At 46.1% G+C, this 126813-nt stretch overlaps 2 protein-coding genes and 1 long non-coding RNA gene across 10 annotated transcripts in view; 2 read left to right on the top strand and 1 right to left on the bottom strand.

Moving 5' to 3' along the window:
- Positions 1 to 5154: 5154 nt before the first annotated feature.
- Positions 5155 to 94348, bottom strand: MERTK (MER proto-oncogene, tyrosine kinase). Of its 2 annotated transcripts, XM_019662884.1 has the most exons (19): positions 94161 to 94348; positions 74448 to 74823; positions 65275 to 65375; positions 63427 to 63600; positions 49414 to 49500; positions 46623 to 46738; positions 41048 to 41231; positions 35509 to 35660; positions 27434 to 27587; positions 24840 to 24993; positions 22318 to 22403; positions 20801 to 20896; positions 19581 to 19661; positions 17176 to 17268; positions 16031 to 16149; positions 13053 to 13162; positions 11451 to 11610; positions 10705 to 10841; positions 5155 to 6220 (listed from the first exon to the last, which is right to left on the bottom strand). In XM_019662884.1, exons 1-19 carry the CDS (start codon positions 94231 to 94233, stop codon positions 5695 to 5697), a joined length of 2979 nt encoding a protein of 992 aa, XP_019518429.1. In that variant the 5' UTR covers positions 94234 to 94348; the 3' UTR covers positions 5155 to 5694. The 2 variants fall into 2 exon arrangements, with proteins under 2 accessions (XP_019518429.1, XP_019518430.1); XM_019662885.1 differs by lacking the exons at positions 65275 to 65375; positions 94161 to 94348 and having other exon boundaries at positions 74448 to 74515.
- LOC109393538 (uncharacterized) lies at positions 52129 to 53776 on the top strand. The gene is made up of 4 exons (XR_002126283.1): positions 52129 to 52332; positions 52923 to 53134; positions 53370 to 53415; positions 53740 to 53776. It is a non-coding gene; the product is annotated as an uncharacterized LOC109393538 (long non-coding RNA).
- Positions 94349 to 107511: 13163 nt separating the features above from the next.
- The window catches only part of ANAPC1 (anaphase promoting complex subunit 1), an 83905-nt gene continuing 64603 nt past the window's right edge, over positions 107512 to 126813 (top strand). For 2 of the 7 annotated variants that reach the window (XM_019662887.1, XM_019662886.1), the window contains exons 1-11: positions 107515 to 108383; positions 110310 to 110546; positions 111611 to 111772; positions 117495 to 117546; positions 117754 to 117854; positions 118391 to 118473; positions 119594 to 119667; positions 122200 to 122345; positions 122535 to 122755; positions 123503 to 123712; positions 126318 to 126413. In XM_019662887.1, the coding sequence (XP_019518432.1) occupies positions 110334 to 110546; positions 111611 to 111772; positions 117495 to 117546; positions 117754 to 117854; positions 118391 to 118473; positions 119594 to 119667; positions 122200 to 122345; positions 122535 to 122755; positions 123503 to 123712; positions 126318 to 126413 (1358 nt within the window). In that variant the 5' untranslated portion in view covers positions 107515 to 108383; positions 110310 to 110333. Of the gene's footprint in view, positions 108384 to 110309; positions 110547 to 111610; positions 111773 to 117494; positions 117547 to 117753; positions 117855 to 118390; positions 118474 to 119593; positions 119668 to 122199; positions 122346 to 122534; positions 122756 to 123502; positions 123713 to 126317; positions 126414 to 126813 lie in introns of those variants that run through there. The other 5 variants (XM_019662892.1, XM_019662888.1, XM_019662890.1 and 2 more) reach the window with 5 other exon arrangements.

Here is a 126813-nt window from a genome sequence, read left to right as displayed (position 1 = left end):
GCCGCTTCACTGGCCCATGTTGGTATTATCATTGCGCTCTTCCTGGGTGAGACAGTAGCTCACCGGCCATTGGATGGCCGCTCACGGCAGCTCATGGCAGCTCTCGGCAAGCCCGATTGCAGCCTACGCTGTCGCCAGCGACTCAGGGCAGCCCAGCTCCAGGTCGAGCTGTTGTTCACCATCTTAGCTGTAGAGGGTGCAGTGTCACTGGCCCTAATGTGGGATCCGAACTGGGGCCCTGATGCTCAGAGCTGACGTCCCAAGTCAACTCTTAACCAACGTGCCACTCGCCCGGCCCTCCACTATAAATCTTAAAGCTACCACTAAAAGGACAGAAACAGAGCCAACACTTGGTATCTGTCTCTCTGACTCTAACTCTTCCAGGTGGTTTCTCATTGTGGTTTAATTTGCATTTCCCTAATAGCTAATGATGTTGAGTGCTATGATGTCTTTTCATTCTTTTAACAGTATCTTTCACAGAGCAAAATTATAACATTTATCCTTTTATGGATGGTATCATTTATAAATAAAGACAGTTTATGACTTATTTTCTAGTCTGGGCACCTTTTTCCACTCCCAATAATTTTACATCCTGTCGGGCAGGGCCTTGGAGGCTGCTTCCAGGGAGAGTACCTGGTCTCCAGGTGGGAAGTTCGTTAGGGTATCAACAGCATCTGAGGCCTGGCTGATGGCTTCACCTTGGTATTAATGGACTTCAACAAACAGGTAAGTCAGGGCGTTCTGGGGACATTCTTTCAAAGAGAGCATTCATTAGAGGCCATCTGGTCCCTCCTCTGGATTCTGACCCGGGTCAGCAAGCCCTTGACTGCTGTGTAAACCCACATGTCCAGAATAGACTTTCTCTTCGAGGAATGTCAACAACTGAATGAGTGGATGGTGTGTCCTCATGTGGCTGTTGTTCAAACTAGAATTTCTAATTGTGCCATCTCAATAAACCCAGTAATCAATTTAAAATTACTGCATCCATTAAAAAAAAATTACTGCATCCGTAAGAGGTGGGAAGGGTTATTATATAGAACTCTCAGGTTTGTCTTTCAAATATCTGCGCACGGAATAGCATTTCAACAAAAGATATCATAGATGAATATATCCTAAAGCAGTGGTCTTTGGGTTACAGTTTTTAGAAATAATCATTGCATTTAAATACAAATAAGTAATTTAGGCATACTTTTTAAGTAGAATGGCAGTTTTACTTCTGTTCTTAGAGCTTTAAAATAAAATCCACATATAGAAATATTGTGCAGTACTGAAATGTTCATTAAAGAAAACAAACCTTCCCATTTTCCATTTGTCATCCAAGGTTAACTAAACTTTGGAGAAGTTAAGTTGCTGCTGTAGGTGGTTTATTTTGGGTCACTTATTTTCCCATCGACTCAGCAGAAGTTCCAACTTGCAGAAGTCACAAAAGTCTTGACTTGCTTGAGTCAGGACTAGTCTGGCCAGAATCAATCTGACTTATAAGAGATTGTGGTTTGGCCCGTTTCCTGAGCGGGGAACCTCTGCTTGGTCTTGGGGGGCATGGAGGCACAGGGAGAATCTCGACTTCCCCGGGGGGCACTCTGACTCTCCTCAGGTCCCCAAATCCTGTTGATAAAGCCCCACTGCTTGCCATTCACCCACATCTGCGGAGGGATGGGCCCCGAGGCTCAGTCACTGAACTCAGGAGCAGACCGGTAGGAGGGGCATCTCTAGGCATCGATGTATCAGGAGTTGTCCACCTCTGAGCCCAAGAGCCCTCTGAGGTGACTGATGGCAGCCAGTCTCTTACCCTCTGCAGTTCGCCCTGCTGCCTGCATCACTGGCAATGATGAAATCCTCCTCTCCCTTCCCTTTTTCCTTCCCTTCCCTTTTATTCCCTTCCCTTCCCTTTTCGTTAATTTGTATTATTTTGGAAAGAGTGGATAACATAATCAGGGAAAATATTTCTAATAGGACAAATAAATAGTTTGTACTCCATCAGGAATAAAACTGGCAGCAGCCACCAATTGGGAAAGCCTCTAACAAGTACAAAGTTCTCTCAAACAGCTTGCGTCCCTGGCTTCTGTCACAGCCACCCGGGGTCTGCAGGAGGTGGCTGTTGTGACTGTGCATGGATACGCTGGCTCCAGGACAGCCAAGCGACCTGCCCAAGGCTGCCCAAGAAGAGCGTGCAGACTGGTCCCCTCCTGGCCCTTGCCGCTGGCTGCGTGGCCCGCTCCTCACTTCTCCTTTCTCCTTAGTAAGAAAGCTCAGGAAAAGGAAAAATGAAAAAAGAAAGGGAGGAAGGAATAAGGCAAGGAAGAAAGGATGGAAGGAAGGCAGGAAGGGAGGGAGAAAGAAAACCCTGGTGAGGGAGAGGCAGTTTCCAACTGTAGATCACGGGTACTTCTTTATTATTTCTCTCCCCTGTTGACTGACCTCCCCAGCCCTGTCCCAGCCCGGCTGAAGGCAGTGACCTGACTGGTTTGTTCCTATTTTCTCTCCTCCATGTCTTGCCCAGTAGAACCACTTATGAAAGTAATTTGAGTTAATACAAAAGAGAAACCCAAAAGGCTGTTTTCGGTCCCTGCTTAGAAGACAGTACTAGAGTATGCCAAACCCGGGAGCCTCTGAAAGCTGGTTCTTTCAGACGTTCAGACATTCAGGTGTGGCCAATGGAACACGCAGGTAGGTGGCCACAAAGTTCTCAGTGAGGAGATTTCAACCATCCTTATCCTTGTCCTGTCGGGAGAAGCAAGCAGGTGGGAAGGAGCTGCTCCCAGCCCTGTAACCCGGCCTTGGGGCATGGCTGTGGAATGACTAGGTGCATTTCTCTGCCGTATTTGCTGATGTCCCAAGAAAAGCCAGAAGCCACTGTGGCTCACTTGTCTTCTCCTGGGCAGCCTTGGTCCTGGCCTCTCACCCTCCTCAGGCCACAGGGCACATACTGAGCAGAAGGGACAGGATTGGGGGGGAGGGGAGGCCTGTGGGCATCCCATGGCTGTTAATTATGTATTTGTTTACATCAGATAATTAAAATTATAAGCACAAAACACGGAGGACAGCAAATGCTCACTTCACATCCTCCAGAGGCTCTTGGAATATTAAAAACTGAGCTCTACAGACATTGAAAAAACAATAAAAACAAGTAAGAGAATTATTTTGTAACCCACTGATTTCAGTTCAGTGTGGGAGCAGGCGGAACCCACCCTGGACAGGGCGGCTGTCCATTGCAGGGCCACTCACAGCCACCCACACCCACTCAGACAGGGACAACGGAGAGGTGCCCCTCATGTGCATGTCTTTGGGATGCGGGAGGAACCAGCACCCCAGAGAAAACCCATGCAGACCTGGGGAGACCATGCACACTCCACACAGGCAGTGGCCCTGCTGGGAGACAATTTTTTTTTCTCATCAATATTATAATGAAACGATGGTGAACTAAATGATGTTATTCGAGGACCTGCTGTACTAAATTATATAGTTAACACTGAATTTATATGAAACTTCCAAACAGATTTTTCCATTTGCTCACTTACCTTACAGACGTGGACACACTGTTTTAAGCTGGGGTTCTGTGCTTGAACTGCCACTCAGTTCCTGACCAAGACTTTAATGATGACCTAATCACACTCTTGAAGTTCATCACCAGCAAGAAACTTTGTTTGCACAGGAGATGATATAAAATATTTTGTGTGATTTTAAAAAACATTTTCCACAGTAGAAAGGATCTTTGTTTTTGTTCTTTCGCAGATAAATGTGATGCTGGCACTTTTCATAAAGATGCAGTCTTTTCAAACCCTCAGAACTTTCCCATATGGAGCATTTCACAACAACAGGGGAGCCGCTCACCCTGGAGATCTGGGCATCGGGGCTGGCAGCCAGGGCCAGGACCCAGGGCCATACCCATGAGCCCAGTGCAGATGCTGCAGTGGCTCACAGTGGGGAGTAACAGGCCTGAGGATGACTCTGGCCCTGGCCCTGCATGCCTGCTCAGTGGGCTGAGCGATCAACACTTTAACTGAGCCCTTGCTAGCAAAGTAAGGCAGACTCTTCCTGCCTCAGTCTGCCTGTCTGTGAAGTGGGGATAATAGCAGCACCTACCTGGTAGGGCTGTTATGAGGACTAAATGTGAGCGTGCCTGGCACATAGGAAATGCCATCTCTGTGCCTCGTAAATAAAATGAAGAGGTCAAGAGGCTCCGGAGCAGGCCCCAAATCACATGCTTAGAACCAGGCAGAAGCAGGCACCTCAGTTCTGAATTCTCTGTCAACCCTCTCTGGACATGGGCTGTCGCAGGTCATTGAGCCTCCCAGTCTCAGTTCCCGACCCACATAGGATGATGACACTGGTACCCATGGTCATAACGCATGGGCTCAATAGGACAGTTCACATAAAGTGCTTGAGATGTAGCAGGTGCTCCGTAATGGCCATTGTCACAGCACAGCCTATGCCTGCTCCCTGCCCACTGTCCTGCCTGCCTCCCACACAGGAAGTCATTCACCAGCTGGGTGCTCTCGGGCACTCTTCTACTGTTCATTTTAACTCCTTCTGCTCATAGCGTGTTTTTCAACCCTTTCATATTTTTGTCCTCCCCTTTGGCCTCCCCAGAGTAGTTTTCCTTTATCTTTAAGAAACGTCTGGGGCCGGCCGAGTGGCTCGTTGGTTAGGAGATGGCTTGGGACGCCAGCTCTGAGCAGCAGGGCCTTGGTCTGGATCCCACGTGAGGGCCAGTGACCTGCGCCCTCTACATACAGCTAAGATGGTGAACAACATTTCGACCTGGAGCTGGGCTGCCGTGGGTCGCCGGCAACGGCGTAGGCTGCAGTGGGGCTGGTCGGCAGCTGGCGTGAGCTTTCTTGAGCTGCCATGAGCCACCGTGAGTGGCCGTCCAATGGCCAGCAAGTGACTGCCTCACCTGGGAAGAGCGCAATGATAATACCAACATGAGCCAGTGAAGCGACGTCCTCTACAACTAGACTGAAGAATAAAAGGACAGCAACTTGTCTGTTCCCCTTCCCCGATTCCCCAATAAAATCTTTAAAAAACAAACAAAAAACTCTGAGAATGGTGAAGCAAGTGTCCGGAGGGTGAGGCACTGAAGTGATCCCTCTTCAGGGCACGAGGCTGCCGGTGGCCCCATCTTTCGACGTCTCAAGCAAGCACAACACATCCTTCCTCATTCAAATTTTATTAGCAAGTCATATGGAAGAAATAGTTATAAAACGTTAAATATCAAATGAGTCACTCATCAATAATTGATTCATGTAAGAGTATCTTTTTTTTCAGAAGACTAGAAGAAGCAAAATCAAAGATGGCATTTCAATTCATAGATATTTTTAGATTTCATAGTCAGGAAAAAGAAAAGAACCTGAAAAAAACAGCTTCGACTGTGTGCATATGTTAATAGCAAGGGGCAGCTGCAGACAGCAGGATGATAGAGCCCAGTGTTTAGGATCTGCAAGGTAAGTGACAAGGAATAAGGCCTTTCATTAAAATATAATATTTACGTCTCTTCCCATCATATACACACAAAGATTTTTTTCTCCTTAAATAAATATATACTCTGTATTTTTAATGACGACGGACTGGACAACACTCTTCTGGGGCTTTCGGGCATTTACTTGATAAGGAACACAGAACGCAGAACGTTGGAGCGGGCGTGGACCTTGGGGCACGCCCCAAGCCTGGCTTGTGGGCATCTGTTTGCTCTCATCACACCAAGACTTCTGAGTCGTCTGAGTTGTCCGCAAACAAAAGTTCGTCTGGCGGTGGGCCCCTCAAGGGCAGCGTGCTGGACTGGGACCAGGAGACCCCAGTGCTCACTTGTCTGTCCTCCGGTAGGAGCCCGCTCTCCCCCTCTGTCTCCGTTACTGGGGCGGCAGGCTCCAGGTCTTCCCAGTCCCCACTGCCCCTGTCCAGGATGTACCTTCCCTCGTGCGCTCTGTCCTTGTGCTGTGAACTTGCATGAACTTGGGCTGTGACCACGCTGACAGCAGCGCTGGGCGTGCAGGACGCACACCTGGGGTTGGGGTCCACGTCTGTGTCTGGCTGTGCAGGTGGGGGGCCGTCTGCTGGGCCCTCACAGCCCCCGGGAAGCTGTGTGTTCATGTAAATGACATCGGCCTTGTCCTGCACTTGAGGCAAACTTTCCAAGAGCTTCTCTAGCTGCAGCCTCAGCACGGAAAAGGGAGGCCGGTCCAAGGGGTCCGCCCTCCAACAGGACTGCATTATTTCACACCTGCGAGGACAGAAGACGGGTGAGCCCCCAGTGCAGCACGCCCCTTGTTTTCACATCTTTGTGGACTTTATCACATTTTAACCCACACTAATTCTACCCTTTGGAAATTACAGAGGTTTTCTTGGTGGCTTAATATTTGTTTGAGTTTTAGAAACGCTCCATGGGTATGTAACAAGTGCTCCTCTGGCTCCAGGAATACAGGACACGAGGCAATTACACCTAACTTTGCAAAGGACGAGAATTTCAGGTCCTTTCCTGTATTCCAGAGGTTGGCAACCTATAGCCCACCATCTGTTTTGTAAATAAAGTTTTACTGGAACACAGCTGCATTTGTTTACTATGGCTGCTTCTGCTGCAATGGCAAACTTGTGCAGTTGCTAGAGACCATATTGCCTCAAAACCAAAAATACTTGCTATTTGGCCCTTTATAGAAAAAGTGTGCTGCCCCCTGTTCTAAGCCATCAAACTGGGTTTGTCACCAGGAGAGCAGAATCAGAAGGGCCCAGGGGAGTGGGGGAGGAGTGTTTTGTGTGTGTCACTACATCTCATCTTCTCAGCAGCCCCGTCACCGCTATTTTGTAATAAACATGGGAGTGAGCAGTGGGGGGCAGCATGGGAACCCGCCTGCCACTAGACAAGTCCTGTGCTCAGGGGTTCCTCCGCACGACCTTCTCTGCTGTGCTCTGTAGGGAGGACTCCGTTCCGGGGGGACGTCCTCATTCCCTGGGTCTGACATAATTAAGAATTACAGTTGGAGGGACAGTGACATGAGCACAGTCAAACATGGAGATGACTGACGCAGATGACTGAGTGGTGCCATCATTTCATGTGGATTCTTTCCTGTTTTGAGATGCTGATATTTATATTGCTGAATAAGGAAACAACCCAAGTGTGAATCACCTGACACACAAAGTAGATTACTGACCTGTATGAACAAAAACATGCAATTCCTGTGTCCACATGCAATCGCATCACACAGAACATTCACACACATTTACAGACCTCATTCATGCACAACAATTGATAGCTTCGCATGTGTTCACTTTTCAGCCTCTGTCAACACGTGCACGAGCTTCTGGAAAGCGGGGCCTGCAGATGTGTTGCCTGTGAGCACAGGACGCCAAGCTGATGAGCAGCAGGCACATCCTCACCTGGGTGTCTGCTTAGTTCTGTCCTCTCCCTGTTTCTGAGACGGTTACTGAGACTTACAAACAGGTTTTGTTTTCATTTTTGAGGATTTTATGGTACAGGTGGATTTGCATGACTTCCTTTCCCCCAGAGCCTTGCCTGTGTGCAGTCTGAGATGAGCTTTGAGGAACCCTGTCCTTAGAGACATGCTCTCCTTTTCTCCACACCATCAAGGCGCTGCAGTATTTAATTTACTTTCCTTTATTCTACCTCTCAGGAGAGAAAGCGTTTAAATATTCTATGCTCCTCTTCATGTAACATGGCGGTAATATCACTTTGAAAGTTATTTTACTTTTAATACTTCACGAAATATGTAAAAATACGAATATTACTTGTAAAGACATGGCGAACCGCTCCCAGAAAGGGTGACTTCATGGTAGCAGACCAAGGAGCGGGGCAAAAGGGCCGTCCCTTGGCAGCAGGGGGACACTGCAAGGGTCAGCGATTTCAATTTCAGGGGCGGAAAGAAACAAGTTTGGTAGCTGCCTTTGCAAACAGTCATTTTTGTTTTTCTGTTGAGATTTTATAAAAGATGTAATCATATAGGTTGCCAGGGCTGGGGGAGGGTGGGAAGGATGTTGTTTCATGCGGACAACATTCATGTTGTTTCATTTGGGAATATGGGTGGTGGGGTGGCTACACAACAACGTGGAAGGACCCACGCTACTGAGCTGTGCACTTACAAATGGTTATGGTAGGAAATGTCATGTTCTGTGTATTTTACCACAATTTAGATAAAAGAGTTGAAAAAGGTGCAATCAGACGAATTTACATATTTATCCATATTTGTTGAGCACCTGTTTTCTTCCTGCATCTGAGGATGGCTGAATACTTCATGTCTGCTCAAAGAAATGGCACCTGAGAGGCGGGCATCATGTCAGCAGCACGTTGTCTACAGTGCTAAGCAGGTTTGGGTGTGCTCTGCCACTCAGCCCACAGTGACCCCATTGCTGTCCTTTCTGGGGCCTGAGCTGCCACAGGCACAAGTGGATGGACTGGTCAGAAAGTGGAGAGGGGTTTCTGAGGGGGGAAGGAGGTATGAGCTCAGGTTCTTTCTTACACCATCAGGCCACTGTGCAACCATTTCCTCATGTGTAATGGGGGCAGGGGAGCAGATAACCCCAGGTCCCGCCAACCTGGGCTTGTCTGGTTTTATGGCACTGATGGCATTTAGGGTGAGATTGGAGTGGAGAGGGACTCTGAAGGATACCTGCAAACCGAGGGGACCCAATGGGATAGAGAAAAGACAGGGTGGCTCCCGAGTGTCACTGGAGGAAGATGGGAATGGGGGTGCCAATGCAAGAAACACGGTGGTCAGCTCATGGGAGTGTCTGAGGGCTGTGGCCGGTAGGCCATAAGCTTGGTTGAGGAAGTGTCCCACGGGGGAACAGAGTGGCCTCTGGGCAAGGGGAGCAGGCCTGCCACCTGGTCACTCCAAGGTGAGTGATGACGTGAGAAGAGGTGGCCTCAGAGGGCAGGATGGGAGGGCAGGGCACAAAGCACACTCCCTTACGTTGTTACATTTAGAGTTGACTTTAAAAAGATGAAGGGGCAACGAACACAGGAGTGAACGCATCGCAGAGAATGCAGGCAAGAAGCTCAGTGTGGCTCATTCATTTTAAAAAGAAGATGCCCCAGGTATGGAAACACGAGCCTCTTTGGAGGCTGCTGTTATTCACCAGCATCTGGACAGGACAGGGGACGTGGGAAGGCCTGGTTCAAACCCATGGTGGCCCTGTACCACCTGGGAATGGGGACCACAGGGCAGCCTGACCCCGACCTCCCAGCCACATGGCGTGTGCTGACTCTGTGACATTTTCCCCTCAAAAGCCTCACAGGAAGCTGATCAGCATTCCTCACAGGGCTGTCAGACCCCAGACGATGACCACAAGCACCATCGCCCTGTCACACACACAGATGGAAGTGGCAACAAAACTCTTCATTCAACACTGTTGGGCTGAAATGCCCTCCTCCTTTTCAGAAGCAAACACTGCATTCACATGGCCCTTTAAAAAAAATGCCATGAAACCTCAGATCTAATTGAATTAGGAGTTGAGCATGTTTTTCAAGGAGTTACATTTCTCGTCTGTGCTCTGAGTGTTATAATTCACAACTGCAGTGACAGCTGCTGCCACCACACCGGCTGAGGCTCTGGTCATTAAAGGTTCCTTCTGTTTGGTGTGCATGGGGCCCAGGAGGCCTGCATGCCACCTCAGTTGGCCCTCCCCAGTGAGGGAGCAGGGCCAGAGTGGGGGTGTCCATGTGTGTGGGGTTCCTGCCCATGCCCATCTGCCCGAGCACCCACGCAGGCCTATAGTCCTGCCATCCTGCTGGATGTGAAGAACGTGTCCCCTCTCCAAGCCCATGAGTCCCACTGAGTGGGGAGGAGACTGGCACTGGGAGGTCCATGTCACCAGCTAGGGGCAGCGGTGCAGAAATTATCTCAGAAAGGTCAGCAAGGCACTTGGGCAGGTGGTTCTGTGTCACGCATTGGCAGCATCGTGTGACACTTGCTCTCTGCCTGCTGCAGGCCGGGTGCGCCACACACTGTCTTTAACCATCCCGGTACCTTTCTGGAGTATGCGACTACACTTTTCCTGCAGCTGATCACAGGCACAGAGAGGTCTGCTGTGGTGGCCCTACACGTGGCTAGCTGGAGGCAGAGCCTGGCCTGAGTGGCTCGTAGGCCCAGGCCTGTCCCCAGACCGCCCGCCCTGGAGAGGAGAGGCCTGGTGAGATGTGGTCTTGCACACTCGGAGCTGGGGCCCCCATGCCAGCTGAGCACCTGTCTCCCAGGGAGTGTCTTAAAACACGCACCTCTGGGCCCACTTTGTCCTAGCACCATCACAGTTTCCAGGCACAGGGCCAAGGAACTGTGCTGTTAGAATACAGCCCATGTGATTCTGATGACAGCCTGACCTCAGAGTCATGGGCTCAGATTTCAAAACTTCCTGATTGAGGACATTATTGCAATTGGTTTCTGTGAAATTATGTCCAGAAAGAGAAGGATGATGTAGCACAAGAGGGCACATGGCCATTCGGGTACCTCATGTGTGATAAGGTCACCTGCTTATCTAGGACACATTTCCTAGAGCTGCCTGCAGACCTGGAGAACGCAGGGGCCCATTGCTCCCTGCATGCACCATCTCCCTGCCAGCCAATGCTCTGGCCTGAGTGTCTGTATACATCCGCCTGGCTAAGAGTGTCCCCTCTCCCTGTGGCTGTGTGTCCCCAGGTCTCTGAAGAGCCACTGCTGGCCCGGGCAGGTGCCCGGTGGCATGGAGGAGATCACTCACAGTTCGTCTAGGCAGTCCTCTGGTGGCTTCAGCCTGTGGCCGTGGAGAAGGTGGTTGTATATCTCATGGTTCTGGACTCCGGGGTAGGGCGTCATGCCCCGAGTTGCTATTTCCCACATGGTCACGCCGAAAGCCCACTGAGAACAAAGCAATGATAAGTCCAGACGTGAGCCTTTTCAGGGGACTGAATAGACTTTTCATCAGCAAAGGTCATTTCCTTAACGCCCCCATGACCGTGCACAGAGCTGACAATTATGTCTGAGACACGCTGCTCTCCCATCACGGCAGTGACGTGGGGTCAGAGCGTCATGGTCCCCATTCTACTCCCGCTGTTCTGGGCAATATGACAAAGGCAGATAGAGCCTCCTGTCACACCCATGCTTGGTTCCACTGCTGCCATCAGTGTCTGCTTAAGGGCACAGCTACACAGCCTCTTTCATGCTGTGGTCATTCAATGAACTCACTAAATTCAGTGTGAACGTGAAATTCCTCAGTTGTGGGTAAGAAGTCACCATATTGTGGCAAAGAACAAATGGACTAAGTTAAGGGCCTGTGCGAAGCCTAAGATTTGGGTGTCAGGAGACCCCATCAGAATCTAGGAGTCCAGTCGATTTAGAGTGTCTGGTGTTAAGTAGATGTGAGAATTCCCCCAACCCTCAGATTATCCGAGTGGCAATAACTGCCACATTGCTTCCTTCAGCATGGGTCCCCTCTGCCTCACGGGGTCCCAAGTGGAAACTACGTACCACGTCACTTTTACTAGTGTAGACACGGTCCGCGAGGCTCTCGATGGCAATCCATTTCACGGGCATCTTCGCAATACGGCCCTGGCGGTAGTAATCACCGCTGTAAATCTTCTTGGAGAGACCGAAGTCTGCGACACACACGGTCATGTCATCTCGCAACCTATGGAAAGTGAGCGTGTATCCTCAGGGACTCTGGAGGCACAGCCCTAAGTTGCAGGTCTGTTCACACGCTGCTAAGGACATCTATGCTAAGTGACTGCCTGGGAGGGTCCTGCTTGGGAACCAACAGCAGGGGCGAGGGTGAGCAGGACAGTTACAGCCTTGCACCCTCCTCTGGTCTGGGAGGGGTCTGGACTAGCAAGGCCACCTGTGCACAAGGATGGAGACACATGGAGGGAACAGAGGTGACGCCCAGAGGAGGAGGAGCCCAGCTCAAACCCAGGGTCGCTGGTGCCAACACACTGAGCCCCAGCAACCTCCCTGCCTGACATTCTGCATTGGTTCTGGGGGCCAAGGGAGCCTCCTGACAGCTTGGGGGACATAGGCCAGTACATGCCGGTACAGGAGACCCTGGGCTTCCTGTGAAGACAGCCAGATAGAACTTGAGGAATGAATCGTTCAACTAAAGGGCTACAATTGTATTTATAGCTCAAGCTGTTAAAACAGACCCTAGACAAGAAGGAGACAGAAGAGGACAAATGGGTGGTCTGCAGGTAGGTGACAACCTGTCCCTGTTTGCCTGACACTGGACAACCTGTCCCTGTTTGCCCGACACTGACATTTAAAACTTGACATCCCACAGCCTGCAAAACCCCTCAGTTCCAGGCAGATCGACAGCTGGTCACTGTATCTAATGGGAAAAAATTGAAGGAAGTATTAAGGGGGAAAAAGATTTTCATGATTCTTCCTTCGTGGTAGACAAATTATTTAAATAAAAAACAAGACCCTCTTGGCCCTCAAAACTGAGGTGAAAGAGGTGGGGGGCAAGGGGTGGGGCTGGTCAGGAGGACTGAGGGGCAGGCATCACTCTGTCGCATCTCCAACCAAGAAAAACAGACGAGCAACGCATTTAAGGAACACTGCCTCTTCTGCGACAGTAAACTTAAAATCTAGACATGGCCGTTGTTTTTGAAGATATACAGCAGATGATGGCTGCTGGAACAGGGTGAGGAGATGGGCAGGACTTAAGCTCAAAGTTTTCTGAACATCCTTGTGCCTCTGCTGGCAAGGAAAGTGTCCACAGAACTTAGGGACAGACGTTTAGGATTTTCATGACTGTGTTCGTGACTAAAAGACTTATGTACAACTCTGGGCCCACTGCAAGCTACTGGTGATGGGCAAGGAGCACAAATGTCATATGTCACCTTCTGGGATGTGAGAGTGTGAAAATACAAACGTGGTCGCCAGGGTCGGAGGGAGAACGAACAAGCAAAAAGCCAGTCACACATCAGAGCCATAGGGATCCCACCTCCAAACCCCAGCTCGCCTCCTCTTGTGATAGCGACAGGCCAGTGCCCTATGTCCCCCCGGCTCCCCCGCCCCCCGCCCCACAAATGCCAACAGGAGGAGGTGTGGCCCCCGAGGGCGTGCCAGGACCCTTACATGCAATTTCGAGCAGCTAAGTCACGATGAAGGAAATTCCTGTTGCTCAGATACTCCATCCCCTGGGCTATGTCCAGCATGAACTTCACCAGCGTCTGCACAGGGATGTGCTAAGGGGAAAGAGAGAGCAAGAAGAAATTATATTTTTAAAAGGAAAACCTGTAAGTTATTTCCATCTGTACACGGAAACGGTGTTTTTACTTCTTGAATGTGTGGTCACGAAACAATGAAACAAACCTTTCCTTTCTGTGTCACTAATACCATAAGTAAGGTTTTTAAAAAGGAATTAAAAAAAAAGAAAGACGACGACACTAAAATTTTTTGGCAAATACCACATTCTCTTCTCCCTGTCTTTAAAAGCATTGACGGTGACTAACATTCATTTCCCAAGTTCTGAGGTCACATACCATCCTCCGTGTCCTGAGTGGCTGTGGGACCTAGCAACCACACCATGCTTAGAGGGGACACGAGGGAGGTTTGGCTTCTCTGTGTGTGTGTGGGGGGGTCTAATATTTTGAGGCAAAAAGCCCACTTAGAAGGAGGAGTTTCCAACTGTGCAACCACAGCTGCGGTCACTTTACCCTGAAACGCTTTGAAAGGTACTGTTTCTTCTTCTAGAGAGAAATGAGGATGGTCTCTGCCCCTTATCGCAGGAATTTTCACTATTTCCCGAGGACCCTCCTGTAAGTTTCAGCAGTCTGGTATTTTCTCCGTGTTGTGAAGTTGTACTCGGCTGCCGGGTTAGGAACCTGCCAGGTGGGAAGAATCCCGCGGATGGTGACAGGGGAAGCCGTCCCCGCAGTAACTACATGTTTGAGTCCAGTTAGAGCCTACACAGGAGGGCTAAGTTCCTGGCAACCACCAACAGGTCTGTCCCCACACCCTGTCCCCAAGACACTGGACTTGTCATGGCATATGCTCCATGGCACATGAGTTTTCTGTCCCCCCCTCCCCCCCGCAAAAGAACGGTTTATTCAGGAAAAGAAAAAGAAAAACCAAAACCACTACCACAGTGCAGGAATGCACATCTCCAACCCGGGGCTCCAACCAGCTGCCCACGTGAAGAAAAATCTGAGTTTTCTCAAATGGTGCTCATGAAGACACTGCATTTTTAATGGTTTATATTCCCAGCCAGGGCCCATGTCAATCACGAACTGCATATATGACAACACGCTTAGATTCTCCTTCACCCTTCCATATGGAGTTATTAGAAAATGGAAACAGACCAGGCAGGACAGGCTTATATTCTGTATTTCTGGGGCATCTGATTTTCTGGGTGCTAATTTTCAGGAAAGGATTGGGTGCTAAGAAATATAAAACCTGCTGATGTTCCTGAAGGGAGAAGGAATATGAGTTGCTATTAATTTGTGTTACTTTCTCCCAGAATGATGATGCTATTCTTGCAGACTGTGACCAAAAGTCATTTAAAAGGTAATTGTGTGGTGGAACTAACCCATGGGTTCAATAAAGCTGCAGGATGCTAGATACAAAAATCAGCTGTATTTCTATGTACGAGTGATGAACAATCTGACAATGAAATTAAGAAAACAATATTAACACCACTATACTGTTGCCTGTGTCTGTGAGTTCGTTCGTTTGTTGCTTTCTGTTTTATATCCCACATAGGAGTGAAATCCTGTGGTTCTTGTCCTTTTCTGACTTATTTTGCTTAGCATGATACTCTCAAGATGGGGGGGGGGATACAAGAAGGTAAAGGGGGTCAAATATAAGTGATGGAAGAAGACCAGACTAAGGGTGGTGAACACACAATGCGATAGACAGATGATGTGTTACAGAACTGCACACCTGAAACCTATATATTGTTAACCAATGTCACCCAATAAAATTAAAAAAAAAATTTTAGCTATAAAAGAATCAAATATAAAATACTTAGGAATAAGTTTAACAAAACAAGTGAGAAACTTATACTCTAACAAATATAACATGAAAGAAACTAAAGTAGACCCAAATAAACAGAAAGACATCCTGTGCTCGTGGATCAGAGTGGGGACAGAATGGCAGGGAGGCCCTGCCGGGGACATTTCGTAACTGAGACCTAGTCCTCGGTCACTCCTGCAGACACAATATACTCAAGGAACTGACTGAGCAAACAGCAAAGGAAAGGTCTGAAAACCTTGATTTTCCAGATTCTCTATTCATTTTGTGACTGCCAGCTTTATCTGTGCTGCAAAGTATCAAAATATGAAAATGCATTCCTTTTTCCTATTTATAAAACCTGGGAGTTGCTTTCCATCATTGGAAAAAATGTACTTGTATTTTTGTGAGTAGAAACTGTGCATTGGCCAGTAAAATGCTGTGTGCTTGTCTCTCTTGTTATTTTGTTCCAAAGAGCGTAAGATGGCAGCACTACTTCCAGCTGACACAGACAAGCCGATTCTAAAATTCATATGGCAACAGAAGGAGAAAACCTAAAATGATTCCAGAAAGTAGGATAAACCTGGAAGAATCACACTACCCGATTTTAAGACTTAACAGCTCCAGCAGCCAATATGCTATCTGATTCCGAGGATGGAGGGGCTCGTGATAAAGAGAAAGATGAATGGAGTAAATTCACGTTCAGAAATTACTGCAAAACAGCTCAGGGCACCTTCCGTTTGGGAACTGAGATGTTCCTGCACCCAGGGATTTCAGAGCAAACAAGCTAAAAAGAGGCAATGTCTAAAGAAAGAGGCCACTCTGATAGCATGAGGGGGCCCCTGGCTCTACTGCGACGAGCTTGGGCCCTGAGACTGCTCCCAGTGGGCTCCCTTCCTCAATGAAACAGGAACAATAAGACAGAGGAGCAGGCCCGCCATGAAGACGGACACCACACTTCAACCCCCAGGGCATACAGTGAGCCCTGGACAAAGGCCAATGTCCTCGCCTTCCCTCCTCTATTTTCAAGGTCAGACCTATTGTCCAGGCCCTGTAATGTAAGCCCCAATAGGTGTCCAGAGGCAATGCAATGAGGTACTTACCTTTGGTCCTGTGTCTAGTCGGGAGTAGAGTAGGTAGGTATGCAGGTCCCCGTATTTCATGAAGGGTAAAATCACCATGGGCTTTGGCAAGCCCTGAGAGCCCATCTCTATACAAACACCTGAAATGAAGAACCAAGTCTGTCACAAAGAGCCCTTCTCAGCACTGACCAGGAAAGCACGGTAGGGGCACTGGCCAAATTGAAACCACGTGCTCCCAAGTGGACACTTGAAAGGACACATGCTCATAGCTCACATACTGTCTTCTAGAACACAGACACAGTAGGTCCACTGCTTGGTGTGTTCTCTTTCCGATTCACGCCCGTCTTTGCAGGAGAGCTCTCAAAAATTAACCTACAATAAGCACAGCCCTCTGGAGGCCGGCGGAGCTTTTGAGATACTGACTCTAAGTGAGGGGCAGTGACCACACTAGAAATCAAGGGCAAACTCGTTTCATGTGAGAGTTAATACTTAATCAAATGAGGGCATCCACCAAAACCAAATGCTTAAAACTATGAAAAGAAGTTTGGGGGCCATTAGGTAAAATCCATATAACTAAATTTTAACAGTTACATACAGAAAAAACCCATTTATCGTGGAATTCTAGGACACCAGGCTTGCAAAGCCCTTGTACATTTTGGTGCCATGACAAAGCACAATTGTTCTCAGTCTGCTGAAGCCAGTAATTGCAAATGAGTCACAGTCATCTCTTTGACATAATATTGTATCCAAACATGTTTTCACATCCCCCTGAAGTGCCAAAGACACTTTGAAAGTTAAGAGAATTTAGCATTTGTCAAGTCACAAGACAGCTAAAAAAAAAAAAAGTCAGCAGGATGGTCAGTTATTTGTAGGCTGCTCTTCCCTCTTGGAACAGTGTCACTTACACAGCAACCTCTGGGACCTGATCCCCCTTCTTGTTTTTTAGCCAATGGAGCTAAAAGCCACATTCTGGCATTAAACAGCATCCCATTTTTACCACCAGCCTCAGAAAATGTAACCATAAGGAGAAGCCTCTGGGGTGAAGACCCCATGTCATAAAGTACTTTGGGGTCACACCCAGTGTGCACTTCTCTGCCTGGAGGTTTCCCAGTGGACAAAGTGAACGAGCTCTCCTCTGGTCTCCAGTCCCACATTTCTCGAGGTACCTAGGAGTCGGATGACATTCGGGTGGCTGAAGTCTTTCATGCATGCAGCCTCACTGAGGAACTCCTCGATCTCTCGCTGGGAAAAGCTGTCCACTGAAAGGAGAGATGGAAAACATCAGGTGCGAGTGACATACTCGATGAAGGGAGGGACACCAGCAATTTTGTTCTCTAAGAGTAAAGTCAGGTACAGACAAAGCCATGGTGACAGTACACAGATGAGTTTACAGAGGTTACAGAGGCATTACAGAGGTTTTAGGGTAGCGGGACTTCTGTAGGACACTGTGACGGCAGACACATGGCATCATGCATTTGTCAAAACCCACAGGATGGACCACAGAGGGTGACTCCTAATGTAACCCATGGCCTTCAGTCAATAATGCATTAATATGGATGCTTCAGCTGCACAAAATGCAACATACCAATGCAAGGTGCCAGCGACAGGGAGGCTGTGTGACGGGAGGGCGTATGGGAACACTGTCCTTTCCACCCAACCTTTCTGTAAACAAAAAACTGCTCTAAAAATTAAAGTACATTGGTTAAAAAAAATCTCTAAAATCAAATGGAATTGGTCTGTTGCAATCAGCTTTGCCTTTAAAAAGAAAGAAGACGCATCTCTGTCTGTCGGCATGCCTTCAAGTCTGGTTGCTCAACCCTGCCTGTGAGCTAGACAGACATTCATACCAAGATGTTGGGTTTAAACCAACTTAAGAGAAACATTTAAAATCCTATACTGTGCTAAGTGACATCAGACAGTCAAAAGGATACACACTGTGTGACGCCACTTATACGAGGTCCTTAGAAGGGGCAAGCTCACAGGGACAAAAGTTTGGGGGGGTGAGGCTCTTTTAACAGTTTCTGTTTTGCAGGAAGAGAATGCTCTGGGGAGTGCGGGATATGGGGGGAAGAGTGGTTGCACACAGTGTGAAAGCACTTCATGTCCCTGAACTTAAAAATGGTTAGGGTGGTGTATTTTATGTTATGTGTATTTACCACAATTAAAACCATGCCACCCTCCCCCTGCAAAACACACACACACACACACACACACACACACACACACACACACACAGAGCCAGAAGTGCCTTAGGGAATCTGCTCTCACAGGGTACAAGGACTGAGTGATATCACACGAGAGCCTCTTGCACAGTATCTGCACGTTCTATGGGTTTAGGATATATTGATCTTCCTATTAAAGCAAATTTAAAAAAATGTAAGACATGATTCTATAGACCCGAAACCATCTGGCAGACCCAAAACGCTCTCTAGCAGGCGAGTGGGTGGAGAATGGGTGGGGTCTGCTGGCAAACCCTCCCAGGGGGTACCAGTAAGCAGGGAAGCACCAGGGGCCTGTGCTGGAGGCATCTCTAGGTCTTCTTCGGCAATTAGCATGGGTCCAATCCCCACGCAGGCTACTCTAAGTTGAATAGTTAGTTCCTCTGACCAGGTCTGCTGGACCTCCTGCTCAGTAAATGGTGATGATGGAAGGAGCCTTCCCACAGACACACTGCGAGGTTCCAAGGAAAGAATGTGAGTCCGTGTGGGGCTCAAGCCCAGCAAGCGTTCTGATGTGCGTGCTGAAACGGGGACAGCAGCAGCTGTCCTGGGCACACATGAGCAGCCTGAAAAGACTGCCTGTCATCACACCCACGCAAAGCAGGAAGCACCAGCCCACGGACTGGCTGGTTATTACAGCTCCTTTTTATAAATAAACTAAAACTTCAGCCTCTGGTTCTGGTTAGAGTCTCAATACATGCTTTTAATCCAACGTATGCTTCAACAACCAGTAAACAGTGGACTTCAGCTTTAGAAAGAAACCAATTTTACTTTACTCCCCAATTGAAAGTCATATTTAATTTACCCAGGGGTTAATGAGGAAGCGATATTAACACACTAAGCACCAATCCTGTCCACCCAGCACACTGGCAAGATGGCTGCAGGTGACATGCTACTCAAGCGTGCTCTATTTTATGGGTGCCCAGCCCACCTGAAGAATCAGACTGAGACAGTTGTGGGGTCTCATGCTGCCACCGGGTCAGCCCTGCCTGGAAATTCTTTGGCTTTACTAGGTGATGGAGAGAGGGAGAGGGGAGAGGAGAGAGGAGAAGGGAGAGGAGGAGAGAGGGGAGGGGGGAGAGAGGGAAAAGGGGAGAGGGAGGGAGGGAGGGAGAAAGAGCCAGGGAGACAGAATGACACAGGTCACTGCCTTGAGTGGAAAGACTATACAGCGCAGGTAAAAAGAGCTCGTTAAGTAACTGTCCCTCTGTGACCAGGCAGCGCTCTGGGTGGCCTTGGGACCTATCGGTGCCCGACATCATGACATCGGAACTCCATCCTGACCTAGAGAGCACCAGACACTGAAGCAGCCACCTGCACCTGGAAGAATGGGTGTACTGGGTAGCACTCACACTTCATGGTCTTCACGGCCACTTTCTGAGCAGTCCCGTCTTGCTGACTCAGATTTCCTTCCATGACAGACCCAAACTCTCCTGTGAAGTAAGACATTGATGGGGGCCTTGTGAAAAGTCCCTCCTGCCCGTGGCAACACCCAGTGTCAGAGCTGCTGTTTTCACGTGTGTGGCCCAAGAGTGACCCACACACGCAGCCGGGCAGAACTGCCAGGCCACCCACACTTGCAAACCAGGCCCACGCCAGGCACCGGCCTTCTGCCTCTGTCCCCAGCTTGGGTGACTCAGGCTTAGCTCAGTTCATCACTTTATTATAGGACAATATGGAAAATGTTTTTGAAATTCATAAAGTAGGAGCTCTGAATGTCATTATCATTCATCCTGAGATCAGCCTGACAGATTAAATACATATTTTCATCCTTGTTCCTAGGTAAGTAGGAAGGTGCCAGGAACAGTGAACTTGAGAACTAGAGGAATAAATTTAAACGATATAGGAAACTGGCCAATGAATTGCATGGTTTTCACTGAAGGGAATTCCTATTTCCAAGGCCAACAGTGTGCTAGGCACTGTAAAGCCCCCTTTTATGTGCCAAGTCTGCGTTTCAAAAGTTGCTATTTACTTTTTCATTTTAATTGGTAAAATAGGCCTATGTGTATTTATCACTTAAAGTCACAAAGACGGTCTTTAATAAATACATATTTTAAAAAATTACTGGAGGGCCAGCCAAGTGGCACATTGGTTAAGAGCTGGCTTGGGACGCCAGAGGGCCCCGGTTCGGATCCCACATATGAGGGCCAGTGACACTGCCCTCTACAGTTAAGATGCTGAACAACAGCTCGACCTGGAGCTGGGCTGCCGGTGAGTCGCTGGCGACGGCGTAGGCTGCAGCCCCTGCTGCAGTGGGTTGCCGTGGGCTACCGTGTGTAGCCAGCAGCCAGCATGAGCGGCCAGCAGCCGCTATGAGTGGCTGTCCAGAAGCTGGCGACTGATCTGCCTTGCCCGGGAAGAGCGCAATGATGGTGCCAACTTGGGCCAGTGAAGCAAAGTCCTCCACAACTAGACTGAAGAACAAAAGGACGACAACTTCTCTGTTCCCCTTCCCCCAATTCCCCAATAAAAATCTTTAAAAAAAAAAAAAAATAAATAAAAATTAAAAAAAAAATTACTGGAAAAGGCTTACTTTCATACCCCCCATTTTTAAAAGAATTAAACTGCTTACCTTCGCCCAGAATTTTTCCAAGGCTTAGAAGGTGCCTGTCAATCACGACATCTTCCAGCTTATTCTGCAGATCCTCACTGACGCCCAAGCTGCGTACTACAAAGGGAGTGATGGGAAATGTGAGGTGTCAGGGTGCTTCCTTTCATCGAAATATAATTAAAATTATGTATAAAGTCCCTTGAAAAATAGTTATACATTTTTTCATTTTATACCCATAGCTCTCTCCCCTCCCCCAAGTGCCAGTAATAAAACATCACACTTAATTCTGTGATTAAAGTGAGTAAAATGAAAGCTTCAGGGCAAGATTTATTCTGAACATCAGAGCGTGCAGTGTGGTAGCCGGCAACCGGGGTCCTGTCGGGAAGGTTTGCCCTTGACCAGAAGGAGTGAGGAAGAGAAGTCAGCAGGCATTTTCTAGTGGCATATTTACTATTCTAACCCTGAGGACAGGGGACAAAGTAGCCATCGGGCACCACCCTCCCCTATCCTCCTTGCCAGGGAAGGGGGTGCAGAAACCCCATGAAGCACTGAGAGCACAAGGCATATGGAGCCAAGTGATAATGACATGGGAGGTGCTAAACTGAGTGCCTGGTTGGGGCTGGAGAACAAGGTCTTCTATAATCAGGTTAGATATGCAGCACTGACTGTAAGTGCTATCGACGAGAACAACTGACCAGGAAAGGGAGACCAATCAAGGACCACTCAGTATGTGCCAGATAGGGAGTGAGTAAGGCTTTGAAAGAAAAGAATGTGGATAACCAGGAAGGACACATTAGCTCTTAGTGAAAACATTTCACCCTGATGGCCCTCCAATAAAGGAAAGAAACTGGTGTAAATTAAGAGATTTTTAAAAATGCATGAACAAATATCTGAAAGTCAAAACTTCTAGGTTAGAAAAGCAAGGAAATTAACATTCAACATCACCCAAGTCTTTATTTCATAGTATCATCCTTGCATTTGGCTTTTTGTTGTTGTTTTCAGTTTTTTGGCAAATATCTAGAGCTTGCATTTGATAATATTTACACACACTTTCGACTTTGTTTCTGAAATTGTTCAACAGCATAGCGATCTATTCCCTCTGTTCAACTAGAACCGTTCACACTCTGATTCAGCAAAACTCAAACCGTCACTGTTACAAAGTTCTCTGAGTGGGTTGCCAGGAAACAATAGGGAATGAGCTCTGAGATTGTCAGTTGTTCTGCTGTTTCCTTTAAACCCCTGATCCCTACCAGCATCTTCTCCATCATCTCGGACTTCCTCTCCCCCGGTGTGTCACGGCACCAGGAGTCCTTCACCCCACTGCTTTGCCTCAGGTTCCCAGTAAATCGGCTAGTGGGGAAGCACAGGGTGGTGCTTGACTATCTGCCTGCTGCTAGCTGAAGACACCTTCCTTGCACATTAAAGAAATCCGTTCTTTGACTTTTGGCTTTTGTGAAAAACCTGTCAATTCATTTGTTCTTTCTTTGCTCAAGACTATTTGAACATTTGCTTACAAAGGGAAAGGAAAGTCAACTTACAGGTGAGTTCGATGGCTCGCCGACAGAAGGACTTCTTTGCTGTGTAGTTGACGACTAGTTCCAATTCCTCCCCTGTGAAGGCATTTCTGGGAGAGAACAGACACCTCACTCTATGACAACAGCTGCAAGATACATGCTGACCACACTGTCCTGGCTGTCCTGCTCATTTACTCTTCGAGGCACGTTTTCAAATCAGCTTGCCAAGTGGTATCAACAACTCGCAGCAGCTTACATGGTGATTGTGCTGAATTTTTGGTTAACTTTGGGCAAATGATCTCACCACAAAACTGAGCCTTCCCATCCATGAACATGGTACACATTTCCCTGTTTATTTAATTTCTCTTCCACAAAGCTCCTGCGCATCTATTGGGTTTATTCTCAGGAACGTGATGGTTTTCATGCTGCTGTGGATGGGATCTCATTCTAGCACTTTGCTTTTCATGGATTTTAAAACCAGAATCGAAATATTTTCATAACATATAATGTTCTAAAAATTATTACATTTCCTCCTAAAGGAAAGCCAGAAACGAGGGTGCCAAGGGGAAGCTTTGGAAGAAGCAAAAAGGTACTGAATTTCCAAAGACTGGAAAGGACGGCGTTACTACACGCAGTTTCTTGGTTAAGCCTCAGAAGGCAAAGCAACACGCTTCTTCTGCACCCGCCCCTCCAGGTGCTCTCCGCTGCTCATCTTGGGGCCCTCACCTGGCCCTGGGACTCACAAACGCCCCGGAAGCTTTGGTCATCATCTTCTTGGCTCTGTCTTTACTAAGCCTACGTTGGAAGTGATCTCAAGCAAATATGTCTATGCATCCTGCTATATCAATTATTGTTTCCAAAACAATAACCGTGGACTCCCACTTGATGACACACATTTCATGCTGCCACTTGTTCTTGTGGTGGACACCAGCCCCTTAGACTCAGCCTCTCTCAATTACTGAGTCGGAAAGTTTCCATTCAAAATCACAGCAATTAGAACTGGTAATGGCCTTGGAGACCATTTAGAGAGAGATAATACAAAAGAAGGCTGGAAAAGTTATAAGACTTGTTTCCGTGACAGAATGAATGCCGGACCCAGGTGTCACATCCTCTAGTCTGGGGCTTTCCGTCTGTGGGCCAGGCTGCCTGTAGCAAAGGACCTTTGTATGTGTTGCTCTTTATTCAGCTTTTAGCTCAGATGTCAGCTCTGCAGGGAGACCCTTCCTGCCTTTCTTAATGCAATCAAATCTGTTATACACTCTTCAAGTCCTTTTAGATGGAATTGACCACCGTTGCCATTTTTTGTTCACTTGTGTGATTAGCCTGTCTCCCCATTAACTATGAGAGCTGTGAAGGCAGGGGTGGTGGCTGCTTTGTTAATTCACCATGTACCTCGGGTGCCCAGAGTGCCCAACACCTAGGCCTTCGACACACATGGGTGAGCTACTCCTACGTCTTCTGCAGAGGCTCTCCGCGATGAGCCCCCAACCTATGCCTTGACTCTGGGAAGTGGGGGGTGTGGGGTGGTGTTTTAATCAACTATATGTCCAGGGTTTGGATGGCATTTTTGTCCACATCTTTAAAATAGTCATTCTTAGAATTCACATACTGAGACACACTAATGACAAGGACAGAGTTGTAAGTGTTGTGGGTACACAGCCACCACAACTGGGATGGACACGTAGAGGGTGGTCTAGCCTCCCCACAGAAGCTCCCCCACCCTGCCCATGGGGAGATTTGGAGGGAGTGCCGCGTGCTCACATGTTGAGCTGAGAGAGGCTGTACCAGCCACCTCCAAAACACAGACACCTCCTCTCCGCCATTCTGTCCTACACTAAGCTGTCAACAGCTCGCCTCTTCTACAACATACTCCCTCCAACCCATGAGTGACAAACTGGATTTCACGGAAATCCAAACTCACTGCAGAGGAACAGGAGGACACTGAATTCCAGAGACAACATTTATCCATATAGCCTTATTTTCATGGGCCACTTTAACATTTTTCCTGCTATTCAACTACTGTTTGGCTATAAAAGTCAGATGCATAGAAAATAAGAAAAAGAGCTTCTATTAAATTTGAATGTGAGCATATAAAGTTTTTTCTATTAGAGAAATAACTGACCCTCATAGAAAATCTGTAAAATATAGCAAAAAAAGAAAATACAGAACCACTCACAATTATACCATCCATAATTGCTAATGCTTTGGTGAATTTCCTTCTAGTATTTTTATCTGTTTTATTATTATTATTATTATTATTATTATTATTATCATTTTAATAACTAGGATCATTTTAAAGGTTTCTAATAAAAATCCTCATTTAACAGCAACTGACTTTGAGTGGCAAAGGCCTGGCAGGTCCTGGGTGTGAACGAGCCCCTCTGGTCTGGCTGCCTCTGCAGCAAGTGAGGAAGCTGCCAGCTCCAGGGCGAGTGTAAGATGGGGTACCCAGCTAGAACACGGAGGCACTGGTTGGTGGAACAGGCACTGCCACTTGGCATGCCAACCTCATCAATGCTACTGGGCATCTCACCTGGGACACTTACCCAAACTGTGTCTCCTGGAGTCTCTTTTTGATGGCCAGAGAAACATAGATCACCAGCCCGATCAGAACAGATCCACAGATGCAGCCAAGGACAATAAGCACAGGGTCTGTGCTGCCAGGTGCCGGGGTCGACGAGGGGGCAAAATCTACCCAAGCTGGTGGGAGACCAAGAGAAGCGACTCAGAACCCCTCTCCAGGATCCAAAACACCTAAAAAACTCTTTTGTTTGTCACAGGAAGAGCTGATGGCCAGAGGAGTTAGAATTTAGTCCTGGTACGTGCGGTGATCTACAGATGTATGTGGCCCTCGCGGTAACATTATGAGCTGAGTCTGTGCAGAGGGACTTGGGAACCTGGCTAACTCTGTTCATGTCGGCAACACAGGTATGAGGAAGTGAAAAATTGGGAAAACTAGGGCCGGCCGAGTGGCGCGATGGTTAAGAACTCGCTTAGGATGCCAGAAGGCCCCAGTTCGGATCCCACATATGAGGGCCAGTGACACTGCCCTCCACAGCTAAGATGCTGAACAACAGCTCAACCTGGAGCTGGGCTGCCATGAGTCGCCGGCGATGGCATAGGCTGCAGCCCCTGTGGCAGTGGGTTGCCATGGGCTACCGTGTGTAGCCAGCAGCCAGCGTGAGCGGCCAGCAGCCGCAGTGAGCGGCCGTCCAGAAGCCGGCGACTGATCTGCCTCACCCAGGAAGAGCGCAATGATGGTGCCAACTTGGGCCAGTGAAGCAACATCCTCCACAACTAGACTGAAGAACAAAAGGACAGCAACTTGTCTGTTCCTCTTCCCCCAATTCCCCAACACTGTTCCCAACCCCCCAATTCCCCAATAAAAATCTTTAAAAAAAAAAAATTGGGAAAACTAGTACTTTTCTGGTACACTGTAGTTACAACCCTAGAAACGTTGAGAATGAACATATATTTCTTTGTAAACACTTATCAAGAGTAGTGTGACCAGGGCCTGCCTCCTTCTAGTCCTGTAACTTCTGATGTGGACAGAATCTACTTTCCAGGTCTGTGAATTGTCATACTGCATTTTAAATTTAGGTTGGCTCCCAGCAACATATCCTTTGTACTTTTGACCTTGTAAAGTATCTCTGGGAGTTCCTTTGTGGGAAGACTTCGCCAGCGTACCTCCCTTTGGGTCACACTGCCTTTTTGGGTGTGACCGCTCAGTCCCTGAGGGTAGGCCCACCTTCTCTGAGTCCCCAGCTACTTCCCCCAACTCCCCCCACACGCAACACGAAGCCCACCTCCAATGCTCCCTTTTCCTATCCTAGCTGCACTTTCCTCTTTGTTCACCATCTCCCTCTTTCAATTGTCCCTTTTTGTAAAATGTGGGTTAATCACTTGGTGACGAGGAGGCAACAGGGTATGTGCCTTAGATGTGAGTGAAGCAAATAACAGAAGTGCAGTGACTAGCCACCCGTGGGCTGAGAGAAGTGCCTCACTGGTTGCGATCACAACGCCCCTTTTAGGTGTATAGATTTGTCGGCTGAAGAGCTGGCAATGAAGTGTGTGCTCTGTGCCATTCCTCACGTGAAGGTAACTCAAACTTGAATCATCTTGTTCAGGAATGGAGTTCTCTGACTCAATGTGGTGACATGTACGCAAACTGGATCGTGCAAAGCAAGGGCTGCCAGGATAGCAAAGCTCTTTATAACTCTGGAGACCTTAGTGTGTATGAAAGTTAAAGCTCTGTCACCTGAAAGTCTCAACTTTAATCTGTGCCTTTACAATCAGAGTCTCACTGTCTTTGAATTTCTACCAGGCAGACAAGCCTTGTGTGTCCACCCCCAGTTACTCATGGTCCCCAGATACAGAGCCTCAGGAACCATAATATGGCTCTGATTTGGCACTAACAGGAGCACGTGTTTGACGGTCACGGGAAGAGCCAGGCAGGGATGCTGCAGTCTGCTCACAAGCCCCGCCTGCCACAGGACTTGTACGAGTAAATACCCAGGTCACACTGACACACATGCCTGTGCATGGAGCTGGTGACAGTGTTAACATCAAACAACCAGGGGGGTAGAGTAGAGCAAAGGCAGCCCTCCAGGTCTCTGGAAGCGAGCACACGCTTGGACCACTTGGGGCACCACGGAGGCTCCATGCCAAAGGGCACTCGAACAACCTGCAGAAGCCAGCACGCAGGGCTGGGCACTGGTTCAGAGAGCCCAGGGCACAGGAAACACTGTGTCCTACACTGGTCAACACAAAGCATGCTGGCCAAGGATCGCACGGGCAGTGGCACAGCAAGCAGCACTGATGACAAACAGCACAGTGGGCACTGGACACCAGCAAGTGGCAAACAAGACCGTCGTAGAGAGAGGCGCGAGCCACCTGCCTCTCCAGCATTCAGCCGCTGTACATCAGCCAAGTCCAACTTGCTACCCAGAGGGCCACTCCTCCTGTCACTCAGTGCACTTGCAGTGACGCCGGTGGGAGGACTCGCACGTTGGCAGGGCGTGTCCACTCATGGACCCTCTCTACCACTGCCACCATGCCTTTGGCCTCTATTCCTCAGCCTTAACCCAGCCATCCAGCCTGGGTGGACGTGCTCTGTCACCCACAGAGTGCCCGCTCTCACCACGTGCAGGGACGAAGACTTTCACCGGGGCACTGAAAAGCCCCACTCCTCCTTTGGTGACAGCCGCAACCCTAACTGTGCAATTGGCATTGTGTACATGGACGGGGATCTGAGCGTGGCTTCTGTTCTGGCCGACATCTTCAGACAGCTCTTTCTGGGGATGGAGAAGAAAAGAAAGGACATGAGATACCAAGGTACCACAGTTCCTCCTGGGGGAAGTCGCCCCTCCCACACCCCAGGGGCAGCGGCCTGCTTCCACAACATCTCTGCCTCGAACCAACACCGTGGGCTCCTGCTCCTTGCATTTATAAGCATTTTGACTAAAATCTCCATTTAGAAGGGCACCGACACTAGTTTTTTCCTTCCAGTGTGACAAATGTACAATTAGCCCAGTTTTTAAAAATTTGGTTTGATTTCTGTTTTAAAGCCACTGCCATGTAACATGAGCCATGAAAACACAGGAAAGGGATGGCCGAGTGGCGCGTTGGTTAACAGCTGGCTTGGGATGCCAGCTCTGAGCAGCAGGGTCCCAGTTCGGATCCCACATGGGGGCCAATGACCCTGCCCTCTACAGTTAAGATGGTGAACAACAGCTCGACCTAGAGCTGGGCTGCCACGAGTTGCCGGTGACGGCATAGGCTGCAGCCCCTGCTGCAGTGCCAAGAGCCGCTGTGAGCGGCTGTCCAGAGGCAGGCGACCGATCTGCCTGTCCCGGGAAGAGCACAATGATAATACCAACATGGGCCAGTGAAGCAACGTCCTCCACAACTAGACTGAAGAACAAAACGACAGCAAGTTGTTTGTTCCCCTTCCCCCGATTCCCCAGTATTGTTCCCCTCCCCCAGTTTCCCAATAAAATCTTAAAAAAAAAACAAAACACAGGATAAAACTGACTTTTGAAAACATAACCAGGACTAAGTGTTTATACAACACTTTGCCCTTGGATTCCAACCTGGCCTATATTGATGTTCTCTGGTGGCGGATGCTATTGTGTGTCTAGGGCTGGCTTTTCAAATGGGGACTGTTTGGGTGGCAGCTCTAGAAACAAGTCTTTATCTCTGAATTGTGGAGTGCTGTTTCACAGAGAGAAAGAGAGAACTATCACGTCATGTGGGGCACAGATGTCACAGGTCACCCATGAACAGCAGAGGCCTGGTTTGGGGAGTAACTTCGTCCCCTAGTCACTCAGTCTCATGCCAGTCACTTCTAACGATGGTGCAGGGTGGAACAAGCTCAGCCCTTGAGCAGATGGCAGTTCTACCACTTGTGAACAAGGGGTCACCTGGGCCAGCCACCCAGGGACTAATGCTAAATCTACAGACAATGACCATGAGGACTCAGAAATGCCCTCAGACAAGGGATGAAAAGTGAAAATATGGCCTTAAAATGGTTTTTGTTTTTCGACCCCGCTGGACTCCATTGTTGCAAAGAGGTTTAACAGGGTTTTGTCTTGCTGTTAATTAAGTAAACAAATTAATAATTAACTTTTTCTTTTTTTTGGTATATTCAGGCAATATGTGTTTTAGAAATGGAGGATTTTATTTTTGGCAACCCCAGTTTTTTTCATTGAAATATATTTGGCATGCAGCACTGTATAAATTTAAGGTGTACAGCATGTTGATTTGACACATTTATGCATTACAAAATGATTGTCACTGTAGCCCCAGTTAACCCTCTCTCACACCACACAGTTACCTTTTCCTTTTAGAGGTTGGGATAATAATGATCTACTCTTGGTGAGTGTGACGATTACAACACAATACTGTGGTCTGTATTCACTGTACCATAGGACTTATTTACTACTCATTGCAGGTTTGGCGCAAACCTGGTTTTGATTGCAGGCTAGTTGGTCATTCTCTAATTTGGGGGTACAGAAAATCATCAAGCAGAGTATCTCCCTGATCCAAACCCCAGTCCTGCTGCCGTGAGCCAGGCAGATGGCCGAGGGACAACATAGCTGCCTCAGTTTACCACCTGACAGCTCTTCATGCACAACCAGGAGCATGGGCCTGCTTCTGCTCCCTCCTTTTTGTTGACAAAGACTCAAATACAAGACATCATTTATGAGAGAATGATCTCCAAATCAGAGGAAACACACGATCATGAAAGAATTTAATCCCCAGAAGAGAAATGCTGGCAAAAGCAGAACTGCCCTTTGGGGAATAAACATAAAGGCCGTTTATGATACCTATTGTCTTAGGGCCTATGACTCACTATAAAGACCCAGATAAGCTACTTCTTAGTTTCTACCTCCTGGTCCTTAAGTGAGTAAAGAGCTAATCCATGTCAAGTGCTTGGAATGGCGCCTGGCCTGGAGCAAATGTCACCCAAGTGCAGCGATGGGCACCATCACAGCTGCCATCCTCATGCGGAGGCGTGGAAATGAGGCTGGGCACCACTCACTGGCCACACTTTGGGAAATCTATAAGGAATTATTCCACTTTAGGGATGGGATTATAATACACATTGAAGTTGTGATTAGAAAGGTAGATGACAAATATTTTAGTGCAGGTTTAACAATTTTCTCTAATAGGAATATTCTTACATGGCAAGCTCCAATGTAGTTTTAAAATGATCGCTGTTTTTAAAAATTGACATAACTTATCCATTCTGTTTTGAGGCCAAGTGTGTAAAGAGAGGCGTGACCATATCTACATACTCAAATATCATTTTGATTTTGAAAGCTGATAGAGGAACCTGTTTAAAGTCAGACATGTGGGAGCACACTGTATGGGTGTTCCCCTCAGCGCTGGGGGCCGACTGCAGATGGGGGGCTGTGTCCCTGGCATGAAAGGGTTGGTCAAGGGCACACGCTGTGGACCGACCACGTATTTCCTGTTTATGACCCTTTGTTTTTCACCAGCACAGGCCCATCATATCCTCAAGGACTTTGAATCTAAGCGCACTTCTGGGAAATGAAATGGCATTGACTACAAGTCCACTCACGTGTACATTGTGGACCTGGCCTGTCAGGGAATGCACAAGCACATTTTCTATACACAATGTCTTCTTTCTCAAGTGTGGTACTAGATAGTCAGGGCAACCACAGTGGTGTCTGTGACCTTACCATCCCCAGCTCTAGAGGAATTCACCACCCATTCTTTAGTAGCTGGATTTAAGAAGATGGCCCTTCTTACTGCCTCAAAGAACTGTGACATTCAATGAGGAAAGGACGTCCAGATAGAAGTTTCTGTCATGCTCCAAGTTCACAGGCATCAACACAAAACTCTCATGTCTTACTCTCCAATATGTCCTGTTCTGATTTCTTTCTGCTAAGATGCCACATGGTGGAGTTTGAACAAGAGACAAATGGTGGAGTTTGAATGTGAAGAAAGCCAAGGGCATCTGGGTAAGTGCAGGAGGGCTCTGAGAAATACTGGCTTTGAAGTCAGCCAGACCTGGGTTCTGATCTCAGTGCTGCCATTTCCGAACTTTGTGACGCTGGGTAAGTTCTTCAACACCTCTAAGCCCCAGTGTCCTCCAATGGACATTGAGAAGTAGAGTTTCTTCCTCCCCATGTTTTGTAAAGGTTAAGTGAGTTCCTTTATGGGAAACGCTGAGCACGTGGTCTGGTGTACGGCAAACAGTTGACAGGAGACTTCTTATACTGAGTTTAACAGGGAGTTGCATTTGGGTCTTCTTTCCCTACAAACGTAAGTCCTCCTTGCAGAATTGGCCTTGCAATATGTCTCAAGCCCGTCTTGTTCCCCAAACCAAGACGTTTGACCCATTCACTGAGTTTATCACCACTGCAGTTTCCTCCTCTGGGAAAAAAATACTATCCTTGACTGACTCTTGGGCTTCAAAGTGTTTCAGACCTCTGAGTGGCCTGTCTCACAAGAATCCTGCCTGTTCCTTATACCTTAAAATGACACCAGCACAGATGCTCTGCCCTCCTTTGACAGTGAGAGAGAGGGAGGAAGTAGGGAGGGAAGTAGGAGGGGCACAACACCCAGGCATGTAGTGTGTGTGTGGGGGGGTGGGGGGTGGGCAGAGGTCTTGGCCAGGGAGGGACCCCTTGAATGCACTGTGGCTTCCCTCCCAGGGTCTCTGAGGAAGCTGTTCTCCATAACAACTTGCTATGAAACTTCCTTCTGGTCTGGGACCTCCACCTTTTCCAAACATAGTAAACAAGCATTAGAGCCATGGCCCAGAGTGAGGAGCTCCACAAGAATGACCTGTACCAAAGCGAGTCTCTATATAATGTCTGGGCAATTCCTGGGTCAAGATTAAACTTATTTCTTTACTACAGAATATTGTAGAACCTGGAACTTGCAAGTATGCACTTTGGGTCTTTAAGAAAGGGCATCATAATCAATATTTTATAAACTTATTTGCTCACTGAATTCTTTTTCCATCTTATTAGAATGAGAATGGGATGAGAAACACCAGTACACACTCATCACAAGGCTGTCCCAATCACAGGGGGACATTCTTCCCCGGGGTGATATGTCGGCTAGGTCCGTGCATGGAGTCCTCGGTACCATAAACGCCCTTGCTGGAAGTTCATGACCTGCATTCACATGGTGCCAAGATGGGCAAGACATTCTCCAACTTCAAGGAGAACAAACTGTACTTGCTCCTGACCTTTACATTTTGAGCTTCTCTTTGGAAGACAAAGGATATCAAGAAAAAACAGAACAAAAAAAGGGCACTATCTTCATCAAGAGCTAGGAAATGTCAGTACAGTAAATATCAGGAGTTCCTTAGTCTGGAAGTGACACAACAGTTGTGGGATAACAAAGGTATAAATCTTGGAAACTAAGTTTTCAGCACAACCACAATAACCCAGACTTATTAGAATAGTGACTGCAAATCGCTTTAAAAAATAGCCAATTCTGTTGCCTTGCATAACGAAGATGCAGCGTTAGTTTTCTAAAAAACGGAATGAAAGGACAATTTTGAGAGATGAAGTTGTGTTGCCCCTTAGAAATGAAGGATGTTCAGGAAAGAGGTGGAGGGTGCAGAGGTCCTTTCCATGTGGCTTTGGGTTGCAGGCTCCTCCTGGAGCTGGCTGTTCATGTTGTTTCACTGGCTGCCTCTGCACCTCAGCTGGACATTATCCAAGGTAAAGCGAGCCACCGAGTCTTCCATTGTCACAAGACTGTCAAGATGCACAAAGATTAGCACGATTGCAACGCAAATGTCTTCTCACTGGGATGACCCAGCCTCTCCAAGGAGGTAATGACTGGAAAGGTCACAGCCCCAACTGTGGCAGCATTGTTCTCACTGCTGAGGGGACTGAAGGGACCAGTCTGAACAAAGGCTACAAGAATGCACTGCCCAGCTGAGTGTAAGTGGTAGTTAGTGCATTAGGCTCCCCGATGCTGCATCACTCATGGGGCTATCATCAGCCCTGCCCTTCAGCTGGAGGGCCTCTTTAAAGAAGGACAGAGGGTGACCTGCTGCTCACATGTCTGTTGATCACTATCTTCTGCCAGCCAGACAGAGACAGAATTCCACTAAAGAGAGGCACAATGACTGCGCCTTCACGTACTATCCTGAGAAGTTGGTGCTGTTAAAAGGAGCTTTCCCCTAAGATTCGATCCTCCTGACCCAATCAGAGTGCACCGTGCACAATGCCTTAGGACAAACACTAGGACTCGCAGGGGTCCTTCCAGCGTGGCTGGGAGTCTCCTGCTCAGGGTTTGACGTTTGACTGGCACAAGTAACATGCAGCAGCCAGTTCCTATCAGGCACGAGGTTAGGGACTTTGAAGCCCTATTTTTTTCCCTCTACTCATCACCTGCTGCTTCCAACAGTCTGTTTCCTGATAGGTAAACTGAGGCAAGAAAGGAATAACAATACTCCTGGACTGTCCTATTGGACAACAGCAGTTTTAGTAAAAGCTGGATGATGTGAGGTTGAAAATGGCTGAAACAAAGCTTGGATGTCACCAGTGGGTGCAGCTGTTCCCCCATCCCTCTGAACTGCCAAGAAGCCACGTGACTTTCATGTAATGTCCTGTACGAATGCCACAATGATGGCGAAATCTGACCCATCTTCAGGGTTAGACGGACCAGGAACACGAAACATGAAAGAAGCATGCTCTCTGTGATGGCAGTAAAAACACAGCTCTAATGATGGAACCAGGGCATTTTCCCCATCCCAAAGAAGTCAGTGTCACCTCAACCCTCTTCCTTTCTCAAGTGGGAAGGGGACCTGTCTGGGAGCTGCCCATGCCCCCACACCCAGGCATCACCACTCAGCTGTGTCCCCCACTTCTGTCGTGGGTCAAGTGTTCTCACTGTAGCTAGACTGGCCAGCAATCAAGTCAAGATGTCCCTCTGGCTTAACCGGAGTCATGCCTAAAAACATCATGTCCACTGGAACGGCACTCGCTGGTACTTAGGGAGGCAATCACCAGACACCTCTGCTTTCTGTTAGCTGTTGTGCAATGAAACTAGTATTTACACTAGGCAGTCCTTACAGAACCACACAGGCCCTTGCCATGTTTGACGGTAAGGCAGGGACTATGTGACAATCTGACACATGGACGTATCCCTCAGCACAGGCCAGTATTTAATCAATGCTCACTGACAATTCTGATGGTTAACTTTATGTGCTAACTTGGCTAGGCCATGGTACCCAGACATGTGGTCCAACACTAGTCTAGAAGTTGCTACGAAAGAATTTTTTAGATGAGATTAACATTTAGATCAGGTGTTTAGGGGAGAGTGCAAGGTTGTCTTCAGGGCTGGGTACCCTGTACGACCCCTGGCCCTCCCTTTGCCAGCCAGCGTGTACCTCCCCCAGTCACACCGCTGGGCGGTGGAGGGCCAGCCTGGCCCACTGTCTTCTCTACCTTCTCAGCGAGCGGCAGGAGGAAGAGGCTGGGTGACCTGCCAGTCAGTAGTATGCTCCAATAGGAAGAAGGCAGATTTGAAGGTTACTTTTATCACTACATTCAATTTTCTTCCTTGTAAAAGGTTAACAGTCATATGAGCCATCTTTGTAATGTACAACTCTCAAGTTGTACTCCTGGATCAAGATTCTCCTTGGCTCCCTTGCCGTCTACCAAACTCTCTCTGACACCACAGCCAATTTTAGGCCCTGCACACATGGCCACGCCTCTCCAGTCCAGTTTCACCCCTAAAAGCATTTATGTTCCAGGCCCTTGAGTGGGTCATGGTCCCTTCCCCCACCCCCCAAAGCTGTCACATTATGCCTCCTGTCTTGTTATCCTTTTCCATCTGGACTCCTCCATCTTCACCTGTCAAAATTACTCCAAGGCCAGATCAAGTACCACCTTTGCTGGAGAGGTGGTCTGCATGGGCCCTGGGCATCCTTCACAGTCTTGCTGCGCAGGCCAATGGCAAAGCCTACCCATCCCTGACCCTGAGCCTTTCTGGGGCTGGTTGGGTAGGCAGTTAAGTCCGTCAAGGTGGTGGCTGTGCAGAGCATGGGCTATGTGCTTCTCGCTGCACAGGGTGCCGAGCTCTTAGCTCAAGGACCCTCAGTGTCACGGAGCTTGGGAACAGGGAACCTGCGTCACTGTCTGCTATGCCATGAGCGACAACAGCCTTGCTCTGGATCATTGAGTCTCCCATCTAATTTGAACTCCTGTGGAGCTATGTCAGGTAGCCTGGTGTTTGCTGAGCTCTCTGGCTACCTCTTGACATTCTCTGTGCAGCTGGGTTCTTCCCTGACAATCTTCTTCAGAAATGTGTTCTCTGGTATTTCCAAGAGGCTGTGAATTGCCAGCCTGCTAAGCCCTGTTGCTCCTTGACCTTCTGCTATGATTACCTGGATGGTCACAGGGTCTTCCTACAGGAGCCCAAATTCCTTGAGGGCAAGAATCAGGTGATAACAGAGATGAGCTCCACATACAGGTACTGCATCAATAAACAAGTGAGTGGATGAGTGAATGAGGCTAGTCCCAATGAGGCTAGAGCCCTTGGAATTTTATAAGCATTCAGTCACCTCCAATTTTAATGACATTCTTTGTCTCCCACTGAAAGGTGCCTTGCCCAACTTAATAACACCTGGTCTGCTCACAACAAAACCAACGCTTCTGAAAAAGCACTAAGCCAGCAAATCAGAGGAGATGTGCACTCTGTTTGCACTCGACTTACAGAAGCGTCGGCACTCTGCCACACGTGAGATATCCGGAACCCCACCAGGTCCCCGTCCTGCCGCTCAATTGGAGGCTTGATCCATCTGACATCCACCTTGTTACTAGATTCATTCAGAAACACAGTGACGTTCAAGGGTGCGACTGATGGGGCTAAAAAGGGAGAAGAGAGAAGGATGAAGAATCACAAAGAAAAGCACACAGGTAGAGACCCATTCCCTTCTTGGCTTTCAAATGTTCTACGGGAAGCACTCAGCTGAGACTAAGACGAAAGGCAGATTTTCACCCTCTTTTCAATTAAGAAACCTTGAGATAATATATAAGTTTTAAAAAGACAGCCCTTTCCAAACTAAAAAGACAAAGAAGAGGAAGGCAGGGAAGACGGTAGTGTTGCTTGTGGCCCCCTCCCAGGGAAGCAAAGCAGACACAACTTGAACAGGCTTTTCAACTAGAAACCTGTGGGGCAGAAGGTCAACCAGAGTGACTGGAAGTCAGATCTGTGTCATGTGTGATATACAAAGCAGGGAACTCTGCTAGCTCAGAAGGAAGCCACCACTTTCAAGTCCAGAAGCCGGTGAATGATGGTCTGAACAGAGCTAATCAGTCAATAAATTTTCATATATTATACATGTGAGATATTTAATTATGGAAGATCAGAGGATCAAATGTTAATTACTGGGCTAAGTGTCAAAATGGGAGCATTTAGCACTGGTTTTCATGTTCTAGTTTACAGTAAATCCTACTAAGTCACATACCCACTTCATATCCAAATGTCTGCTATCTCTTACACAGACACAAGGACAATAAAATCTAAAGTACTTTGGTGGTGGGGGGGGGAACCAAAAAATAATTTATAATATTTTTTTTTTTCCCTACAAAGTAATTTGAGAACAGGTTAAGGTCATTATTACTACAGTGTTTTTTGGGAAGAAGGAACTTGACTGTATCTATTAAAACTAAAAAAAATATGCTCTTTGACCAAGTATTTTATTTCCAGGAATTTAATCTAGAAAAATTTTCCTGTAGCTGGTATTATAGTCATTGAAACATAATAGTGACAAAGGAATTAATGTAATGCTCAGTTAGTAATTGTGATATAATAAATTTTGATCCATTTTCCAATAGAATACTTACTACCCAGCTAGTGAAAAAAATTAGGTGGATCATACAAGTATGTATTGAAATGAAAAAATATCTAATGGAGGGCAAGATCAAACTGCTAAAAAGTATGTATCAAGAATATATATATATAGGACCAGCCAAGTGGCGCGATGGTTAAGAACTGGCTTGGAATGCCAGAGGGCCCTGGTTCGGATCCCACATATGAGGGCCAGTGACACTGCCCTCCACAGCTAAGATGCTGAACAACAGCTCAACCTGGAACTGGGCTGCTGTGAGTCGCCAGCGACGCGTAGGCTGCAGCCCCTGTGGCAGTGGGTTGCCATGGGCTACCGTATGTAGCCAGCAGCCAGCGTGAGCGGCCAGCAGCCGCAGTGAGCGGCCGTCCAGAAGCCGGCGACTGATGTGCCTCGCCCGGGAAGAGCGCAATGATGGTGCCAACTTGGGCCAGTGAAGCAACGTCCTCCAAAACTAGACTGAAGAACAAAACGACAGCAACTTGTCTGTTCCCCTTCCCCCAATTCTCCAATAAAAATCTTAAAAAAAAAAAATGTGTATATATTAAAAAAAAAAGAATATATATATACGTGTGTATATATATATATATATACATATATACATATATATATATATGGAATAAAAATAATTGGAATAATATATATCAAACCATTGCCTGTAGTTGTATTTAAGGGAGATTACATTATATATTTCTGATATGTCTGAAAGGAAAACAAGAGGGAACTATAATCCTTTTTGACTCTGCTGATTCCAGGAGCAGTTAGATGAATTTCAGTTTAGGACATGTCATACGGTCTCACGCAGGGCTAAGAATAGTCTGTTCGCAGCAATCAGACTGGAAAATCTAATGATTCAAGGAGCAATGGGCAGAGTACACATAATGGTATTGTCTCAATAGCAGGTAATAATTGACGCTAGACTGAGCAAGCACTGTTCTGGTCCTGGCTCACAAATCTTAAAAGCAAGATTCAAAAGGATCAAATTTTTCCCAATAGTTTAACAGTATCCCAAAACAAAGCTCAATATTTATAGGAAAACAAAAATACCTAGCATCCCACAAGGTTAAGTTCACAATGTTGGGGAGCCAATCAAAGATTACCAGGTATGCCAAGCAACTGAAAAGTACTCTGTATAACAAGAATATAAATGACTCTATCAAAACTGCTCCAGAAATAACACAGATGTTAGAATTAGTAAGGACATTAAAACAGCTATTATAACGGTATTCCATAAGGTCTAAAAGTTTAGTAGAAACATAGAAGATACAAAAAATACAATGTGAGAGATGAAATATACGCTGGATAGAATGGCAGATTAGATACTGCACAAGAAAAGATCAGTGAATTTGAAAACAGAACAATAGAAACATCCAAAATAAAACACAGAAAAGCAGGGGGAAAAATTAAGAGCATCAATGAGTTATGAGGCAACTTCAAGTGATCAAATATATGTGTTAATTGAAGTCCTCAAAGAGGAGAGGTGGGAACAGAAAAAAATATTTGAAGAAATCAGGGTTAAAATTGTTCCAAATTTGATGCAAACCACAAACACACAGATCTAAGAATTCAATGAGCCCCAAGCATAAGGAATGTAAAGAAAACTACTCCAAAGCACATCATAATTTAATTGCTCAAAATCAATAATAAAGGGAAAACCAGAGATAAAATGTATATAGAAACATAACATACAGAGGAACAATTAAATATTACTGCAGATTTCTTATCAGAAATAATTCAAGCAAGAAGACAATGGAGTAATATTTTTGAAGTATTGAAAGGAAAAAAATGTGAATCTAGAATTCTGTATCTAGTAAAAATTTCTTTCAAAAACAAAGGCAAAAGAAATACATCAATGATAAAATAAAGATTTTTCTCAGACATACAGAAGCTCAATTCTTCACCAGAACCATACAATAAGAAATGATTAGTCCTTTATGAAGGAAAATGATACCATGCGAAAATATGGATGTACATCAAAAAATGAATAACATTAGAAATGGTAACTTTATCGGTACGTATACATGTTTTCTAATTATAGAAATCACTCTAAAAGATTATTGATTGATGAAACAAAATAATAACAATGTAGTGTGAGTATATAACATATGTACAAGTAAATGGGGGACAACAATTGCACAAATATTGGAAGGAGAAAATGCACATATACTATTAGAAGGTTCCTACACAATACGTAAAGTGGTATAATATCACTTGAGGTCAATGGTGATAAGTAAACACATATAATATAACCCTGAAACAACCACTAAAAGGATAGAAAACAAGAGTTGTATCAAATAAGCAAAGGAGATAAAATAGAATAAAAAATATTTAATTAACCCAATAGAAGGATGAGAAAGAAGAAAAGGGAAGCAAATTACAGACAGAACAGATAGAAAATATGAGATTTAAACCTAGCCATATGAATAATCACATTACATTTTAATGGATTAAATACCCCAATTTAAAGGCAGAGATTGAAATAGATTAAAAAGCAAGACCAAAGAATATGCTGCATATATGAAACACACAATGTATAGAAAGATATAAAGAAGTAGAAAATAAGGATGAATCAGATATACCATGTGATCAAAAGAAAAATAAATGACTATTATATATTAGAGTAGATTTCACAAAAAATATTACCAAGGATAAAGAAAATAATTTCATAATGATAAAGCAGTCAATTTATTAGGACAGCACAGCAATATTAAACATTTATGCACAAAATAACAGCTTGAAAATATTTAAAGTAAAATCTGCTAGACATGCAAATACAATAAAAATAGGTAAATCCACAAGTATAACTAGACTTCAATGCCTCTTTCTTAATAATTGATAGACGTGGGCAGAAAATCAATAAGAACACAATTTGAAAAACAAGATCAACCAACTTGATGAAGTGACATTTACAGAGCACTCCCCTCTAATAAGAGCAGAATACACGCTCTCTTCATGCGCACACCATTTATCAAGAAAGACCATATTCTAGGCTATAGAACAAGTCTCAATAAATTTAAAAGGATTCAGTGATACAAATTATGTTCTCTGGCCCCAACAAAATGAATTTAAGAATCAATGCACAGGTCTCCAGAAAAACCCCAAATATTTGGAAAGTAAGTTACACACCTAAACTAAGAATGGGTCAAAGAAGAAATCAGAGAGTATCCTGGACTGAGTGAAAGCAAGACTTGGCATATAAAAATTATTCTCAAATGCTTTCCTTCCTTGTTTGAGGAAAGGAGACATTTTACAATCTGGGCACTAGAGCTTCATTTGTGGAAGGATGGAGAGCTAACTGTTTCTGACTGAGATCTGTGCCAAGGTCTGTACTAAGAGGAGAGCGCTGATTGTGTGAGGCTGGCGTGAGGGGCAGGAAAGAGGTTCCAAGTGGTCTAGAAGTCTACGTCGGGAAAGAATAGAGTTGGTGCAAGGCAGATTGAACACTAGTCATTCCACTAGTCATAGAAAAGGGAAAGAACCTCCGAATTCAAAAGCAGCACACAGAAAATCCCTTAAAGTTTAAAGCTGTAAGTTGAGTTTGCTATGAGCAAGACAACATAGAGAAAACAGTCCCTAGTCCATAGGGCTGCTGTGAGGATCTAACAGAAAAGTGCATGTAAAGCACCTAATGTGCATAGTGTTTGGTGAACGTGAGCCCTCTTCAAATTAGTTAGTTCTCTTGTGTTTGGTGCTATGAGTAATAACTTTTATTATATATATATATATATATATATATATATATATATATATACACACACACACACACACACACACACACACACACACACAGGGCACCAAAAAATGTATACACATTTTAAGAAAGGAAAAACCTGTATTAAATTTACGCTGATGGTAACCACTTTGAGCATCTCTTGTAACTGCAGAAGTCAAACGTGACTAGTATTCACCTTTTGTTATCAGTATATATTGAGTATTACAATTTTTTCCTTTCTTAAAATGCATATACATTTTTTTGTCTGTCTGTCTGTCTGTCTCTCTCTCTCTCTAAGCAAGCAAGCAGTGAATTTATTGATTTATTGAAAGAAAGAGGATAGGACAGTATACTCCTGGAGTAGTGGGAGTGCGCAGGCTGGGAGAACAGGCACTGCCTATTATGTTATATTTTAATTAAAAATAATGTACGCTATAAAGAGTGTGGTATTATTCATAATTTCCTATGCGAAAGAAAATATGACCTATCCATAGTTAAGTGTTAAGTTTGTCACTAACCCTTTGAAAGTATAGAAGGAAACACCTTCTTTCCCATTTTCATTGGCCACGTCAATAAAACTTTCCTCCAGAGACGAAGACCACACAAAACAAAACTGAAACTCCAGACCAGGCGGCTGGGAAGGTGTGTTCAGCTATATGCTGTGAAGGGCAGTGCTCTGAACCAGGAGTTACCTCCTTCGGTTGTGCTGGCCAGGACCCAAGGGCTCAGCACAGACCAGCCGACCTCATTCCTGCAGGAGACACCAACGCTGTAATTCTCCAGGGCACGCAGCTGCTCGATTTGATACACAGGTGGCGAAGCAGAGGTGTTAAAGGTGATGATGGAGCCATTACTCAGCGGATCAGCTTCCTGGACCTAAGTAAAGAGTGGACACGTGGACCAGGATGAGTAAGGTGGCGGGAATGTCAGACCCGGGCTCTGAGGCTTTCCGTGCATGTGGCCTTCCTCTTCCGGGGGGAAGTACCTACTTCCTTTCAGGCCACACACCAGTGTCCCCACCAGCATCCCTAAGCGTTACTCACACTGCTGATGGTCCTGAGGAAAATGCCTAAAAGCAGCATGTACACTGTGGCTATAATTTATATTATAATACAATATAAAGTAGCCCTTCCTCCCTTAGAACCCATGCAATTCTCAACTGCATTCAGCTGTGTCACAGAAATCGCAGCAAAGGCAACAGGCGTCATATGCGAGGACCAAGCCTGAAGTATTACTACCCGGACTTTGAAGAAAACCGTGCCCAAATCCTACTTTAGAAGAGGAGATACTGGATTTTTAAAAAAATCTGTGTTTCTTTTCATTATGTAGCCTGAGTACCTCTGCTGTTCCTGGAGGCAAATTTTTGTGTGTCCTTTATTCTCCCCCCACTCAACCCCAGTATGAAGTCACTCCAATAGCATACATAAGGCTGATTTTATGACATTTCTTAGTGGGGAGATTTGTCATTTACACCTCACCCAACAAAATGTTCTCCAAATCTCTTTAAAACGCATCAGCTCTTTCCTCTGAGTGCCTTCTTCATTGTTCCCCCATAAACCCCACCAGTCTCTCCACAGCCCTGTCCAGATGTCCTCTGCATGCACAGTCAAGAGAGGGGGTTCCCAGACAAAACCACGTCTTATGCCACACTTCCACCCTTTTCCTTAAGCTCACCTCCTGTCTGGGAATGGAGATACGTGAGAATGGTTGTTGTTTATTTTCACTACATGTTTTTCAAATTTTCTGTGGAATGGCGTACTTATAAAATCAAAAAAGACAAAATGATATTGAATAAAACAGAAGTAACCAAAAGCAAGTCGGGGAAAAAAATCTTAAACCTTGTATTTATTCCCAGTCATAATGGGCTTGCAATCACAGGGTGTGCATACCCAATGCTGTTATTTCAGGACACACGTGTTGCAATTTAAGCCAAGGGGACACAAATCAACATTTGGAACTCCAAATCCACTAGTGATACCTCGAGGGGTGTTGAGGCCAGATCCTCAAGACTCCACTGGGTGACAAGAAGCCACCAGAGAAGCAATGAGCAATGTGCTTATTTAGGAGGTGGTGGTTGGCAGACAGCACTGTCTGTTTCTTCACTTCAGAGTGTGCACCTCCTTCCTGGTGACCAACCATGGAAACTAAGGTGGAGGCAACCTGTGTCCACCCGCCCATTTCAGGAGTACTTCCAGGCACAGGGCGTCCTTTGAGAGCACATTCCTGGAAGAAAACTGAGTTTTCTTCCAGTGGGTCCTGGGGGAAAAGAGGGCATGAAATGGCAAGTACGTGGGAGAGTTAAAAATAGACGTGGAGTATGCAGCCCAAAAATGGGTGAAGAGAGGAACTCACGTCAGTACCAAAGGAAGTGCGAGGGTGTGTCCTACTACGGTGTGGACCTGAATCTCAGCCAAAACATTCATTTGTTACCAAGTCAGAGTTTGAAACTGCAATGGACTAGGAATCTGCTACAAACTACAACTATCTTTGCTTCCTTCAGAAATGGGAAATATTGTTAATCATCAGAACATGTAAGTGTAACAGCTCAAGCCAGTCCTGACCAAACCTGCCAGGGCCACCAGAGGGGATAAGGGACTGGTTATATTTGAATTTCAGGTTCACAACAAATAATTACAGGTATAGATATGCCACAGAATTACTCATGGAATTTAACTTGTAAAATAACTTTCTTCTTATTTGCTAAATCTGGTTGCCCGACCAGGCATGGAAAAGAGAAAGGGTGAGGGGAGGCTGACCTGGCTGGTTGGCAAAGACAATAACCAAGTCGGCACCACAGGATCCAAGGTGGGTGAGGGAGGCCCTCAAATTGGCGCTCACAGGAAGCTTGTTCACTCAGGCCAAGGCAAAGAGACAGGAAGCTGGTGAATCTTGTGTGTTACTTCTCCCACCTTCAGGGAGACCTGGTGTTCTCAGACCTTCCAACTGCCCTATTCCGCCTCACGTCTATCCTGAGCTGCCCCTCTCTCGAGGTGAGGCAGCTCTTCCCCAAGGTCCCCCTGAGAGCAACCATCCTCATGTGGGAGGAGCCCCATGTCCTCCTGGGCTCTTCTAACAGCTCAGCAACTGGGTAACAGTTTTTAAAAGAGCTGGTCCATGCTTCAGTGGTATCCCCATCTAGGGAGACAAGCCCTGGTAGTTCCCAATAACAGAGCCCTGAGATACTTGAAGAAAACCTGGCAGAATTGAAGGAAGAAATAGACAATTCGAAAGCAATAGTTGATCTCAACTCCCCTCTTTCCATAATTGGTAGAACCACTAGCTAGAAGAGTAACAAGGAAACAAAAGAACTGAACAAAAGTACAAACTAACTTGACCTGACAGACGTAGAATACCCCACCAGCTCTGGCCAAGTGCACACGAAGTAGTCTCTGAGATAGAACTTAATGCTGGGCCATAAACAAGCCTTGATAGATTCAAAAGGGTGGAAATCGTGCCCGTGTATCCTCCAAACACGGAGTAATATTAGTAATACTACTCCAAATGTGAATAATATTACTCTAGGGCTGGCTGATTGGCACGTGGGTTATGAGTTGGCTTGGGACGCCAGCTTTGAGCAGCAGGACCCTGGTTCAGATCCCACATGAGGGCCAATGACAGCTAAGATGGTGAACAACAGTTCAACCTGGAGCTGGGATGCCACAAGTCGCCGGTGATGGCGTAGGCTGCAGTGGGACTGGCTGGCAGTGGGTGTGAGCTTTTGTGAGCTGCTGTGAGCGGCCGTCCAATGGCCAGCAAGTGACTGCCTCACCCAGGAAGAGCGCAATGATAATACCAACATGGGCTAATGAAGCGACGTCCTCTACAACTAGATTGAAGAACAAAAGGACAGCAACTTGTCTGTTCCCCTTCCCCAATTCCCCAATACTGTTCCCCTCCCCCAATTCCCCAATTAAAATAATAATAAATAATAATAATAATAATACTCTAAACGGAATAAAATTAGAAATCAACAAAGAAAGAACATTGGAGAAATTCACAACTATGTGAAAATTAAACAATGCACTACTACATTACCAATAGGACAAAAAAGAAATCACAAGGAAAATGACAAAAAACTTGAGATGAACAGGAAAAACACCAAAAAAACCCCAAAACTTATGGGATGCAGCTAACACAGTGCTTAGAGGGAAATGAATAGTATATTCACACCTATGTTAAAAAAGAAGACATTTAAAACAATCACCTAACTTTCCACCTTAAGAAATAACAACAAAGAAAGAGCAAACTAAGCTAAAGCAAACGGAAGAAAGGAAATAAAGATTAGGGCAGAAATGAGTGAAAAAGAAAACAGAAAAATTCACAAAACCAAAAGCTCCTTCTTCAAAAAGATCAATAAAATTGTGCTTTAGCTAAAGTGACCAAGGAAAGTAAGAGGGGAAACCTAAATTATTAAAATCAGGAATGAAAGAGGGGATATTACTACTAACAACAAAGAAAAAAAGATTATAATGGAATATGAACAACCGTATACCAACACATTAGATAACTTAGAGGAAATGGACAAATTCCTAGAAAGACACAAACTGCCAAAAGTGACTCCAGAAGAAATAGAAAACTGGAATAGACCTTTAACAAATAAAGAGACTTTTGAGTCAGTAATAGAAGAAAACCCCCCACAAAGAAAAGCCCAGGACCGGACAGCATCTGTGGTGATTTCTACCAAATATTTAAAGAATTAACATCAATCTTTCACTCAGTGTTCCAAGAAATAGAAAAGGGAACATTTCCCAACTTGTCCTATGAGGCCAGTGTCACCCTGATAACAAAGCCAGAGAAAACCAACACAAGGAAACTACAGCCCAGTGTCTCTGATGAATACAGGTGCTACATAGAAGTGATGGCTGCACAACTCTGCAAATATACTAGAAATTCCTGAATTGTATGCTTTGAGTGGGTGAATATTACTGTGTGTGAAATACATCTCAAGAAAAAGCTGTTAAAATAAAGGCTATCCCTGGTGAGGGCTTGGTAGACACACAAGAACTCCTGACACTTGACAGTGCTTGGGCGGTTTACAAATAAAGCTGGGCAAGATATAAGCAAGGCTGGGGCAGAGGGGCGAAGGTGAGGTTATGGCGGTGGCGGGGCAAGGGTGAGGTGACTTTGGGGGTGGGGGTGCGAGGGTGAGGCTATGGGGGTGGCGGGGCGAGGGTGAGGCAACTTTGGGGATAATACATGCTTTTGCTCTTCGGAGCAGTAGACAATAGTGGGGCAACAGGAGTGGAGAAACAAATTCTATTTGGAGTTAAAAACATCTGGTGTCAACACATAAAATTCTCTGGAGGTCACAGTCACTTCCTTAAACTGCATGGACATAAGCCGCCCGTGTCAGCTTAACATATTTGTAACTAATAGGAGCAGGCATTATGAAGCTGGGCACCGTGCCTACCCTGCTGTATGATAAAGTGCAGGGCAGAATGCATCCACGTTGCCAGAGGACAAGCCACATGTGTCCCCTGCCTGCTCCCATATGCAGTGTCTCTGCTGACACTCAGAGGGGCAGGTGGGTTGGGCACAGCTCGAGGCACCAGCTGCCAGGGCTTGAGTTCTAAGTTGCCATGCTGAGCTCTGAGGTGGCAGTGCTGCTGTGGGTGTCGGTGACACAGCATCCGCAAAGCCCTTGGGCTGAATGCTTCCCTGCCCCTGCCTACCCCCCCACCCCACACAGGACACAACAGGGTTCCTTCTGCCCCTTCCGTGTTTATGAGGCTAGCACTCAGCAGAGCCCACATGGTGGCATGGAGTCACTCACCTCTATTTCTTACAGCACCATTTTATACCAATTTTAGGAAGTGGCTAAAAATAGGTAAGACTTTGCAAGGTCTGTAAAGCCCAGGTTTCCTGGAGCCATGGGCCAAGGTGCCACATTTGACTGGAAAGGTGGCCCGGCTCAGGCCTGCACATCTGTCCTTCACGGCCACCAGTCCTGGAGGAGCCAGGCTGACGAGTACCTGGCTTCTGGAATGCCTGGTCACAAGCTAGCTCTAACTTAGAAATGTGTTCTTGCGCCTTAACAGTGAATTCTCCCAGGCTCATGGTCCCCTTCTGTTTGGGCCCTAGCTGTGCACAGGAAGGAGACAACGTCCTGGAACAGGGCGCCATAAGATGGACACTGAGCAGGGAGGGGTCAAGGCCTCTGAATGGAGGTGCCAAAGTGCCCTCAGTGTCCAACCTCAGGAGGAAAAGCCAGGGAAAACACAGGGAACCAAAGTCCCACTTTGTTCTGTGCCCTGAAGGTCTGTTTACCTGGATGCTGCAACTGCTGAGCGGGGAATAGCCATCAAAGCCCGGGACCCAGGAGATGAGGATGCCATGTGAGCTCCGGTTGTGAACGCTGACTTCAATTGGTGGGGAGGGAAGTGCTACGTAAAACACAAGGACACACACGCAAACACATTATAAACCACAGGAGGCTACAGTGACCACACAGATGCTTTAACACCAAGCCTTTCTGTTTAAGATTAAGAGAATCAAACACAAGTCACTCTATGCCTGAAGGTGACTGTGTTAGCCTACGACAGGCCTTCCAGTGATGGGGTGGCTCTGCCTGGGCCACAGAAGGGGGACGCAGGCCTGCTCTCCAACCCACAGATGAAGGGAGAGCGTTTAGCTAGAAAAGGAGGTGGAGACATCTATCTCCTTCACAGAACTCACATCCATGGTCCCACTGTGTGCAGGCACCTCGCTGGGCGCTAAATGGGTACGGAGAGCCACTGTTGTGCCCTGGCAGAGTCTCGGCTGAGTGGGGGATCCATGTGAGCAAGATTGAGAACGCCTTGTGCCAAGAAGAGAGGGTGCCACAGAAGCATGTGTGCATGAGTGTGCGCATGCATGTATGTGTGTGCGTGCATGTGTGCATGCACACGTGTACTGCATGAATGTGTGTGTGCGCACCTGTGTATGTGTGTGTATGTGTGCATATGCGTGTGTGTATGTGTAGGGGAAGGAGAAATTTTCAAGGCCAAGGAAGCAGCTCAGAGTCAGCTCAAGCAAAAGCCCACTTCCTCTGCTGAGGGGGCATGAGTGTGTGATGACTTCGCCACATGTGGGATGTGCACAGGTATTTCCACTAGAATCTAAGAAGGACCTGGACTTTGGGGATCTTATTTTCTTGTGCTAAATCTAATTCTTAGTTAATAGCAATAATCACACTTATAACAAAAAATGATGACTAATGATGTATGGCCCACTTTCTGATCTCCACTTCCTTGAGTCACTATTGGAACCCCATCAGAGAGCTCTTCTTACCACCCCCATTTATGGATGAGGAAACTGAGAATCAGAGCAGTTAAAAACTAGCCAAAGGTCACAGAGCTTGTAAGCAGTAGAATGGGGACCTGAACTTAGGTCTGCCTGACCCCAGAGCTCGTGTCCCTTAACAGGACATGGGAGGCTGGTTGAGAGAACTGCAAGCAGACTGGTGTGAGCACCAGCAGGGACTGGGTGTCTGGTCACTGCTTGGCCAGCTGCGTGGCCCAGGGCACAGTTGGATGCTCTCTCTAAACTCAGTTCCCTCTCCTAGTCATGGGGATAGTGATATGGGCTGTGGTGTGGACTAAATGAGCAGACATGCACGAGGCCTGGGGGAGGCGTGGAGGTGGGAAAGGTGATGAGGGGATGGCAGGAGGGCTGGGGCCACACTCAGGAGCTTGTTTTACCAGTTTTACACGCCGCTTGGTGAGTGGGAAAGAATGAGCACTTTGTTTGGCTCTCTTCCCTAAACAGATTAGTTGTAGAACTGCCCTAAAACGTCTTTCCATCAAAATTTGGCCACAGATACTATAGCCAATAACAGACTAGAAGAAGGGAGTCCTGGTTGCTTTGACATAAAGTTTTAAGTGAATGAAAGCCAAAAACCTAAGTTTTGGAAATAGGGTTTATTAAAATATATATATATATATATATATATATATATTGGACATTCTGCATGAAGCATAAAATTAAAGAAGTACTTCACTTTTATGGATTTTTAAATTTTAAGATATTCATACTTGATGAAAATGTCTATCAATTTACGCCCACTCATGAATTCCTGAAATTCCCAACATTTCTTTTGGAAATGGTAATAATGGTGTTGGGAGTGAAGGAAGGAAGTTGTGCGAATAATGTGTGATGTGCTCAGTTTTTCCTCCCAGCGGACTTTTAGAAAACGCGAAATGCCCTCTCATCGCCACCTCTAGTTGACTTGCTGAATCTAAACATCAATCAGCGCCTTTTCAGAGTTTAGCTTCCTTTGTCATTTCAAGTCCCCTGCCCTGTATCACCCCACCTCTAACTTGGTATTATATTCATTCTATTTTCCTGTATAGTTTCCCCCAAGGGCAGGACCAACAGCATTGACTGCTCCTGAATATTTAAATTAAGAACTAATACTGAAACATAAAATGTGCTTGTATTTCTGTGACAGGAGGTAGAGATGATTTGAAAAGGGATAAAGAGACAGTTTTTACGTTTAGGCCTTCCTTTCCTTTCATGGTTCAGCTTAAATGACCCCACAGAAGGAGGAGGAAGGCAGATGACAGGAGTGGAATGGCTCCACTCACTGGGGGACCTTCTGTTAGGTTATGGCCCAGCACAGAGGTAGCAAGAGAGACAGGGAGGTGAGGGCCAAGGGGCAGAAGTGCTGGGCCCGGAAGGACAGTGACCCTGCCCTGTTCCCCATCCCTCGAAGCAGCAGCTGGCAGACTTGCTTCAGCCCAGTCCTGGGAGGATGGAGCCCATTCTTGGGTGGGTCAAGGTAACATTTCAGCCTCCTTTCTCAGACTAAGCCCAGCTAAGCTGGCTAATGTTTATAAACTTACATGCTAGGCACCAGTGTGAGTGCTTCCATGGGTGGGATCTCAGTGAAGCCTCAAGAATAGGTAGGCTCTGTCATTATCCTCATTTTACAGAGGGAAATGCTGAAGCCAGAGGGGTGGGTGACTTGTCCAAAGTCACAGAGGTGGTCCGTGCGGAAGCCCAGGGTCCTGGCGCAGGCCTCACACTGTTCCCCCACCCCCAGCACCCAGCCGTGCATGAGGGGCCATCTGCTGCTCACCTTTGATGTTGACCTGTACGCCCTTGGACACAGTCAGCCCCTTGTCATTATGGGCCTCACAGCTGAAGACCGCTGTCTCCGTCAGACCTGGAGCAGAAGGGGACTGTGAGACGGGCACAGAGACACAGGTCGCTGCTGAGCAGAGCCCTCCGTGAAGGTGCCTGGGCACGCTGCACTTCTTGGCTCATCACTGCAAGTCTTGAAGGCAAAGTTAGTTTTAAATGTGTGCTGGTGTTTGAAAAACACACACACCCCTGGGATTAAACCCTAAGTGCCAGGAGCCAGACAACCAGGCCGAAAAGGCAGCTGCTTTCCACTCAAATCCTTTCTTTCTCCCTGATGGAGAGACGTCAGGTAACAAAGCAGTATCTTTTTTTTTTTTTTTTTAATTTCTGCAAGGAGGTATGGGACTCACTGGTCCCAACATCAGGAAAAGACAGTCTGTTGCGGCTTGGCTGTCCAGGCCACTCTATGTCACATACCATGGACACTTCAGAATTCCAGAACCAGCAGGATAAAAGCCACAGTTTAAAAAGTTTCAGATGATCTGCTGTGGTGCATCCTCTTTTAATTGGCCAATACATAAGGAATTATTATGCAACACAAGGCAGTATTACTACAGATCCCTGGTTCATAAATTTCAAGTAGAAAGGAAGAGAGGTAACCCAGGTCTTGGGTCCTAAGTTCATTTTCCAATGAAAGAACCTGGGCTTCTTGGAGGAATAGCTGATTCTCAGATAAGGACGGGAAACATGTAAGAGGAACCTGGGGCAAAATGTAACACAAAAACAGTCTCTCACTCTCTATGATGGGGGAATGGCACAGAGGCACAGGAGCCAACGGAAAGAGCTCCCAGTGGCCAAAGCTGGAATAATTTGAGCAAGAAAATAAATAAAGTACTACTGGATTCTAACCCAAACTATAAGATAAATATCCTCGAGTCTATACTGATATAAAAAAACGATTAAATGATTAATAAAAGGAGACAACCTCCCATGCATGAGATCCCCCCATAATCAGCATGCACATTCTGCCTTCAGGACGGAGCGTAACTCACCCTCCTTCTTAAGTGCAAGTTGTACACAGTGACTTCATTCCAAAGAGGACAGTGTGGAAAGGAAGAGAAAAAGAAAACTTTAGAGAGGGGAAACCGACAGATGCTGCCTCAGCCTGACGGTGAAGGTCAGCACCAGCAACGCTGTCATGTTAACAGAATGTGCCCTCAATATGATGTGATACAAATGGCACTTCCCCTCTGAGGTCTTCCTTCCAAAAACAGATAACCCAGGTCCACTTGTGAGAAAGGTGAGAAAAACATCAGACAGGTCCAAAGGGTAGGGCATTCTACAAAACATCTGACCAGTCCTGCTCAAAACAGTCAAGGTCATTGAAAACAAGGACGCTTTGAGAAATTGTCATAGCCAAGAGGAGCCTAAGGAGATGTGACAGCTGAATCCTGGATGAAATCCTGGAATAGTAAAAGGACATTGAAATTGGGGAAGACATTGTCCTCTAGATTAATTATACTTACAATCATTATTGGGGCACAAATTATCGAAACAACATATTTAACTCTTAAACATAAAAAGCAGAATTTCGTTGGAAGGGCAACTCCTTGGCAGAACAAAATTTGGGATTTTCAATGCGGTCGTCTGGAAGTCACTTAACCTGGAGCCAATGCAGTACAGGCTCCGAGTGTGGGGTCCAGGGCTTCCCGGGCACCCCACAGACCTTTTCAGGGGCCCTCAAGATGAAAACTTTTTTTGTAACAACAGCAAGCTTTTCTCTGCCCTCTTCATGCCCATTCTCTCAGGAACGTATGATGGAATTTTCCAGAGGCGGTGTGATGTGTGAGGATGGCTTCAGCTCCATTAGCTACTAGAATATGTGCTGTGTATTCTTGGGTTTTAAAGGTTTTCAATTTTCATGTCAACTTCAGTCCACAGCAAGGGATAAAAGTCGGGTTCTCAATAATTTTTAAGACTTCAATTTTAAAGGTATCTTGAGACCTAAACATTTTGGGATGGAGGTCCCATAGTGACTGGAGATGTGTGTGTGTGTGTGTGTGGGGGGGAGCGGTAAGGAGGGGGTTTTTTTTTTTTTTTTTGTAAAGTAAGGGAGTAAAGATAGGGAAGTAGGAGGTGGGACAGAAGATCTGGCAGGGTACCTGAACTTTGGACACTTTGTCTGGCGTGGATTTTAGGAAAGAAGCCATATCCTGGATAAGGATGGAAACACTGACACCTCTGGGCCAGCGCTTGGGGCCCAGGCTTCCTATCACTATTTTGCTGCTGAATTGTGACACTTGGGTTTCACGTTGAAGTATCCCTTTTAACTTTCCAGGTCATAAGCTCCCAAATAAGTTTTGTTTGTGTCACCAGGCTCCATGAACTTGCAAAACTAGACTTATATTTAGAAAAATCAGTGTTGGCTCAATAAGAAGAAACAGGGAGTGGCTATGCAGCTTATTTTTTACATATTTGAGCACATATTGAGGCTAAAACCAGACACTTGAGTTCAATTACTCTCGCCAACACTCTTGGGAAAACTTAAGTTTTTGCAAAGTACAAATCACGTCCTGGCCGAGGTGGGGGAGCTGGCCCATCGTGAACCGGCACGACGGATGGCTTTCGCTGAGGTCTGTTGTCCACGGTCCTTGAGTCCTGCGGGGTTCACTGACACAGAAAGTGAAACTGCTTGTGGCAGGCCATGACTTCAGGTTAAGCGGAAGTCAGTCTTCCTCTCTGTGTTTCTCTTCAGAGGGCACACAAAGTCAGGAAGGCCATCTGTGGCAAGCTTCCCGGCACCAGGTACCCCCCTCTCAGAGCTGCCCAGAAGGAGCCAGACCACCGATGACAGCAGCTCTCCACATGGGCCAAACAGATGCCAGCAGAGAGCCGTGGAAGCTGGTCCAAACCGGTGAGCTCTCTTCCAAACCACATGGACACTTGGGGCCGAGGACACTCTCCTTAGCTTGAGGTACTCAGTTACACCCCTTTGGGCACAAACTGCCTGATCAGAGACGCATGTATCAGCCTGGGTTGAACACAGTGCCTGGTGTGCACAGGACAGACAGCTCCCTAGACGAACAATAACCACCAGACTGGAATAGACCTGCACATTTTATACCCAAACCCTTGTGGCTTTTCAGGGAAAAAATGATCCAGGTCTCCACCCTGCCACCCACATTCCTCCAAGTGCCTCAGGCTCCTGAGCCATGTCTTCTTCTGGCGGCCCCCCCCTTCCTCCATTACATCTCACTCCACCCATGACGGCTCAAGCCCCTCTTGCTTGGTCCTCTGCTGGTTTAAAAAAAGATGGCCTCTGACACAAAGTCTAAGAGATATTTTAAGGAACATTCAGTAACAGGACATTCCCTTGAGGGAGGGACATTCAGAGCTGCTGACGAAGCAACTTCTAAGAGCACACTTAGGCCATTTCTTTGAGTTCTGATTAAGCAATCCCGTCCTCTCATTTTTTTCCCCTGGTGTCTATCTTTCTACCCACAGAGGCAAGACACAGAAGAATATGCTGCACAGAGGAAGGCGCTTAGGCTCACTAACTCGGAATTCATTCATCTGCTGAGTCCTTACCATGTGCCAGACATTTGCCCAGGCACTTGGGGTCTGTCCCTGACCTTACAGAGCTCACATTCTCATAGAGGGACATGGGTGAGAAGTAATAACCTTATAAATAAGTGAGCTACATGCTCTCTCAGAAGGTAATTAGTACTGTGAAAATTCAGAAGATGATCAGAGGGTCAGAGGTGGCTCCTTGGGAAATGTCCTCTGAGGAAAGACTCAGGGTAAGGGAATGGTCAAGTTTATCCTCAGGGTGAGGGAAGGTTCTAGGCAGAGGAAACAGGTGGGACAGGCCTTTGCTTTGTCCTCTAAGTGGGGTGGGAAACTGTGAGCTTTGAGCAGAAGACTGACGTGATATAATTTGTGTTTCATCAGGATTGTGCCAGCTGCCACGTCAAGACTAGACCTGAGCATACATGAGGTATGATCAGAAAATAGAATGAATATTTACATTTAAAAATGTATTACAGTAAAAGACACATTGCCATTAATCCCCCTCAAAATACTCCCCCTCGCTTCACACACACTTATCCCATCATTCTTGCCACTTTCTGAAGCAGTTCTGGAAGTCCTCTTTAATGAGTGTCTTTAGTTACACTGTCGTGGCTGCCTTGATGTCATGAATCGATTCAAAATATTTTCCTTTCATGGTCATTTTGACTTTGGGGAAGAGCCAGAGGTTTCACAGTGCCAGATCCAGTGAATAAAATGGATGAGAACACACCATAATGTTTTTATTTGACAGAAATTGCCATATACCAGAAACAATGTGTGACATGGAGTGTTGTCATGATGGAGGATGAAGTAAGGACACTCACAAAAGAGGACTTCCAGAACTGCTTCAGAAATGGGCAAGAACAATGGGACAAGTGTGTTCAAAGCAAGGGGGAATATTTTGAGGGGGATTACAGTGTATTTTACTGTAATAAATTTTTAAAATTTAAACATTCACTCCATCTTTTGATTACAACTTGTAGGTCCCTAAATCACTCTGAATTTTTTCCTGGTCTGTAAAATGGGTATAAAAATGCCTAACTATATCCCAGCTTGCTGTGAGGTTCAAAGTAAATTTTTATTGAAAGCACTGTGAGAATTACGGCCCCATTTATATAAATCCTAGTTATGTTACCATGGTTATTACAATGAATATGAATAACTATATCCAACTAACTATGACTTCGCTGCTTTCTAAATGTTGATTTAAATATAAAATAAATAACCGTTTTAAAAAGAAAAGCCAGAAAGATCAGCATAAGCCCACCACTCTTCATAAGAAGGTGGCTCAAAATCGACAGTAGTTAGTAACTATTTCACATGAAAATGTACAACAGGTTACATTTGAATCACTCCTGCAGGCTGCTTCTGTGCCCAGGGCTCTACATTCATTATTTCACTGGATCCTCATAAACATTCCATGAAACAGACACTGTTATATATTTTATATAAAGAAGTCGAGTCCATTGTCTAGAGACACATGACAGTAAAGTGGCATTAGTCTCTATGTCAAAGCCAGGCACCTTAACTGCTAGCCTATAATGGATGCATCCCACCACTAGACACCATGCAGCAAACGCTTTCTGCAGTTCTGGGGTTTTTTTTGGTTTTTTTTGGAGGGGGAAGAGGCAGATTGGGTTTTGCCTATGATGAAATGATTCTTAAAAAAAAAACACCCCACTTTGTTTTGAAATAATTTTCGATTCACAAGAAATTACAGAAATAGTAGAGAGTTCCTGTCCACCCTTTACTCAGCTTCCCCTTCTGATAAGATCTTACGGAATCATAGGACGCTGGCCAAAACCAGGAAAGTGGCTTGCAATGACACATTCACACAACACAGACCGTGTTCCGACGTCGCCCGTTTCTGCCTGTTGCATTTGGGGAGGGAGGAGCGCAGAGCTCCATGAGGTTCTGTTACAGGCACAGACTATGTCCAGACATAGCTGTCCCATCACCAGAAAGAAGGTGCTTCCTGTCACCCCTTTTAGGATCATCATCCCCACAACCTAACCTCGGCAAGAGCTATCTGTCCACTCTACATGTGCCATTTTGCGGCTGCTACATAAACGTAATCCTACAGCATGGGGCCTTTGAGATTGGTTTGTTGACTCAGAGTCATGCCCTTTACACAACACACTTCTTTGTTCATGTCTCTTGAAGACACTGAAGGGCATGGCCTTCCTGGTCACACCTGTGCTCACTCAGAGCAGCCTCCACAGTGCGGCCTCGTGAACACTGCCTTATACCTCATTCTCTCGCTAGAGCAGCGGTTCTCAACCTTCCTAATGCCACGACCACCTAATACAGTTCCTCAGGTTGTGGTGACCCCCAACCATAAAATTATTTTTGTTGCTACTCTACAACTGTAATTTTGCTACTGTTATGAATCGTAATGTAAATATCTTTTTGTTTTCTGATGGTCTTAGGCGACCTCTGTGAAAGGGTCGTTCGACCCCCAAAGGGGTCGTGACCCACAGGTTGAGAACCACTGCGCTAGAGGGATCGGACAGGTTTACTGGGGGTGCATTTCAAGACGGAAGGACACCGCCTGCAAACAACCGGCTTTACATCAGCATGCGGCCCCCCAAAGGCCTTACACCTGAACACTGTGGGGCTCAGGTGTCACACCAAAGGTCCTTAAAATTAAAGACGGTTGCAAGTAAGAATTCTGTTTTATGTCATTGTTTCCCGACATTGTAAGACTCAGGTGCGCGGGCACAGCCTGCAGTGGCTTATTGGGTCTGACTGCCGTGCCCACCACAGGCCCTGCATCAGAAGCCTGAGCTCTGGGCCTTCCTCTCTCTGGGTCTGCAAAATGGATGCAAAAAGTCCTGTCTTATTACCATCACAGAACTGGTTAGAGATATAAATGAGAACATGATAAGAGTTTAAATGCAAAAATAATTATGCAAATGCAAGTTACTTTACCATCACTGTGTCTTTGTCCCAGTGAAGGGACCTAAGATGTGGGGTTGTTTATACTGCTTTTGTTTGTTCATTAGTTCACTCATTCACTCACACAGTTCTCATGTACCAGGTGCCATGTTGGGTGATGGGGCTAAACTAATTAATAATTAACACATAATAATCACGCTGATTAATAACTGGGGTGGGGGGGTGGACAAGCAGAGGGTCGGGCACCCTGTGGTGGGGGATGCACGGCTCGGGGAAGAGGCACTCTGGTGCACAGGCAAGGTCAAGGAGGGGACAGCAGGTTTTCAGAGAAGAAATAAATATGGGTACAAAATGTCTCCATAAGCAACCAGGAAAAAATTAAAGCAATGTAAAAGTTCACCGATAAGGGAACAGTTAAATAAATTATGGGCCATCCCCACACTGTGGCAATTGTCACAAACAACAACACAGGCCCACGAGTATCTATGTGGAAAGAGCTACATGGCTTGGCAACCTATGTGTGTACGCACAGACATAGGGATAGTTTAAGGAAGGGCCTGGAAGGAGGTGGACAATGGTGGATAGTGATTCCCTCTGCACAGAGTGGTGACAGTGTGGAGAAAAAAAATGGAGATTTTCACAGTTTGCTTCATTATGTCCATGGATTGAATGTTTTACAATGAATAGTATTTGTGTGCTAAAAAGTTAAAATTAATATGCACAAGTATTATCATGCTAACTTGAAGGAAAGTCACTTACACACACACATGTATTTATAGAAAAAATTAGGAAGAAAACACATCAGTATTTTCATTGTAATTGTAAATGTAATAAGCTGTAAAAACGCTTTTCTGAATTTTCTACACTTTTAACATAATTTGCTTAATAATTATGCAACATAAAGTGTTTTTTAACAACTTCTTATTTTGAATTAATTATAGATTCAAAGAAAAATGTAACGAAATATACAGAAAAGGTCCATGCACCCTTCCCCCTATGTCCTCAGTGTGAACACCTCATGTAACTACAGTCTACTGTCACAGCCAGGAAACCAACACTGCGACCAGACAGAGCTGATTCAGATTTCACCATCATACACGAACTTGTGTGTGTGTGTGTGTGGGGGGGCTCTTTGTAAATTTATTGCATGTGTAGCTTCGTGCAACCATGATATCACATAAAGGTTATTTTAAAAAGCACACTATTATGTCATAAACTCCTCGATTCCTATTTTGCATCTATCTTCTCTACCAAAGAAAAAAAATGTTCAAATTAGAGAAAGTAAAATGAAGACTGTAAAGAACTTGAAATCCAAATAGATGGCAGTTGTAAGGGTGCCCCCGGTCACTAGAAAGCAAGCAGAGCTCCAAGCTGAGACCAATTACACAGAGCCTTGGGTGTTAAAAGAATTCGCAGATCTTATCACAGAAACACACTACTATTTTCTGAGAAGGCATGCAGAAGAGGAAAAGTTCCAGGAAGTAGAGGTGGATAGAGTTTGGAGAGAGAAGAAAATGACACTGATTCTGGAAAGTAGAGTCACTGACAGACGGAAATCACAACAAAACTCAAGAGGGGGCTATCAACTCAGTGCCCGTGAGGATGTGGAAAATTGTCATATCCAGGACGTCAGCTCACCAACAGTCAGTGACATCTGACTTCAAAATGGATTCCAGTCTTTCTCTGACACTTACTAGCCTGATATATCAAGGAACGTCTCAGAAGACAAGATGGAGAAAAAGTGGTGGAAAACATAAAAGTACGCAAACTGACTGTTGGACAGCAGCCATGAGAGTTGACTGAATGAACTGAGGTCAACTCAGGGCTGCCTGAATGAACAGGCCCCTGGCTCTGCCCTTGGTTAGATCACAATCTAGATTTCCATCAACAACATGAAACAGACCAAAACGGCAGCCGGCACAAAGCAGGGAGAAAATCTGATAATCCAAATGAATCAAAGTTCAAAATGGGTTCAGTAGGCTAGAACAATGGATTAAATTTTTATAAGCATAAATGTGACATGGTAGGCTGAGATTTCAAAAATAATTAAATATGCAAGAAGCTGGGGAGCTTTGGCTTTGCAGCAATTTAATGAGAAAAAAGACCTGGGGATTTCAACCAACCTTAAACTCAACTTTAACCAATGTATTAACCTTCATCAAAAAGGTTTGATTACCAGGAATACAGTGTCCAAAACACTGACAGGACATTACAGCTTGCACTGAACCATATTAATGTCTTTGCAAAGTCACATCAATGTTACTAAATTCTTCCAGAAAACAGAGGACGTGGGAGCACTTCCTAACTAGTTTTAGGAGGTCAACACTACCCAGATATCAAAACTGGCAACAAATAACAAATTATAAACCAATTTCCCTCATGAGCATTGTTGTATAATACAGAATCAGGGGTGGCCTAAGGTTAGCTCAATTGGTCAGAGTGCATTGCTCATAACAACAAGGTTGTTGATTTGATCCCCGCATGGGCCACTGAGCTGCTCCCTCCACAACTATATTGAAACAACTGATGGGTCCTGGAAAAACACACTGTTTCCCAATACCCAAAAAAAAAAGATCCTGACTGGCTTTTGTCCCTTATAATTTCCTGAGTGATTGGGGTAGCTTTGTTAAGCTAATGAGGTGACTGTGGTGGGCCCCTAGATAGCTTCAGGATGGGTGCTGGTCACCGGAATGACTCATCACATGATGAGAGAATGGGCTCTCAGCCAAGCCTCCAAACTTCAGGGAGCTTAGGGAGATCTGGAGACTGTGTTCAGTCACATGGCCAATGATTTAATCACCTATGCCCGTGCGACAGAACCCCAACAATATCTCTGGACCCTGAGGCTGAACACACTGATGTGCCAGGAGGGTGACACACCCTCATTCCATGAGGAGAGGACACGGAGGCTCTACACTCGGGACCTTCCCAGACCTTACTCTCTATGCGTCCTCTATAATAAAACTGTAATCCTAAGTATAGCACTTTTCTGAATTCTGTGAGCTGTTCTAGCAAATTATCGACTCAGAGAGGGTCATGAGAGCCTCCACACTTACAGCCCATGAGTAAGAAGTGAGTTGGCCTGGGAACACCCCCTGTACCCCCAAGTCTTGTGGTGGACTTCATCCTTAACCTGTGGGCTCCACTCACTCTGAGTAGTCAGTATCAGAACAGAATTGCAGTCTGTCCACCCGGTGTTACCCCAGATTGAGGTTGAAAAAGGATAAACATAAAAGCAAAAACCATTAATTCAATGTCAAACCCACCACCACACATCGTGACCAAGTAGAGTTTACCCCAGGAATGCAAAACTGGCTTTACGTTTGAAAATCAAATCAGTGTAAGTTACCATATTGAGAGAAAATGGAGAAATCACACAAACTTTTCAGTAGACGCAGAAAACAGATTTGACTAAATTTGATATCCATCATGGTAAAAAATAAAATTTTCAGCCAACCAGGAATATGAAGAAACGTCTTCAACCCAATGATGGGCCATCTACAAAAACCCCCAGGTAACACCACACTTGCTGGTCACTGTCACCACTTCCGTGCAGCATGTAGGACAGGTGTCCTGGCCAGAGAGGTAGGAAATAAGCAAGAGATGAAAGGACTGGACTGGAAAGGTGGAAGGAAAACTGTGTATTTGCGGGTACCATCATTGTCTACAAAGAAAATCCAAGGACAGCAACAACACTAATAAGTGAGTGTAGCAAGGTTGTGGAATGTAAGATCAACACACAGGAATCCATTTACTTTCTACATGTTAATAGTGATCAACTGGGAAGTAAAATCAAGCATGCTACCCACCAGCATCAAAACCAGAAAATATTCAAAAATAAATTCCACAAATGACATGTAAGATCTCTATCCCCAAAGCTATAAAAATCCGTGGAGAGAAATTAAAGAAGACCTAAGTAAATGGAGAGATGAGACTGTGTACATGAACTAGAAGTCTCAATCTTATTAAGATATCATCTTCCCCTAAACTGATCTGTAAATTCAATACAATTGCAAACAAAATCACAGCAGACTTTTTTTTTTTTTTAACAAAAAATGTCAAGCTGAGGGTAGCCAGTTGGCTCAGGCGGTTAGAGCGCAGGCTCATAACACAAAGGTTGCTGATTCAATTCCTACATGAGCCAGTGAGCTGCAGCCTCCACAACTAGATTGAAAACAACGACTTGACTTGGAGCTGATAGGTCCTGGAAAAACACACTGTTCCCCAATAAAGTTTTTTAAAAAAATGTCAAGCTGATTCAAAGATTTATATGGAAATAGGCAAAAGACCTGAAGGGACACTTCACCAGAAAGGAGATATAATTGGTAGATAAGCATGAGAAATCTTTTCTAAATCTAACCTAAAAGTAGACACCAGGGAAGTGAAATGTGAACTAAAGCCACAGTCATCAACATGTTACAGCCATTAGAAAGTCTAAAATTAGAAAGACTCACCATATCAAGTGCTGGTGACATGTGCATAGAGCCCCTAGAGCCCCCTCCATGGCTGTGGGGAATGCAACATGGCACAACCCTTTGGAAAAAAGTTTCCTGGTTTCCTTAAAAGTCAAACAGATGCCTACCATACGACCCCACTGGTTTTCTCCTGCTATTTACTCAAGGGAACTAAAAATATATGCTCCCCCAAAAGACTTGCACACAAATACTCAGAGCTATTTTATTCACAATTAACCAACAGCCACAAACTTAGAATTAAGTGTTCACCAAGCCAATGGATAAACTCTGTGTGGCACCATCACACAACACAGCATCCGTCATTGGCAATAAAAATCAATGCATCACTGATAAACAATATGCATGAGTATCAAAAACATCACATCAGCCGAAGAAGCCTGACACAAATATACACTTTATGATTCCATTTATTTGCAGAATGAGAACAGGCAACACTAATCTGATAACCGTCAAAACAGTGTTGACTGTGGGGGGCAGGGACTCATCAGAAGAGAGCATGAGGGACCTTCCAAGATGACAGCCATGTTCTATATCTTGATGGAAGCGGTGGTTACAGGGGTGTCTGCACTAATCAAAACTCAGAGTTGTGCACTTAAGTTCTATGCATTTACTTGTAGGTACATTTGACCTCAATGAAATAATCCTTCTTTGTAGGATTTCAGAGCAAACATCCTAAAGAGGATGGAGTGTATTTTTTTTTTAATTGATTTTCGAACGAAGCAGTCACTGATGATCTACTTCTTGGAGAAACTCAAAGAAAACTCAGATGATAGCAGAGAGAACCATAATTTTCCTGGTAGAGCCAGGAGTTAGAAGAGTGATCCAGACACAGCACCGAGGGGCTGGCATTCACTTGCTGACCCGTTCTTGCCATAAATATTTAGTGAGTGCCACCATGGGTCAGGCACTGCCTTGGGACAGTTCTTACTTGTCCTTACTGAGCACATGTTCTCAAAGACAGGTAAGGAGACTAACCAAACAAATAGGGTAATATTACAGTTGACAAGTGCAATAAGGAAGTCTCCAAGAATGCATGAGTAGGAGTCAATAAAGGGGCGGAGAACGTAAAATAGTTAAGAATGACGAGGGAAGCCTCTCTGAAGTGATATTTGAGTTGTCATGGAACAAAGGGCAGGGGGAAGAACACTGTAGGCAGATAAAAGAGAGAGCAAAGGTCCTGTAGCAGTAAGGAGGGAGATATGTCTGAGGAAATGAAACACAGCGTGACGGGTGCTTAGTAAGCAGGGAGGACAGTTGGGCGGGGGCAGAAAGGGCTCTGAGTGAGTCTAACACATTGAGAAGTCACTGAAAGGTTTCCAGCAGGTGGGTGACATGTTCTCATGGTCCTGTTGAAAGGGGCGCCTCAGGGAGCTGGGATAAAGGATTAGTGTGGGCACACGGCTGAAAGACTGAGACCCTCCAGGAAGCTACTACAGTGGTGTTGGCCAGAGCTGGCGGTGATACGCACCAGGACACTGAAGCACAGATGAAGAAGACAGATTTCGATGTACCGTAAGAGTTGGACTGGTGGAACCTGCTGACACATCCATGTGCAAAATGAGAAAAAGGAAGGATGGCAAACAGTAACATCACTAGCTAAGATGGGGGGTTTTTGGTGGAACAAGTGTGTGGGGAAGCCAACAGTTTCATTTTAAGACACCTACATACCCAGCAAGTGGAAATGCCAAGTAGATGGTAGGGTACATGAGCCTGGAGCTCAGGAGAGATGTCTGGGCTGGAGGTCATTGTCACACACATGGGGCTGAAACCAGGGGCCTGGAGGAACTCTCCTGGGGGCTGGTCTGGGAAGGAACAGGCGTGGGTCCATGATTGAGCCCTAAGGTGCCCCAACTTCAGAGCTCCTGCGAAGGGTACAGCAGGAGCAGTGAGGTGGGGACAGGCAGGGTGATGGGGTCCAGGAGCTACCAGCATGTTCTCAGTGTCCAGAACACCCTCTGCATACAGAAGTGCCACACAAAACACTGGCTGAATGCAGGAAGAAAGGGAGAAAGGGTTAGGGGGTGTGCAGGTCAGAATGGGCCACCCCATGCGGTGCCTCCATGGTGTGCCACTGTTCTGAGCAAAAGGCAACTTGGCTGCCTTTAGGCTCATGAGAAACTTCTGCCCCTCCCTGAATGCCTAGAAGAACTTGAATTAGGGGCCGTGCCCATAATAACAGATGGTCAGAGATGACCTCTTCTGACCCACCTACAGGGCAGGCCATCTTCTGTTTACTGAGCACTGCTCTTCTCATCATCCTGCAGTGACCCTGTGAAGCCCCCAGAGTCCCTGACGTCCTCCCTAGCTCAGGGTGTCTCCTACACCCACTTTCCCTTCCTGTCTCTCTATCTCTCCTGCAGGCGGAGACTCTGATTCTTGTGTGTGTGAGGTTCCCACATATACAGATGTATTAAATTGGGTCATTTTCTCTTGCTAATCTGTCTAATGTCTATTTGATTGTTAGACCTGCCGGGAGAACCTGGAGAGCAGAGGACACTGTTTTTCCCCCCACTGGGGGTGGTACCCTCTACAGATGTTGCTGAAAGTCACAACACAGAGGAGCCCACTGGCATTAGCCACACAGGGACACCAATGGTGTTGACTCAGAGCAATGGAAATGAAGCGGCACTTCTATTCAGATGGAAATCAAGATTACCACAGACTGTCCATGCAGCCACAACCCACAATGACTCAGTCTGCCCACACCAGCCCCAGGACCCGTGCGCCTGCCTTGCTGTCAGGCCTCACTGGGGTCTTCACATTAGTGGCTCCTGACATGCCACACCTGCCAGGAGAATAAGGCCACAGCTGCACTGAGGGATGTGAGCAGGCTCCCATGCCTGGCTGGGGGTTCTGGCTACTTCCCCAGCTGAAGCCTAGCCTCCCTGGGAGTGCACCCAGCTGCCTGCCAGCCCCGCTTTGGGAACTCTCCCAGCCAGGCCTCCTGCCGGGCTTGCCCTCACCTGAGCCCCACACCTGTGTCTGCATCCTCCTAATTCCCAGCAGGCTTCTGACCCCTCCCACTACTAGAGAGAAATAAAGAAACAACACACGACTCGACTCACCGGGAACAGTTAGCACGGAGGGGGACTTTTCAGGCTGTTCGGTAACACGGCTGCTGTTTTGAACCCAGAAAATGTTGACGGGTTCGGGCGGGCCCACGGCCTGACAGGTGAGGTTGAAGGCAGTGTTCCTGGTGACGTTCATGCTCTCAGGCTGCCGAGTGAAGTGAGGAAGCCCTGCAGAGAAGGAGTTAAGGGAAAGAAGGCTGCAGATCACAGGTCCCAGGGCATGGGAAACACCTACAGATTTCCTTCTGTACCACTTGGTCCTAAACATTAGTCTCCACCTCCCAAAGGGGGTGTGTGACAGTAAACAGAGGCTAACTCCCACCAGCCTAGCTCCAGAAAATTTTCTAGGACACTTTCCCACAGGGCTTGTCATGGGGATCAGAACCAGTTTTACCAGAAGGGAGGCCTGGCTAGTTTAAAACATCAGGCCGTTACTCACACCCCTGAGGCAGGCTGGCAGGTTTTCAGTAATCCTTATCAAAATAAGAAGAGAGTAAAAACCAAGCCACGTGATAGGTTTGCCTGCTTTTGAGGACAATCTATTGTGTGGGTGATGACGAATTTTAAATTCTATGCACGTGTGAACTCCTTTCAAAGCACAGTGTCATGAAAACACTGTAGACACAGTCACAGTCACAATCCTAAAATCTCTCACTGTAATCCAGGATCAAGGCCATAAGAAAGGGGACTTCAGCGATGTCTCAGAGAAACCCAAATAGCTCACTTTTCTGGGGCAAGTGCCAAAATTTAGCAGGTGAATCCAACTGTCCTCATGCATTTAAATTGTGTCCTTTTAGGACTGGGGACTCAGACCTGTTCGCAACAGGAACGATGCAGGAGTGATAAAACCAAAATCTTTTTTCCTGCTTCAACGTTTTACAAAACTCCATTTGGACTTAACGTGTTCCTGTCCTGGGCACTTTGCTGGGGTTCTGACAAGTAAAATGTCCTCTAAATATTTTGCCCAGATAAACAGCAAATGTAGGACACCATTCCCCACCCCTTCTGCTGACACAACCCTGAGGCACTGGCTGTCCAGCCTGGGGTGACGAGAGTCAGAAGAAAGTAGACAAGAAAGGTGACCTAATGGTGTGCCGACAGGGGCACCTCAGGGAGCTGGAAGCAGGGACCCCGCAGGGCTCCCCTGAGCAGTGGGGAGAGACCACTGGGGTGATTAAAATAAAGGTGCTCTCTCCTTGAAGCCTTTCTCCTTGGTCCCTGCCACTGCAGAACCAGGCTTGCAAACTCAGAGACCCAGGGACCTGGGCTCACCTGGGCACCAGCTCTCGCTCCCCAGTGGAGTTCAAGGCCCTCCACGGCACGGACTGCCTTCCCCTTGTCTCGCTTCTCACCTCCACTGAGTTCCATGTCATGTCATGGAACTACACTGAACCACCCACCTGACAAGTCCTAGGGCCCTGAAAGGAGTCCCAGACCAAATCGCTGACCCCCTCCAGGAAAACCACTCACCCCATCTCACTGTCCACATACGTGAGACAGGAAAAGATGCTGAAGAACAAGCAAATCGCCACTTGACCAGGTAAGTGGTGCCTGGTGCCACTGAGAACCCGATAGTGGAACCCATTTGCTTCCTAAAACAAAGTCATCCGCTTCTTTATTGTACATAACCCGAGGACAAAGAAGCCCCCAATCTCCTAGGACAGAGCTCACACTTTAAGAAATAAACTCATTTTATTGTTATCTAAAGTCTAAAAAGATGATCGTCTCGTGAAGTTCCAGTGCTTAGGGGTCTGCAAGGTTTGCACCCCATGTTATAAGTGAGCCTGCCAAACTCTACTCTCTCACCCCCAGCAGTACGGCCGGCCCCCTGTGGCCTCTTACCTTGTACCTCAAGGTAGATGGGCTCAGACACGATCTCTTCATCGTTTATTTTTGTCTTACAGATATACGACCCATTGTCTGGACGCTGCACGCTGGTTATGCTTCAGAGGAAACACAGGAAAGTATTTACAGTGGGCACCCTTTGAGCCCCTACTACAGACACAGAATACCCTTCAGCTTCCGTCATAAACTGTGACGGTCAATCTTATGTGTCGACACGGCTGGGCCACGGTGCCCAGATACTGGGTCAAACAGCACCCCATGCATTTCTGTGCAGGTATTTTTTAGATGAGATTAGCATTTACATCAGTGACTCTCAGTAAAGCAGGTGACCCTACATAGCGTGGGTGGACCTCGTCCAGTCGGGTGACGGCCTGTGAGCAAAGACAGAGGTCCTCTGAGGAAGAGGGGTCCTGCCAGCGGAGCTGGCTCTTATTTCTCTGAAGAACCCTGACTAGTGCATATGCTGTCACTTGTCTGGACATCTGTGGCAGACTCTGTATTGGGGTACTGCCCGCTTAAGGCATTTTGCAAACTTGTATGGTAGTTTCAGGTGGTCGCAATAACTAGGGGGCACCATGGCTTTTAGGAGCCAGGGGCAACTGTTCCATGTCCCAAATAACCTTCTGAGACCAGAACCCAATCCCGTTGTGCATACAAACAAAGCATGCTGCCTGCTTTTAATAGCCACATAATTTCCCAGGGCTGCAACTACCATGAAAACGGACGTGGTCACCAGGTGGAAAATGGGTCAGTGACAGATGGTTCCAGCTTCCACGTGCATGGGGGTGGGCCAGGGCGCACTTATCTGTGTACCTGATGTGGCCACGCCCCACATTTACATGTTCACATTCATGTTATTTTATTATTAATCACCTTTCTTTTGTTTTTCTAGGACACTATGTTTAAATTGGCTGTAAGGGTGAGATTCCTGCTTTCTGCCTTTCTAGCATGTACGTGACACGTGCACTTAGCCAGGGTCGGGAAGGGTGAGGGAGGGGACACGCTGAGGTACTCTCAGATGCTCTCTCACAGAAGACACCCCTACTGGCATGGGGAGCAGCTTGCTTATCCCAAAACAAAACTCATCTCTCAACCTGTCAAGGGCTGAGGCCTAAGGCTTAAAAGAGACCTGGAAGCTGGCAAGCTCAGAGGGGGCCCCACAGGCAACGGGAGGCAGCCGCCGGGGGCTAACACAGCACAGCGCTATTGAGGCAGTGAGGCCCCCAGGCCTCGAGGAGCCACAGTTCCCTTGGGGTGAGCACACAGTTTTCAGCACAAACACTGACATTTTGCAGATCCCCATTAACCTATGCTAAAGAGCAGCTACATTCCATGTCAAGAGCAGTGTTAATCAGAACTAGGGGACCAGGATTGCTTGGGTTAACATCACCTCCTTATTCCCAGGACCCAGCAGTGTGACTGTCACCTGTCAGCTGCATTTCCTGATGTGCCAGTCTGAGTGGCATCTGTCTTCCCCTTTCCCGACATTGCTGTGTAGGAGCAAACTAATTCTGGAATACATCTAATGAATGAACGTTGGACCTGGGAGGACCCAGGATCAAGGAAAGGCCAGATCTCTCCATGTTTTAGGGCAGAAGCTTGTCACAATGTCTAGAGGTCTCCAGGGGAAGACGAAGAGACCTCCCAGGACAAATATCTCCAAATCAGGGGGTGGCCCTTCCCTGATCATCTTCTTGGATGTCATGGTAACAGGAAGGGGCTAAAGACAGAGGAGGAGAAGCCTGTCTGGGGTGGTGGCCTGCCCATCGGAAAACCATAGTGGAAATGGCACATCCTGATCAGCAGCTCTGGAAGACCCTGTCCAGCTGGACAGTCAGTCTGGTCTTCTCTGTATTCCCAAGAGAGACAGATCATGGCTACTGCAGAGGGAGCCCTGCCCAGAGCTCACAATTCACTTTAGAAGAGGTGCCATTTTCTTCAGCCAAGGCCCAGGGCTCAACAGAGTGGACGGTGAGATCCGACAGATAGAGGACACTTGTGCCTCCCAGGACTCAGCTATGGCTCAGGGCCTGGGACTTTGGTGTCATAGCAGGTTTGCCACATGACTCAAGGAGCCATGGGTCAGGGACAAAGCGATGGCCACAGAGGGACGTAGGGTAGGGCCCCAGGAAGGCAGCAAAAGGGGCATGCAGAGGCCCAGGGAGCCCGAGAAGTGATCGGCACAAACGGCAGGTGAGCAGCACACCTTGGGCTGCAGAAGTCACGCCGCACAGAAAGTCCAGGCATACCATCAGGCCAGGACTAGAAAAGGGGGACACAGAGGGACCATGACCAAAATTCTGTCTTTAGCCATTCATGTCAGGAAGAGCTTAGCAGTCATCTGGGGAGAAGGGCTGTGTGCCTACAGTAACCAGCCAGTCTACCTCTATCATGCCTACAGCATAGGAGAGTTTCACAAAGTATTCTATGTGTTGCTTCCAGACACCAAGCAAAGGCTGTCATGCTGAACGCAGGAACGCAGGGTGGGGTGGCTGCAGACAGGGCGAGTGGCGTCCCTGAGCCCCTCTTTGTCCCCAGCAGAAACAGCAGGCACAGTCTCTACACAGGCTCAACAGGAAAGGCTCTGAGCTCAGAATAGCAAGCGAGGCGTTCTAGAAATTAAGGAACGGTTCCAGAAAGAACACAGAAGGGGGGGCATAATTCAAGAAGAGGCGCAGAACTGGAGATTTGGGTCTTTCCTAACCAGGCCCATAGGTGAGCAGCACAGTGGGAGCAAAAAGGAAGCATATCTATGACTTCTAGGTGACAAGAGGAAATTATTTTTGTTTTGAAGTCTCTTTCCAGCCAATGTACCTCAAGGTGAGGATAGGAAAAAATGGCATTTTCAGAGACGCAAGTCTCAGAAGTCTAGTGGAGGATGGGCTCCACACCTAGTGAAGGAATAAAAGCTGAGAAGGGGCTGGGCTCCCAGAAGCAGGAGAGTGAGGGTCCCCAGAAGGAGATCAAAGATGGCTCAGCCGGACCCCAGGCCCAGAGGGCACCTTGCCCAGACCAGAGCAGGACAGGGGACCCTTCAGGTCAGGCATCTCCAAGAACAAAGTCAGACCCGATAATTTCGTTACTTGGAGAGGAGATTCATATTTTCCTATAGACTTTAGATTAGAATGAGTGGTTGCTACTTAGAAAATTAAGCAAACTAACAAGCAAGGAAACTATTAACTTCAGGAAAATTAACAAGCTAAGAAGTAAACTGTGATTACTGTCTACGACTTCATTCAGCTGAAAACAGCATTTAGGTAGCCCCCAAAATGTGAGCCCTGTGACACTCTATTAGATTAACATAGCACACTGGGGCCTGGTGCACACACACACACATGTGTGCACAGACACACGTGCACGTACACACACGTGTGCATACATGCAGACATGTGGGCACGTGCACATGTGTACACGTGCACACAGAGACACATGTGCATGCACACATGCTTGTGTACACACACTCCCTCTGCAAAGACACCTGAGGAATGGGTGACCTCAGGTCCCCATTGGGAAAGAGCTGGGGGCTGAAGTGGGAGAAAGGATTTCTGAAGAGATGAAATATTTCACCATATATGTGCACTGCTTTAGAAAAGGCACAAAGACCCCATGAGATGTTGGTCAAATACATACGTCTGAACGAGGGAGAACCCAAAGGACTGTGCAGATGGGCTGAGCGTCCAGGCAGGAAGCACCTGGCCAGGCCCAGGGCTAGCTGCTGCACAGCCTGTCACACCAGGGCAGCCCTGGCTGGGCTGGCCCTGGGATGTCCTACAGGGACACACAGTGCCTGTCTGTCTCTCGAACCTGTTCCAGCTGGGCAGGACTGCTCAGAAGTGGGGCTCGAATAGCAGCTAAGCCCTAGAGCAGCAGTTCTCAACCTTCCTAATGCCGTAACCCCTTAATACAGTTCCTCATGTTGTGGTGACCCCCAACCATAAAATTATTTTCGTTGCTACTCTACAACTGTAATTTTGCTACTGTTATGAATCGTAATGTAAATATTGTTTTGTTTTCCGATGGTCTTAGGTGACCCCTGTGAAAGGGTCTTTCGACCCCCAAAGGGGTCGCGACCCACAGGTTGAGAACCGCTGCCCTCGAGCCTCTTAAAAAATTTTTAAAAGGACAAATATTATATTGTTCTGTTTACATATTGGTCCCTAGAATGGGGAAATCTATGAAAAAAGAATGTGGAGTGGAGGCTGCCAGGGGCTAGAGGACAGTGTGTGTGTGTCGGGGGGTGGGGGGGTCTGTGTTTTATGGGCACAGTTTCTGTTTGGGAGGACAAGAAACTTCTGGAGGTGACAGTGGTGACAGCTTCACAACACGGTGACTGTGCTTAAGGCCCCTGAACTGGACACTCAAAAGGGGCTAAAGCGGTAAATTCTATGCTATGTATATTTTACCATGAAAAACAGGAAAAACAAAAAAATAGTTTAAACACATACAAAGACGCACTGACAAGCATCCTGTCTGTACTTGCCACAGATCAAATGGTGGTGGTGGGAACCCATGGGTCACTCACAGCAGGCCTTGTATAAGCTCTGAGCTGAAAGGCAGTCTCCTGAGTATGAAGCAAGTCACAGAGGGTCAGCGATCTGTGACTAATGACAACCTTTCCAGCTGACATCAGGCTTGGCTTCAGACATTATGTCCTTATTTGCTGCTTTTACATGTACAATTCCATTTGAAGGCCACCAAAAGAAGCAGGATAAAGAACATCCTAAAGCAGATGTCAAGCCCCCACAGGGTAGCTGTGGGCAACAACCCTCCGCCTCCCCTCCCCCACCCCACAAACACCGGCTGCTCAGGGCGCCAGGAGCCCATAGGGACACAACTATTCATTTCCATCTTTACAAAGAAAGTGGACTAGGAAAGCAAAGTCCTTCCAGCCTCAGCCATGGGAACCATCAGGAGACCCTGACTGTATGGAAAGCAAACTGCAAACACTTTCCATTCGCCACAAGTCCGGTCACTAGGTCTGCAGGCCTCCAGCCACAGGAACACCAGCTTCTGCTCTGCTTGAGCTGCCTCCCCATCTCTGGTCCTTATGGCGATACCCTCTCCCTGTCCTCCCCCGCCCACAATGCTTTACCTGAGAGAGGGCATCTCTAGCTCAGTGGGAGAGCTGTCACCCCTACACCAGTCCTGGGAGCTAATTATGTCCCACAAATGACACCCTCCTATAGGGACTTCAGGGAGTAGTCTCGGCCAAGCAGTGTCTGAGGCCTGGACGCATGGATGAGCTACAGTTTCAAGCTGATGTTGCAAGGCAGAGGAGGCCAGATACTGGTTGGGGTGCCAGGGGGAGGCCAAGCCAGTGACCTGAGTCCCAAAAAGGAGGCCTAGTGATGCAGCCTCAGTTCCACACCATCCAGGACTGGGGAGGGAGGACTCAGTATTAGTCATCAGTGAGGGGCACCCCAGTGCTAGCTGACACTGAGTGTTTCTACACTTACAAATGAAAGACGACAGGACTCTCGATAGCAACAGACATCCCAGTGAAACGGGAAAACAGTGGGAATTACTAGCACAGACACAGCTCAGGCAAGCTTCTGCACCTGAAACACTGACTTACTTGTCTCTTCCCTTGTCTACGCCCCCAACCTTGCCATTGTGAGAGTAATTTTAAATGTTTTCCCTTTATAATTTGATTTGCATTCTTCTGTTTTACCATAGCCAATTACAGTGGCATACAGCAGCCACTAAAATATTTTGAAGACTTTTAACACTATAGGGAAACATTCATAATAGAATGTTACATGAATGAAACAGACATCCATGCATCTATGTGATAAAGTATGAATTTATTTCAAGAATATTAAGTTTATGGGTGCTTGGAAGAGTTTCCTCACAGGTGTGGGACCATAGTTTTCTTCTACTTGTCTGATATTTTCCAAATGTTTTAACAAGATACACATATTACTATTAAAATAATCTAAGCATACACAATGCAGCAGTTTCAAAAATTGTTCACGCCTGAACCCAAACTTTCATTACCCTCACCAGAGGGCATGGGACTTGCACTGAGATGCCTGTGGGCTCTTCCCGCAGTGCCCATCGTCCACCCCCCGGTTTCAGGAAACTGAGGTTTGACTGAGACATGTGGCCACCCTGAGTGGCGGCAGTGTCCCTCCCTCCATGCCGGTGCAGGTCCTCCTCCCCACATTGATCCTTCCAGGCCAGATCTGGACCCTGAGGGAAACACTAGCATGTAAACACTGCCTTAGCACTCACACTGGATACCAGAGTCTCCCTACCATCATCCCAAGCACAGCAGGAAGACAGGGACTGGTCTGCCCTCTGTCCATGTCCACACATTCATTCAGTTAACTATTCATCCACCCAGTAATGGCTTGCCTGCAAACTCATGAACAAGACCAGCTGCTTTCATAACTGGTGGACAGCTACCCATGTTATGATTAGGAAAAAAACTCTACTCCTTGTGTCCAAAATGATGTCACCAATGATACCAATGATCCTTTGCGTAAATTACTTTGTTACATTGTTTTCTTCCTTTGGATAGAAGTGAGCACTATGATAGCCTCAGGGAAAGAGGACATCAGAGCAGTGGATAGAGGGACAGAGAAGGCTGTTCCGGTGATTCGATACACATGCCTCCTGAACTACCCTTCAGCCAGGCCAGGTCCCGTTTCGGGATCAAGGACTAGACACTTACCTAAGGCGTTCGGGAGTTTAGGGGTGGGATGAGAGGAGGTGAGGGTCTGCACGATATGGAAGAGACAGTGTGGAACCAACATTGGGCCGAGAAAGCTCAGTGGAGCGTCCACAGCCCAGCCAGTCTCCAGCAGCTCACAACCCTTCATACAAATAGGATGAGCACAAACCATGGGGCCTCCTCGTTTTCAAGGTTCACATAAATTCCGCCCTTCCTTGCTATAACAGCTGATGGAGAAATGGTTCCAGACCTGAAGCAAAATGCCTTGTGTTTCTCTCCATAGTTCCTCCGCCTCCGCCAGTACACAGACATCTGCTGTTTGCACATTCCCTTAAATAAACGCAGTCCATATGGGTGTCGCTAACGGCAATCCCAGCAAAATGCAGGCTGAGGGATTCCTGATAGAACTGCATGCACCGAGAGCCTAGGACTAGTTTTTAACGCTTCCTGTTGCTGGAACCAGAGTAGATTTCCTCAGGGCCTGTGAGATGGGAGACGAGAGGACCCTGCAGGTGTGCGAATCAAGCTTCCGGCCTGAGGATGGCCAGCTCACCAGTTGGTGACCCTGGGCAAATCACCCACTCGGAGGGACCACGAGGCCCTCCTCTAAAAGATATCAACTTTGAGGTCTGCAACATCCTCTCTCTTGTCCCGAAATTACACAGATATTTATAATCTGGATGAAGCCACTATAATTTACTTCCTTGAATCACTCTACAGCCATTCTGCCATCTGAACATGACTTTATTAAAGTTGAATGTTATGGCAGTGACTTGATATTGTCCCATATGCCACTCAGCTCAGCCAAGTTTCCATCATTTGCAAGAATTCTGGTCACTGAAATTTGCTTTAAGGCTTAGTTTGGAGGCCAAATAAGATGTTTTTCCTTCACAGTGAGTTCATGAGCATTAAACTAAATACACACAAATGTATAATTAAATGCATATTTTTTGTCTCTGAAGTTCTCAAATGCTCACCCAGGTGGCTTCCTGAAGTCTAAAGACTAAGTTCAAAAGAAGACGCTGTCTAGGTTTAAACACTCCCAGTCTGAGTCCTCTGACCCTTGCGTGGCACCTGGATCTGCTAGTCACGTGGCCCCAAACCACCTCTTTGCCAAGAAGGCCAGGGTCTCACGGCTAGCCAGTGGCAGGACCCTGCTCAGGACGTCAGCCCAGGGAGACAGCAGGGCTATGCTCCCCTCTAAATGACATCTGGTGAGACCAATGCACCAGCTTTGTTTCCTGAAGCATTTAAACTGCCACTTACTCATTTTAAATGGCAATTTTACCTCTTCCATCAGAAGCTGTGTCTGCATAATGGTAAAACATCTGCGTTTTGTAGTTAATGCAGAAAAAAATATAGTCAAATCTCCTGAGTGGTCTCAGCCACTGGCTGAGAAAGGCTGCCCAAGAGACCAGCCCGAGTTTGAACCAACAGAAAGAAATATGGAGGGTGTGATCTGTGCCTTGGCCTTGACCAATCCTGTAACTTGGAGAAAAAAGGCAAGTAAAGGGTGCATCGTATGGGGTTGTTGACACACCAAATTCTAACTAACTCCAAGGTGGTCTTCTGAAAAGGAAGCATGAAAAGGTTCACCAAAGACATGACACAGCCTGGGACTGCCCTGAGGATCAGGCCAGAGAAACTGACAGGTGACCGAGGTCCCACGCCCAGGGGGGACCCTGCATGACTGACCTCATTCTGAGTGTACGGCGACCACAGGCTCACCGAAATCTAATAGCGTACATGTCATAGGTCCCCACACAGAAATAGAGCCCTCCCAGCTAAAGAGGAAAGAACAGAGAGTAACACAGGTTGGCGGAAGAGAGCCACTCTCTCAAGTCCGTGGCTGGGTGACTCAGTTCCACCAACAATGGATTGTTCCAGGTACACATCCTGGCTTGGTGTACCCTTGTCACTCCCCTAAATCAATGTCTTGCCCTGTCCAAAAGAAAGCAGAATACCGAGATGGTGACCCAAGTAGCTAAAGGTCTGTTTCATTTTCCTGGACTTTAGAACTGTCCCTTTCCCTACCCCAATTTGCCTGTAAACTACATCAGTGCCTTGATCCGCAGCAGGGTGGGGGTTGCTGGGGAGGTGTGTGTGTGTGTGGGGGGCAAAGGGGTGGCTCACAGGGTGAATGAAAGTGATGGGAGGACCGCATTGTTTTAAAAGCTCCAGGCAGGTGCTTTAGATGTGTTACTTGTGTCCAGGAAGCATCTGTCCCCACTCACTGGGAGAGCTCTGGACTCAAGCAACACTTGACATGACAAGTGGGAGGCGGGCCCCCAGGATCCAGAGCATCTGATAAGCAACAGCTCCTGTGGGGCCAAAATCAATTTAAAAGAGAGACACCGCACAGACCGTCACATTCATCCACATTCTGAATGGGACACTGGGGTTACTGACGTGGAACACAAAAGGTTGTTTTTTATTGACGAGGCTTCTGAACCATCAACAGCCTAAAGTGAACAAAGAAAGGAAAAACACACACCTGAAGGACGCTATCACTGCTGTGAATTCATCATCTGGATAGAAGTGAGTGACTGCATGATGTGCCCCAAGGAGCTCCTTGCCGTCTTTCCACCAAGAAACGTGGATGTCCTGGTGTGTGCTGGGCACGCTGATGGAGCAGTTAAACTTGACGTTCTTGTGCTCAGAAAGCACGATGTGGCCGACCGTGTGATTAAACGCAAGAGGTGGCTGGCGCTTGGACCTGGCGGAGGTCGCCCTGGGAGCGGCTGCGCTTCCGGTTGGTGACAGCACCATGGAGGCCCCGCGGCCAAGAGGAAGGGAAGATGGCAGGCGGTCGGGCAGGCCTCCTGGGAATGGCAGGGTGTGCGTGGTTTCTTCTCCCACCTCAGCGAGAACTGAGAAAGAAAACACCAAGTTTTATTAGCCTTTGGAACATTGCAGTTTTCTCTAAGCAGGTTCCCAACTTACGCGGCCACGACAAGGGGGCAGTGGAGCACCCTCAGTGTCCTTAGACCCTGTGGGAGGAGTTTAACCCACACATCTCATCCACAAGCTCCTTCAGTGTTCATTCAACACCTTCTAAAGAAGGTTTAAGAAATATTACTCCTCCCCTTTGCCCCCATCGGGAAGGAAGACAGTGTCTTCTGCTCGGTCTAATAATCAAATAGACATGAGACAGATTAGCAAGAGAAAATGACCCAATTTAATACATACGCACGCATGGGAACCCCGCATACACGAGAATCAGAGACCCCACCTGCAGGAGAGGTAGAGAGACGGGAAGGGAAAGTGGGTGTAGGAGACACCCTGAGCTAGGGAGGACGTCAGGGACTCTGGGGGCTTCACAGGTTCACTGCAGGATGATGAGAAGAGCAGTGCTTAGTAAACAGAAGATGGCCTGCCCTGTAGGTGGGTCAGAAGAGGTCATCTCTGACCATCTGTTATTATGGGCACGGCCCCTAATTCAAGTTCTTCTAGGCATTCAGGTAGGGGGAGAAGTTTCTCATGAATCTAAAGGCAGCCAGGTTGCCTTTCACTCAGAACAGTGGCACACCATGGAGGCACCACATGGGGTGGGCTGTTCTGACCTGCACACACTCATCAAAAAATAGTTTTGTTAACTGTGACTCATCCGAAGTCCTTCATACTCAACTCAGCAGCATGGCAGGAAGACGACGACACGGACATCATTTTCTGCCCGGTCACAAGACTGGGCCACAAATCCAGCCAGTAGTCTTGCGAAGGCTGCTACTTTTCACAAAGAGACCCACCCCTACGTATGGGGGGAATCAAAGTGTGCCTCTGTTACCAGCCACACAACGACTTGGTGCTTCTAGCAAAATGCTTGCTGCTGGAATGGACCTAGAAATGATTTTTCATGTGGTCCACAAGCATTTCTAAAAGTACAGGCTCACAATAGTTGGACTTTTACCTTTTTAATGGTGTTTTTGGAGCATACAGTCTATGCTGGTCATTACGTTACATATTCAATCATGATGACCACAAGCTGGAGAGACTGGCCTTGCATTTTGCTGGTTAGTGACCAGGGGTACACATAGGCACCCCAATCCCTACTGGAGGGCTGTGCGTGCTGTCACGCTTGAGATATCACACTCTTGTGTGTGTGCAGGAGTAGGGTGGTCTGTGCTTGGGCCTGTGCCAGATTTACGGAATAAGAATACACCACACCCAGTTAAACTTGAATTTTAGGTCAACAGCAAAAACTTTCTAGCATAAGTACCCAGCTAAACATTGAACGTCTGGAGGCAGAAGTGGGGGCCTGACAACGTGTTTGTCTGCCTTCGTCCTGGCCGCAGCTCTGACCAGTCCTCTCCGTATGACTGCCTCCCACGCTAGGCCACTCTTGTGGCTGCTGCAGGTGGGGGACACGAGATGTCACTAGAACAAACCAGACAAAGCCCCCTGCTGGACCTAAGCCTGAGGTCCATGGCTGTGGGGGTACAGAGCCCTCTGCATGCCTGGGGGAGGGCTCTGGGGGGCAGCCTCGTGCTGGCTTTGACCAGTCATCTGGACAGATGAGTGTGTTGTGGCTGGAGGGCTCCCTTACCCAAGGGGCACGCCAAGCCAGCCTGATGCCCGAGTGTGGCCTAGGCTCTCAATACGGGGAGGGGAGGCGAAGCCCAGCCTGGGTCTTAGCCAGCCCCCACTTTCTCCGAGTTGGGGAGCTTTGTGATGCAATGACTGCTCTGGCGATTCACCCTGTGCCTTGTGCACACTCTTCCTGCAGGCTTTCAAGCGCCCAGGAGGCCTGTGCCTCTTCCATCGGCAAACTTACCACGAGTCCTTCTTCCCTTCTGAGTGCCACACACGGGGGAACCAGGTTTTCACCAAATTACTATGTTTTTGTTCTTTAAATATATGCTCCTTTCATAGAAGGCAAAAAGTAGAGTGAAGATGCAAACGGTACTTTCTTTGTCTAATTTACTTAAAAACATTTGACTTTTGTAATTATAAAGGTAACACCAATCTGTTGTGAAAAAGTCAAATATTTGTACAAGCATAGAAAGTATGAAATAGAAAACTGTTTTGTAATCCCAACCCTGTGAGTTAAGCCCTGATTACAGTTTGGGTGTAACCTTCAGTTTTCTATGAACTGAGCTGCTAACTGAACCAGTAGTGGCAACGCTCCCTGCCACCCCAGGCGATATCACGAACTCAGGGAGCAGCCACATCCACCCTGTCACCACTGTAGATGCTTTAAACATAACGCATCTCCACAACTGAATCTGCCAGAAGTTGGCAGAATGACTTAATTGCCAACAAATATTTATATAGCAGTTCCTGGGTCTCAGATTTGCTGTGATAGTCCAATGGGTCAGAGAGAGGCACTTGCCCAGAACAGGGGCAGCAGAAGAGCCCAGGATTAAAGGGGAGACACAGCTGAGGGTTGGAGGGGGTTCCCTCCCAGGTGGGTACTGCCCCCCACTTTGTAACATCTGTGATCACTCATTCAATTGCTTGTCTCCCACTGGACCCCCTGACAGCCCCATGAGACCTCAAACCCATACCATAGCCAGTTCAAAGAGGTGCTCAAAATATGTGCATTGAATGAATAAGTAAAGGCATGAATGAGAGGAGGGGTAAGGGGTAAGTAGGATGTCAAGGGGCAGAGGTGGTGGGAAATTGGAGAAAGAATTATTCCTAATAGCTTGGGAACGCCAATTTAGTTGTAGAGTGGCACTCCTGTGTGCCCTGGATACTGGTGGAAGCGGCGGGGGTACTGAAAGGTTCCTGGGCAGGGGAGGGTGGGGGATCAGAGCGTGGGGGAGGCGGCGGCCAGGAAGTGGGAAGGATCCAGGAGACACAGGGGGCCTGGCCACAAAAGCATTCCCACCATCACTGCCATTTCACACAAGAAAGGTCAGCCTGACCCAAATATTTAGGAAACACATAATCTCAGGATTGGTCACTTGGCAGCTCTACCCTGGGCCGCTGCTCGAAGAACATAGGCCGTTTGATGCTTCAGGTCTAGTTTCCTTGTGTGAAAATGGGGATGGAACAGCTGTGCTCCCAGGAATGAAGGAGGCATGGCTATGTCTGGGTCACAATAAGCGCTCAAGTCAAGGTTAGCTCTCACAATTTGTATTGCTTTCTCATTTTATCATGAGCCATGGTAACATCCTTGAGAACTGCTCACCTGCCGGCTTGGGACTGAGGCCCCCAGGTTGGTGAGGCTTACACTGCACGTTTTTGGGGGTGTTGCCATCCACACGGTCATCTGTGTGAACGGTGCTCAGTGAGAACAGAAAATGTGCAAAAAGGTGAAATGAACATCATTCCAAGCCTCTGGGTCCAAGGGCAACAATCACTTAGAAATCTCAGCTGAAGCTACCAGCTGTTCACTATTCTGACTACTTCAGTTATATGATGTCTCCCTCCCCATTTTTCCTCCCCGAAGTGGAGTACTTCAACATTATCTTGGGAGGAGTGATGGTTGGAAGAGATCAGACCAAAAGTGTTACAGCTTTTCATTTTCACTAACCTGTCCCTGAGAAGTCATCTTCAAGGTGACAAGGAATGCGCTGGGCCTATGTGATGATCGCCATTGTGGAGACAATGTTCGTTCATTGTGCGAGGGGTATGAGAACCCACAATCAGAAATGCAGCAGGAATGGCCCTTTCTACAAAGCACACATGGAGAAGTGGGCCACCTCTGGAATTCACAGGACATCACCCCTTCCTACCCTTCCCACATTCTCTCACAGTCATGTCCTTGTGTGGACTGGATGGCAGCTAAAGTGGGAAGCAACCCTGGATAAATAGTCTCCCGTTCAGGTCAAAGGGTTGCTTGCTGTCCACGTGTTCTGGCAGCTGCATTTGCCAATTCCAGGGGCCACACCCATCCAGCCATGGGGTGACATGATGGAGTGTCCCTGCGTGTGCCCACGTGTCTCCAATCACCACTCAGCCCTTGCAACATTAGCCTCTTCAAGACGGACTGTGTCTCCATCATCTTGCTCCCATGCCCAGCACAGGGGCAGCCTGCTCCTGTGGCTTTGCCTTGTTCTTCTGAACAAGTTTGTCTGCAGTTGCCTTGAAGACTGGGGATGGCATCTTCTGAGCCCAGCATGGTGCATGGAATGGAATGGACCCACAGTGGACACTGAAGGAATAAAGGGGTGTGATGCAGCCAGCATTCTGAAGGGTGGACAAGGAAGAGGTGGTTGAGACAGGGACACTGCTGTGGCTGGGAGTAGGACTGCCTCTGAGGCACCCCTACCACCGGCCACACACAGCCACAGTGGGTCAGACATTTAGGGACCTTAATCTCTTACACTCAAAATTGGTTCATTAGGGGCCGCTAGTAAAGAAACTGTTTTCTGCGTGATCAGCTTATATGCCCACCCTGAAATCCACAACTGTTTGTTCAGCGCTGGTGGGTGTGTGCAATGGCAGGCATGGTGGGGCGGTGCTGCTCAAAGCCCCCAGCCACTTGTACCAAGACATGACCTCTCTGACCACCTAGTGGATGGAGGCGACGGGATGCACAGGTCCCCAGAGCACTACACAGATGCTGGCTTACGTTGTATTGCCTGCATCTGACTCAGGCCCAGCGGCCACGGGAAGTAGGAATGTCTGGACCTCATGGGAGAGAGTGCTGCAATCACCAGGACAGTCTGTCTCAGACGACGCACAGGGAGTGGCAGGTCTGGAGCAGGGTGACTGCCAGCTACGAACGGAAGGAGAGGGAGTGTACTTCTGGCCTTTGATGGCCAAAGTTCTCCAGGTTTCAAGGGGATCTCCTGAGGGCTGGACCCACATCCTCTCTTAGCATGAGCACCTTAGATTCTCCAGGATCCTCGGGTCACAGGTCGAGAAGGGCACAGGAAGCGGCAGCTATTGAAGTCATGGGTCCCAGGCTAGCAGGTCTAGTGGCTATGCGAAGCGCTCCCCTGGCCCTGGATGGCTGGGTGGAGCAGGGCGCAGGGCACGAGGCTCCCTGTTGAATCCCTGCCCTTGGGTGTCCTGTGCCCTAAGCCCACACTACAGTCCTGGGAACTGTGTGGTGGGATAGGAGCGTGAGCCTGTGGGCCCCTCTGAGGGAGGCTACAGGAGTGGCCAGTGTCCTTGAATTCCCAGGGGCTCTGATTCCACCGCGGAGCACACGTGGGCAGGGAGCAGATGGCGGTTTGGGGTGGGTACTGCCGGTGCCCTTGGCCACCTGCCCGGGTTTGCTGTCCAGCAGCCCCTGCACAGGGAGCATCTGGGCTTTACAGAAAGGCCTATGGAACCCTGCTTGTACCTATGCCCCACCGCCCCAGGAGAAAGGCCAAACCTGGACTGGTGCCCTGTCACCTCCTGTAAGGACCACTCCCCCACCCCAGCTGGCTGAGGCCAAACGCAGAACAAACGAAAACTTTCTGCTTTACGCAAAAGCCAAGAACTCTCCACTGATAAAGAGCAGCACCAATGCTGAAGGAGAGAAAACGTAAGAAAGACCTTTAACCTGCAGGCACTTGACCTGGTTGCTCTCAAGTGGTAAACGGCAAACTAACTTCGCTGGACTGAATGCACTCAGCCACTCAGAGGGGCAGCTTGGTAGGGGCGTCGCTGGGAAGGAGGGGACTGAGTGGTGGGCAGCGTGTGCCTGGAAGTCACAGCATCTGGTGGCGGTGGGGGAGCCAGGGAGGACCCACCAAGAGGCCTAAGCAGTAAAATCAGGGATAAAACATGGAGCTGGCCTCAGACTTTTCACACGGGCCCAAGCAGGCACAGGGCTGCCAGATAAAAAACAGGACGCCCAGTTACACTTGTATTCAGATAAACAAGGACTGACTGTGCGGGAGGACACCCTTAGCGAAATCTAAGTGTCATTTCACAGCACCAGCTGGAGCTGAGACCCAGGCAGTTAGTTCTTTGTTGCCCCCCGCAACCCTGCTTACTCCCCCGCCCCTCCAGGCTGGGTAAAGAGTGTGTCTGGGGCACACAGGGACCCCAGCACACCCATCCCACCTCTGTGAGCCCTCACTTGGAGGTGTGGAGGGCTTGGACCTCCGAGCAGAGGTGATGATCATCAGGTGCCCTCCCACTTCCCCAGCCCCAAACACTGGCTCAAAATATAAACAGGGCCCCCCTGGGCCTTGTGCACACTCAGCAGTGGGAGCCTCAAGGCCCCCCAAGAGCTCTACACAGCCCCTCATCATCCCCTTCAGACTGAATCCTATTTTTTGCTTTGGGCATTTGACTTTTTCTTGGTAGAAGTGCTTTGCAAAACAAACTCAGGGAGGCTATCGCCTCAGGCCCTTTGTGTAGGGGCACCAATGCAACCAGAAAAGAGAGTTCCAGAACCTGGCTCTGACACCCCCCCACCCTCCTCCACTCTCCAGTAAGCTCTCAGACCAGCAGAACGTCAGCATGTCCAGGGAGGGCTTCACCCAGAGCTGGTGTCCTTGGCCAAGGGGGAGCGATGCAGCTGGGTGTTGGGGCTGTAGGAAGTCTTTTCTAGTGATTCTAAAGGTCACCAGGGCCAGACCCTCAACTCTACGGAATGGAGCTGGTGGCCCAAATCACCTTGGGTGAGGTGCTCCCAAGGGTCCAGCCCAAGAATCCCCACTCAGAAGGCCCAGGTTGGAATGCATGTGGCTTGGGAGTATGGTGAGTACCAGTACGTTGGGGTCAGAGGGCAAGGAGCAGCCCCCGCTTAGCTCTGCAGAGGACCTTGTACAAGTCACCTGTCCATCTGAAACTCAGTCTCCTCACTATATAGTCACACAGGTGACACTGACTCATCTCAGTTAAGAGCAGAAGACTGCGTATGAAACATTGCGCATGGCGCTGGCAGCTATTGCTTTCATAACATGAGACACCCAATCTGTCTTGTTTCAAAGGCTCAACTAGTCATGTCTGGATGATCAGTGCTGAGCACACGGGACCCATTACACTGCCAGTTCACTCAGCCTCCTGCAGTGAGGCAGGAGAATGAACTTACTCCACCCAGGGTTTGCCTTCTTCTTCCCCTTTGGCTGCACACCAAGTGTCACAGAAAAACGCTGAGGCGACACTTTCTGGCCAGGGTCCTGCAGCAGTCTCCTCACTGGGGGTCAGGGGCTGCTTCTCCCTGAGGGACAGACGTGGCTTCTCCAAGACCAGGAGAGACTCTCAGACTCCAAGTGCGATTCCTCCATCACACCATCCCCAACAGGCATCCCCAGCCCACCAATACCTGAATTCCTATTAATAAAAAGCCATTCTTTTAAGGAGAAAACAATTTCCTTTTAAAATGTGACTATCTCTGCAAGACCAAACACATCAGCAAGAATAGTTTGTCTTTCCTAAGTGACAGAGGGCAAAGAATTCCCTCCAGAAACAGATGCACTTTCCTTTATTCCCCCCACAAAAACATTTGACATCATACATAAAACAAACATTTAAAAAATAATAAAACCTGAAAAGTGGAGAGAAGGCAGACTGACTATGGACTTAGGGAACCAAGAACACCATAGTAATGAATTTCCTCGGTTTTCTTTTTGCCTCATTGTTCTAATTTGGAAAGGCTAATAGGCAGAGGCCAAAAAAAAAAAAAAAGCTCCAACAAAAGTCTGTGCTCTCTAGCCAAAGGACCAAGAAAGGGGCAGCTCAGCAAGACTAGAGACTTTTAGACAATAAACTGCTCTCCTCCAGGTAAATAGCCCAGAAAAAAAACTATGGCAAAGGTCAAGTGTGGAGCCTGCACCTCACCCTTACCGGGCTGTAAAGAGGTGACAACAGTTCCTCTGGGTGGTATCAGAGAGGGCCTTTCATTCCCCACCGGCTGGTGCTGGTAAAGCCTATGGGGGAGGCTGGACTTCCACTCCCACCGGCATTAACGAGGTGACCATCCTTGTCCCCACCTGGTCGTTATCAGAGGAGGTCCAGTAGACGGTCTGGGCTTTAGCTGCTCAGTGAGGGCATCCCTCCTCCTTCTGCTGGAGAACAGTCAGAAAGTAACAAGGTTCCCCTCCCCCTCCCAGCCAGGGAGGCACCAGTGGAGGCCTGGTGGGCAGTCAGAGCTCTGCCTCACCTACAACCAGCAGTGGTGATGGGGCTCCCACACTCACATCTCAGTAGAGGGTGAGTGGCGGGAATTCTACCCCCACCAGGCAGTAAAAGGCAGCATACCCTCCTCCCCTCAGAACAGTTCAGAGGAAACCAGGTAAAACAAAAGGCTTATATAAGAGCCAGAGTCTTATAATATAATACCCAAAATGTCTAGATTTCAACAAAACATGCTGTCTCAAAATGAATGAAATACCAACACCGAGATGACAGAGAATTATCCAAAAAAGCTTTTAAGGGAATTATAAAAATCCTCCAATGAGCAATTATGAACATGGAACACATGAAGAAACAGAAAGTCTCAGCAAAGCAATAGAATATATAAATATAAAAAAAGAGCCAAATGAAAATTTTGGTACAGAAAAATACAATAGCCAAAGTAAAATACTCAATGGATGGGTTCAACAGCAGAATGGAAGGGCAGAGGAAAGAATCAGTGAACTGGAAGATAGAACAATAGGAAATTATCCAATCTGACCAACAGAGAGAAAAGAGACTACAAAAACAACAAAAAAAGACAAAAAAACCAAAAAACTAAAACACCCCAGACCCCAGAGTTTCTGGGATCTGTAAGGCTACTACTAAAGATCTGACATTTGTATCATCAATCCTGGAAGGAGAGGAGAAAGAGGGCAAGGCTAAACAGTAGTTAAAGAAATGATGGCTGAAAACTCCCCAAATCTGGCAAAAGATATAAACCTACAGAATCAAACATCTGAGTGAACCCAAAAAAGGATACACCCCTAAAATATCCATGCCAAGATACATCATAGTCAAACTTCTAAATACTAAAGACAAAGATAACATTTTGAAAGCACAGAGAGAGAAGGAAAGCTATGAATTTGTCACCAGCAGACCTAAGAGAATAAATAAAGGAAATTCTCTGAACAGAAAGGAAACAATAAAAGAAGGAAAGTTGAATCATTGGGGGGAGGAAAAAACACAAAAAGCAAAAATATTGGTCAATACAGTAGACATTCACCCTCCTCTTCAGTTTCCAAAATTATGTCTAGTTGTTGAAGAAAAATTGTAACACTTTCTGATGTGGTTCTATATATGAAGCAGAAATATTTAAGATAATAACGCTTTAAATGGGGGAGGTAAAGGAACTTAAAAGGTGGGGATTCCATAGTTCATTTGAACTGATAAAACAAACACTTAATATACCAATAATTACGTTAAATGTAAATGATCTAAATATATCTATTAAAAGACAGAGATTAGCAGAATAAAAAAACATGACTCAACTATCTGCTGTTTATAAGAAATTCACTCCAAATATAATTATGTAGGCAAGTTGAACACAAAAGTGTAGAAAAAGATATATCATGTAACTATTAATGGAAAGAAATCAGGGTGGTTACATTAAGATCAGATAAAGTCAATTTCAAAGCAAGAAAATTACCAGACACAGAAAGGTGCACTATATAATGATAAAAGAGTCAACCTACCAAGAAGAAAGAGCAGTCTTAAATGAGGACAGTCAGCCCTTTGTATTCACAGGTCCTGTATCCGTGGATTCAACCAACAGCAGATCGAAAACATCCCGGAAAAAACAATACATTGTTGCTGACATGGGTACTATGTAGACAGGTCTACCATGGTACATGTACAGACTTTTTTTACTTGTCATATTCTCTGAACAACACAGTGAAACAAGTATTTGCATAGCATTTACATTGTGTTAGGTTTTATAAGTAGCAAGAGATGATCTGAAGTAGGTGGGAGGATGTGCTGTGCGTAGGTTATATGCAAAACTACACCATTCCATATAAGGGACTTGAGCATCCGTCGATTTTTTTTTCCCCCCGTCAATTTTAGTATCCTGGGTGGAGGTGGATCCTGGAACCAATCCCCCACAGATACTGAGGGAATACTACAATACATGTACCATGGCAAAGAGATGCAAAATATGGGAAGCAAAAATGGATAGAACTAGGGGCCGGCCGAGTGGCTCAGTTGGTTAAGAGCTCGCTCAAGAGTTTGAGCTCTGAGCCACAGCGGTTCGAGTCCAGCCCGAGCTGAGCAGCCGCTGAGCTGCCAACAGGTAGCAGGATGGCTCAGCTAAAAAAAAAAAAAAAAAAAAAAGGATAGAACTGAAAGGAGAAATAAACCAATCAACCATTATACTATAGTAGGGGACTCAGCCCCTTCCTGGGACCTTGCCCTGTGTATCTCTTCCATTTGGCAGTTCCTGAGTTGCATGATTTATAATCATAAGTGCTTTCCTGAGCTCTGTGAGTTATCAAGTCTGAGGGGGAGAGAAGGATGTGGGGACCCCTGGATTTGCAGTCACTCCATTTGAGCTGGTGTCTGAAGTGGGGGGGGGGTGATCTTATGGGACAGAGCCCTTGACCTGGGGCTCTTCACTGACTCCAGGTGGTTAGTGTCAGAACTGAATATAGGACACCAGTTGCTGTCAGAGAATTGGAGAATTAGCTGTTGTAGAAAAGACATATTTGGTGTCTGAAAAAAAACCACACACACAATTCTTAACTATCCCAGGAAGACTTTTTGTAGACACAGACAATGTACTTCTAAAATTTGTGCAGAAAGGCAAAGGAACTAGAGTAGCTAAAACAATTCTGAAAAAGAATAATAAAATGGGAGGAATCAGCCTACCCAATTCCAAAACTAGTTACGTAGCCACAATAACCAAGTTGTGCAGTGTTGGCAGAGGGACAGGCACTTAGATCAATGGAATGGAAGAAAGAACCAGAAATAAACCCACAAAATTCACTCAACAGCTTTTTGGCAGTGGTGAAAGCAGTTCAATGGAGGACAGACGGCCTTTTCAGCAAACAGTACTAGAGTCAGTACTGGGTTACGGGCACCCGTCCATAGGCGAAACAGCGAACTTTGACCTAGTCTTACACCATATTCAAAATGAACTCAAAATGGGTAACAGATTTCAATGCAAAACATAAACCTTTTAGAAAAAAAAGAGGAGAAAATCCTCAGGATCTAGAGCTAGGCAAGGGTTTTTCCACTTGACACCAAAAGTATGTCTCATAAAAGAAAAATTTGATAAACTGGATTTCATCAAAATTAAAAATGTTTGCTCTGCAGAAGACCCTGCTGAGAGGATGGAAAAATAACTGCAGACAGGGAGACTCGATCTGCAAAGCACGCATCTGACAAAGGACAAGCATCTAGAATATTAAAGAACCCTCAAAGCTGCAGAGAGGTTTTCTGTGACATGCAGCCAAATGGAATCCCTAAGTGACATGATGTAACACAGCACTGTGGAGTGTCACTGTTACAATTATGTGTGGTCACAGAATAAGGAGATGCCTGGGAATTAAAACACTTAAAGTGAGGGGGCGGTTTTCTCTGGGGGAGGGGAGACGGTATGACACTGGCAAGGGGAGGAGGGGGGCCCTCACCTGTGCTGCTGATGTCCACTTTCTTATGTGGGGTGGTGAGCACAGAGGTGAGTTTTAGTATCCTTTATATCCTTCTGTGGGTCCTAAATATGTTATAACAAGATTTGAATATAAAGAAAAGCAGTAGGTGAGAGAAGAAAAAAAAATAGAATGATAAAGTGAGGCCTTTTTGTTTCCTGGCTGGCTCACTGGGTGACAGTGGCAGGATCCCTTTCTGATGGGCTCACATGAGAGACCTGAACCTTCCTTCCACCTGTTAATCCTAAAATCATAAGGGAACTTGACTGGAGCAACCATTGAGCCCACACTTCTCACCCTGGTCCAGGACTTGCCACCTTCCCTGGATAAACATAACTATCATATTCTTGCCCTTAGTGGCAGGTTCTAAGGTAGAGGGGGTGTGAGGCTCCCACCCCTCCTCAAGAATCAGACGCACTGGATCTGTGGGGGTAACAAGAGCTGTGCACCAAAAAGGTCCTGGGTGGGGCCTGAGCTTCCAGAAAAAAAGCTTCACAGAAAAGCTTCCTAGTTCATATTCTTCTCCCAGCTAAAACACAGGAGATTCACTTTCTACAATTTATGGTATAAATTATACTTTTAAATTTCCAAGTATAAAATTACATCCTAATAGTAAATAGATTTTTTTTAACGATGCCATTTCCCCTGGGCCCTGGGGGTTCTGCAAGGCACCCTGGGGAGACATGCCCCCTGCAGCCCAGACAGACTGACTGAGCATCTTCCACCTCTTGGAAGCCAAGGTCCCCGCTCCCTGTGGATTTGAGGTCATAATTTGGGCAGATCCAGTATTCTCAGAAATACACCTGTGCATTTCCAGACTATTCTACTGCCCCAGATAGAGCAGCACGGGCTGCTTCTTGGGGGCAGGAGGGGCAGCTGCCCACAGTAAAGAACCCACAGGCGTGACTCATTTTTAGGAAACACCCTGCGCTTCTAGGCTGATGCCTGAGGACAATGATAGCCAGAGTCAGGCTCAGACTGAGGTGGGGGTCACACTCATGCTGGCACCGTGTCTGGAACCCACACTGTGAGCAAGTGGCCCAGCCCACCTCTCCTCTTTAGGTAGGTGGAATCTGTTTCCAGAATCACCTTTGCCCTGCCACTGGACCAGTGGGGACTTGGAGCTTCAGAAAGGTGACACACCACATCCCTGTGCCCCAGCATGCTACCATCAAAACTGGGATGCCAACATATACCTACACCGCTGGGCTCCCAAAGTGGCTATTTTGGTTTTTGACTAATGCTTCAGATTTAATGCTGAATGTAATGAACTGCCTTTTTTCTTTGCTCCCAAACTTTCAGAGAACATTGTTTTTCATCCACGTGTCTGCAAATCACGCGCCAGAGCTGTAGAAAGGCTGACAGGCTGGTTCCACTTCCTGTGTTGGGGCAGCAGCCGGGGCAAGTGGAAACCCGCCCTTGGGAGCATGAATATGGATCAGTTTGCTGTGCATTCAGTGGGCGTCAGCCCCAGGACACAAAGCCACGTTCAGCAAGTCGGAGTCCCTGTTCTAATATTCTCCACGGAAACAGCCCATTCTGACTTGTGAAAATGATCATTTTCCAGAACCATAACGAGGCCAGGCTATTAGCAGCTTTAATAAGCCCGAAGGCTTAATATAGCAAAACAGTCCTTTCTCCCCAATAAACAAGGCTTTCCTTCATGTGTCTTAGCAGAGGCAAGACCAGAGCTAAGGCAAACCCTAAGATGTTAACCATTCTTGAATGCTGAGGGAACTGGACTCCTCTCCCTCCTAAAGAAAAGTACATTATGTACACAAAAAAGGGATCTGTCCCATTTGCCTGGCTGTCAGGTACTAACCTGAGACCTCGGTCCTGAGGAGCTGGGGCAGGCACTACCCCGTGACCACATCTTGCTGAGGCCTTAGCTGGCTTTGCAGATGCTAGGTAGCACCTTTGAAGAGATCGACTGAGAAATATCCAGAAGACACCACTAATAACTGAGCACCAGGAGAGACACACAAGCGTAAAAATCTTTATACATTCAGATAGGAAATGGGTTTTCTCCAAGCTCAAGTCTCTCAAACATTCTTAGCTTTTGGTGTAAAACTTCTCTTATATGACTTTGGTCCAAATGCAATGTCAACATCTGTTTCTTCCTCCCTCCCTCTCTTCCCTCTACTCCTGCTTCTTCCCCCACCCCCTGCCACCCCAAGACTCACGGAAAATCCATTTTACCTTTAAGTAAAGAAAGAAGCACTAACAGTGGACACAGGGTCAAAGGTTGAAATAAAATGCTTTAGAACTGAGTGTAGGTTTCTCAATGAAATGTTGAAGACAAAATCACCCTTCCTTCCTCTATTGCTTTAAAACATGGGGTCCTGCTGCCTGACAGAAGCCCAGAGAATGGGATGACACAGCTACCCAGAAGGAGGGCTGCCCAGTTGCGGTCTCACAAAATGGGGGAAGACCTGGGTCCCCCAGCAGTCAAGGTCAAGCCACGGTTCAGACAAAGCAAACTGAGGAGGGAGAATGTGAATTGGCGGGTCCTCTCGGTACTCCTACCTCCTGCCACAATCATGGTGACATTCCCAGCCTATGTTTTAGCTGGAGGCAGTGGGGCTGAAACAAGGAAGGGGTGAAGAAAGGGAACAGATTTCCTCCCTGTGAGGGGTCAGCAAATGCCCCCAGGGCCAGAGGCAGGATCAGAGCTTCTGCCTGGCACCTGGAGGTTGGCTCACACCTACTACCCACAGAAAGCATCCGGGCAGAAGGGCACCGGGCTCCCTGCCAGTCCAGCTGCTGCAGACCACCTGTACATGGGACAGGTATCCGGAGCGTAATCTAAGAAACAAAGCCACATTTTCCAGCTGCTGCAGCCAGACTTTACTTGGAAAACCTGGTTTTAGCTGGTACAAAAGAAAGGAATTACCGGGACAGCAGAGTGGCACATTGGTTAGGAGTTGGTTTGGGACGCCAGCTCTGAGCAGCAGGCCCCAGGTTTGGATCCCACATATGAGGGCCAGTGACGCTGCACCCTCTACAGCTAGGATGGTGAACAACAGCTCGACCTGGAGCTGGGCTGCCCCAAGTCACCCGCGACGCGTAGGCTGCAGTGGGGCTGGCCAGCAGCTGGCGAGCGCTTTCGTGAGCTGCCGTGAGCCTTCGTGAGCAGCCGTCCAATGGACAGCAAGCAACTGCCTCACTCGGGAAGAGCGCAATGTTAATACCAACATGGGCCAGTGAAGCAACGTCCTCCACAACTAGACTGAAGAACAAAAAGGACAGCAACTTGTCTGTTCCCCTCCCCCAGTTCCCCAATAAAATCTTAAAAAAAAAAAAAAGGGAATTATCTGATGTTTACACTCAACAAACAAAAACAAAACCACACCCACGTTGGCGCAGTTATGTGGGAGAGTGGAGATGGAATTGGCCTTCATTTCTATGCCTTCCTGAGAGGCACGTGACAGGAAGCGATTCCTGTGCCAGTTAAATCTGAGTCCAGCAGGTGGAGGTAAGGGAACAATTAAATTGTTGTGAGGGCAGTGGCAGGAGGACAGGCCTGCCCCATGCAGACAAGCTGGGTTCTGCCAGGGAACCACCAGGAAACAAAACCCTAAAAAACACAGCCAGCACTGGGTGCTCTGTCTGGACACTCCACAACCCTGCCCCAGAAGGAACAGGGGAGGGTGGTCCACAGCTCTGCCCTCATAATTTAAGGTGCAATTTAGGACACAACTCAATGAGAAAAGCAGAGCCTTCTCTCCCCAACATGATTTGTCTAGGACAGGAGTCAGCAAGCTGCAGTTCGCGAGCCACATGCGGTTCTTTGGGTACATACATGTGGCTCTGAAGTAAAACTGAAAATGAAAATAAAACTATCATAGTTTCATTTACAAAATTTTTAAAGGATATTATTCACATAGTGGTGATTTCATTTGTTTTATGGCTCTCGAATAATTTTTAAATTGTTGTGAGGGACAGGATTGGGTCTTCCATCTCAAAAGTTTGCCGACCCCTGGTCTAGGAAAAAAAATTACCCCAAAATCTGAGCTCAGAAGAGTGGTGGGAACCACTGGGAACAATGGTTAATATTTTTGGAGCACTTACTCATTAGCTCACTTCATCTTCCCCACTGTTCTATGAATAACTGAGAGTCCCACTGACCAGAAGAAACTGAGGCTGGCCAGGCAGGACAGGAGCGGGCTTGCTGGCTACTCCAACCCAGAGCCAAGCACTTCATTCTAGGTGAGCCACTTTTCCCAGTTTTTATAATAATTAACCTCCAGCTAAGATGCATGTCAACCAAAGTAATGTGCTCTGGGTTATGATTAAACTAGTGACAATGACCCAAAGTCAAGGCAGTCAGGGCCACTCACTACCTGAGCACTGGGTAACCTGGGCAACCTGCCCACCCCCAGTGAGGAGCTGTTAAATCTGTGTTTTCAACGTGTAAAAACAGCTTTTGATTTTTTTTTTCTACTTGGAATAGTTAAGAGAATATAAACTAGGTTAACATGGCTATTTTGGGTTAATGTAGTCCAAAAATCCATCATCTCTCAAGGTCCTGAATTTTCTAGTAATAAAATCACTTTCGCATCACAGCGAAATGAAAGATGGTTTTCCATCAACCAAGCCACAGGTACAAGGGCCCTGAGCTGCAGCAGCTGTGCTTCTGGAACAGCCCGTAGGTGGAGAGAAGGGGAGGAGCCATGAGGCCGCAGAGGCTTGGCCTTGGCAGTGTCCACAGACCCCCACTGAGCACTTGAATGAACTCAGCACTGTGCCGTCCACTATCAGGTGGTCAGAAGGGTGGTCAGGAAGTTAAATTTGATGGAGTCTGTGTGTGACTCTGGCTGCAGAGGCAGTGAGGCAAGGCCATTTGAGAGCATGAGTTGAAACCCAAACAAGCCAGGGGGCATACTGCCTGCAGACGCGGAAGGAGGCACTGGCTGGAACAGCGTGGACAAGGGCAGTAACTGGATATGAGTGGACAGCAGTGCGGGGGCCTGTGAGACCCTGCCAATCCTGGGGAGGAGCGGGAGCCACTGGAGGACTCTCAACAGAGGACAACACAGTCCCCCTGGGATTTGATTCATCCTCAAATCTCATTCTGGCTACTAGGTGGGAGTGGCCATTACACGTGTGTTCCTCTGCAGGTGAGGGGGGACCCATTAAAATCCAAGGTCCCAGCTTAGAGTGTTCACCTGGCTGCAATGGCCCAAATTCACCATCATCAAAAAATTCACCCTGTTCAAAACCAACTCTGACTGGTAACTCACTGGCCCTGCTCCTAGGATTAGTTGGAAATTATTTCTAAAGATTGAAAAACATTGTTAGTGTTAATATGAGAAAGAATCATGTTCCATTTAGCACGTTAAGAAAGTGGGTCAGAACAACTTTTTAAGAATTATTTATTTTTGACATACAAGTATGCCCTGCTTACCTCCAACAAGCATTGGAGGCCATTGCTATAAAACCCACGAGCAACAGGGCACGTGCAAGCTCTCCCTGGGAAAGAGTTTACAGCGTATCATAATGTCTGCTACAGCATCAGTTTGGGTGGAATGTGCTAAATCGAAGCATTTTAAAAGCCCAGTTTGTTCTAAGGGTTGAGTATAGCTGCATCACAGCCTGGTCTTGGGCTTGGTCCTCACCATGCCTGCCTTTACCCACTTTTATGTTTCTCCTCTAGCCTCTCCCGCCCCAAGAGCCAGTTCACTAGCACCCCCACCAGAGACTGACGGGAAGGACTGAAATGCTTCTGGGTCAGCAGTTTCAGTTCTGCCCTGTGTGACTTTGTGGGATGGTGTTTAAGTGTAGGGAGGTGGGAGGATTCCTGGGTTGAAGTGATGCATAAGTCTTAATTCTTTATCCATTCGTCTGTAGAGGAGAGTCTACACATGTTTCACCCTGTGTCTTCCCCACTCTCTCCTGTCCAGTAAGCAATATGCGATGTGCAAATCTTAAAACTAGATGAAGAGTCTAATCTCCATTTCTGATCTCTTCCCAGAGCACTCTTACTTCTCTAATTCTGCCACTCAGAATCCCACTGTTGAAGCTTTTCACACAAGGTAAGCTGCAACACCGTCAGACATCTCTAGGTAAACTCAAGGTAAAAAGCAAAAGGCAGAAGGAGAAAAATTGGAGAAATTCTTCTCTCTTCCTGCTGGCTGCATTTACAGACCATTCATGATTATCTGACTAAAGCTGACTGTCAGCTATGCAAGTATTTTATTACAGCTTTTAAAAATTTGGAAAAAGAAAAACATTCTATCTTTAATATCTTACACAAAACTACTGTTTCCATTATTTCCCCATCATTTTTACCACACTCACGACCTCTAAGACTATTATGGCCATTCCTCACTAGTAGAAAAATATAACAGATCTGCAGATTATGAAAAATGGGTCTGCCAGAAATGCTGAGGAATACTTGAGGGTTTGGAGGAGGGATGGAGAACAGAATTGTTTTAGTTCTTTGATTGGTTTTGGCTTTTGATGCTCGTTTCAAATAGCTATGTTGCTCCAAATTATAAATTGCTTATGTAATTTAATGTGCAAAAAGAGGGGGCTTAAGAACTTTTCATTTGAGCAACGGAGCTTTCAAAGGAAAACCTCAAAAGAAAAAGCTGTAAGAAAATTGCTTAACTTTAACTTGAACTTTCTAGGTATCCTTTAAAAACATCTTTGATTTTTTTTCTGATCTGTTGCTCTAACAGGTAAATGCTATTCACCATATTCATGGTCAAAAGAGACCCCCAAAAAACAGCACTTTGGATGGAAACAGTTTAGCTAAGGAAAAATGCCTGGTATGTGTTTATTTAGCATACCTTTCCCCCGCGCCCCCTCCCTCCCCCTACACCATTCCTTTGTCTTTTTGGTAAGGCCTGGTTTGGTTTCTTCCAGCTTCATGGAAAAGTGCATGGGCGCCCAGGCTTCTAAGTAGCTCATCCCTCACCTGAGAACCAGCCGTGGGTGCAGGACGGGCCACTGTCTTACACTGGGATGCCTGTCACCACACCTGGCCGAACTGGGATATACCTAGACGCCGTCCAGGCACCGGAGGTCCTCCTGGCCGGCAATAACAGGGGTACAAAATGCTCCCCCTCTCTCCGGGCCCCGCACCCCTACAGGGAATCCAAAAAAGGGGCGCTAGTACTGCCCATTAGCATCCAGTAGGAGCAGCCGGACCGCCGCCCCTCGCGGGCTCAAGCCCTGGTCCATCGCGGGCCCAGACCGCAACCGCAAGTCCGCAGCCTGCGCGTCAGCTGGCGCGGGTCCCTCCGGTCGTGGGACTGCGGTCTCTAAACTCCCACTGGAGCAGGTCAGCAGCGCAGTAATCCGGGAGATTTTTCCGCGCATTCCCGCCCAGACCCAAGACCACGGTCCTCTCGGCCGAAAACTTTGGGACTCGCAGTGCGCCCGCCGAGCTTCGCCTCCTCCGCGGGGAAACCCGGGCCCTCGGTGCCCGCCGCCCGCTCCACCAGGAGTGCGCCCACGGCCAGTTCGGGCGCCCTGGTCCTGTGCTGGTGCACACCCTGCCCTCTGCTCCCAGCACCGCCGGGGACAGGGGTGTCGGTAAACCTGCCCAGCAGCGGGGTGACCCAGCCCCCAGCCCTGCTTTCCCCCTCCCCCGCGCCCTCAGTCCCCGGCCCCAGCCCCGTCGGCGCTCCCTCCCCTGGCGCGTCGCGCTCTCACCCAGCCGGATCGCCCCCACCTCTCGCACTCACTCCGGCGCCCGACCGCCCTTCCCCCGGCCCCGGCCGTGTTGGCGCCCCCTCCCCGGCTCCGGGCCCCCGCGCTCTCACCCCCTCTCCTGAGTGCAGGGACGAAGAGCCACGGCAGCAGCAGCAGCAGCAGTAGTCGTGGGGCCCGCCCCATCCCGGAGCCGCGGGTCTGGAAATTCTTCCCGTCGGACGGGCGGAGGGGCAGCGAGGCCCGCGGAGGAGCCCAGTCCGGCGGGCGCCGGAGTGGGGCGGGGAGGCGCCCAGCTCTCTGGAAGGGGCGGGCCGGGGGGCGGGCAGCAGGGGAAGGAAGGGGACCCTGCGGGCCAGGAGAGTAGAGGAAGGGAGGGAGGACGAGGGGAGGGTGAGGAACCCGCACCGGAGGCGCGGCCAAGGCGGGACGGGAAAGGGGCCCGGCCTCCCGGCGTCCAGCGCAGCGCCCGGGGCACCAGCCGAAGGTGCAGGGCCCGCCCAGCGTGGAGGAGAGAGCGCCTGTGTGCCCCAGTGGACGCTCGTGAAGGGAAGAACATCAACAAAAGCGCGGAGCAGGAGTGCAGGGAGGCAATCTGTGCGGGGGGGCCAAAGGGGCAGGCAAAGTTAATCATAAAAGACCTCTAAGCCATGTTCATATAATCTCAACGATAACTGGCATTCCTAAGCCTACTTTCTTAAAGGAAACATTTCAGATCTTTTCAGACTGCGTAAGCCAGATCATGCCATTCCTCGGCTTAAAACTGGCAGAACCCTACGGTGGCCCCTGCCTTCTCGCTGCATCAGAGCCCACATGGTCTTGCATGGCCTGGCCAGGGTCCCCTCTGACCCTACTTCCTCACTCCTCTTCTGTTTGTACTGGTTTCTTGCCACCCCATCCCTGACCCCTCAGCTGCCTGGCCTCTTCAGGCAGATTTTGCTGTAAGGAGACACCCAAGCAGGGTGGATATAGACAGGTTAGTGCTTACACCCACAGCAAAGCAGAATCAACTCCTTTGTCCCTACCCCACAGGACTACAACAGGCCAGATGAGCAGTGGATGGGCTGCAACTTGAAACTAGAGCTAAGACATTTCATAGACTTGCACTGAGCCTGCAGCTGTGTCCTTAGGGGCAAGAGGGAGGCATGGAGGGGAGGAGATGGACAGGCCTGTGCTCTACTGAAACAATGGATGAGGAGGAAAATAGCCTTGCAGCATCTCCCACAAGATGGGGATATGGCGCTGCCCCCCAACAGCTGCTCCCCAGGCTTGCCTGCTTTGCTCCTGGAGGAATCACAGGCAGTGTGCCCAGACATGGGGACGACTGCAGTCAAGCATGGCCTACATGCCTTGTGTGGAGGGGTGCAGGGTCCCCAGGGCACCTCAACAGAGCCCTTCCTACAGGTTCCGGGCCCTTGCTCACATACATCAGGCACACTCCCACCTCAGGGCTTTGCACTGACTGTTCCCTCTGCCTGGAATGCTGTTCCCCCAGACACATCCTCTCAGTTAACTCTCTTGCTTCAAGGCTTTGCTCAAATTTCACTTTCTTGATGAGATTACTGCCTGTATAAACTGGGCTGGTTATCTATTGCCGAAGGACATACCACCCCAGACATAGCAGGAGCAAAACACCACCATTGTATGAGATTGATGGAGGGTCAAATCTTTGTGGGTCAGAGATTTGAACAGGGATCACCAGGAGATGGTTTGTATTTGTTCTTCCATCTCTGCTGCCATCTGGGGCCCAAATGAACAGGGACTAGAATCATCTAAAACGGGTGAGCTAAGTATATAGCCTGTGGTCTATCACCTGTCTGTGCAAATAACTGTGGTTGGAACATAGCCATTCGCATGTGTATTATCAATGCTGCTTTTGTGTGATGACAGCAGAGTTGAGCAGTTGTGACAGAGCTCAAATGATCCACATAGCCACACAATCTGGCCCTTTACAGAAAAAGATGACCAACCCCTGACCTAGAGGCTCCTCCTTGCAGGTACCCGGCCCTTGTGCTGGGATGACATGGGGTCTAGGGCGGCTTCTCCACCGTGGCCTTGGTGCAGTCAGAAGTCTGCATGGTGGCTCAGGGCACCAGAGCATGCGTCCAATCTAGTGTACAAGGTAGAAGCTGTATGGCCTTTTATGACCCAGCCTCAGGTCACCTAGCTCCATTTTACCATTCCCCCTTGGTGGAAGCAGTCACCACCCACCCTCGCTGGGAGGAGCCAGAGCTACCCCCTCTTGACGATGGACATTTCAAAGAATTTGCAGTCATGTTTTAAAACTTCCACAAACACCAAAACTAAAAGGTGACATATCTGCTCTATTGTATCAATCTCATAGTTGACACCCATCTAAATGCCATTGTAATTTAATGTCCTAACTATTCAAGTGATCAAAATATGAGAAGGGAAATGTGAGGAAAAGAAAAAGAAAAATGAGACCCCACATTACACAACTATTTCTACGCTCATAGGACCTCTGCCCTAAAGGCTACATTGTAAGTTCAGCAGTCAACGCCAGCCAAGAACCCACACTCGGAGACCCACCACGCTGTTGGTGTCTGCTAAGACTCCATGTGACACTGTCCACTCCTAAGAAAAAGAGGCACTGGCCAGGGCCTGCAGCTGTGGTCATTCAGGGGCTCAGGAAGACGACGCCCACTGATTCCAGTGCAGAAGGGCTGTAACCCTAATCAGGTGGCATTGTAGCCAGTTCATCATGTTGAAGACACCAATGATGGGATTGAAGACTTCCAACTGCAGGACCCATGATGACAGATGGAATGTGCCCCTCATTCCTCAACGACCCTATTCTTAGCCCACATCCTACCTCTCTTTGTCCTCCTACCACACTCACCCCTTGTTCTTTTCAGCCTTGATCCCAGCTGTGGCTTTTAATTTACTTCCCCTTCCTGCCTCCAGTCTGTGACATGGACCCCTAACTCACAGCTGGCCTCCTCCCATCCACTTTGAAATAGTGCAGGCTGCCCAATATTCAGACACCTGGCTGGACCCCAGGATACTCTATGAATGATGGTGCTCCAAGAAATGGCCTAATCCCAGTGTCTGTGCCAGAGGGCCATGAGTTCATTTACCATCACACACAGGTTGGCTGAGCACACGCTCAATTGTAGGTGTAAGAATCATACCTGGGACGTATCACTGAGCCAATGCATGGTGCCTCTGTCAGGGACCCTAGAGCCAGCCAAGGCCTGGACCACTTGGGCTCTCAGCCACCCAGAGCTGTTGTATGGTCTTCCAGTCACAGTGCCCTGGTGACTGAACCAGTGGCTCCCACACTCACATGCACTCCTGCCCCTGAACCTGGTGGGATTCCCCTTGCTGCCCGAGACCATTCTGTGTCTCTGCTCCCTAGTGTCTCCAGCTTTGAACCAGATGTCCTCAGACTGTACCAGCCCTGCGTGCTGCAGTCATCCACAGATCCCTAGGTTTCTCCTCCTCACTCCTTGACGATTTCAGTGCTAACACCACATTACCCTCTTCACACTATCTTTGTCACGATTCTTAGTGGTTTCAGTACCGTATAATGACCTTCCAATACTACAGATTCCAAAACCCTTGGCCTCTTGGGCCTCCACTCAGTGTGAGAGGAACACATTAAAAATATAAGGGCCAAGTTTGCTGCGGACTGGATGGTGTTTATGAGAGAGTCAACTCCAATGCCCCACATCTTAAAGGAGCACAAGCAATTGTCATTTCTTGGGCAGTGTGGATGGTGCATGCGAGAATCTCCATGGAATGTGCCAGAAGGGTTGCTGGACGGTTCGGATTCTGTTGCAGGTAAGGTGACCCATTCAGATCACGGAATCAAACACAGTGTATACTGCACTTGTATGATCTAGTGCCAGTCAATCAGGAATCCATAACTGAAGAACATGTACCGGATGCAAGACTACAGTTTGTTATAGGAAGAGGGTACCACAGAGCAACAGCAGTAAAGTAAGAATATGCATGCCCCACAATTAAAGGGGTCGAGAGAGGCCAGGGGCAGCATCCTTTGTCCTCCCTTCTGTAAAGAACGTGGCTGGATATACTTTCTCTGTCAGATTAGGAGCCACCTGGAGCACTTCGGGATCAGAGCCTCAAGTGGGAGCTCAGCTGGGGACTTATATTCTGCTGGTCATCTGCGCATAGTTCCAAGACATAACTGTCTCAGATATCACCTTGCTCTCACAAACCTTCCCATCCTCCTCCTCACTTGTCTCTTTACTCCGATTTATCTTTTGTTTGGAGCACCCAGCACAGCCTGACTTCACCTTATGTATCCATGTGGTTGCTGGTTTGACTTTTATGCCAACCTGTGCTTCTCACGTCTGGCCCATAGGAGGCAATCAACACACAACTGTAAAGGGAGCAGAGATTTCTATAATATAATATATGCAGTGATCTGACTACCCCATTAGCCTAGCTCCCACCTGGCACTATAATTATACATAGCTGTTGCAACATTATTGACTATATTCCCTATGCTGTACTTTACACCCTGTGACTATTTTGTAACTACCAATTTGTACACCTGAAGCTAATATAAAATATTGACTGTCAACTGTAACTGAAAAAGTAATTTTTTTTAAAAATGGAGGGGGTAAAATGGCATAGGGATATGCATATATTATCTCCTGGCATATTAAAATAAGATCTGACTATTAAAAAAGAATAAAGGAGTGAGGAATGACTTCCCCTTAATTTCATCTATAAATTCTATGAGATCCTAATCAAAATTCCAAGGGATTTTTTTTTTTGGAACTTGATCAAATGATTCAAAATTTATACATACTAAATTTAGGATATGCATATTTTTGAAACCAAAATTCTATTTGCAGGAAATTATTCAAAAGCAATTGAATAAATGTTCAGAGGTACCCATACAATGTGATCATTACAGGATTATTCATAAAGCAGAAAACAGAATAATTTTTAAGTCTACTGATTAGAGCTTAGTTATATAATTCATGGTGTCTCAGGAGAAAAGATACTAGAAGGCATTATTTTTCAGAAATATTTTAATGATATTGTAGGTAGAGTATGTTATCAAACAGAACAATTAACTTTGCGAACTCATCCTAGAAAAAATGCTACATACCTCATTGCTGAATATCACTACAGTCACCTTCAAAGTACTCCCCTTAGGAAGCTATGCACCGACGCCAGCGCCTAGTCTACCTTTCAAAGCAATTTTGGAACTCTTTCTGGAATGGCCATCAGAGCTGTGGTCATATTACCCTGATGTCCTGAATGTCATCACAATATCTTCCTTTCAATATTTTCTTTATCTTTGGGTAAAGAAAGAAGTCATTGAGGGCCAGATCAGGTGAGTAGGGAAGGTGTTCCAACACAGTTATTTGTTTACTGGCTAAAAACTCCCTCACAGACAGCGCCAAGTGAGATGGTATATTGTCATGATGCAAGAGCCATGAATTGTTGGCGAAAAGTGCAGGTGGTCTAACTTTTTCATGTAGCCTTTTCAGCACTTCCAAATAGTAAACTTGGTTAACTGTTTGTCCAGTTGGTACAAATCCATAATGAATAATCCCTCTGATATCAAAAAAGGTTAGCAACATCGTTGCAACAAGCTTGCAAACTTGTCAGAACTTGTATAACCTAAGATGATTTTAAAAATATGGATAAGTGTATATTTACATATCTGAAAATGTATAAAGATATGTATGATTATTTCCAACTGGGTATGTGGATGACCTTCACTTATTTTATATTACTTATTTATTTTTTCAAAGATTTTATTGTGGAATTGGGGAAAGGGAACAGTGTTGGGAAATTGGGGAAGGGGAACAGCAAAGTTGTTGTCCTTCAGTCTTAGTTGTGGAGGGCGCAGCTAGCTCAGCTCCAAGTCCAGTTGCCATCCAGCCACCTGTAGGCAGCTCAGGGCCACTCAGCTCAATGTGCTGTGTTCAGTCTTAGTTGCGGGGTGGGGGTGGGGGGGGAGAGGGTATAGCCCACCATCCCATATGGGAGTCGAACTGGTAACATTGTTGTTAGGAGCATGTGCTCTCACCAGCTGAGCTATCTTGCCACCTGTTGGCAGCTCAGCTCGGGTGCAGCTCACTGGCCCATGTGGGAATCAAACCAGCGACTCTATTGCTCAGAGCTTGCACTCTTAACCAACAGAGCCACTAGGCCGGCCCTGACCTTCACTTATTTTAAACCGTTCCCTTTTCTACCTATTAGTATAACCATGAATTATTTTTATAATGAAAGAAATCTATGTTTATTTTGAAAAAGAAAAAATAGCACTTAGTACAATTTCTTTATTGTACAGATGGAAAAATTGGTCTCAAGATACTAACTCTGTGTGTGTGTGTGTGTGTGTGTGTGTGTTGAAGTATTGAAGATAGGGATAAATAAGTTTGTCCAATTTGATCCACCTTTTGTTTCAGTAAAACCAAAGACAAGGTTTGGTTTTACTGAAAAATTGGGAGTTGTTTAATTTTTTCTGAACCAAATAGCACTTTTAAAAAAATGAATCCCATGCTTAGCTATCAAAAGGCACTGTGGCAAGACACTCAGTTCAGAGGTAGGTCCACTCAATGAAGTGGCTTATGTATCACAGAACATTAATGCAGCAAAATACAAAATACAACCACACAAATACTTGTTTTGTTCCCTCGTTCATCCCCACACACATCTTGTTTCTATACAGATCTATCCTGTTTTGTTTTTTCGTTTCACAGCACAGTCTTAGCACAGTCTATTGCCTTGCTCTCTGATGACTATTTTCCATTTATTTTCTACTTTTACTGAATTCAACCTCATCTATTCATGCTTTAGACTTCTTGTGAATCCTTTACCTCTTTTTTTTTGATGTTTTTCTTCTCTTTAAAATTTTGTTCTAACATAACTGAAGAAAAAAAAATCTATTTTAATGCCATATAAAGATGGAGCAGCAGAATTGTTGTGGACAATTGTTAAGCTGTTTCCCAACGTCCACACCCAGAGTTTTGTCTGGAGAATTACTTGTTCCTCATTGTGTAGAAGCAATGTGACCCCGCTTATTTCCAGACATAAGTTTTTCTTTTTTTATTAAAATCTATTTGGCGTGACAATGGTCAACAAAACAGGCCTCTGTTCCTTTGGCGTAACCTGATTCCTTTCTATCTGGTGCAGTGAATAGGTCAAGAAGAAGCACGTGACCCAGTTTGTCAACAAAGGAGAATAAACTCTGATTTGTGCAGAACATGTCACAATTTACAGGGGCCAACATGCATTTGCTTCAGCTAGGCCATGTATGCTTGGCTTTGATTACTTGTGACCAAAACAACCCAACTACACAGTGATTTTGTAATTTATGGTAGAGTGTATAGAGACATCCCTGAGCCTATCTTTATATCAAAAGTCAACAGTGACACTGACATTATGCTATCTATTCAGTCCCTGCTTTCTCTGTTTGTCCAATGTTTTATTCTCACCATCTGTCTATACACCATTCTACCCATTCATTCATCTCTCCATTTTGTTCTTGTGTCCACTTCCTCTCTCCTTCCCTCTCTTTCTTCATTCATTCATTCATTCATTCATCAACTACTTCCATCTTTTTTCATTGACTCGCTCTCAGTTCAACCATCTATGCATTATTTCCATCCCTCCATATAAGAAATCCTTTTTTTATATATACATTTTAAAATTCAACAAGGATGGTACCACAAAATCAAACAAACAAAAAACTATAGGCTAATTCATTTAAAATATATGCAAAATTCCTAAATGCAAATTTACTCACAGCAGCTTTACAAAAGAATAGCACACTGTGAGCAATTAAGATTTTACCCAGTAATAAATATTTAACATTAATGGAATTTGTACAATTAACAAGGGGAAAATATGAATTTCAATAGAAGTTAATAAATACCTTCACCAAATCTTAATAAATCTTCATAAAATTCTGAGCAATTTAGAAACTTTTGAAGAAAATATTTTTAATTTGATAAAGGGCATGATCTGAAAATGTACCACAAACACAATATTTCATGGTAACAACATCAGTAGCTTTCCCACTGAAAACAGGGGCGATAGAAGGAGGTCCACAGTCAACACTAAAACCTCGCCTTAGATTAGCAACAGAAACAGAAAAGGAAATACTCGTATGAGGGCTAGAGAATGAAAAAGATACCAAGCTGCCATTACAAGATCACATGCCTTAAACAGTGCAGGAGAATCAACCCACACAAATATAGGAATCAAGAAGTTAGATCAAGATTGAGCCAACACATCATCCTTTTCTTATACAACAGAAATAACCAGTTTGAAAATGTGGCAGAGAAAACAATTTCCCTTTACTGTAGTGACAAATTCTATAAGCTAGCAAGACCTAAGATAATGTATTAGTCATGTGTAGTATATATTGTATTAAACACATATTAAGTATTTTATTATGTATATCAATCATATTACATGTGCACACAGATCACATTAATAAAGAATGATGAGTACAGGACAAATGGAAAGATACAGCAGATCTGTGAGTGGGAGAACTCACAATTGCAAATAACATTCATTTTCCTCCAAATGAATCTACAGTATAAATTCAATACATGGCCAGCCCAAGTTTGAAGTAGTATTTGTTCTAGCATTTGCACAGCTGATTCTAATGGAAAAGTCTGCAAAAACAGCTTCGAGAATATTTCAAAAGGCAGCAATGAGGAGAGAAGTGTGCTACTGGGTATGAAAACATATGAAAAAGTTTAGCATACCGAAAGCATGGCATTTCTTCAAGAGAAAAAAAAATCAGTGACATATACCAGGGGGTTCAGAAACAGAGTGACTTATATGTAGGAACTTAGGAAATCAAAAGGTGACATTTCAAAGGAGGCAGCGTCACGGGGGCATAAAACATGCCTCGTTTTTTGTCCCTCCACCGCCAGTGACAATTCAGGAAGAACAGGAACAGTTCAACATGCATCCACGGACCAGAGCGCGTCCATGCGGGCTGTGGGATCCAGCACACTCGCTGGGGACCGGGAAGAGTCTCCCTCACCCGTGCTCTGGTAAGAGGCAGACAGACCTGGGTCCCGGGGCCCTGGACCTGGGCCCTGCGGTGGCCCTGAGTCAGCCCAGCCCCTCCCCACCCGGCCGCGGTCCAGGAGCCCCTGGAAAACACTGCCTTAGACAATCACGCACGGACCAGAGAGGCTTCTTGGGAGCCCAGGTCCCCAGCAGAGAAGTTCCAGCTTGAATGATAATAGTAATACGACGAATTTGGCTTCCCCAGCCGTGCGGGACTGCGCCTCAGGGGCTGGCTTCTCTCTTGGCCCGTCAAAAGGACTGACTTGTGAGTGGCATCAGCGGGGCGGGAAAAGGCAGGGATTGCTGTACGTAGGACTCTGGGAGGGCATGAAAGGGATACGGATCTTATTAGCTGGACGCCTTGCCCGGGGACCCTCGATTGCCGCGCGGCACCCCTAGTGCGCCGCATGCCTCGCCCACACCCTCTACCCTGCGTCCGGCGCCCTCTGTGCCCTCCACGGGCGGCGGCGGGACCGAGCTCAGGCCGAGGGCTCCGAGCTCCGGCGGAAAGCTGGCCGGATTCTCCCGGCCAGGGGCAGACCACAAACTTGAGCTTTAGCGCCACCTTTGGGAAAACAACCTAAATTTTAGAGCTAAAACTATAAAATTCTAAGAAAACAAAGGAATATGTATCACACACGATCTTGGACTTGGCGATAGATTCTTAGATACAACCTCTAGAGCACAAGCAACGACGGACACAATAGGTAAATTGAAATTCATAAATATGCCCAAATCGTGTGTCTCAAAGGACACTATCAGGACCGAAAAAGACAATCATGCATTGGGAGGAAATATTAGCAAAGCGGATCTCTGTGAAAGGTCTAGTACTTATACAGATAAAGAACTCTTGCAACGTGTGATGGTTAGTGTTATGTGTCAGTTCGCTGGGCTATAGTGCCCCGTTATCTGACCAAACACATCTGCAGTCAGTTGACTTTGGAGGTTATTACCCTTGAAAATGGGGGTGGCTCTGTTACTTAGCTGAAACCCTTAAGAGGAAAAATTGAGGTTTCTTGATGAAGAAGAAATTACGCCTCACAACACATACAAAATCTTGCTGAGCTTTTAGTCTGCTGGCCCGCCCTATAGACTTTAAACTTGCCAGCCCCATAAGGACAAGAATCATTTCATGAAATAAATCTCTCTATATGTGTTTCTCTGTGCATGTACATATGCATACATGTATTTATATACACACGTATGTTCATGCTATAAATATACATGTTCTGTCTCTCTGAGGAACTCTGACGGATACAGATTTTGGTAAACAGGTTGGTTCTAGAGGAACAGGATCTTAAAGATGTGTTTTCTCAAGAAGTTCTGGATCTTCTGGAATTGGTTCTCTAATCTGATTAAATATAAAGGCATTAATGACGATATTGCCAGGGTTAAAGAAGGCATTGACAGTCCACGGTACAATGTGGTAATAGAGATATACAAAGGATCACCACTGGATATTCCTAATCAAATATTTATTTTAAAAAAGGTTCTAGGTGACCATGAATTTGATATTTTAGATCACGTTTTACCAACTAACAAATGTGATGGAATTAGGTGATTGTTTCTACTTGCCCTTGATTGAATGAGGAAAGAAAAAGATGAAATTGAGGTGTCCAATTTCCAATGCAAGCACCACTTAGATGCTGAGAAATTTCTATATCTTCCCTGAAACTCTTACTTCCTATAGCTTTAGAGCTGAGATTTCTGAAAACCTAATCCAGTCTCATCTTGCAAGTGGGTGAATTACAACCAAAATCGAATGCCTGTCCACACGGCAGTGAAAGTGATAGTGTTGATTTAGAAGAAATGGGGGTCCTAAAAATCGGAATGGGGATACATGGGTGGTTCCTGGTTAAGCAGGGACATTGAACTCCAAACCCATACAGAGTCTTCTTTGTGCAGAAGAATCCCTCCCACTCCTGCCTGAGGAGCTTGCCTCTGCTTCTCCTGAATCCACAAGGATCACCTCCGAGGTACTTGCCTTGCAAGGCTCTATGACCCTGCTCAGGACCTGCGCCCACAGCCCTCTCTGCTTCCTGACCTGTTAGCAGACTCAGCTCCCAGCAGGTCCCAAGAGTGCGGTACAACATGTGACCTATGAGGACTTGAGCTATACCCCAAATGAGCTGCACCCTTTCCCAAGTTCACATTGACAGAAATCTAGGAAAACAGGAGAAATGGGATGTTAAGGATTTGGGATGACGGTGGAAGGAACATGCAGTTGGATTAGGTGCAATGTGTTGCTTGGGGCCCATTATGCAGACATGGTCTTTGATGTCATATCTCAAGGGGGTACAAAGACCTGTAACAGCTTGTTCGATGGATTGGCTCTGACATGGAACAAAAGGTACAACATACAAAATGAAACTCAGCTGCCTTGGTACAGCGAAGAAAGTATTGGAATAATCACTCTACAGCAGCTGAGAGAACACAGGTAAACAATCTGACAACAGGAGGAAAACAGTACAAGAACAAAACGAGAAGTTCAACAAACAGACAGAACATAAAAAATTTGAAAAAAAGAAGCAAGCAGATTTCAGAGCTAAAGAATGTAGAAAATCCAGATTTGCAACCCTTGCTGCAAACGTGCAGCTCTTCAGGGTGACTGTCAGTGCACTTTGGGCCACTGGATGTCCAGAGATGCGGAGTTGTCCCCGCTTGGCTACATCAAATATTGCTACATATACAAGTATTGCAGGATCGGCACTCAGGAGCTTCCCAGTTCCACAGTGGAAACCCTTTGGGCATTCTTGCCTCCCTGCTGGCTCTGATCTGCATCGAGGTCCATCCACCCCATCTGAGGTCCTATGGTACGGCAGTCCTCACACATTACCGTGTTTCCTCGAAAATAAGACCTAATCGGAAAATAAGCCCTGTCGGGGTCCTGCCTCAGCGTTCCAGTGAACAGTACCTGAAGTGGGGGGGCGAGGTTTAAGGAAATAAAGAGACAAAGAGACAAAGAGGATCCGGGAGGACTGGAAGCATTCTTAGCAACCAGCCACGAGTTTATTTTTCCTCCCCATCATATTATACCTCCAGAGTACATGCAACACAGAAGGGATGAATATGCATAACCTCATTAAAAGTACATTATTAGTTACCAACTAGAAACCTGAAGGTCAGTGGAAAATTTAGAGGGTCAGTTTCCCAGGAAACTATCTTCCACAAACCCAGACAGCCCTCTTTCTTATTGTGTCTTTTAAGGAACTGGCCTTCTCACCACATACCTCAAGGTTAAGTAAGCATCCTCTAGGTGCAGAAAGGAGCAAGAAGCAAAACAAGTTATACTACAGTAAAGCCAGTCTGCATGGCTCCCAACAAAGCCCTAGCATGATTTTCAGGGTGCTTGTAATATAAGCCCTACCCCAAAATAAGTCCCAGACATGACTGTATTTGAATAAATGTAAATTTTTGTACATGAATAAATGAATAAAATGTGTCTTTTGGAGCAAAAATGAATAAGACCCGGTCTTATTTTCGGGGACACATGGTAACACGGTCTGTTGGGACACAGGGAGGAGGTTCCTGGCAGCATTGTGGAAATGGCAGCAGAATTGAATCATGTCAAGATCCAACAGAAGTGACAGACTGAATGACTGAGGAAGATGGCCCCCTTTATGGGATATTAAGGAGATGAATAAGGCCACAACTGCTGACCTGGCCAGCTTACCATAGTTTGCTGTGCTCTGTGAGATGACACATTGCAGAAAAATGTAGCCAATACCTTAATCACACCCCATTTTTTGTACAAACCCCCCTACCAAGTGTGATGATGGGTAAGGCTTGGAGAAGGTCTGCAAAGACAACCTAGCTGACTGTTCCACAGGATACCTGGGGAGGTAGTTAAACAGTTAAAACTAGCAAAATGCAAAGACAGCATAAATGTTTTCCTCTACGGTTCCAACAAACAGGTGAAAAGTGTATTTCTACCTCACCAGGCAGCTGGTGGGAGAAGTGGGGGTTCAAGATCATGGCCCTGGCAGATTCAGCATCTGATGAGGGCCTGCTTTCTGGCTCATTGACGGCTGTCTTTTTGCTGTGTCCTCACTTGGTGGAAGGGCTCCGTGGAGTCCTTTCCTTTATGAGAGCACTAATCCCCCTAATGAAGGCTCCACCTCAGGACCTAAGTGTCTCCTGAGGGTCCCACTTCCAAACAGGGCTTTAGGTTTCAACATAGGAATCTCGGGGGACACAAGCATTGAATCCTCATCAGGCTCCTTCCTCTGGGAGTGAAATCTGAGAAGAGGCCTGTGAGCTAAACTCTGAAGGTTGACATTCCTAATGATGTGACAAAAATGAACCCACATACCAAAGCCACAAAGTGCAAGGTGCTTGGGGACTTCCTGGAGACCATTTTAGTGCAGAATAAAGTTTCAGCCAATTTTACATTTCTGGATAAAGAATTTGAACTTTATTCCTTAGGTAATATAATAGGATGCCTATCAATACTTTTAACCCAGAGATACTGCACAAAGGAAGATTAGAATTCAAGGAAATTTTCTAGTTTCCTTAAGTGTGATATTGTACAGTTAAATCCACAGACACGGAGGGCTGAGTAAAACTGGGGTTCTTAACCCAGGTTTAGGAATCACCTAGGGGAGTGTCTCTGAAGCTCAGAAATTGCAGGCAATGTTTTTGTGAAGGCATCCATACCTTTCATCAACTTTTCAAAGGGTTCATGCCCCACAGGGTTAAAGTGTACTGGCAAAGAAAGAAAATCAGCAGCCCCTCTCTCTCCCCCAAGCTTGGAGGCAGGTACCTCTCATTTGGGGATCCGTAAAACTAGCAGGAAAGTCAGCTAGATCATAGAAGGAGGTTCAGGCTCGTACTGACATGCCCTGGAGAAGATGTGAACGCCAGGAGGGTCCTGTCACAATAGTCCTGCTTCTCAGCTGGGCTGCTGTCCTAAGGAGGAGGTACCTTGCCAGGTAGGCCCCAGCATCCTTCCCGCTACTCACTGCGCAGGGGCCAGGAGAGCTGGGCAGCTTCGCGCCTCCAGCTAGGCCGGCTCCTGAGGCCCCGCCCCGCGAGGTCCTGCTCCCGCTTGGCCCAGCGCAAAGCACGACGGGAAGCCAAGATGGCCGCCTCCGTTTGAACTCCATTCCAGAGCTTCTCGCCTCACGCCTGCCTCACTCCCGCCTGTCCTCAGGTGCTGCTCGCTCTTCCTCTGGAGTAGCGAAGGAGAGGGAATGAAAAGCTGCAGCGGCAGAGGAGTCCCCGTGACCGACTCTGCTGCTGCCCTCGGGGAGCAGCCGGGGCTCGCCGCGCCTGACGCGTCCTGAGTTACTCAGGTAAGGGCCGGGCCGGCGGCGACAGGTCAGCGCCTGTCTCCTGATCCCCGCACTCGTCCGAAGCCGACGGTGCGGGACTGGAAGGGAGCTCCCAGCGTCCAGGGGCGGCCCAGCCTCCGGACTGGGCTCTCCGACTCGCCTCCCCGCGTCCTCCTCTCGGCCTCCTTCCCGAGCTACTCGCGGTGTGCGCGTGCGGCTTCAGCCTCCAGATGGGCCCCTTCCCCTGCGACAGGGTTTTCTGAGGCCCAGGCTCTCAGCCTGTTGTTTTCACTGATCCCTGAAGACCTGAAGAGGCGGAGGAAGCTCTGCCATTTTGCAGAGACTCAACTCAGGGTGTCTTCGCAGGGCCTTAGAGTGTCCTCTTGAACCAGCCTCTCAGTCGCTTCAAGGGTAGCTTTGTTTCTGGTGAGCACTGATGATGTCGTGATTCTTAGCACATCAGTTTAATATAGTGCTTCTATTTATGGCTCATTATGTTGCCCCCTCCCCCCAAGTAAAAAACACATACAAGTTTGAGGTACAGTGAAAGTATTAAACATGTTGCCTTAATCAGCACAAGATATTGTACTGTAAAAGTAGTTCTATAATAATTTTGTAATTTTCCCTCAAAGTTTTAAGATGTTGATTATCCTGTTGACTAGACTATAAGACCAACTGAATGTTATTGTTTTCTTGTAAGTCATCTGAGGCAGTGCCTCAGTCATGTCCCAAGTTTAAATGTTCTCAATCCTGACTTTTAGCAGGAGAAAAGTGTCATGATTGTGATGTACAGTTGTCTGAGGAAGGACGTTTAATTCACAGCAAAATAACTGCAACTCTAGTGGAGCTGCGTAGGAACTCCAGGGGACTTGAAAGCTGCTGGTGCCTGAAAGACCCCAGAGAAACTAAGTTAAATTCAATTCTTTTTAGTGTGAATGCATTTCAAACACTCACTTTAAAGGTTGTCTGTAGTGCTGACAGTAATGTTTTTATTTTTATTTTTATTTTTTTTTATGTTTGAGGATTGAAGCTTAAACGTGATGCCGCAAAACCCATTTTTAACATAGGTGTTGTCTTGGAGACAAAACTAACATTCACCTTCTATATCACATTGTACAGTGTCGGAATTTGACTGGCTGTCACTTCCTGTTGGTAGAAATGTTTTGGAAGTAAAGGGGCTTGCTTCCACCCACAGCTCATCCACACCTTAGTAGTGATAAACTGAACTGTAATAGATTATGTTAATTAAAAGTAGAACTCTTAAATTGCAAACAAGCATGACTGTTCCATGGTCAGAATTATTCGTGCCTTAGTTCCTTGGGTTCGACCAAAAATTGGAATTGATTACAGTTATATGTTTATGTGGATTGGGGTGTCAGAATTACTGATGACGTGATAGCTTATTAAAGCAGTGGTTCAACTTTTGATGAGTTAGAAGATATATGTGAGTTCACTTTGTTTATTTCAATATGCCAGTGATCCTTTAGGTGTGCATTTCAAATGAGTTTCCAGGATCTGAACAGAAATAACATTAAACATTGAGAGCTGGGAAGTCATGGGACTATAAAGTACAACTTGTCTAAAGACTTCAGTGTTAAATGTAGAAAAATTAATGTATAATGGTAGGAACATAGGATAGGTACTTTGGGATGTAAGTGCTTGTCTCATCCCAGTGGTTTCTTACAGTGGTAACTGTTGATCTGTCTGCAACAAAAAAGGAACTGTAATGTTAATTATGGAATGACAGTGTAACTATAAAATGATAACTGTAATTACCTGAAAGAGTCAGATCTGGAATTTTCTTTGATATAATGATCACTTGCACACTTACAATGTGGTAGGATTATGTGACACCTAAAAATTAAGGACTCTTTTGTAAACTTTCATGATATTTTTATTTTGAGTTTGACCCTAACATCTGACCAGAATGTGTTTGAATTCATACAGAAATAATGTTGATATTTGGAACCCATGTCGAACTTGTATGAAGACAGGGCAACAATGATTGCAGCTGGGGATTTGCAGGAATTTGCTCCTTTCGGTCGAGACCACTGCAGGCACCACCCTAACGCTCTGAACCTTCAGCTTCGCCAGCTGCAGCCAGCCTCTGAGTTCCGGTCTTCTGATGGTGCTGCTGGCTTGGTGGGATCTCTTCAGGAGGTTACAATCCACGAGAAACACAAGGTTCCGTTAAGTTTCTCACTCTGTTTTTGAAATGTAGAGTGATGCAGTCTACTTGTAATTTAAGGTACCCAGATGCAAGTGAGAAAAGAGTATGATGCTACTTCTTGGGTAGAGGCTAAGATTTGGTCATTTTTATCAAGGCTAAAAATAATGAGCTTATCGTATACGTTGTCATGGCTGTTTCTTTAGACATTATATAACTCATGGTTTTATCATGAGCGTCAGTCTGATTATGGTCCATTTTCAACCTCTTTCTCTTCATTTAGAATGTAGAGAACAGATTTCATGTTATTTGCTGATAGTAGAGTTAGGAATGGTCCCTGCTGCAAAAACTTATGTGTGTCTAGAGGAGAAAAGAAATGCTATTGAAGTAGCTATAGTAGTAAGTAGTTCTTAGGTAGGCGGATGGGATGTAAGTGTGTGTCAGAAAATCAGCCTTTCTCATCTTATTCCATTTTCATATCCGTTTTGGGATACCAACATCTCAGGGAGGGGAAGTTAGCAATCTATACCTTTCTGTCTCGCTTATTTGGGTGGTTGGGACCAGAGAACGAAAGTTAGTGTCCCTGCACTTGGGAAGCAGGGAAGTCTGCATGGCGCATAGACTCCCCTGGTGCTCCCACGTGCACCTCATTGTCCTCTCTGTCACTGCCCCCTCCCCCCCATATGCTTACTGTGTCTTTATAGTCTCCTAAGCACGTGGGTTTCATTTTTTGATATATAGGTAAGGTGTGATTTTTCTTTGTTTATATTTTGGGCAGCATAATGTAGTACTCTAATATAAAACACTTATATAGAGACTTCGCGAGTCAGTTCTTGTTCATGAAATCCTGTACGACAGATAACACACAAACCCACACACCCCCACTCTGTCCATCGGTGGCACCTCACCTTTTAAGGGTTTGGCTGGGACTAAGTCTTACTCCATAGGCACAGACAGAGTGGGAGACTTGTATCTGGTTGGTTGTTTGATTTAATTAACAAATCTTGCTTCATACTACTGAAAAAAACAAAAACAAAAACCCTGTGCTTGAACCTGTATTACAACTGTGTTAATTTTGAAGGAAAGCTGGCAGTTAAGGAAAGGCATAAGTGAAATCGGAGAAGAAGTGGATTATGATGAGGAACTCTATGTGGCTGGAAATATGGTGATTTGGAGCAAAGGAAGTAAAAGCCAGGCACTGGCCGTTTATAAAGCGTTTACAGTTGACAGTCCTGTTCAACAGGTGAGTTCACTTGAGTTTTAGCATTTGATTAACACTTTTTAGAAAGCTTTAGTTGTAAAATTTAAGAGAAATGATAAAAACAGCATAATGATCTCAGCAGCTGGGTTTCCATTTTAACATGTAGTGAAGATAATGGTAGGAAAAGAAAATTTTCATTTATTTTCTGTATCACCACTTTTTTTAACACGATTCCTTATCAATTTGATGATAATCTTTAAATACTCTCCTTGAGTAATTCAATTTAATATTGTCAATAAAAATGTATAAGACATTGAAATTACAAGAATAATGTAACACATGATGATAATTGACTGTAAAGCACTGAATAAATAAAATTCAGGTTTATAGTAATACTTAGAGAGAAAGGGAAAGGAGAAAAACTAATTTGCTGTCATTGCACTTGGCTGTTACACCTAACGCTAGTCTAAAAATTGGCAATTTAAAGAATTAAGCATTTGCTCTGCTTTTTAAGGAAGACATACAGTTCATCTCCATTATTTATAGAAGAATGCCAGCTAATAAATATAGAAGGAACAGTAGAATTAGAAAATCACCATTTTGTTCCCACCAATGTCATCAATCATTGATTCAGACAAGGATTGGAAATGGATACAAATGCCACTGAGTGAGAAGTTGTTAGCATGGCAGCAGGATGTCTTGCTGGGGATTGCTTGTTGACGGGGAGGGAAGAAATGTGTGCCTGCTGTGGAGCTATGCACTGGTCTCCTCCATCACGTGGTGGGGTTTACCATCCCTAATAGGGGGACAGCAGAATCTGTGTACCTACTGGCGTAATGCAGCATGAAGACCCGATGGCACCTACTCAGTTTTCCTCCCCCAGGTGTTTGACCTTAGCATGAAGACCTAACTTCCAGTGACAGGAAACATGGGAGCTAGTGGATCGATTTGTAAAACATCATGAGATATGAGGCATGGGTTGGAGGTACAGAAGAAACAAAAACAGCCAGAGGTTGATAATTATTGAAGCTGGCTGATGGGAATTCATTAGGTTACTCTGTTTACTTTGTATACATTTGAAATTTTCTGTAATTTTCCGAAATTTTCTGGAAGTTTTCTTTAAGAAAACTTAAAGGCAAAAAACACCAAGAAGAAACAATCAGAGAAATCCAGAGTATGGGACAGTCCACATTGTGGTCTAAGGTGGGGACTGTTCTAGGCTAGAAGAGACTAAAACAACATCACCAAATGTACCTTCTTGTTTTTTGTACCTTGTTGAATGAACTTTGAATCCTTGTTCTAGAAAATGGGCTAAAAAAACGTTTTTGGGAAAATTTGAAAAAGTTGCAAATGGACTGGATGTTAGGTGATGTTAGAAAAATTTTTTTCTCAGACAGTTCGATGGTTCTGTGGTTATATAGGAGAATATCTTTGTTTCTGGGAAATGCGTGATGAAGTATGTAGGGATGAACTGTCATGATGTGTGCAATTTTCAGCTCTTTAACTCCCCCCACCCCCCATCCCACCTGCACACAAGTGTACACGCAGAAGCACACGTGGGAAAATGTTAATAAATGTTAGATTTAGGTGGCACAGATGTTCACTGAACTATTTCAGCTTTCTTTCTGAAAGGTTTTAGAATAAAATGTTGGGGGAAAATGAATACATTTATAGTAGTTGAATTAATTGTTAGGCTATGACAGGAGGTTTTGAGGCTTTTTGACTAGTGTTAAGTTCCTTACTGGTAAACTCTGAAATCTTGGTCCCTGGACACTGCTTATTAGCTGTTTCCCTCATTAACTGTATCCTGATGAACATCGTACTCTTGTACCAACACATTGGGAATTATTCCAAAATTTGAGGGCATGTATAAAAAGCATTTCTGTCCAGGAGAGTTGAAGCCAGTGATCTTTTTGATGATAATTTTCTGCGATGGAACGCATATGGTTAGTGTAGATGTGAAAAGTGGCCTGATGAGGTCCAGACAGTTGTTTGCTCCTGTGTTTCTGTCTTCATTTTTCCGAGGCATGCCTGCTTGTGTACTAGGTTCCCTAGATATGCAGTCAGGCATATTGTCTTCTTTCTGTTGTCTCCTTTATGTTAAGATTCCTTGTGATATCCTAAGCTTTGTAAATTCACTCCTTTCACTCTGGAAAACATTATTATGTAGACTTCCTGCTAGTACGGAGAAAGAGAATTTTATATTTCAGTTAGACATAATATAAGGTGCATGTAACCGAGATTTAGTTTATTCCTTCATTCATTCTGCAAGCGTTTAGCATCACTGTCTCAGAGTGCTGGGTGCTGGGGCAACAAAGATGAAGCTACAGTTTGTGCCATGGAAGACCTCATGGTGTAGAACGGTGAACAAATAGACAGATACACTGAAATGCTGTATTCAGATAAACGGAAGTGCCGTGTCATAGCTGTGTGTCCACAGTGTGGTGAGAGCTAGGGGGCCAGACCTCTGATGGGAAGATTTGTCAAAGAAGACACTGAATTGGAAGTTTGTAAAGAAGGGCCTTCTAGGCAGAGGGATTCACAGCAAAAAGAATTATGGAAAAGCATGCCTTTGTCTAACTTCTGAATGGCTGCACACAGGGTGTGGGTTTGGAGAGGTGCTCGCAGGTGCTGGGTGGAACCAAAGTGAAGGGCCTTGTATGCACCTGGGAACTCAGACTGCGAACTGTATGCAGAAGGAGCCTACTAAGGACCTTGAAATGGAAAGTGCATCTTCAGTTGCGTATTTTGAGAAGATTTTACTTTGGTAGCAGTAGGTGGCATTGGCTGTGGAGTAGAGGGACTGCTGCCTGGGACACTGTTTTGTGACAGTTTGGGTGAAAGAGATTGGTGTCGGGAATAAAGAGAAGAGAGAGGTGAGAGACAGAGCTGAGGGACATGTGCAGGGGGCTGGTGATCTCAGAGCCATCGGGATAAAGGAGAGTGTGAAAATGCTATGTTGTTCAGAGCTGGGAGGGTGGGACTTCATAAAAAGAAGCTAAGATGGTGACAGGGACAGCTTAGACTCTGGATATTTCAGATCAGAGTGCGGCTTTCATGCTGGTTTTTCATCTGCTAAAATGGCACTAAAAACTGCAACTCAATAATAATAACCAAAACAATCCAATTCAATTCAAAACCCCGCGGAGGACCTAAATGGACATTTCTCTAAAGCAGATGTGCAGATGGCCAATGAACTGGTAAAAGATGCTCAGCATCATTAATCATTAGGCAAATGCAAATCCAAACACAGTGAGATACCACTTCACACCCACTAGGACGCCTGGTATTAAACAACTGAGGAAAATCACACGTGTTGGTCAGGATGGTGAAAAGTTGGAACCTGTGCATTGCTGGTGGCAAAGTAAAAAGACCACTGTGGGAAAGAATTTGGTTCCTGGAAAAGTTAGAGCTAGGGTCACCGTGTGATGCAGACATTCCCCTTGCAGGTGTGCACACAAAAGAATTGAAAGCAGGGGCTCAAATACAGAGTCGTACAGCAGTGTTCACAGCAGCATTATTCACAGTAGCCACAAAGTGGAAACAACCCAAGTGTCTGTGGACAGATAAATGGATAAATAATACGGGATACATGCCTACAAAGGAATATTTTTCAGCCTTTAAAAAGAAGGAAATTCTGACACGCTTCAGCATGGATATGCCTTGGGGGTGTGATGCTGAGTGACATGAGGCAGACACAGCAGGACTTTTTCGTGCGGTCCTTTGAGTCGGCAAATTCATAGAGACAGAAAGGAAAATAGAGGCTGGGGGTAGGGAGAAATGTGGAGTTTTGTTAAATAGACAGTTGCTATTTGGGATGATGGAAAAGTTCTGGAAATGGATAACATCAAAGTTCCATAACTTTGTGAGTATACCTAATGCCATTGAATTCATACACTAAAAATGGTTAAAGTGGTAAATTTTTTGTTATGTATTGGGTTGTCGGAAAAGTCATGATGTATTTTGTCTGTTTTTCAAATTCAAAGGTCATTTATTTATATAAAGAACAAAGATCAATCAATGATATATAGCCCATTTTGTTCGATAACCTTTTGCCAACTTTCAGTGAGCTTCATAATTCCTCGTTTGTAGAAGGACCTGTCTTTTTTTGCGAAAAACTGAACAAGGTGCTGATTTACAACCTCATCTGAATTGAATGTTATACCACGCAAGGAGTTTTGAAGAGAGCGAAACAAGTAGAAGTCTGACGGCGCAAGGTCAGACGAGTATGGTGGGTGTGGCAATACATCCCATCCAAGCTCCAATAATTTTTTACAGGTGATCAAACTTGTGCGTGGTCTCACCTTGTCGTGATGGAACACAACTCCTTTATGATTAACGAGCTCTGGACGTTTCTGGATGATGGATTCGTTCAAACTATCCAATTGCTGACAGTACACATTCAAATTGATTGTTTGGTTCCTTGGTAGGAGCTCGAAAAACATGACACCTTTGAAATCCCACCATGCTGAGAGCATAACCTTCCTCTGATGAATGTCTGCTTTCGATGTCATTTGAGGCGAATCATCATGTTGGGACCAAGACTGTTTGCACACCACATTGTTGTAAACAGTCCACTTCTTATCACCAGTTATCAGTCGCTTCAAAAAAGTATCATTTTCCTTACGTTTAATGAGCATATTCCAGATGTTTATACGCCCCGTCAAATGAACTTCTTTGAGTTCATACGGAACCCAAATACCGAGCTTGCTTGCATATCCCAGCTTCTTTACGTGGTTGTGAATGCTTGAATGATGGATGTTCAATGTTTCTTCTATCTCTCGTGTCTTGTAACGTGGGTTTGACTCCATCAATGCCTTTATTTTGTTGTCATCAACCTCGGTGGGCCTCCCTGACCGAAGAGCATCGTTGAGATCAAAATCATCAGCACGGAATTTCGTGAACCATCGTTGGCACTGATGTTCTTGTAGAGCATTGTCACTGTAAACTTTATGCAACTTTTCACAAACTTGACACGCGTTCTTCCCTTGATGGAAGTAAAAGAATAAAATATGGCAAAAATGCACAGTTTGGTCTTCCATCTTCAACTTGTTGTAAAATCTCCAAAACTCAACCAAATCACTCAATTTTTTTTTTAGAATAATGCTAGAACTGTCAGCTGTCAAATGACATAGCAATAATATAGATGTGAATGACTCTAGTACTTTCAAAAATGAACTAGTGCCTTCTGTTGCAAACATGCATCATAACTTTTCTGACAACCCAATATATTATACCACAATTTAAAAAAACCTATAAAATGCCATTATATAATTTTAGTAAGTGATTGTCAAGCATCCCAGTGAAAGTTGACTGGCTTTTTAGGAAAGGGAAATGTTAGTTTTCCTAAAGATGTTTCTAAACCAGGTAAGTCTAGGAAGGTCTAAGAATGAAGAAAATCTGGAGATCATTAACTAGGTTGGCAATTTGCAGCTCTTCTGATAATCTTGCACTTTATATAGGATACAGGGTTTAATACAGGTTGAGCCATTGTTTGAGTTCACTTTTGTTGCAAGGCTTCTATTTAGATTATTTTTATTTTTCCTTCCCTTTTCATAAAATTTATTTGCAAACATAGTTTATCTTTCCTTATATGTATCATTAATTGTCTAATTTTATCTTAACTCTTTTCTGTTCCCATGTTGTATGTGTTGAGCTCATGAAGAAAGACAGTTGTTTGGTAGATGTCATAATTATTATTAAGATACCATTAGTGACTTATTATGTACAGTTTTCTTAGAAGAGTACTTTGTTTTAATTTTAGGCATTGTGGTGTGACTTCATTGTATCACAGGACAAGTCTGAAAAAGCCTACAGTAAGTTTCTTTTTGAAGTTTTATTGTATCTTATGACTGTGTTTCCCATGGGTTTTTTGTTGAAAATAAGTAGCCACTAACAGAGTGGTTTAGCCAAGCATTTTATATTGTTTATTAAAGAATTTGTGCTGTTGGGAATTGTAATTTGTGATTGTTGGGGGTAGCTTTGAAACAAAAGCACCTATCTTCTTGTACCCTTTCTTTCAGGTAGTGATGAAGTAGAGAAATGCATATGTATATTGCAGAGCTCGTGTATTAACATACACAGCATAGAAGGAAAGGATTACATAGCTTCTTTACCTTTTCAGGTAAACCTGAGTGTTTCTATGTGTTTGTGTTTGGTTGGAGATTATTCTTGAATTAATTGCTTTCAGAAGCAGTGCTACTCTTATGTCTTGTAGTAATCACTAATGTTATTTTCATGCAAATAAAATAACTAATATTTAGATTTTGTTGCTTACCATTTTTCTATCCTCTGCATAAAAAATAATTTAATGACATCTTTTCAGAGAGTTTTTTTTTTTTTTGGTTTAACTGGTAAATAAATCATTTTGCTTGTAGTAAATCACATGGCAATATTAGTCTTTTCCTGTTTCTCATCATCTTTTTCATGACTAGTGCTAATATCAGCCCCTTGCAGGAATTTCAGATTGAACTCTTCCTTAGATTTGATTTTGTCTTAGACTTGCTTGTTAGAATTACTTAAAAAAAAATTTTTAGTAACTGATGTTATTTTGTAACACTTACTGAATTGGAAGAAAATCTAATGCTCTAACATGTTTCCTAAAACATGTTCTAAAGAGTAGCTTCCTTTACCTGTGTTTTCCCCCCTTTTTCTTGATAGGTTGCAAATGTTTGGCCCACCAAATATGGATTGTTGTTTGAACGAAGCAGCTCTTCACATGAGGTACCTCCAGGTCCACCCAGGTATTTAGTCCACTTGGTTCAGGATATTATTATTTGGGCTTCTTTGTGATGGTTCTTCGGTAAAATTGTTTACCAAAGAGTTTGGGATAATGACCATTTCCATGGTAACAGCACAGATCTGTGCCACTTTCTCTTATCTCATTATTGTACACATGTGAGTTCTCCTCACTTGGTGCTGAATCACCTACAGCGTTTTTAACTCCCAAGTAGTAAAATTGAACAAGTTGATGTGTTAAAGATAACAAGACTCAATTCTTAGCGCTGCCATATTTTCATTGTACTACTTTGGGCAAATCATGAGGGCTTTCTTAGCTGTCATTTTTTAAAAATTTGTTACAGAAATAGTATCATTTACCCCTTAGGATTTATGCAGGGTTCAGTGAGCTGATGTGAACCATCTTGGACACAGGGCTTAGTACATCTTAGGCGTGCAAGAAACAGGAGGTGTTCATTGGTGGTGTGTTTCCCTGTGTCCGAGTGGGTTGTGAGCTCTCTAAAGGGCAGGGACGCACAGGACCCATGTCAGGGTGGTGCAAGGAGTAGACACTGAGGGGAGAAAATGGCTCATAGATTTTACTCCATTTCTGTATTGAGATAGAAGGCCTGGTTTCTTCCACTTTTTTCTACCACTCATTTTCAAGACGGGCAGCCTTTTTATTGACTGGAAGCTTTTCTTTTCTTTTCTCTTTAAGCGCATTTCTTTGTAAATAGGCGTAGGAGACAAAATTTCTTTTTTAGCTGCCAAAGACACACCGCTACTAAGCGAGGTTACAAACCAGAACAAAACAAACCAACCCAGACTGCCTTATGGCCATTCCCCGCTTGGGTCTGTAATGTGAGGACGGCTATGTGTAGACAGTCCCTGGGCTGTGCTGAGCTCCCTCTGTGTGTGCTTGCTTAGGATTCCCCTGCCTAAGAGGAGAGGTTGCTAGGAATAAATTAGAAGATACTGTGAAAAACAGTATGTAACAGTTTAGAAGATTGCTTTTTGAGATGGCCGGGGTCTAGTTGCAGGCGTGATCTGGAGAAGATATTTCTTTGCCAGGAGAGTGCAAAGTTTATGTACAAATGGAGGCATCTTGTGTTGGTAATTGATTGACTATTTGTTGTTTACTACTAGAGAACCTTTACCCACCATGTTCAGCATGCTGCATCCACTAGATGAAATAACCCCACTCGTGTGTAAATCTGGAAGTAAGTGTATTTTTATAAACTGTTGTATAGCTCCTTTGTTGTGTTGGGAGGAGAAAATGAAGGCACTTAGGAAAATTTGACTTGTTTTACAAAATAATTTAAGCATTTTACAAAAATTACTTTTTCTTTGAAGATTTTTGTTGGGGAATTGGGGAAGGGAAACAGCCAAGTTGTTGTCCTTCAATCTTAGTTATGGAGGGTGCAGCTAGCTCAGCTCCAAATCCAGTCGTGATCCGGCTGCCCCTCAGCAGCTCGCGGCTGCTCAGCTCAAGGTGCCGTGTGCAATCTTAGTTGTGGGTGGGCATAGCCTACCATCCCATGCGGGAGTTGAACTGGCAACCTTGTTGTTAGGAGCACGTGCTCTCACCAGCTGAGCCATCTGGCTGCTGGTTGGCAGCTCAGTGGCAGCTCAGCTCAGGTGCAGCTCACTGGCCTATGTGGGAATTGAACTGGCGACCCTGTTGCTCAGAGCCACTTGGCCAGCCCCACAAAAATAACTTTTTGATTATGAAAATAATTCATATTAAAGTAAGAGCTTTTTGAATACTGTTTGTTTTAACAGTTATTCTTTTCCTAAAAGTAGGGTCTATAAGCCGAGCAGAATAACCCCATAGATTTGCTGACATACCTGTAGAAGACTCTGGACTCTGTTCCTCAGTAATTAATAAGCTAATAAATGATACTTAGATGAATTAAAACATTTTTTTTTGAAGAGAAAATACAGGTTCCTAAGCCTGTACTTTGTAAATTTTAGTATTTCATCTTCCCTGCTCATAGCAACTTAATTTGCTGGGGCTCAGAACTATTACTAACATTTCCTATAGGTACTTCAAGGTGATTATTTTAAAAATTTAAATGTGGCCAAATGTGATAGATAATTATAAATAATAAGGACTTGAAAGCTCAAAAAGTATTTATACTTTCTGACCAATTTTACTTTTAGGACTTTATCCCAGGTACATATTTTGAAATGCCACTGAGGTTTTTATCTTCTATGTCGGCTTGGCAAACTCCAGCCCTGGGCGAAATCCACCCAACAGCCTGTTTTTTTTTCTTTTTTTAAGATTTTTATTGGGGTATTGGGGAGAAGGGAACAGTGCTGGGGAATTAGGGGAAGGGGAACAGACAAATTGCTGTCGTTTTGTTCTTCAGTCTAGTTGTGGAGGATGTTGCTTCACTGGCCCAAGTTGACACCATCATTGTGCTCTTCCCGGGCGAGGCAGATCAGTTGCTGGCTTCTGGATGGCCGCTCACTGCGGCTGCTGGCCGCTCACGCTGGCTGCTGGCTACACATGGAAGCCCCTGGCAACCCACTGCCACAGGGGCTGCAGCCTATGCCATTGCCGGCGACTCACGGCAGCCCAGCTCCAGGTTGAGCTGTTGTTCAGCATCTTAGCTGTAGAGGGCAGTGTTACTGGCCCTCATATGTGGGATCCCAACCGGGGCCCTCTGGCGTCCCAAGCCAGCTCTTAGCCATCGCGCCACTCGGCCGGCCCCAGCCTGTTTTTTTAAGGCTTACGAGCTAAGAATGGTTTTTGCCTTTTTCAAGGGTTGTAGAAGAAAAGAAAAGAGATTGTGCAGAAGCATCAGTAAGTGGTCCACAGAGCCTAGGCTACTTAATCTTTGGTATTTTACAGAAAAAGTGTGTTGGTAATTCTCCATTTTATTGGTAACAATTACAGACAACCTTAATAGACATGCTAGGACCTGTGACTGAATGGTATGCGGCCATTATTGATCATGTTTTTGAATCCTATTTAATGACCTCAGAAATTGCTTATTCCTAATGTTAAGTAGAATATAAAACTAAATGCAATATGATTCTAATTTTGTAAAAACATTAGAAGTATGTATACATGTATAGGAGAAAAAACCGGAATACTCCCTAATGTATTAATGGTGGATATTTTTAGATGGGATTATGAGTGATTTTTATTTTTTAAAGTACTTACTATTTTTATAAAATAATATATATTTTTATTATTTAATGTTTTACCTGAGAGGGAGGCATTTAGGAAGCTGTTGGATGAGGACCTAGAAATCAATTCCTGGCACTATAATAGTAGATGCTAACCTCACTTGGAAAACTTTATTTTGCATATGTCACTAGTAAAGCAGATACAGGTGTCCTTTTCAGCACATTTGAATGGTTATTATAGAGGACGGACTTCATGATCAAAGGAAAGGACCAGTGAAGAAGGCAAACATAGCAGAATAGGTGATTGCGATTCATAGATAAGTTGGTGATGAAGGAGTCTGGCCTTCTTTTTCCTATGGCCCAGGAGTGTAAGGGTGGGGCACACGCACTTCATCATTTAACTGCATGGATGTGAGGTCGAAATTGGTAACACTCATCGTCTTCAATGTAGTTAATGGACAGTGCAGGGTTAATTAATTGGTATGTTGATGGATTTTGTGCCTTGATTGGCTTGGTTTCTCGTTGTCTTTAGGAATTGGGTGAAGTCTTTTGATAGAGAAAAGCTTTGTAAAGTCCATTGTTCAAAGCTTGATTTTCTCTGTTTTATCCTGAAGGTCTTTTTGGTTCATCACGGGTGCAGTACGTTGTAGATCATACCATGAAAATAGTGTTCCTCAGCACTGAGCCCTCCATTGTGATGACGTACGACAGTGTTCAGAGCCTGCACTCTGTGTGGGTTCTTCGGAGAGTCAGAGCAGAGGTGAGGGTAATGGGTCTTTAATACGGAAAACTTTCATGTGTTTGGGGGAATTGTGTGTGAAATGGATTGAGCTTATTAGGAAAAAAGAAATATTGTGTCTGTAATAACTTGAATTTACCCTGAATTTTTACCAGGAAATTACTCTTTTCATCTGATTATTATTTCCCCTTCTGTTCATTTTGGTTTAAGGAAGAGAATGTTGTTTTAAAGTTCTCTGAACAGGGGGGAACCCCCCAGAATGTGCCCACGAGTAGCTCCCTCACAGCACACCTCCGAAGCCTCTCCAAAGGAGACTCCCCCGTGGGCTCACCTTTCCAGAATTACTCCTCCGTCCACAGTCAGAGTCGCTCTACTTCCTCACCCAGTCTGCACTCTCGTTCTCCTTCCATCTCCAACATGGCGGCTCTCAGGTGGGACGCAGTGTGGTGTGCCCTTGTTTTATTGAGTTAGCCCTTGTTTTACTTAGTTTACTGATGTGTGCTTTTCATGCTTTCCTTTAGTTTTGAGGGATTTACAGTTTCTGTTGCCAGCTCTTGGGTACTTTTTAGGGGAGACAGCCATTAAAACAGTTGTGTTGCTTTTCCTAAGACTTCCAGGCCTCCTGTGTTACCTGTTTCAAGGAGTCCCATTGGATGGCTGCTGATTCTTGTCATAAGACTGGTTGCCTCATTTCTACCACTAAGTGGCAGCAGTTTGATGAATATTGATCTTAAATATATTTTGGTACTATTTTGTCTTAATTTGCATTAGCTTTTCTTTTGTTTCGTCTATCATTCTGTTTGTGTATTTGTCTACCTCTCTCTGTGTGTCATCTCTCAGTCATCTACCTATCTGTCTAGTGACATAGGGACATAGTTTTGTTGGTTTGTATTATGTCTGAATATACAGGAACATTGTTTAGACCTTTTTGAAGAATCTAAACAATTCATTTTCTGAAACAAAAAATAAACTAATTTTTAGTTTTAAGACAATGAGTTCTAACAAGAATGTAGTAAAGCACATTTAAGTAGCTATTCCTTTTTTAAAAACTCGTCTTTCTGACTGGGACTGTTCCGGTATGCTTCCTCTACACAGAATTTGGAAAGTGCTGTTGGACAGTGTGTGACACTAGCTCGTGTGTTGATTGTGACGCCTTCTCTCCTCTGTTTGTCATGCAGCCGTGCTCACTCCCCCGCCTTAGGAGCGCACTCTTTTTCAGGGGTGCAGAGGTTCAACCTTTCAAGCCACAGTCAGTCTCCAAGGAGACACAGTGTTTCCCAGTCTCCAAGCAGTAATTCGAACAGCTCTTTCCTCGTGCCAGAAACAGAACCGATTGTTCCCGAACTGTGTATTGACCATTTATGGACAGAAGCGATTACCAGCATGAGGTTTGGAGTATACATTTTTGTATTCAAAGAAAAATGTTGCTAAAAGTCTTAGAAAATGCTTAGGGTTTTACTTAAGCTTCCCTTTAGCATACTCAGTTATTAGTACTGATAAAAACACATTCAGATCTGTATTAAGGCCACCTGTGTTTCACTAGAGGACATTAATGATATTAAAGTGACCATAAAAATATTTTTCGTGCTTTGCTATGTCTTCCCTAACTTGGTAATAATCCCTCAGATTCAAGCTGTTTGATGTTTTAGGGAGAAATTACTCATTTGTGTAGAACAGGACATTTGGGATTCCAGAGCATTTTTATTAAGGTCAGTTTGTTTTTCTTTTTGTTTTGTTTTTTTTACATGCTTGTTGAGTGTTAGCTGTTCTTTTTGGGAAACACAGTTCAGACCTCTGTTTTTTGTGACCTTTCCTTTTCCTTTTATGTTCTCTGTAAGAATTCTTTCATTAATTCAGCCAGTCGAGGTGTGTGTGTGCTAGTGCCTGTGTGTGTGTGCTAGTGCCTGTGTGTCAGCAGGCAGATTGGTCACTGTCCGTGTCCTCAAAGGGAGACACAGAAGGGTGGTGACACAGAAGACACTGCCTGTCCCGCTGGTGGGGCTTTGGAAAGATGAGTAGGTATTTGGTGGGCAGCGAAGTGCAGAAGGCAGAGGGCATCGGAAGAGAAGTTGAACAGTGTGGGTGCGTACGGTGTGTTCAGGGGACCAGAGATTCGCTCCCTCTCCTTATGGCACGGGGAAGAGGAGGGGCTAAGAAAGGGGAGGCATGAGAAGATTGGTTTTTAGGGCTGGTCCGCTTGATGAGGGCTGTGAGAAGGGGCTTTGTGTGTGGGTGTAAAGAGGGGAAGGAGCAGAGCGATAAACCAGGGAGTTGTGTGCTGATCATTGGCGATGGAGGCAGGAGACTTGGGTTGGAATTTAAGGAGTGTGTAGGGATCAGGGTCCTGGAGGGCCTGTGGGGGAGCCTGTGGCTGCAGGGGTTCTGGTGGCCGTCTTGCCCGTGCATGCTATTCACGTGTATGTTGGCGTGTGTCGGCCCTATCCTAAGAAGAGATTTTGTTCACTGTCTTTAGATTCTCAGAGGACGTCTGTGACCCTCCTATGGTTAAAAGCTGGTGGTGTAGGACCAGGAGAGGCCTGAAGTCTGGAAAACTTGAAATTTCTGGGTGACAAGAGAAAAGAGACAAAGCTGCTGCAGAGAGACAAAGTAAGAGAGGTCAGGCGGGAGAGCAGCAGGAAATCAATGTCACGGAACCCAAGGAAAGAGAGCCTTTCAAATAGTGAGACAGTTGCCAGGTCCCGGTGAGGTGTGGCACTCAGAGGTGAGCTCAGAGAGGCAGGTACCTGCAGGGCAGTGGGTTGACTGGTGACGCTGGCCAGAGCACTGGGGTGTGGGGCCGTGCAGTGGTGTGGAGTGGGCTGGAGGGAGTCAGTGGGGCTGTCCGAATGAACAGAGACGCACGGAGTGCCTTGAGGAGTTTGCCTTTGAATGGGGCCGAGGTTACACAACGAGCCAGATGGAGTGTCAGCGTCAAGACTGAGGTTTTTCTGAACTGGTTGAAGAAAATTCGTCTTCATGATCAAACGCTTCAGTGTGTATGTCTTCAACATAAGGACATTGTCTTACCCCAGCACAATGCCATTTTCACATCCAGCCAGGTGACATGAAGTCCTTCATGTGATCTAATACTCGATCCATGTTCGTATTTCTAGACTTGTATCTTAATATGAGAGAGTCAGCTATGAGGCCTGTTCCCAAAGCAGGGAAAGCATCGAAAATACAGGGGAAAGGAAATGATGACGGTAGACAAGGAAGCTGCAAGGAGCACAAGAGGAGAGATGAGCTGGGGAGATTGGAAGGGGGTGACTCTAGGGCATAGAGGGTGGGAGGCTGAGCTCAGACCTGACAGCCTGCTGCTCTGTGAAACAGAAGGCAGATGCAGGGTCTGGGATGGGGAGGGGCAGGTCCTTGGAGGAAAGTAAAGGTGCAAGTGCAGTGTTGAGCTGGCTTCTTTCTCTGTTTGCGTCTTTCCTACAGAAAAGACGTATTTCCTACACCTAAAGGCATTTGACTTTCAATACCTTATTGGCAAGTTGAATCTCTTGCAGATCCCTAGTTACAGATGTTTGGTCTTGCGTACCACTCTAGGAAGAAACCTTCGGGAATGAGAGGTATGGTTTACAAAGGGCGAGGAAGGAGAGCCTAATGTGAGTGACCAAGGAGAGAGGTAGGAGAGGGCGTTTGATCAAATGTCTGACCCCTTTGACCTTGAAGGGGTAGGGATCCAAGTCTGTGTTACTTTAGCAGTAGGTAATGTGCATAGTATGGAAGTAACAAGTCCACTGATAGTGATTAAACTTATTGTGATTTTCCCCAAAAGCTGTGTGTGGCATGGACTCAGCATCAGAGAGCTGAAAGGGATCTCAGAGATCATGAAAGTCAAATCTTAAAAGTGTTTTGGGGTCTTCAAGATTATAGTTTGGCCCATGTACTTGTTATTTCTTACAGAATATTTTCAAGCACTTTTAATCGTTACAGTGGTAGAATTTTGAACCATTGCTGACAGTTACTTCATTAATGTATCTATTGCAGAGAGAAAAATTCACAGGCTTCAAAAGTGTTTATTACATCTGATCTATGTGGGCAAAAGTTTTTGTGCTTTTTGGTAGAGTCCCAGCTCCAGTTACGGTAAGTGTGTGTTCCCCTTGGTATTGTGTCAGTAAACATAGGGCTGCTCCCCTCCCCTCTCCCTCCCTCTCTCCCTTCCTCCCTCTTTCCTTCCTTCCTTCCTTCCTTCCTTCCTTCCTTCCTTCCTTCCTTCCTTCCTTCCTTCCTTCTTTCCTTTCTTTCTTTCTTAGTAGTTTTATTGAAATAATATACATAGCATAAAATTGACATGTTGTAAGTGTACAATTAAATGATTTTTAGTAAATTTACAGAGTTATGCAGCCATCACCACAACTTAGTTGTAAAATTTTCTGTCACCCTAAAAAGATCCCTTGTGTTTGATTTGAAGTCAATCTCTGTTTCCATTCCCAACCTCGGGCAACCCATGTGTAGGCTTTCAGCCTTTGTGGGTTTGCCGTTC

Source organism: Hipposideros armiger, unplaced genomic scaffold (assembly GCF_001890085.2).
Source record: "Hipposideros armiger isolate ML-2016 unplaced genomic scaffold, ASM189008v1 scaffold_382, whole genome shotgun sequence".
Classification (NCBI taxonomy): Eukaryota; Metazoa; Chordata; class Mammalia; order Chiroptera; family Hipposideridae; genus Hipposideros; species Hipposideros armiger.
This window is presented reverse-complemented; position numbering and strand designations above follow the sequence as displayed.

Excerpts from the sequence above, each read along its gene's own strand:
- MERTK (XM_019662884.1), bottom strand. The coding sequence starts at position 94,233 with ATGGGGCGGGCCCCACGACTACTGCTGCTGCTGCTGCTGCCGTGGCTC. Across the intron at positions 46,739-49,413 it reads CGTACAGGTCAACATCAAAG|CACTTCCCTCCCCACCAATT; the intron begins GTGAGCAGCAGA and ends TGTTTTACGTAG. Across the intron at positions 10,842-11,450 it reads ACACTAGTAAAAGTGACGTG|TGGGCTTTCGGCGTGACCAT; the intron begins GTACGTAGTTTC and ends CTTTGTTCTCAG.